A 144,179-nucleotide genomic window follows, 5' to 3' on the forward strand; every position below is an offset into this window, starting at 1 on the left:
AGCCGCACGAGCTCATGAAGTACAGCAACTGTCCGCTGATGGGTGGCTCAAAGTGGACGGCCAAAAAGATCCTCCACACCCGCGGCAACGAGTTCCGTGATCCGTGCCGTCCGAAAGCGCAACCGAGCGCCAATTAGTGCGGGATTGCCGTAACGGAAGCCACGTGACGATTCGCCATCTTTTCGAACGCTAGGGATGATGTAAGGAGGACTACCTTAAACACAACTGTAACAATAAACCATTGGAAGTGAATGTCTGTGTGTGGTTGAGTGAATCCGTAAAACGGGCGCTTAGTTGAACGCTCTTTGAAGCTTAGGTTTGATGGAACGGGAGAAACGTGAATCTGAACACATGCCACTGCAAACACGGGGCACGTGCTTGTCTGCTTATCCTTACCGCTCGCGGTAACTAATTCCCTCACGCTCTCCTTTTATGACTTCGATGTTATGTTGGGAAAACTTCCACCCTTTTAGAAATTCCGGCAATCGAGAGACGACTAGGGTTGTTAGCAGTGTCATGGTGGTGATAATCACTTTAAATATCTGTTTGTTTCAAACGGACGCGCTTTCGCAAGGGATTCTCCTTTCTTTTCTGTCAAAAGATGGGCTCGAACTGTGGTTGAACATTTTTCCGCTAACCTCTACTATTCGCTACATTTTACTAACGATCAATGGAGAAGTAACTAAAAGGTAAATCTATCTTTGTTGCTAACCGATAACGATAAAATTTGCACGATTGAACGATAAAATTTGCACATACGAGAAGAAGAACTAGACAAAAGACGAATCTTGGTACGTAACAGGAATTCATTTCCTTTAGCAAATATTTTTCTTATAAAAGAAAACATTAAAGGTCCTGTCCGAAATCTTTTAAAGGTTAAAAACAAAGTTTGTTCTGTTGTCTATCTCATTTTCTTGATAAAGAGAATACTCTTTAATTTAATGAAGAAACAATGACGTCTTCGGAATAGTTGGGAAAATGTATTCCCCGGATTAAGACCCGGATACACAACTAAACGGAAAAAAATATTTCAACAAACTTTACACTACCCCTCCTCAATTCCCCATGCAATTCTACTTACTACAAACAGTGATGTAGAATGATGTAGATGGGAATTGATATGAAGTCAAACGGATTCTTGAATTTCAAATTTTCCTTATATGGCCACCACAGTTGTTGCAACACCAAAGGTAGGATAAGTCAGATTTTGTAAATTATGGGAAAATTCAAATTAAACGAAAATCAACGCAGCGTTAAATTATCGTTTATGATTCAGATTTCTCTATGAATACTCAAAACTAATTTTGAGAAAGGATCAATACGTTTGATTTTAAGTGTTTGGAAATAAATCAGAAATTGACACCAATTGGTTTGGTTTGCCAATACGTCGGGAATGCAAAAAAGTGTTTGAATTTAGCATAAATCATCGGTATTGAAATTGCTACAACGATCACTACTTTAAGACAGTTTAAAGAAAACAATACTTGAAAAGATCTCTACAGTTTCAGTTCAGAAGGTTGGCCGTTTATTTGGTAAGCAAATTCACGTTATTACAATATGTTTCCCAAATCCGAGTCAATTTACATACAATCTGAAATTCGGAGTACCGTCCGAAAGCGCACGTGTCCTGCGGTCCTTACCCCACGAATCGCATGGGAACCGAGCCCGCAGCATAATGAACGCCCACTAAAGGCACCAAAATTCAACTACTTTCGGCGATTAAACACATCCGATGCTGGATGCGGGAAACCGGAGCTCCGAACGAGCCCTGGGTGGAAAAGTCACGGAAAGCATGCGGTTAGTAAAGTGGTTAGTAGAACAGAAAGTTGGACGTTCGGGGGCTACAAATTGTGACCTTTACTGCGACACACCGCAAAAACCGGGCCCCGAAGCGTCGAACGTACGTGGGGTGGTGGAAGGGGTCGGGCGCTAATTGGTCGTACGAAATAATCGAGGTTCATTCGAGCAGCTGCAGGGTGGCCGGTTGCCGCTGACGGCGCCGGGCGCTCCACGTGCGGCTCGTGTACACCAGCAGCAGCAGCTGGCGGGCCACAAAGTAAACAGCCTCCGTCAGGGTGATCAGCGACATGCCGGCCATGATGCCGAACATTCCGCCAAAGTTGCTGAATATCTCGAACCAGTAGTAGGCGACGTCCTGCTTGTACATCCACGTTTCCGGCTGGCCGAAGAAGATCCGCACGACGCTCACGTCGGCCACCTGCTCGATGCCGGCGGTAACGCTGAAGCCGTCCCGGTGCGTCCGGATGAGGGGCAGCTCCGAGGCCGTGATCTGATACTTGCTGTCCGAGCACGGGGGCAAACACTCCGGGCAGTAGAGCGACTCCTCCATCTCCTTCTCCAGCCCCGGGATGCGCACGATGTCCGTTATCACGGTGGACCATTTAACTGGGGAGTCGTACACCCGATTCCGGGGTGCAGCGTACGCCGTGCCAAATTAGCGCCATCGAATGAAAGTGAGAATTTGTCGAAACATTATCGGTACCATCGGGTTGGCGCACTTACACGCAGTCCGAGGCGCGGCCACTTACTCTTGTACTTGTTCAGGCAGGCGATGTGCTGCAGGTTGCAGGTCGTCAAGGACCTGCCGCCGGCGATACTGCCGGCCGTATGCATGTAGAACGGTACGCACTCGCACAGGGCCAGCACGCTGCGGATGCGGCAGGCCGCGACACAGTTACTCCGGCCGTATCTGCCACCGTACTTGAGCAGCTCGTTGCGGAACACGCACTGGCGCTGGTTCAAATTGCGACAGAATGGGGCTCGTTTGGTCAAACTCCGCAGAACATATTTTATCGTTATTTAAATGGATGGACGGCGACGCGATGCCCACGACACGGAGTCCGCCTTCCCGTATATCCGTGGGAACCGGTTGTGTGTACAGTGCATGGGTCCATAAATATTGTGCCTCGGTTTTCCCTCGGCTGTACTGTTTGTCCACAGCCATACTCCCAAAACAGTACCAAACTGCTTTGCATCGAAAGCTGGTGAATTACAGGGAACCGGAAAGAGGGTTCTCGAGGCCACAAGAGTAACATCCCGCCCCGCTGGTAACGATGTGGTTTTGCGACCAGACAGGATTGGCTAAATCTACCCACTAGGAAGTCCACAAAATACACCCACCCTGTCGCGAGGAAGTTACATCCTTTCCAGGCACGAGGTTCTGGCCAGTGATGCAAACCGAAAGTGACCGAAAAATCTCATACCAAGCTACTCGCGGTAAACAGGGGTCCGTCTTTCGTTTCCACCACATCCCGAGTGGCGCACGGTAGTTTGTTACAATATTGGCTTAGTAATTATGGCAGTCACGAGCATGAATTTTGTTTACAAAATTGGGATATTCATGATTATTTCTATTTAATTTGTTTTTACTTAGTTCAACAATATCGTTTCTGAATCTATAGTTCACTTTAGGTTACGAATGAATAAAGCTACATGGGATTGTTATGAGGTTCTTACTTCTTTTTAAGGTTAATTAAATAATTGATCTTTGACCATTTACTAGACCAAAATTATTCTAACTTATTTTATATCATATTCATTAATGAAATCATCAAAAAAACTCAAAGAATCCTCTACAGTTGAATATGAAATTTGGCAGTGAGTATGAAAGTCCTTAATTTTAAAGCTTGCTTAACATAAAATCAACAGAGTAAAGTATACTGCTTCAAAGATAGGTGTTATTCTACATGATTGTGCAGTAAATTCACACAGTGACCCTTTTTAACTGAACAAATTTCAGGAAAACTCCATTATTGTTTTCCCGGAACCCTGTGTACCATTTCCAACTGCGTACATATAACAAAACATTATTCCCTACATATAACAAAATATTATTCAATCAAACAACTCGTCGACAAAAAAGATGAGAAGAAGGGAATAATAAAGGGGCGTAAAATACACTAGTAAACCCCAAAATAACAGAAAACCGTGTGTCGAAACGTTGACAATCAGTTTTGTACTATACATGTTTTGTTAGGATAAATAATTGAGTTCGAAAACATGGCAGGTTTGTTATTTTTTCTTCCATTCTCATAACATACCGGGAATATGTTGCTCACCACAATTTTACTATAAAAATTTAAATAGTTTTTTTTTATAAAATTATGCAAGCCCCAAATCTGCAAAGGTTTATCTTCTTTTATCCAAAACACCTCACAAAAGGCATCTAATTGGATTATTTTTGAACACGTGTCACAATCCCCACCAACCATTTTCCACCCCATCTCTCGCACCCACACAAAATCCTTCGAGCAACCATTACCCAACACGTGGGCTGCGAATGAAATGTGGTCCATTTGTGTGCCTGGAATGTCAGACACAGCCACACATTCCTCCGCACGGCCCGGAGAAGGGCAGAAGGGCGCGAAATCCTCGGTACCACAAACTCCCGATGATGCCACTACACCGATGAAGCATTTCGAAATAAATTAATTACCTTTCCACCGATGCTCCGGCATAGAAAAGTGCATGGTCGTGTGACCAAAATGGCCACCCGCGCCTCACCGCGTCCCCCGTTGCCCATCACACCGGAACCGGTGTGCTTACCTTCTGTCTCGAGTAGCGCAGCACATCCGGCTCGCTGTTGATGGTGATGGCGTCCACCCGGATGAACGTCTCCGTGCCGAGGTGGATAAACTGCTCGGTGATTCCGCCCGACGTCATGTCCGGTACCTCGGTGGGGTTGAAAATCTGAAGCTGCCGAAAAATATCGAAAGCGTGAAACGGGAAAGAGTCGAACGGTAGGTTACAGGCCGGCTGGGGCACGGGGTTCGTCGGATTTCGGATGCTGTTTCGTACGTTGAAACCGATGTTGTTGAACAAGTTGTAGAAATAGTCATTAGAGGATCCATTCAGTAGTAGCACCAGTCCCATTTCCGGTCCGGTGACGTCCAGAAAGTACGACGGTGGATGTATCCTGGGTGCGCAGGGTGAGGATGGATAGTGGCGAAGGAATGTGATGTTGTGAAATAAAAAGCTATGGTTTACAAATTTGTGTAGGGCACTTTGTCGAAATTTTGCAGACATCTGTTTTCCCCCAGAACGCTTGGAAGTTTTGTTTGCTTTTTGGAAGGAGAATAAACCTTGTACGGTAAATATTAATGAACAACTGGTACAGATGAACGGGGAGAATGTATCAATAACTATGCTTGGAGAAGTAACTAACAAAGTTTAGAACATCTCAATAGAATTTAAGTATTAAGAATTTAAGTATATTATTTTTTATGAATGTTTCAGTTTGTTTAGTTTCCATACTTGATGCTTTCTCTCTCCCAACTTTTTCAACAAAAATGTCATTTCTTTTCTTCAAGTTAAATTATCAATACTATCACTTCTTGAATCATATCCAGCTAACATTATTAGAAAAGATGCAGTTTTACTTGGTTGAAATTATATTTAAAAGGATCTCTTATCTAAAAAAAACTATGGCTTTAAGATTCGGCCATTCAAGGAATTTTACAAATGTAGATAAAATAGTCTATATTTAGTCCTTGGAAGTCGCGCGAGAGTTAATGTACGATTAAAATAATTTAATATTGTAGAATTAAATGTAAACAGTTATTCAGCCTTCGATCTAATGAATCCGATCCGATGAGTTGAAAATTTTTATAGATTCACGCAAAAGCTTCGGTTCCTTTGATGAAAATTGACACCTCGGATCGGATCGGATCAATTCGATCGTTGTCCGTGCTCAGACTGATTCTCTTCCGTTTGGAAACCTGTTTACACAATTTTCCTCCCAAAAAGCCGTTAAAAAGGTGCAGTAAGCTCTAAAATGAGATGTACTAAAACCAAATCGGTGGATCTTACTCGTTGTCCTCGTTGTGTCCTATGAAGTTGAACGTGCAGCAGAATCCGTATTGCGTGCGGCGCACCTCGACCATGTCGTTCTTGAGCATGCAGGGTAGCTCGATGCTTTTCCAAAAGCACCGCAGCAGCATGTCCTCGCAGCGGGGCGATAGCTAGGGAAATGGAAATCCCTCATGCCAGGTCAGTACCAACCATACTCCCCGGGAGTTCCCGGGCATTCCTTACCCGCTCGAGCGTATCCAACGCACTGTACATGCCGGTCGCATTGGTGACGTCGTTCAGGTCAAGAAACTCCTGGAACCGGGTCATCTGGTGGACGTTCTCGAAGTCAAAATCGTACAGCTTGCCGAGCAGCAGGATCTGCTCGAGGAAGTAGCTGGCGTTGCGCCGCTCCGGATCGCGCCGGGCCAGCTGCCGGGCGTACTGGTGGGCGGCCGTGCGCGAGATCCGATTGTTGTTGCACAGCGAGATGGCCGGAAACGGAACGAGCTCGATCGGGTAGAGCGTATCGTGCAGCGTGGTAATGAGCGGGTTCTCGGTGAACTTGCCCCAGGCGGAGATGATGATCGCGACGAGCGTGGCCGCTTCGAGGATGAGCACCAGCAGCCAGAACAGCCGCTCCCAGACGGTCCGATCGGGTTGCGCCAGCTGCCGGTAGCAGTGGGCGGTGATGGTGTTGAAGAGGTGGAACAGCTCCCGCTTGAAACCGTACCGCCGTTGACGCTGGGACGCGAGTTCCGAGCGGGCCTCGTCCACGTTCGGCGTGGAGACGGTCACACTCGAAACGGTCGAGAACTTCCGGGGTCGCTGTTGGTTCGGTTTTATCATGGTTTTGATTTGCACGAAAAGAAAACCCAACGATCCCGACAGATGGTCTAGAACTCGATTTTTAAATGACCCTTGCCAATGGCTTTTGCCACATCGATTCAACTCGCAATCCAGACACTCAGCACTATCGAGGCACCAACCCTTTCTAGCGTTGTTACACCGAACCGTGCCTCGAGCGGACTGTCTTCCATCCAGACAACTTCATCACACAGTGTGTTTAAGTCTCTTCAGCGACATCAAAGCTACAACAACACACTCCTCTCTGCCCAGCGGAACCCGAACTTCGAACGGTGGTTTGATTGTGCTCTACATGTTCCGTTTTCGGTTGCGCCATTTTCGTTCAACCGGGCGTATTTGGTTTGTTGCTATCAAATATTTACTCTCTCCTGCCGCTAACAGACGCATGCGGTGAGGATACCCTGGTGCCGTCGTCTTCCTTGCCACCTTCGAGTTGGGCCATCCGTCGGTCTGAACACATCGGCAAAGGAAGGACGGATGGGAAATCATTAAGAACGATTCGTACGGCAGGGTGCACATTCAGGAAAGGTCTATACATATCGGGACTTCGCCCCTTCGCCTCTGATGTCCTGGGTTCTTCCCGGTAATGATACACCACATTCTGTGAAGCCTCGTAAACAGAACGATGCCACCGACTTTTATTAATATTCATGTCGGCCCTCGCTTTGAGGTACCACTCGATTCTGCCGGTAGCAAATCACTTCCCCGCACCGGCTCTTTGAAGGATCGATTTGAAGTGTGTACATGTTTAGAGGTATGTTTTTATTCACTATCATCACACGGCAAATGGTTACAACTGTGCAAACGCTCGGTGGCGTATGGTGTTGAAATTGTTTTTTTCATAATTTATGAGCCGATGGAAAACGAGAAATAAAACCCGTACCCTTAGCAATTCCAGTCCGATGAAGCGGTTAACGCACTTAAACATAAACGGTTAAATAATGCACCGGTAGCCGTTTAAGATGGGACGTGTCTGCGTCGAATGGTTTGCGATCGCATTGAAATAATGACCCAACCATGCGGATACATTTCTCTCTTCCTCGGAGGACCTTCGAACAGGTCCTTGAACGTGGAGTGTGGTTTACAAATATCGACACATCGGCTGTGTGTCATTGCGCAGAAGAGAAGTCAAGCGAAACGGAACGTTTCGCATAATTACATCTCACAGATATTTGCAATAAAGAATAAACAGGATGTTATAACCGTTATGTTCGGATGTTGGCTATCGGAGTGTAACAATTTGATTTTAAATAATTAACACATTCGTTTTACAATTCATCTTCGATTTTATTGTTTTTCCTTGGGGTTAAAGTGTTACCACGACATGAGAAACTGTTCATCGGTACAAACGTTATCAGTTTACATATAAACGCAATGGATTTCGAGGCAATTGGCGATCGCAATATCGCTTACCAAAGGATGCATTCCTGATCCTGATGATCGTAACGTCAGTCGTAATGTAATGTGCATTAGAGGCAGCATCGCAAAGAGGTAATAATATAATCTGTGCAGGCACACGACGTGGTGCATTCGACAAAAAAAAAACGAAACCATAAGAAAAACAAAAGGAAACCTTGCTTTACGCACATCGATCCACGGGGAAAGTGGAGAGGGATAGAAAGAAAAGCGCATGGTCGTACGGATGCCCGATCGCGAGGCAGGCAGACACCGATGGTAATATAGGAAATAGCTTACAAGCTTACGAATGTAATATTATGTTTATCGTTAGGAGCACAGACGTATATTTTGCCTGAACACAGTTCACAAACTCGAGGCTCGAGTAACATCTAACAATCAGAATGAATGCTCGTAGGCACGGATTCCCCTAGGGACCGCCCGCTACGGGAACGAACGAATGTACATCTAGAACTTAGACCCTACGCTAACTAACGATTAAACTTTGACGTGCACGTGAGTCAGGCTCTCAGCCGAGACTGTTCGATGTTCGATGAGGAAGGAGAAAAAGGAAACGTTTAAAAATAAACACCGTTACATACCCTAAACATACAACACCGAGAATGTCTCACTCTTCGTTCGGTTCGGACAACACTACTCTATCCCTTAGTGCCCTAGCGTACGCTTTGTTTCGTTTCCGTTCGGATTGGCTTTGATTTGATGGTTTTACTTTATGTTTCCCTTTGCTTGACTCATCCCATGTTTTCCTATTTGTTTTACATCTTGTTTATATTTTCGTTTTTTTTGGTTCTGGATTGCATCAGTGGTACTGCATTTTGCATTTTGTTAAAACATACCCTACACTAGCTTTCCTTCACTCTTTTTCCTTCATTTTCATCACCGCATTCCTTCGGTGTCAATAATTATCATTATAATAATATTAATACATTTATGTAGCAATACATTGATTAAAAAAGACTATTTCCTGCTGCATGTGCAACTGCACCTACCCTTCCTGGTTGCACCTGGTTATGTTTTCTTGCTGCCTTGTGATTTCCCACCCCGCCCCTGGGTCCAGTTGGAACTCCAAAACCGGAGTTGTGGAAAAACCACTCACTAATCAGTCCACTTCAGAGCGCAGAGGGAACTCGGCCCCGCCATTTTGTGCCACTTTTGGCTCCAAAACCTAACTTCGTGGCACTTACCGCCGCGTGGGGTGCTTAGAACCGAGGACCTTCCTTCGAGGCAACATTTATTTTACGTTCCCATTCGAATAAACGTCCCGAGGGCCGTGTTGTTGTCTAACTTTTATGTTGACTTTGGATGGGGAACGCTCGATACGGCTCCTTACAGCTCGGTGCTCATCTCACCCATGATTACTGGGCCCTGCAATAAAGACGGGAAAGGACACATGAATTGCTTCGCAGTCGAAAATTGATGATTTGTGGTTTTATTGTGTATGTGTGTATTTTTGTGTTTGCTTAAGGGTGAAAATGGGGCCACATTCAGCATAAAGTTTTCCTCCAACGTCTGCTGTGGTGTATAGGGCTGCAGAGATGCAACACATCTCGCTTACAATGTTGAGCAATCGAAGGGTAATGTAAACCTTTGGCAATTTGTCTGTACAGTATCTACAAATTTACCTGCCACCATTATTTGTAATGTAAAGAGAATGTATCGAACTGCATACGGCTACTCTGAAATTAAAATACCCTCAAAGTAAAGTCATATAAAAATATAAAACAAACTACTATGCTACAGAATACAGGTATAGAAAAAAAACCAGTGATGAAACTGACAAGGAAATGCTTAGTAAGGCAATGTGAGGCAAAATGCCTCCTTTGAGCGGAACACATTGATCTCTCGCAGACCGTTCACGGAAAACGCCCCTCATTTTCATAGACCGATTATCTAGTCTCTCTTCTAATGCGAAAAAAAGAAGACGACATCAAATCTTTTGAATTGTTGTCAAAATGAAGATTTTTGAGGGGACTCTTTTTCACACGACATTTGACATGTACAATTGGGAGGCGTAATGGCACCTATACTGTAGTACGTTTGTTAAAAATTATTCAACAAGATCTATACTTATTCAATTAATGTATCTGAAATTCCACTATAAAAAAAATATGTCAAGAAATTTAATAACATGTACTTTCAACTTTGATGAGGATGTTTTTAATATTGTCTCCTCGACCAGAATGCAAGAGTTATGCATCTAATTCGGTTCATCATTCTTTAAGTACCATTTTAAGGTACTTGATGAATAGTTTTTTTATTGAAATATGTGTTTACAACACTTGTTGTAGCTTAAACTATTGTAGGGAAATCTTACATGATTTCAGGCATAGTTAGTTTTACCTTTTTGCTCTGTTAAATCTTATTCTAGAGCCGGAAAGTTCACATATGATATATTAGACGAGCTAAAGAACATATTCTATTACTTTATTTGTTTTAAACGATTTAATTCAGCTTAAAAAGTTCCGGTGCATTTTACCCCACCCAGGCATCTTGCCACACATTCCCCTACATCGTTGCGAAATGCGGCCTTGTTGCGCTGCTCGGTATTATTTATTCATGTTGAACTGAACGAAGCAATAAAAGTAGATTCCTTTCACGTGGTCGGACACACGATACACGTTACAACAAGTTGTTTGTACATCCTGGCTGTGACACCCTCCGACCGAAGCGGCTCCTAGCACACTTCCGGGCATTGGCCGGGTGGAAGCACCCGAGCCGGCACCGGGTATGCAAATAGGGCATGGATTAAATTAAATTTGTTCAACTAATTTGGAACTAAATTTGCGCTTCATAGCCGGCAGTGGGGTGTGAATACTAAGTGAATAATGATCCACTATCGAGCGCGCCCAGTTCCGACATTTTCGGCAGTTGTGGAGTTAAGAGAATCCCCTTGTGTCACTCATTCCATGGAAACATGCATCGATTGAAGCCTGCTGACACGATGGCGTTGCAACGGTAGAATGGAAAAAAGGACGATCAGAACGGTGGGAAGCCCAAACCCCAACCCGAACACCTACTGGTGGCGTCGACCGTCCCCCCCTTTCTGGCTGGCTGGTGCATAATTAATCATAGTTTTAACAGCAAATAGATTGCTCTATTAGTCGACCGTCGGTGTTGGTTGTCGGCGAATTGATTTCAGAAATAATTGTTTATGTCGGTACCATTTTCCATTTTCCTGCCGGGCGTCGAAGTGGGGTTGATGGGTTCTTTATTGCGAGATAAACCATCGTCAGGATATTGGCCTGTCTGCATGGGCATGTGTGTTTGTGTGTGTATGTGTGAATTTTGAACGTGGCCTATAGAGCGGGTATTGAAAATTGGACACCCTGCGGGAAAAGGGCTTTATACCATATAATAGGCCTACCTCGAATGAGGTGCTAGAGTGCTTGATAGATTGTAACATCCCAGCGTTTCGATGATGAGAAATTGTTTGCTATTGTGTTACAAAGCTATGCTTGCTTTCCCAACGGATGAACAATTCTCATCCGTTCGAAATATCACCATTTGTGGGTGGTTTATTTGTTCCGGATCAGAATGCCATTCTATCGCATGTGATTAGTGCCGGTCGATGGGATGGAACCTTTTGGCGGCTTGGAAAATGTATGATACAACGTACGCTTTCTTTGAAGTTGGTTGGATATTGAATGATACATTCCTACCTGATTGGTAGAGGGTAGGAAAGTGGAAGGTAATACAGATCGGGCTGTTGTATTTTACATTCGATCACGAAGCAATTATTCTGAAAATCGTTGGTATTTTTGAGCTAGAGGGGATAATTTTTTACTGCTGCCGAATCAATGAATGAGGGTGAGCTAAAGATTTAAATATTTAATACAAATATAAATGAACATTAACAGTGACTCTTTCACAGCTCTGAACAATTGTCAAAAATTTGAAAAAAAAAAAATGATGTCCTAAACAATAAACTACAGTAAAATAACACTAAAACCTGTAAATGGGTTAAGTTTGGTTATTTATCGATTTGATACTACATTGAAATTCATACATATACATATGTTTTTGAGTTTAATGATCATTAATTTCCTTATCCAGGATGTTTTTACGTAGTTTTATGTATTTTGAAACTACATTTTTTAACCATCAAAACTCTAAAAGGGGATAAGGTGCCACTTCAATAAAAAATTGCGCCGACAATGATGCTACTACTTTTATTTTCAATGCAAATGCAGACTTGAAAAGCAAACATACTCTCGAGCGTCATTGCTTTTGCCACTCCACCTTGCCTCCAATTTTAATTTCAGGGATCTCAAATTTTTAATTTCACATTTCTGTTTCCTTGGTCGAATCGGAACTGCAGGAAGAGTTAATTAGCACGGCCGAGCTTAGTTTTACCAATAAGTACCATTTATAGTTGGTTGGCAGCCAATCGGTTGAGTGATGTGGCGATTCCCAGCACACATATGCCGCTGTTGTATTCATCTTGCGTTGGTGAACTGTTCTATTATTTGAACGACCACGTTTGGCTCCAAAGCAGTTGTTGAAACTGGTGAGCATTGCAAAGTAAAGCACGAAATCATCTGAATCATATATTATGTTCATCTTTTCTACTAATTGGGATCATCATTACTCGTGTGAGCACGTACTTGATAGGGCGGAAGTGGTTGAGTTGGTGTTTTTGAATTTGGAAAAAAATCAAACAAGTGCCGGGTGGGAAAACATGGGTTTGAACGATACAAGAGACTCGTCCATAAAACCCCGTTCTTACTTTGAATTGGATCGGATGCGGTTAAGTGGAAAAGTGTTGCCATATCCGTTATGAATATCATCCTTTTGGCAGCTTTTCAGTTCAATGCTAATTGATGGGTTTTCCCGGTTTGTTTAAGCTCGAAACCTAATGAGATGTAATTTCAATGAACCGGGCCACGGACTGTCCGGCAACAGTGGTATTTGACTGTGGAATGTTTTGACCAGCAATGCATCCCGTGAGATTTTCCTCGGAAAAACGTCTCGGCAAGCGGCAGACGAACGTGTTTCACTCGGCAAACTAAGATTCCGTAACGATGTCGTAAACCTGTCGGTATGTCCCGAGTATAAGGTTGTGTTTGACTGGCAGTGTCACACGTGCCGAACACTAGCAAACCGTAAGGATGGGTTTTGAAATTTTCAATCTCCCTCGGCAGAACGGTTCCCTGGATCGGTAAAGGCGTCCATCTTCCGACGTTACCACGACAATCTTCAGCACAGCTTTGCTGAAACCGGCATTACTTTGCTGCTTGTTCATCAAAAGCACCCCGAAGCACACATGCTCCCGAGCGGAGTTCCTGGGGAGGTGGTGGTATCGTGCCTCCATTGGCAGGAAGAATGTTGGTTGTCATCATAACCGGGCTCCGGTTTGGAGCGAAGATAATCAACACTCGATCTCGTACCGAGTTCAAAGGGTTTCCTCCCCGTGGTTGGGGGTTTTCCTTTCCATTCCGAATGCCGACAACGGCGTGGTTGTTGGCAGGAGGAGCTGTGGAACTTGCGCGTGGTCGTATGCACAGAAGTGCGGTTACCAAGGGAACTGTTATAAAAGGCCTCCGAGACCCGGTGCAAACCCCGAAAAGCTTCCGGCCGTTGCGATAACAGTCAAAAAACGGTCCGCGCCACAACAACATAACGCGCGGGGACGGGGCGATTCGGGCGAGATTTGTGAAAAGGGCCACGGGGAGGGGAGTTACAAAAGAGACATCTTCATCTGCCTGTAGCCGATCGTTCCACCGAACGGGTTTAATTAGGAGCGTTTAAGGATACCAAGGCACCTTTAATGATGTGCTTTTTGACGCAACGACGATACACAACAGTTTAAGGATAATGTGTGCGCTCGGCGTGAACATGTTCCCGTCGGGAAGTGAACACACGTTTCCCAGGGGGGCTCTTTTTTGGATCGTTGACAGCCAGTGGAAACTCACGGTTTGTTGAGTGAGTGAAGTGAAGCATGGGGCAATTTAATAAACAGACGAAACGGTGACCTAAAAGCAGAGTAAGACGAGTGGAGGGTAAAGTTTTGGCCATAGAAAAATACATCCCACTGCGCCCAAGGGATAAATCGACCCGAGGGACGAAGATCATCCACACGTCTTACTTTACATAAAGGAAACGAACGAAGTTATATCAATTGGCGAGGGAAGGATAAGAGATGTGATGAGCCCAATGCGGACATATTGTAGTTTTTTTTCTTTTTAAAGTAATGTATGAGTCAGTCATCGGGTTCCATGCCTTAGCAATTGACGCTTTTAGGGATCCAACAATGGGGTTAGAACGTTCACAGGACTTCACCTGAACGTATGCCCATATAAAGTTATCCAAAGAATTGAAGTCCGGGGTGTTTGGGAGGGCCAACTTCAAAGTTGGCTTTCGTTCATGGTAGAACGCTGTCCTTCAAAATGTTTATATAAATCTTGGTATGACATTTTAATTAGACGCGAATTGCCTAAACTTCATCACTCCGGTCGGATCTTTGGTTGTAAACTTGGTTTTCACGTTCTCTGGAACATCCTCCATCTTTTTCGACAAAATAAACTTGTCTGTACGTGTATTAGACACGGTATCGATGGTGAACATCTTCACATCAGAGAATACTATGATAATATTTTTCTATTTTAATGTTGATAGCTCCAGCCGTAGTTGTTCGATTCGGTTTGTTACAAGGTGACTTTGGAGGAACAGTTCAGGTCATATTTGACCAACCTCAGCCAATTTCCAGATAGATCTGATAGGAGTAATAAGAATATCGATGTGCGATGGGATGGATCGTAAAAGCATGTCTTATTTAGTCCCCCAAAGTTTTAGGCTCTCTACTGGGTAACAGTCTTCAGAGAGGGCTATATTCGAAACGAGTTTTCCTATGGGAAGGGTTTATTTGGGGGATTGGGTAAATGGGAATCATAATGATGGTAATAAAAGCAACCGCGAATAGATACGCTACATAAATATTGTCTGCAGAAGCATCGACATTATCCGGATGGGGGAATTGAACTTGGGAGCCCCAACACCGCGTACTACTACTTACCGTCGGCTCTGTATGATAGGTGTTAGTATCAGTTCTAAGCTGGACGAGCGATGGTTGCTGTGCTTACCGGCGCCACCACCGAACCGGGCCGGGCTGGACCCGGCCAGCGGGGGTCGCTTGCCCAGCTCGGTGCCCTTTGCCGGGCTTTCCCGCGAACTCTGGCCGCTCGGGCGGCGTTCGGTGGGCGACGCCACCACGGTGCCCCCGCTGCTGCCGTTCCCATTGTCGCCGGATCGTGCGTTCTAGATGGGTGCGTTCATTTTTTTTTCGATATTCGGAACAAAGTTCGGGAATAGAGAAAGAGGGAGAGAGAGAGAAAAGCAGACGGCGCAGACGCTTCATTAGAACCGGGCGAACGGCAAAACAACCGGGAAGAGGGTGGTGCTTTTGGTGTTTCTTCTAGGTTTTCCACCGAACCCGAACTCGCTGTCCCGAACGGGTTGGGGGTTTTTATCCCCCGTATGACCCGTGTGACAGAACAATACACATGCAATGTTAGGGACATTGTGCAGCGCGGGAAAAATGATTAAAAAACAAACACATACATAAAGATTTTATGCAACGGAACGGGACAGGTGACAACACGAAATAAGGAAGCGCAACAAATAAACACATGCAACATAGATATGGGAAGGACATGCAGCACTGATCAAACCGTGGGAGTCGTTGAAAACTCATTTGGGGCTTTTTTTTGTGCACGACGGAAAATCCTACGTTCTCTCAAACATTTGCCCTCCCGAAACTGCAAAGACGGAGAATTTACACATACGTAAATTCAAACTCCTTTTATTTGATTGAGCTACGTCGTACAACTCCCGACAGCTAGCAGTTTTTCTCTCTACAGGAATCCCGGGAAAAAAGGGATGGAAAATTCTTTCCCCACCTCATCCACCGGCAAGGTTAAGCACGAGAACGGAATCGGGAACAGCTACGCCAAACTAAAAACTAAAACCAATGTAATGAAAATAAAAATAAACTTTCCTAACTTTCCCCCGAACCCTGGAAGTTGGAATCAGTTTGAAACTCTTCCTTCCTTGGAAAAAAAAAACCGGCGAACGAACCCAAGAAAGTCGAAAAGCTTCTCCCGATTGCAATGTTAAGCGGACGAGGACGTTAGAAATAGGGGCTTTTGTAAGGAAACTTTTTACAACGTTTACCTTTGCCAAAAACCGAACGAAACGAACCGTGCGCGGCGAACGGGGACACTGTCACTGTCGGCGGCGGCGGGAAAACCCGGGCGTAATAATGGCTTGGGAAAAGAAAAATAAAGCTCGCCGCTGAAAACACCACAACACCTACGCGGCCCGCGAACCGTGGCGCTAATGTTTCCCCCTTTGGTGGGGAAAGTAGAAGAAGTTTGCTGTTCATCGGAGGAAAATCCCTTCCCGTGTACTGGTTTGGGTGTTCCACTTTTTTGTTGTTGTTGTTGTGCCAAAGTAAACCAACGCACCCTACAATGTGCATGGAGCGCGCGAAAGGAAAATAGGAAATGGGCGCCCTTTGTTCGTTCGCAAGCATGCAACGCGGTTGCATCAAAACGCTTGATGGGAGCGCCGGGTTGGACGAGGGGCGGGCCGGAAAGTAGGTTGGCATGCCATGCGCAGCCCAATAATGAGTGCCAACGGACAAACTCCCCCGGGGCCGGTGATGGAGTCGAAGGGAGTCGAGTGAGTGGGGTTTTTTCTTGCTTTGGTCCCGGATGGGTGGGAAAAGCGTACTTTTCCGGTACACCTGTATTCGCGAAATGGAACTTTCGTACTGGTATATACTCCATCCCATGTTGAACCCACCACGCAGCACACGCTTACGCGGGAGCACAATAGAACAATGGTGGGGGAGGAAGTGGGTCGGAAAAACTTTTCATTCATCCTTCCATCCATCGCACCGTACCATTCTGGGCATTTCCGAGGTACGCGAAAAGCTGGACCGGGTCCTAGTTTTCGGTCGGATCTCTGCTGTAAAAAAAAGTGGACCTGTCTTAGTGTAGAGGGATTGGGCTCATGCAAAGAAAACAAAAATATCCTTCTGGTTATCCATGCAAAACAGGGAAAGCAATCACACTAAAGGTAAGAGAGCACAAGGGAGAACGTAAGGCACAGGCGGTATGTAGCTATAACAGATGGCGTGTGTGACATACACTGTCTCTGGTCTAAGTAACGCCTAGGGAAGACATAAAATGGCTACCAGGGAATGCGTGCAGGAGTTGGAACATGCAGTTTCGCCCTCCGGTGGAGGGTGGCTTGAATCGCGACATGCAAGTAGCACACGGGGGGATCGAAGCGACAACATAGATCGAAAAACAACGCTCTGCTACTTACGTTGGCCGCGCTTCCCTGGCCACCGTCGCGAGTCGGAGTGCCGACCACCGTCGTCGACTCATCGCGATTTCGATTGGAATCGAAGCAAATCAGAGGCCCGACGACATCGCCCGCGCCCACACCCCCGCCTTCGCCCTGTCCCTTGGCCTGTGGGTGACTGTCGTCTTCGTTGTTGTTGTTATTGAGTACGTTCTGGTTGCCGGAGCTCGAGCGTCCGAGCAGGCCGGCGAACGTTTCCGGACTATTATTGTTCAGTCCGTTGCCCTGGTTCAGCCGCTCGACGCCGGTCTTGTAGTTTTCCAGGTAGTCGATCGACTTGGCCGACGACGGCGACGGTTGCCTCCGGTCGGCCGTCGGCTGACGCTTGAAGCTGTGCACACTGGAAAGGTGCTGGCCAGCCGCTTGTTGCTGCTGCTGCTGCTGATGCTGTTGGAAGTGGTGCCGCTTCGGGCGTATCGGTACACCGATGTCCGACTTGGTACCGCGAACGCCGGTACCCATCGTCGAGCTGATCGGATGGTGGAGACCGACGTTCGTGCGGAAGCCGGTTCCGTCGTAGAAGTAGTGATACGGTGTCGCCGATGACGACAGCGTGGCAACCGTGTCCAGATAGGTGCTAGTGCTTAACCCACTACCAATGCTACCACTACCTGGATGGTGCGGGCGGCCACCGGACTGCAGCTGCTGCTGGTGCTGGTGGTGATGCCGGTTGCCGCCCGGGTTGTTAGTCGAATGGTGGCGCAGCTGTTGCTGATGAGGCAGTGGCGCATGATGGGACTGATGGGTGTTTCGGGTTAGGCTAAAGGTGTAGTGATTGTTTTGGTAGTGCGTGTTACTGGTGTTAATCAAGCGACTGTTACTGCCGTTGGCACTATGTACACCGGGCACCGGGGAAAATGGTTGTGGCAGCTGTGGATGTGTTTGCTGCTGCTGCTGCGGCTGCTGTTGATGCTGTTGTAGCTGTGGTTGCTGTGTGATTGGTAGCTGCGACCCGGAACGACCCGGGCAGAGCGGTGGTTTCCTGTTACTCACTGTGTGATGGTGCGACTTCATGTTGTTCGACGAGGACGACTTCGTGTGGCCTGACGTTACCGACGCGCCGGAAGATTTGTTCGTACCATACTTTGCGCTATCGCTGGACCTGGTGGAAAGTATCGAAGTAGGCATGATTAGTGAGCGTTGCGAGGGGTTGCTAGGATGCGTAGCGTACCTCTCCGATGAATATGCATAGTCCTGATCGGCTCCAAGGCCGGAGTCCGTGTGTTCGTGGGAAACGCGCAGGCCGGAACTGTCCAATGGGCTTAGGCTCGATCCGGTTGGTGAGATAAAGTCTCCCATGCTCATGCTGGACATCATCCTATATGCGGAAGGAAACAATCAGCAAAGGTTAGTAGACTATTTTTAACATCAGGTGATACCAGGGCTACCTACCTGATGAGTCCCGAACTTCGATCGTAGTCCCTCGACGAGCTGATCGTGCTGGCTGACCTTATCGAACCACCGTTGACGCCGTTCTCCCCCAGGCTACCATCACCCTTCGGGTACTCCCTTATCCTGTCGATGCGGTTGTTGTTCACCGTCTGGTGGAGATGCAGCTGACTCGGATGTTGCTGCAGCTGCTGCTGATGGTGCTGACTCTGGTGCATTGGTTGGTGCTGATTGTGGTGGTGGGGCTGCTGCTGGTGCTGCTGGTGCTGCTGTAGCTGGTGATGCGAATGGTGATGGGAGGAGGACAGGGACGTCGTCGAATGGTGACTGGTCTTGTGTACCTTCAGCGTGTTCGGTTTTTTGGCGGCGTGGTTCGTCTCGACGACCGTGTACGGGATCTCGCGCAGCTGATCCTCGGTCATGCCGGTCGTGTCGACCAGATCGAACTGCAGGTGCTTGGTGAGCTCGCTCGACCAGATCTTCTCCGAGGGCGAACGGTGCTTCCGGTGACGCCGGCTACGGTGCTGGTGGTGCTGCACAATGCCCGAATCCGGATGGGCGCCCTTCATCACCTGGCTGCTCTTGATGACAGCCGCCTTCGGTACGGCGTCCGAGTGCTGCTTCCGCTGCACCTCCAGCCACTGCTCGCCCGAGTCGACCAGCTCGATCGAGTCCGTCGATCGCCGGTGTCCCGAGTAGCTTCGATCGCGGCTCTCCGTATCCGACCGGTTGCGACGGTTCTTGGAGCGATGCCGACGGTGCTTCCGATGCGAGTTGTGCGATCGCCCCGACCGGCCCGAACCGCGGCTCATCTCGCTCTCGTTGTCCGACACCCGGCGGCTGCGGTGCCGACGGCGACGCCCGGACCGTGACTCGTTCGACGAGTGGCTTTCGACCGAGCTCGACCGCATCCGGGTGTTGTTGGCCGGCGCACTCATACGTGTCGATGCCGACCGGACCGACTTGGGACTGGAGTTGATACCGAACAGGCCGCGCTGTTGCGAGCGCATCCAGGGGGCACTGCGGGTACTGCGCGGGGAGTCCGGTGGCATCGGACCGGCCGATTTAACGGCGCCATTGGCGCTCCCGTTCAATGCAGCCGGTATACTGCAAGTAGAACGGTAAGGGCTCTCAAATCTAACGGCAAACGGTGTCCCCGACAACGAGCGACACATCAAGCATCCGGAATGAACATCAAACGGTGGAAATTTGTGCAAAACAATTGAAAGGAAATGGTGAAAAAATATCAGAGAAAGAGAGAAAGATAAAGAGAAAGAAGGAGATAGAAATCGTGAGATGTAACATAAAACAAATAAAACTTTAAAGCTGTCAGAAGAATTTAAATCTTAGTTATAGATGATTGGTCAAGTAGCTTTGGATACGAAGAATTAACGATTTGTCAGTGGTATTACGTTGCTCGTAGATAATTTACAGTTCGTCAAATTCTAATAGGATCGTCAAACTCTAGTTGACCGAAGGTGTACAAATTGTTAATATTTAAAGTACTAAAAGCCGAGTGCCAATGACAACGTTCGATCAACATTTTCTTACCAAGAATGAAATAACGATTATCTGATCAGAAGAAAGCAAATTGATTCTGCAATAAACAGTTTACTTCTCATAGGAGCCATATTTTTCCAGAACTGGCAAAAACCTGTCAGTGTCACTTACGATTGAGCCGGTTGAGGTATGGAAACGGATTTGATTTCCTGCTGGATGTACTTTGGTGCATCGAACAGCTTTTCCGCCTCTTGCTGTGGGTCGTGCAGCACGCGGCGCGGTTGCCGACGGGACGGTGTCCTGGTGAAGGTCGGTTGGATCCGTTGCTGGGTCGCGCCATCCTTCATCGGTTGCCGATCGGATCGACCACTGTCAAGCGGAGGGAGTACGTTGAGAAGTTAGTTGTCAAATGGTGGTCGTTTTGTTACTGTCATGTTCATACCTATACTTGCTACCGAGCGTCCCGGTGGTGGCCTGCATCGGCGCTACCCGGACCAGGCGGAAGAACGAATGGTGTTCCACACAGCACTTCCACAGGTGCTTGCAGGCGCTCTTTTTTGGTGTCTCGAAACCGTACGTACTAACTTCATTCTACAAAAATAAAGAAAAAATAATCATTTAGAAGATACCTCAGCCAACGACGTCAAAGTTGTACGTCATTACTTACATTTTTATCACAGACACGAAGCATAAAATATCGACCCTTGTAGTAGACCTTCGCTATCCGGGGCCAGTAGTAGTGGGCAACGGTGGTTTTGTTCCGCAGCACCACAATGCCGCCCGGCGTTAGCCCCAGGAAGTACTCCACGCTGTCCTCGCCCTGTACACGGAATGACATATAAATTAACAAGGGCACGTCCGGTACCCGCATTTTCCGTACGCAACCTACCAGCACCGGATGCAGGTCCACCCCGTACATATCGTGCCACTTGACCTTGTCCAGATAGTTGAACTCGGCCTGCGACGGTGACATTCCCTCGAGTTGGATGTGCAGCTCGTGGATGCGGCTCTCGATCTCCTTCGTCTGGTTGTTGAGCAGCCGAAACTCGGACACGTAACCCGGCGGATGCTTTCGGGGATCATAGTTGCCCAGCTCGGCTACGATGGGAGAATCCGGGGGAAAGAGTTATGGCGTGTGTGTTGCCGCGTGGCTGTGTGTTCGAAAGGTCGATAGTTTACTTACCCTGCACCACGTACGCTCCCAGCTCTGCGGCCAGCTCGAACGATACCGGCAAGCGGCCTTGAAGTATGTCCTGCTTGACTTGCAAGTACAGCTGATATCTGCGGAACGGGCGAAGTGGAAGCGGAGGAAAATGTATTCTCTCATTTAGTATATCTTTACAAACACGAGCACCAAAGGCCAATGTATTTACCTGGTAATTTCTTCCACCAACTTGCACGGATCGCACGCGTAGAACTTGACGCCGAAGTAGAGATCGTACGCCACCTTGCCCGCCTTCAGCTGGCGGGAAAGTCGGGCCGCCGGGTCCAACCAGTGCTGGAGTTGCAAAAAAAAAACAACAGGAAGCGTTTATACCGGATACAAAATACTTGGAAGTCCGGACGCTCGTTGAAGCGCTGGATGGATGGATACTTACCGTCTGGTTGTCCTGATCTATGTAACGGATACCGAAGTAGGCCGTCTCTATGAGGTTGAGCCGGGCGAACACCACGTCCAGCAGCGCTTGGCCGGGTAAATCATCCTGTGCGGAAATGGAAAAAAAGGTGAGGGGAAAGGAAAAATGAAAAATAAATATTTGACAATAAAAGGTCCCGTCGAGTTTTCCTAACCGACGGGATTCGTCCGGAAACTCGCACCCCGGATAGACCCCAACCAAACACCGGCTTTTGCGAAAGTCAGAAATTAATGATTTGTTGGCGAATGTTGTGGTTACAAGGAGGGCATGGTGGTGGTGGTGGCAGTGTCCTAACAACAATTCCCGCTAGGTGCCTGATCAGCTACGCACGGATGCGTGCCTTGGGTGGGTGAAGTACAAACGCCTCGGTAGAACATTCCAGCCGGGACCAACCGTTAGCTGACGGAGCTTATTTGCGTATCATCATCTCTGCCGGAAGGGGTGCGGCGCTGCGGGGAACCAGCTCAGCTAGGATTGTTGTTTGCCGGGCAAACGGAACCGCCCGATGGGTTTCGGGTGAGGATGATAAATTCCGCACAAAATTGAAGCGCGCTAGCCGTAAACCACCGGGAGCGGGCTTTGGCAACAATGGCGTAGGCAGCAAAATATTTGCTAGCTTAATCAAAACCCAATTCGCCATCCGAGGGACGATGTCCCCCGTGCAGTGTGACTTGTCACGACCGTCAATGGTAGGTTGTCGAAACAATGCGGAGGATATATTAAATGTAGGCAATTATTTGACGAAATGAACCGTGCGGGTTATTATGGCGTGTGCCGGTTCAGTGGTTTATGGTTGCCGCTTTCGATGTCCGATTTCCGATGTCCGGCTGCGATTGCTATTCCACCGCGAATGTATACCAGCGTTGCTCTGTGTGTGTGTGTGTCATTGTGCATTGGATAGAATAATTCAATTTCAGGCCACCACACGAGGAGGCCACAATTCGATGCGAAATTGCATCACTAGAAATGCAGGTCAAATAGCAGTGGGGAAGCCCACCGACACCACCCCTCGCCGGGGCCGATGATGGACAGTACGACGCTTGCCAGTTGTTGCATGGACCTGAATAAAGCAAACCTGGCCGCAACTCCTGCACACCCACGTCAACTCGCGACCGTGGACTTCCTGATCGATCGATTCGCGGAGCTGCATGAGGCGGTCTCTATGGTTCCCGTACACGGGTCGGGAAAATCCAGTCCCATGCTGCGTTTGCCACGGGTGTTGTCCATCCCGTGCTAGCTCGATCCTTTTGTGCCGCGTCACTGGCTATTGATGTGGGGGCCACTGGCGACTTAAGACTTCGTAGCCCTTCAAACCCACCGGTACGCGTCGTAGATCATCTCCCGCCGCGTAGTTGGCCTTATAGCGAACCGTGGACCGAGACCCGCACCCTTTGACCGATTTGTAACTCTTGCTGCCAATTCGCACGTATACGTGTGTGTTTTTGTTTGTTGACAGCGCTAAGAAGGTACTCGATCCGCTGACCAAGAACATGGCGTGCGGAAGCCTGAAGATCTATTCATGTTGAGAACCGCGCGGGTACAGAGGAGGATAAATTTGTACTACCTCGAACACCCTCCAGGCTCAATAATCACATTCTGACATCGTTTGTATGCCAAAGCTTTGGAAAAGGGGCAAGAGCTAGAAGGCTGGACGGTGAGAACCAGGACTTCCCGCTGTGGCTCGTTGAAGCTCGCTGGCACTGGGTGCGATGTTTCGTGTCCCGCCTTAAATCACCACCGTCGGAGCCGATGAGTCAGCAGAGCACTCTGGCTGCATGTCTTGAAATTCTGCAGCGAAGACGATCGACCCGCGGGTTTGTGGGAAATGATAAATTGTTTGCCTAAGCACGTTGGGCGTTGCTTGGCGGTGGAAATTTGCATAAATGAAAGCGACGCGCCGGGAAGCAAGCTGAGGGGATCGAAGTCTTGTTGTCATGTTAGGCTATATTGGCTAGTACCTTCGGGAAAAACGGTATCTTCGGTGGAAGTTCAATGGATTTTTCCAACGTCAACCGGAGCGAGAAGTGTTCTATCCTTTGCGAGCTTTGTCGCGAGCGAGTCACAAACAAATGGTTAAATATGTGGTACGACGATTGCCCCCGGACAAACCCACCGGTGCCTCCTAATTAGCCAGAAATTGTGGGTGACAACCCCCGCTTCCCTGCATAAACACTTAATTAATGTAATCTCCGGTGAAATCAATTAGGAGGTAGTTTTTGCACCCGCAGGCAAACTTTCGAATAAAAGGCACAAGAAAGGTAGCACACCCAACTCCTAGGGATCCGGGAAGCTACTGTCGACTCCAGCTCGTGCCCGTCCGACCTCAGCCATCCGAAGCACAAACTTTTCCGTTATCAGAACAAATTAACTTTGCTCGCAGTAGCGAGCGTTCCACTGCACTCCGTTTTTCCTGATGCCTTCGGGAGGGTTTTGTAGATGAAATTTGAAATTTCGACCAAGCTTGTTCCTCCACCCCTCCGTCACGTACATCCTGCAGCAGTAAGCACTTGGGGAGGGAATCTATCGTATGCAGAGTGGTGATTCGCTGAGTTGGCATCATCGCACTCTCGTTCCTTCTCTGGTTTCGCATTGGGATGCGCTGTGTTCGTTAATCTTATTTCCCCAAAATTTATGGTACGCATATTTTTCCACTAGCGAAGTCTAGTTTTAAACCACGCCCCCGCAGGATGGGATGGGTGTGCGTTCGTGTACTGCATGTTACCGGAAAACATGCTGCATTTTCCATGCCCGGAGATGCTTCACGTTCAGTAGCAGGGAACAACCCATCATGAACGTTTTACCGGTGAAGATTTGAACAGTGAAAGGAATTTATCTTTTATGCTCATCGTACATCACTTCGATGGGTTTGCAAAGTTCCGTTTAGTCTCTGGTGGGGAACTTCCCTTTTGTTGAGGTAAGTTCTGCTACAGTTCCCGCTACCATGGGTTTTCATTAATCATCAAAAGGCATATTAATTTGTAGTTTGTCGACGTGGTGATCACATTCAGATGTGAGAAAACCAATTCGCCAACGAAAAGTACGATACCCGGGGAATGATTGTCGCTTTAAATTTACAGTAGCATTACCATCCATAAGCCTGTAGAACGTCGTTTCGAGAATGCAGCACAAATATGCTTATCACTGAATGAAATGCCTCAGGCTAGCATGCCTTCACCCTGATTGTTCTCCGCAAAACCGGGCAAATTGTAAGACACCGAAAAGCCTCCCCGTCGGTCACAGTGCTTCAAGCTGCCGGAGCGAGTGCATTTTGCGAGTGGATCATTAATAAGTCTCATGCTTTGCGTTGATAAGCACCCGTTGTTCCTGGGAATGTTTGCGTGCGATTCCGGGCTGGGTGGTGCACCGCGGTCAATGCGGCACCAGAGGGAACAACATGCGACTGTGGACGGCCCCGAGCTCGCTGGTGCATTAATATTGATGGGATTTAAATTACTCGTCGGAAACGGACCGCACGGTGGTGGGTCTACGGTGGCAAGGCCTACGGGGTTCGTTGGCCGGGGGCTGGACAACTGGAGAGGCGGTTACAAAAAAGAGCCTTCCGATTGGGGCGAGATGGAACGTATCATCGATCATACGAGCATGCCGGAAGCGGGGTCTGTAATCGATTTGCCAGCGCACGGAACTAATCGACGGCAATCGTCGTCTAGCCGTCGGGGTGACCATTGGCCTTATTGGTTTGTGCAAAGAAATACGACTGTGCAAGCCGTTCTTTAGAACTTTGATTACATCGCGCTAAAAGAGCGTTCTACTTTTTGTAGAATGATTGATTTAAAATTAAATTAAGAAAACTTTCATAAAGCTCAGAGAAAAGAAATATCTTGATATAGAACTTTTTATATATTAATACCAAAAGAATGCGGCATAAGAATGTAAAAGAGAAAAAAAAACTAAATCACAATCTACTTGTATTAAAAAAGGGCAAAAGATTCTTGTTTCAGAATCGATCAAACTACTTCAACATTTTCCGACGAACCTTCGTTTGCCCTTTGATGTGTCATTTAATCATCTTAGCAAGCGCAAAGATAATTGAAAATGGGAAGCAGTTTTCTTTCGGTGGTAGTTGTCACGTTTCATTCCCTTCCCTTAACCCCGCTCCCGAACCGTGGCTCAACTTTCTTTTCACAACTCTTAACGTTGCGAGTTTCCACTCGAGTGCCGATCCTTGATGCCCGTAAGGCATCGTCAGGAAACCGGTAGAATGGAAATGAAAGATGAATCCTTGCTCGAAAGCTGCCAGCTGAGGCATCGGTATTTATCTTCATTTTTTTGGGTCTTTCATACCCCATGAAAGCTCACCCACTAACAGGTGGTCGACGATTTGTGACTTTGTGTGACGGGGTTCAACTTTTCCCTGTTCTTCCCGGCGACCCCGGGATTGCTCCGCTGTGAGTCAACCTTCGTCATTCGGCTGTCATCATCTATTTAAGTGAACTTTTGTGCTCCATTTGCTGGCGGGGATTTTTGTGCTTAGAGGCTCAGGGAGGGAGATTGAACCAGAAGCTTCCCAATGCAGCCGGAAGCGGTCCGATTCGGTGGATGGGGAAGTAATCAGTGTGGGGGTGTCCCGGAAAAGCGTCCAACCGTTCGCCTGTCAAAAGACTCGCACACAGACACACATTGAAGTGCCGGTTGGTTTTGCAACAACGAGAAACGATTTGCAGCGAGATTATTTACTATATAAAACTCGTTCTTTTCGTTCTCTTTCTCGCGTTTGTTCTGAAGGAATTGTTTCAACGGGGTTTCGGCCCGTTTTGGACATTGTGCGCGTGTTTAATGAGCCCTGATATAATTAATTATTTATGAAGGTACCAGCTTAACGATCAAGCACGGCACGGTAAGAAGCAATGAGCAGCTAGAACCAGACTTCATATTTTATTCAACGTCATAATCATTCCTTCCGCCAGTTTCGGTTGACGGTGGCAGTTTGTTTCATTTTGTGCCGTTGTGCCGGAGATGGGTTCCCGCGATTTCCCAGCGCTTTCGGGGGGAAAACCAGCGGAACGCAGCTCCCAAAAAGCAAACATATCACTTAATTGCTGCTTGGGCCACTTTGCATTGAATAGGTCCCCGACGTAGGAGTGAGTTTGCGAAGTGGCATTTATTAGCAGCGAAGCCTCATCCACAATGCGCCACCGGAAGGAGGGAATCTCGGTTCCGGCCAACCTTTGGCCCATGCCAGCACAGGGGAACGATGATGGCGTCGTTCGTGCATTCGCTCATTCACCGGCCAATAATGAAGCGTCGTGGCGAATGAATCACTTTTCCCGCTCCGGCAGGAAGCGTCGTGCCAGGTAGTGGTACATCCAGTAGATTCACACCGTATCCGGTACTAGGCCATCGAGTAGTCATCAAGCACGTGCCGCGACGAAACACTACGCTAAATGCCCTCGTGATCTCTCGCGTACGATTCGTCCGTGCACCACCGGTTGCATACTTTTCGGCGTTCGGACGCCGCTTGCACGAAACGGTCCACTTGCAGCATCCATCCATCCATCAGCTTCCTGCAGTGGGAGCTCAATGCTCATTACCATCAACATAATCGGTCGGCGAACCCCGGCCGGCGGGTCGCGGGTGATGATGAGTGCATCGTCCCCTTTTGCCGTGCAGCGAAAGCGAAGCATAATTTGTTTAAACGCATCCATCACGCAAATCATCGCAAACCGGCGCGCGGACCCGAACCCGGACACCGCGGCGGCTCGCTGTTTCCTGGGCCGTTCATTAATGAGGTAGGCCATTTGCAAAATCATTGCTCACGACCTACGACCCCGCGCGCTGTCCACCGCCCATTGGTAAGATTGCGCACCGTTGTTAAGAGGCATTGCTTCTTGGTTTCGGAACAAAAAAACAACAACAAAAAAAAAAACCAGAAACGAAGGAAAACTTGAAAAAGAATTATGGCAACGGCTTTGCACTTGAAAGACCTTTTTTGTGCGATTCATTAGCGTGCGCAAGGGTCCAGGGTTGCGGCAAAACCATCAATTGTCCAACCACCGATCGAGGAGGCGGGTGTCCGGTGTCCTTGGCCCGCCGGTGGCCTTGAGGTGGCCCATTTCCCAGGGTGGCTCTTGGCTCGCGCAGCACAATTTGCTTACAGTCGATCAATCGCGTAAGACTTAATTGCGCGTCACGTCCAATTCAGTCGCAACGTCAAGTCAATAATATAATAACCTCTCGATTCGAATCGGCTGTGAGGTAGGAGGGAGGGAGGGAGGGGGCAATTGATGGCACAGGAATGCTGTGAGTGAGTCGGATATTGGTTTCCTTTTTTTCCACTTTTCAAATCTTTTCTGTGCCTTGCCGTGGCATTGCGACGCCCTGCTTCTTGCGGAGTGGTGTCATTAATCAAGTGCGCGGACGTGCGTGCGAACCGAGCAGTTCGGCTCGGTTTGGTGGAAAATTCTACCCAACACCGTTGGTGAAAACCCCCCCTGGACGCGTCCTCACGTGCAATAATGCCGGTGTTCGCGAGTGACACCGGCCACTTTCCGCCCGACACCTGAGCCTGGCCCCCATAACGTACGCGTAATGATTCCTAATTCAATTTCGAAAAAGCTCATTAAAAGCACACCACCACTCCCCGCTCGCATGGTTGGCCCCGAAAAAGGGGGGGAGGGTAGAACGGAGGCGCCCCACCACAAATGGCGCAAAGCCTCCCTGGAAACAGCATCGGTTAAGAAAAATTGAAGTATTAATCACAACAGCGGCCCGTGGAAGGGGGTTGGGTGGAGGGCAAACGGGTGTCGGAACGCCTCCGACTCGAGCGGCGGCTCACCGTAACCGATGCCAATCAAGCGCGATCGCTTTTGCGGCTTTCTTGTTTTTGTGCCATCGCTGGCGACGTGTCGCTGATTTTACCCTTTCATCGACACTAATTGATCGCTTCGGCTAAACACCTGAGCGAGCTGTCAGCCGCCCGAAAGGTGGACACGGGAAGGAGGAGGGCCGCAATGGCGCGCGCTTGCATTTGCGGCTGCATCCAGTCGACCCGGGCATGGAGCTTTCGGTTTCGGTTTCACGTTCTCCCCCGGTTTTTGCCGACCTTCTTGCATTTCAACGCTGAATGGGAATGCAGTTTCGCGTGATGGGTGGGAACCTTTTTTTTCGTTCAGCACTTCACCACTTTCCTTGAATGTCACAAAGATGCTGGATTAAAGGATGGTAAAAAAACATCCACCATCCGTGGTGTCGACTTTTATTGCTCCAGAATTTAATCCCTTCCGTGTTCCGTGTTCTATTATTGCCGATCGGTGCTAGCTGTTGCGCCGGATGCAAATCGATGCGCACGATTGGATAAATGATAATGCAATGAAAACTAATTGCACAGTAATCGATTGGGGCTGACCGAAATTTTATCCAGCATGTGAATTGAAACGTGAAAATTATCACCACTTATTTCGCTCATCACGGTTTCCTGTCACGTTCGTATTGGAAATGACCTATTTAATTTTTTTTGGCTTTTTCCCCATTTCCTGGGTGGTGCTTTCATTTTGTTTCGTTTAAATTGCAAATAATCAATTCAATTATCACGAAAGTGGATGTGACAAAATGGCGGGGAAAAAATGAATTGTACTTAACCACCCAATGCTTTAAGATGCTTTTTCAACAAACACGAGATTCAGTTTGAGATCTGTTTTTTACATTTAGATTTTCAATAGTTTGATATAGTTTTAAGCGATTACATAGCTTTTCAATAGTTCAACGTTTATGTTTTTATAAATTTTAATACAATCATTATTTTGACATTGTCAAAGTTGCTCATTATGGATAAAAATCTTGCTATGAAATCATAATAATTTACGTGATAACTAAGCGGGAGATTGATGTTTCAACTATGATTTGCAAGTTGCGGGAAGGAGTTCGTTATAATTTTAAAAAATTTAAGTTCTTAAATGTGAGAACGTAATAGTTATACGAGTTTAGAGATGCATTCACAAGGACGATATGATATCAACAATTACATTCCATATAAACTGGTTCGAAATATTTTGTAAAATTTGGAAATAAAATGTTATCTCTAGGCAATAGAATTAAAAAAGAAGTACAACTTAAGATCACCAAGCTACGTGATCTGTTCGGTATGCAATGTTCTTTTCATATTCGTATTCTGGGGAAAAAAATACACCTTAATGTTTGAGCGGTGGAAAATCTGCAACAAGTGACCACTCATTGCATGAATTCAACTACGTGATTTGGTTGTCCGGCGCACCAACGGTTACCGGCCACAGATTCCCACCGTTTATTCAATGTTTTCCAATGGCTTCGCTGGAAGTTTAATCGTAGGACGGTAAGAATCCCAACAAACTTCCTTACCCCAACACACACACACACCACCAGCTGGGATATACTGGAAAAAAAACTGGGCAACTTTTCCACCGGAAACGAACCGAGCAAAGAACCGGAAGTTATAGCGTGCAAATTGTATTGCAGTGTTAGTCGTCCAGCCGTTCCGTACCAAAGGCAGCTAGGACGACAACGTGCTTCAACCGGAGAGCAACCCAGCATGGGGGGTTGCCTTTCATGACCCCAACTTTGCCGCCTCGGTTGATCCCGAAGGAAAGCGAGGAAGAGAAAAAGGAAAATATCAAGGACCATCAGGTCCAAGGGAAGTGGCTCCATCATCCAGCGGATCCAACCCCGAAGGTACGGAACTTCGTAATAATAATGAAGTGCCTGGATCCGGTTATCATCTGCCCGGCCTTTCCACGCTTATGCAAGAAAACCTTTGCACTTTCCACGAACCCCTGTAAAAGAAGCGGGGGGCCAATGGGTGGCAAAGGGCAGGTTCACGCCATTGAACAAACGCAACACTGCACGGGCATCTCAATCGGGGCAGGCGGTGAAAGAAAAGAGGAAAATCGGGATATCTAAGCTCCTTCAACCGTGCACAGGAGCAACATAAATTGTATTAATTAAAGCTGCACCGAAGCGTAAAGTGCAATCTTAGAGCCGTGTTGCCTCAACGACAAAGTTATGTAATATCATCGCCACTCGTGACGAAGTGGTTGCTGAGATGAAGAAAAAAATGCATATTGCAATGCAAACAAGTTACCCATTTTCAGTTGGGAAAGTGAGCATCGGTGTGTGCTGATGTGAATGAAAAGTAGGAAAAGTTAATATTAAATTCGAGTTACTCTTGAGAGCGGTCAACAACGGATACAATTGTACCCGGGAATGTAATTTTAAAATCCTTTCCCCAACCGGAGTCAATTACTGAACATTTCTAGCACTCGTTCAGTTCACTCAGATTGCAATCATCTGAAAAATATCGCACATAAACTTTGAAGAAATCCTCCTTCAAGCTGGAAGTGCAAGTGGCGAACATAACAATGACCCTCTAGTCTGGTCGTACGGATGCAACCGATACGTCTCAGTTTATGGGTGACATTAACGTTCGCGTTCCGGGCGATGAATAACTACCTTCAACTGGTGGGTAAATCTCCTACCACCGTTTTGATGATTCACTTCAGTTTCGATAAGTTTTAATTAAAAAGCATTTCTCATGCCCGTCCGATTCCGCGGTTCGGCAAGGTCACCGAGGTAGGGTGGTTTTGCATGCCGGAGGTTACACACTCCTTCACGTTGGTGATTCCTCCTCGAAACCCGCCCAGCATCTCAATCAAATATGTTTTCTTCCCAAGGAAGCCGCGGACTGTTTTATTTGCTTCATACCGAGCTCGAGGTCCATCGCAGCTGCCTCCCACGAGTTGCTCGCCCGAAGTCCATCGGATCGACATAATTATGGTCATTGTGCACACTGTATCGCGGTGGTAATCTTCTTTATTTACCACTTTTTAATAGGATTTCTTTTTTTTTCCTGCACAGTTCTCCATTCGCCATTCTCTTAATGGAATCGTTTACATTCGTTCGATTCACACCGAGCCGTACGTTTTGGTGGAGAGGAACCGAGAGGAGAGGGTTTCGGAAGACCGGCTAGCTTGCAGTCCGTATCCTGTGCAGCAAACCAGATGCAATTGTAGCTTCATCGGCGCGTTTGGTGCTTCCGCACTTGATTTATGGAGCGTTCTCGCAGCATACAGCATACTGCAATGTTTTTCGCCTCGCTTGCTAGTAGAAGTACTGCAGTGTGGCAGTCGAAAGGGCTCCGAGGCGTTTTTGTTGTTGTTGTCCGCGGGATCAGCCGGTTCGCTGCAGCATACAACGCACAACAGAAGCGCACCGGCTACAGGGAAACTCGCTCGCCCATGGATGGATTGAGTGTACTCGTTACAACGGGAATAACATAAACCGGCGAAGGTGGAAGGCAAACCCGAAGCACTAGGCAACCGCCGGGGGGTTCGGGCGGCGGAGAAGCTATCTTTATTTAATGCTTTCGATAAATTAATGCCTTCACGCTAAACGACAATATTTACTCTAGCCCGGGCCCGTCATTTATCAGCTAACCTGGTGGGGCACCTGGTTGTCCATTTGTCGCAACCCGTAACGATATGAGTGGCGCGATAAAAGTTATGATCAGCCTCACCGAAGGCCGCAAAAGGCTTTGGGGACTTTTGTTTTTTTTTTTTTTGTATAAATTATTCTGAGGTTCCAAAGACGCCATTGATTAGGCGCGGGTTGGGGCTGCAAAGGAAACCACGACATAGTAGCAATCGAAGGAAAAAGAAAAGTAAAACCAGAATTAAATTCCAGACCCGGCCCAATCACGCCCGCCCGACTGAACGCCATTAATAATTCAAAACTCCATTTCGGGGAGCGTAATTGGTAGAAATCGAATGGTTGCGCCCCATCGGGCGTGCAGAAGGTGGGATGGACGGACGGGGGGGAAAAGGAAACAGGTAATCCAGCGACCTCCGCCAAATCGAATTGCTTCGGAATTGCTTCGATCGTGTCGGCCACCGCCCGCTGATGGAGTCCGTTTTAGGTTGTGTCTATTGATTAGATATTCTGCAGCAAGAAGAAAAAAAAAGGAGCTAACGGTCGGATTTATAGGGCAAGGATCGCGAAATTAAAGACTGGTAGCGCTCGCCGTCCTCGGGTGAACCGTTCCGATTTTTACACGCCTCTCCACCGGGCGACAAGATAAATGTATGTACATTTTCCCCCCTTGCTAAAAACGGCTCGTATCAATTGAGATATTCAGCTCCTTCCTCGCCAACGGAAAAGGGAGTAATATAAATAAAGTAAAGAACACGACCATTGCTGCCGAACAACGTGTTGAAAAATTATTCGTGACTGCAACTCAACTCCGCCACTCTCGGTATGTGTCCCTTCTTCCCCCGAGACTCGACCGTCGACTGCGAGGAGGCGTGAGAGACACCTTCTTCCATGGGCCATGGAGTGGCCGCATACTCTGGCCGTCGCACCAAATGGGTAGCGATGGTGACTAATTTGACACATGTCAAGCTAGTTTAGTGTCTACAGGACCGTTACCGAGGGTCGCGGAACACTGAGCGGTTCACTAAGCTGAGAGACTCTGTCAGAGCTGGGACTGGGGTTCTGTTAGTGCGTTATGCACCGTAGCGGTTTGTGATGTACTCTCGGTGATCGTTGTGAACATGATTGAAGGTTCAACCACAAGAGGAGGTTGGATTTTTATTTGCAATCGGTTCTTTGAACAATCCTTCATTCGAGTGTCATCTTACTCTGTTGGTTTTTTGTTTTGGTGACTTTTTTAAGGCATAACGTTCCATGTTATTGCAAACATTTCATAAGAAATTTAAAATGAGGCAATCACTTTTTACTTCAATTGATACAAAACAGCAGTCCAATAGCGTAAGTTCGTAAGTTTGACTTCGTTGGCGGTCCAACCTAAAGTGAATTTTTTATTTCTAACAGTTGTGACAACTTCTTTTACAAGGTGAGTATATACAAGGTATGCTTACATTTTAAACTTTGTTACACGCGCCTACAGAAAAGTTTTTATGAATTAAAAAAATAGAATTATTACTTATTCAAGAATTTCAGGTTCATGTACATGTTTATTTCGAGAGTTTATTTAAAGGCACAACATTTCATACAATTGCAATATGTTTTTGACAGAAGAGTAATTATTCTGTGTCTGTGAAATCTGAAATTCCATTGTATTGCAATGATTTTGTTTTGAACAATCAGAAAAAGCCCGATGCCCAAAGCGAAAATTCTTCAGAATTTGCTTTTCTGAAAGCTGATGCTCTAAAGTTCTGGAGTATGATTCCAGAAAGATATCTTTTCCGATTGCGTTTCACTAGGACTCGGATACGATTCTTCTCATTAAAGTATTGCATTCACTTTCGAGGTAAAGAACCTACCGACTGCTACTTTGTATGAGCATTTCCTTCCATTTTTCTCCGACTTCTGTGCGCCGGGTTCAGGTTCAACCGTAATCGAAGGCCGCGAGGGCAACATTTCCCGGTGGCTGGTAGCGTTGTACGATGGAAAGGGTAACGGCGGTCCATAAAACAAAATCATTCTGCAACAGCAATTCTACAGCTCGTGACGAACGCATCTCCCCCCTCACTCTTTTCCGCCCCTTTCCAATTGCGCATAAGAAGAAGGTAAGTAATTACAGTAAAATATGATTTCCTTTGACACGCACTGAACGCTCCGTGGCGGAAGGACGAAGCCACTTGCTGCCATGTCCCCCGTCCGCCCCCCCGGTGGTACGTGTGTTCGTTAGTTCGGGTCGGCGGAAGTGAACGTGCGTACCGCAAACCGACAGAACTTTAACGTCCTCCGAGACCTGCAGACCGGAGCGGCCCGGGCCCTTTTAGGCCCATCTAACAAGGTTGCTGCAGCAGATCGTTCTTTCATTTATCTTCCCCCGGTCGGGACGCCATCCGTGAGGGTGGTACCGTTAGAAAATCTGTGCCGTGTTATTGTTACGCACTACGCACGGCGGCGTTGGTGGGGCCCCAGGGAGGGGGACAGGCTGATGACCGCACCGGGGCCTTTCCCGACAAACGGTTCTGGTTTATTAAAAACCTACAAACAACGCGCGGTTAATTGCATACCGCGCGTATCGATTAATCATCGTCTACTACCGGCGGGTCGGAGTTTGCCGTTTGGTCCAACGTCAATAGACAATTTTCCCGCGAAGAATCTCACACACACACACTCGTATCTCAAAGGTGCATCGTGGTGCAGCGTTCTGATGCCGTAAACGGGGAGCCGCGGGGTTCGCCGATAAGCATCTTAGCTGTGCGTCGGCATCGATGGCGAAGATCGAGGGGGCCGAACCTTGCACGCAGCATAAACGGTTGTGGTTTTCCCGGTTGTGGCCCCACTCATGCTCCCGAAGGAGCTCCACAGGAACCTCGCGCAAAACGCCCCGTGGGAGCCAACGCCAACGTGGCACACCAGGAAAAGGGGGTGTTGTTTGGGTTGAGTTCATATCAATTTAATATAATCTATTAATTTGAATGTTTCGATCATGTTCGGGGTTCAGCCGCCGACAGCGATTACCGGTAGTCGAGGGAAAACACGCCGCGTGACACAGTGACGCGATCGAAAGCGCCCACCCGGTAGATTACGAACGTTACGCAAGCGAACCACGGCCACACGAGGCCTGGATTGTGATAAAAGCTTCGTAACGTTTTGCTCGATTGCTGATCCTACCGATCAGCCGTGGTGCGTTTCTGCACGTGTGCGACATGAAAGAGAGTCGCGAAATGAAAATAGGGAAATGTTTGATTGGAAACATTTACGCCCGTTTTACGGGCAGCACCTCGTTTCGCAACGAGCTTTGTGGATTTGTCTTCTCAAACCAATCGTTTCTTTAAATTATTTTTGAAAAGCTTTAAAATGATTGCAGATTTTCATACTGATTTCAAATTGTATAACAGACTCCGAAATATTATGATTTTTAGTTGGAAAGCCGCGCCGCAGCAGTGGTGGATGAGTTGATTTGTGTTCAATCGAATTTTCCTGGCTTTATTACAAAAGTCTAGAAGCAACGATTGCTTAACACTCAAATCTAAATAGCAGTCAATTTCGGATTTTTTAATATCTCAAAAATGACTGAATATTTTATCAAAAATAATCCTTTCTTAAAATCCAAAGTCACATCTGAAACAACAATTTCAGATTTTTTTGTTTGACCAGCCCTTTTGCTTTTTAGCGGTCATTTTGACCGCTCTTTTTGAGTCGCTATAACTGTCGCTATAATTCCTAGCCAATGTATTCTAGTGTTAATAGCTGATGCATAAAATAAAAAAAATATATAATTTCCTAATGTGAAATCATGTTCCGAATTTCGTAAACTAAATTAGTTTCGGCGAGCAACCTATTGCTTTGTGTTATTTTCAAATTTGTAATCTTTTCGGCAAAGTATAGTTTGATTAACAAAAAACCCAACTGACGGTTGAAAACCAAAAGAATAAAATCTAAAACGACTACACAAGAAACGTTTTGCCGCATATGGGTGGGTGAACAGTAATCCTGCCATGCTTCTGCCATCCCGAGTCTGCCAAACAACGACAGTGGGTGGTGCAGCGCGACATTTCGAACCGAATTCAAGCTCCCAACGGCAACCGTGCCGGTTTATCTTGTCGATTGAATGTCCCGATAAATAGTGCTCTAGTGTGCACTCAACGCTGTCGTATTAAACGTTATGACACCATTACTTATCGCTTGTTCGTCTTGTCACCAAATCTGCACCCAAGCGCATACCTGCCGGGAGGGAAGAGAGAAAAGAAGGAAACATTAGAGACAATGTGCATTAGGAACCATAGCAAAAGTCACATCAACGCCCACAGTTTTGAACAGAGGACCGAGAAACCCAACTGGCAAGGTGTTTTTTTTGTTGTTGTTTGACTGTATCTACCACCCCGAGAGTGGCGCCAACAGAACTGTTTTAGACGTGTTTCGCACGAGGATCCGTGGGTGGGAGTCAATTAGAGCGAAACAAGCGCGATTCGATGTCGGTCCGGTGCTCATTACGGGGGGGCAGAGAAAAGTTATGATTTCCTGTCACAAACATAAACCAATCCCAAAGACAATTTGCGATAAGGCGTCTGTGAGCGTCGAGTTGCAGAGTTTCTTATTTCGGTGAATATGGGGATCCGGTTTACCCGAAAACTAAATTTAGTTCGTTGTTTTTGTGAAGTGGTAAATGTAATCACATCATTTACTTTGGTTTTATCTCTTTGTGGAATTGAATTTTCTGCCAATGATAAAATCTCCACCCCACTTGACATCCGAGCACGAGGGGTTGACACTAGAGCTTTGTCCGGACAAAAGAGCAAACCTTTTCCCCATCCGATCCGGAATGGAACCGGCCAGGCTTTCGATGGCTTCGAATTAGCCCACTTCCCTCAGTCTCCACCGTTCCGACGGCAATCCGGCGATAAATCTCGCCGGCGAACAATCTTGCGGATTTCGGCCGAAAACGAGTGCCAGGCCGGCTTCTGGCGACTGTCGCAATACGGTTCACGATAACTCAGCCAATCTGGGTCGAGCGCCATCCGTACGTAAGTGCGGTAGCACATGGGTATCGTTTTCGGCTTCCTCCTTCTTGCCAGGCACAAGGCCGACGACGCCGGTGGTATGACTTCCGATTGCTTCTTGCTCGCCGTTGCGGTGCAGGATGGACTTAACCGCTGCCAGCAGCTTCCTTGCCAAGGTTTTGGGAAGTAAGGAGGCTGCAGAGTGTTGAACTGCTTGGGAACGTAGCATATAGTTCACCTGACACAGCGTGTGGAACTGTCACCGGTGTTCCATTGTCGGAGGCTTTCGGGGCAAATTGCGAAAAGCGAATTTCCTTTTATAAAGTGAGGCACGTTTTGGGGTGAGCCGGGGAGCTCGGGACCCCATCCGTAACCGGGGCAGAACGGATTTGCGGTTAACGTTTCGATGCCGAGCCGTACAGCGTACACCGGACCGAGACAACAACGGGAAGCCAGACAACGTTGGGAGTCCTCGGGTGGCCTCCCACGGTCACGGCATGTATATTGGTGGCTTCGGTTTCCCGTCTTCGACCGAGCGTTACAAACCTTTGTGATGTGGACTCAAACGGGGTGTATGGGAATTAAGAGCCCTTAAACGGTCATTCTTCAGCGCGGGAGTCAAAGGCTACCCCATCCTGCCCGGGAGTAATTTAGTTATCCGAACTCCGGGGTGATACTTTCAATATTGCACCCAATGTCGCATACACCACTTCCTTTGAGATGGCTCTATTTTTCGTTCGTGTGGACAACCGTATTGGTTCGTTTGTCGGCGCCAGTTTGGGCCGAAGTCCAATGTCGGTAGGTATCGATGGTACCACAATGCAGCATCAAGAACCAGCCAGCAACGTGCTGCGGTTCTGTCTGTGTGTATGTGTGTGACTTTGTTTTCTGGTTTGATCCTGAAATCAAGAAACCAGACCTCGGCGCTGGGAACCCCTTTGTCGGACGTCTGCACTGTTCGGGAATAAATTTCCGAACTGCGCCAGCTAACGATTCCTTGCCTTCTCCCCCCGAAAGCGATATGTTGCCAACTGTGTCCTGGTTCGGGTATGGTAATACGAGTGTACGCTTTCTACACTTCTTCCCAGCGAAATAACGGAAATACCGATTGATGCTGACCAAACAAACCCTTTGTGGGGAGGATTTAGTCGGGAAGGCGCCCAGTAGTGTCGGTTTTCCGAACGGTAAACCGCAGAACCCCGTGTAGAGGACCGTTCCAAAGGGAAACTGCTCCTGCACATGATACATTACTCATACATTACAAAGCACTTCCTTTGCCCTTTTTACTATGCTAAACGAGTTAGTCGAGCACCAATCTTCGGTAAGGTAATCTGCGTTTACGAAGTACAAAGATACTGAATGACTGCTTTATTTCTATTTTACGTTTTTTTAAATCGTTTACCTTTGATCAGGTAAATGGAATAACAAAACTGTACTTCATTCAGGTAAATGGTAAAGGTAAAGGTACCTGATTCATTCAGGTAAATGGAATAACAAAACTGTACTTCACGCACTTCAGTATTAAAAGTAGTTCATCGCTCAGTAGCGATCATCAGTTTCAAAAAAGTCCTCTGTAGAGTTGTGTAAATCTGATTCAGATTCATGAATCTGAATGAATCCCTGCCTTATAAGAGATTCACGAATCGTTCGTCGAGAGATTCATGAATCCTAAAGACACACCAACTGCTGAAAAGTCACCAGCCAAAAATGGGTTGAGGGACCGCTTTTTTTTTTGGTCGCATTGTCCACGCCTACGAAAGAATTGGGGAGATTCGTGACAGATCCATGAAAGATTCATGAAGATTCATTAAGGTTTCGAAACATTCATTAAGCTTTGAAGATTCGAATCCGCATAGATTCATGAATCCATCGGAATGAATCTTAGTTGAAAGATTCATATGAATTAATCTCGCCAAAAGATTCATTAAGCACAACACTAGTCCTCTGATTTTCTAAAATATAGAAATCTTTCAAAACTAAACAAAAAATTTGTGGTAGCGTTACATGGCAAACGCAAGGAAATAAATATTCTGTTCGATTATGAAAGTAAACAAAGTACAAATTTTATAAAGATTGAAAATGCATAAGTGTCATAACCAACAATTAAAATCTTATGGACTAGATTATGAACTTCGTTTATCTTATAAAAACTTAAATAATAGCTCAAATGGAGTTGCAAGGATCATGAAATTTCTAAAGGATTCCACAGGATAACGATGTCATATGATTGGAATATAAATACAAACTTTCAAACCGTATTCATACGCATTCGTTAACGTGTTCTGATGCCATTCCACGGAAACAGACAGCTTTCAACAAGTTATCGAATAAAACAGTACAACGGGGTTCAGTTTTCCATTTCGTTTAATGACTTTACCTGCAACAAAACCCGCGAACCCGGCGTCAACGCATGCTTTCGCATCGCAATGGAAAAGTGGGTGTCACGCTGGATGGAGCAACTATAATGCTTAGTCTACACGAAGCGCAAAGCAACCTTTGCAAACGGTAAAATGCTGTGAGTTAGCGGTAAAATGCTGTCAGATGGGCAGTCAACTGTCAGAATGTGCGCAAATGTGTTTTTCGGTCGGCGAGTGAAAAATAGCTTTGCAAAAATTTGCGCACCAGGTATAGAGTGCCGGTGGATGGAAAATAGTTGTTTGTGATGATGTACAATGGTTGTTGATAAGATTTCGGTGTGTACTATACCTCTGTGCTGTTTTTTTTACAGTTAAACAATCAAATCAACATTGAATGCGCTTACATCTGCATCGGCTCACGAATAGGAACGTCTACACGAAGCGAAAAAAAGTGGCAGCAAAATTGACATTTGCGCGTGTATTTTCAGAGTTTTGCGCCTCGTGTAAACTAAGCATAACCGTTTGCTTTGCTATCACCGGATCCCCGTTTCGTCACCGTTTCGTCACCGTTGCCGGGCTCTGTCGTCTGTTGCGCGTTCCCGTGAAGCACCACTTCAGCCAACAACGTCTCCTCAGCGTTGCACCAGCTCCAGGAGGGTGCCACAAAGTAGCTCGTCCTTCAAAACGGATCTAACCATCATCTTCCCGTCAAATGTGATCAGCAGGGCATAAAGGATCGCTGGGGGCTTTCCATGTTCCCTTTCCTAGCCCCCCCCCCCCCGGCGTTTCCCTTCTGCTAGCTAACGAAACTTACCGTACCGGGGAAATGCCGCCGTTGGTACGGAAAAACAGACGTCATACATTTCCGCCAACCGGATCGCATCGGATTGCATCGAATGACGGTAGGGATTGCGAACCTCGGTCCGTGGTAGGAAGGAAGCTTTTAAGTTGCGCAATGATGTGCTGCACTCCTGGTGCGGTCGTGGTTGCACCGCCCCCATTCCGCCGAGGCCCATTCCCCCCGCTGCCTCCCTTTCCCACTCCTTGGGTCGGTTTTCCACTCTCCTTCGGGCGGGAGACTAAAAGGTGGATCAGATTTTCCGAGAGTACTCGTCCGTGATTGTGTGCCTCTAGAACCGTCGCTCGCACAAACACAAACACCCACATAGGCACACACCTACATAAAGTCGAAAGTGCCGCTTCCGTTGCCATGGCGAGGAACCTTCGCGGATGCCGTTGCTCGAGTGAACGCGAAATCGCAACGCTGACAAGAGCGCACACAGGTACTTGCATTCTTCGGTCTGCTGGCTTTGGCAAAGGTTGTTTTACTTTACCCATTTTCTTCATCCATTATCCTCGTTGGCTTTATTTAATCTTTTTTTTTATTTGCTTCTTTTTTCTTTCTTTCATTTAGCTCCGCCAAGTGCCGGGCATCATCTCGGCCCTTCCCAGCTTTGGCGCTGACTTCAGCTTCGCAAGCTTCAACTTCATTCCATTCCCCCATTAGCCCGGCCTTACCAGTCCGTCCGTCAGCGCCACACCACGGCGCACGGTGTCGGCTGTCAACTCCCTTATCTCATCTATTTTTCAAATCCGCACCATTTCCCACCTGGCTCTCCGGCCCGTTCCGAGCGTTCGGGAAACGCTGGGAAAACTCGGCCACGCACTTGCACCGTCGGTTTCACGAGTGCGTTTATCCATCCCGTTCTTCGCTTGTTTATTATCCTCGGGACCTCCACCCCCCCGGGGCACTGTCCGGCCAACAATGTGTTAGGGCACTTTGGTTTGCTGTTCTTTTTTTTTTTTTGGTAAACATTTACTCACGAATCTTCACGTTGATGGTTGGGGACCGAATGCCGCGCCTTTCCGTTTTGATGAGCGGTTTCTGTGTTGTGTGTCCATGATTAAATTAACGCACTCCTCCGTTTTCGGAGCTTTTTCATCCCCATGGCAACCGCGGGGAAAATCCGTGACAAATGAAGAAAGCTCTTTCCGGGAAAGCCAAATTCAAAAGGATCACAACAAATTACAATATGCTTTGTAAATTCTGCAGATGCACGCGTTACATTTTTTCCTTCTATCTCCAAATTTATATTTAATTCAAAACAACGAAAAATTAAATGAAAATCTCCCCCAAAACGCACCCGAGGATGGGCAGGGAGGATGATTCGTTGTAAGCAAACAAAAAGGATTACCCCATGTCCCCCCACACTTGCATCGTCGTTCGCCCTCTGCTTCACCATCACCTACATCGGCGCCATATTGGATAGAATTACAATTTAGATTATAATATTTAATTGGAAAATGTGCTGCGCTGTTCTGCCCCGTGCGGGACGGAAAGCAGCATGGAAAAGTGAATATATTTTCCGTTTTCACCGAATAAAAACATGCAACCTTTTGCCGGCGGGACCTTCGGGGCAAGTCGGGAAGTGTTTCGTTGTTTTCTATTATGTATTTATGCTCTTTTTCTTCTTTTTGCGCTTAGCTTCTCATCGCTACAGTTTCACTGCCCCAGGTACCGCGGGGCGAAGCATAAAGAAAACAGATTTTCCACCTGCTGATCCAGTGTATCGCCCGTCGGCGATGATGATGATGGCGGTGGTTGTAGTGGTGGTGGTGGTGGTGTTGCTCTGGGCAGCATCTTTACTTTCCCCGTATTCCTTGCGCCTTATCATGGCCCCATCGGGACGGGAAGCAGCTTCAACCGTCCTCGCCCAACCTGACGCTCGTCGAGTGATGTTTCTTTAATGTTGTTAATTTACAGAAAATGAGCAATCCCGTGCCCCGGTAGAGCAGGTAAATTCTGCTGAAGAGAGAAACAGCCAGCCATGATAGAACACCAACCTAACGCCGGCCATACGGTACGGTAATAGAGTGGTAAAATTTATTGAAAGAATTTCATTCCATTTTATTCGTTTAAAGTTTTCCTTTCTTCGCCTCCCATTCGGGGGCCATTTCTCGGTGGGATTATTGTTTTTTTCCCCCTCTGCTGCCGGTGATAACGGCAACGAGGGCTCGGCGTAATGTGTTTTATGACTCAAAAAAATATTGCGCAATAGACAACCACCCAGAGGGCGCACGGGACTTTTTCAAATGGAAATGTAATGGAAGCTTTATTGAAAGTTGTCGTTCGTTTTCGAAACTCTTGCTCAACATTTTTCCATAGGTAAGTTATTTAACTTTTTTAAATTGAAACTACAGGAATAAATGTGCACCACAAAAAGGCATTACATAGTGCACCATTATTGAAAACTGCACTTGCGGTTGGTTCGTCGAAGGGAAACTTTTTGAGAGCTTCCCAGGAAATGGCGTGGGTCCTTTCAAAATTTATCAAAGCGTCAAACTCCACATCCATCGTGGTGGTTTCCAACGCGAAATCTCTTCAATCAAAGGGAACCAGATTTGCGCTCTTGGGTTTCGCGGGGTACACACTGGGAAACGAACGGACACCACCCTAGTCCTTTGTGTCTACCGAACTCGCAACGAAGAGGTCTCAGACAATTTGCTCGGTGCCTGCTGCGTGAACCGTATTAAATGTGGTTTACCGGTGACGCCCTAACCGCAACCGGTCCAATCCGCCAGGACGGGGGGTTGGGTCACAGGATTACCCTTTCACCGCTTCCGACGGGCCCATATTTTCCATATCGCTGCCAGCTGGAAGCCACTCTCTATTGCCCGCCGGGCTGTAATCCACTCCAGGGCGATGAATTCTGGAGATTTGCCATTTGAACGCTGGGAAGCAAATAATTAATTCTCGAATTACCTACGCAACCGGTGCCAGGCATTGATGCGCCAGGTGGAGCGGACGAGCACGAAGGGACCAAATTTTACCCTGGTATCGCTGTAAGTGACGTATGTCGTTCTACTCAGACGAAATTGACGGGGAACAATGCTTCGGAAAGCAGAAAGCGTCGTGGAACCTTTGAGGCAGAACTATTTCCGGTACTTGAAACATGCTCCTGCGTGGCAGATTGCTTGTAGGTATAGCTGGAAAAAAGCCAAGTGGTGAAACTCTGAGGATTTTAGAAGAGTACAAACAAGCAAACAATAAATATGCATCAGTGACTTTCAAAAAGGCAACGGAATAAGTGAAGTATCAAAAACTATCATGTCAATTTATAATCCTACTCAAAATTGAAGAGTTGCCTATAGTTCAAAGCGAACGAAATATTTGTTGGAATTCTCTCAGTTGAAAATTTTTGCAATGTGCTCCCAAACAGGAACAATCTGTTATGTGGAATGTTATTTTTTAATTAATTTACGGATGCAATTTACACTCTGCAACTATTAACTAATTGCTTGTTTAGCTGCAGTTTGTTCTAGAACATGATCTGAAAAACTAGTTTATAATTTTATCAACTTGTGTTTTTAGTTGCATGTATCCGATAGTATGGTCGGTTCTGATTCTATTGACAACTATGCAAAGCTTGATTATCAAAACATTTAAAAAATCGGTTCTACGAAGCTATCAACAACGGCAAATTTGTTCTGTAGAGGGTTGGAAAAATGAAATCATATAAATAATCGAATTGGAAGCATAACCAGGCGAACAAGACTGAATTTACTAGAACTAAATAACCTATAAATGTTTTAAATTCCGTAATCCAAGTATAGTAGATCAGATCATTATTCTCTGTAAGATGAGCTAAGGAAAAATTGGTGAACGTAAATGTCGGGCGATCGTTGCTAACAATAAAATCGCTAAATTTACGACCTGTCCAAAAGGTGAGAAATCCATCGCGATTTGCGTCCTTGCGCCTTAGCACCGGTTATGTTGGTCGCGTTTGGTTTTTTCGTCAGCCAACCATTACTGCATTGCACATGCACCCATGATGATCAGCATCAACAAAACAAAAGTCGGCCAAATCGGGCAGATAAAAGGTGTAAGGAGTAAAGAAAACATCTTATTACCCTTGGGTCGGCATCATTTTAAGGAGCTATAAAAATAAGCTCGAATAAAAGGTGCGAACGGTTAAAGGCGATGCTCGCCAGGTTTTGCGCCTGCCAACTAGATGCAAGCCTCCAGGGCGTCCTGGTTGCATCGATAAACAAGGCTAATTGTAACGGCGACACACTGGAGTGTTGGGATACGTTACGACCATCCGGATCGTACATTTGGCACGAGCACGTGTTTTACTGTCCGCGTTCGTTGGGAAATTTATGGCGCAAACGGACGCTGGGCAGGTTTGTAAAATCGCTCCATTTCGATCGATGCTCGTAGGCGGTGGGTGTTTGGATTGTGTACCTCACCGCAGCGAGTCCGAGCACAGGTGGGTATTGGATGCGGTGCAAGTGCAGTATGCTCTCGCAGCGCGTGTATTTCACACGAACCGATCGATACGGATGACATTTGCATCGGATCTTCAGAACTGAGAGATTGAGAAAAATAAAAACACAAACCAAAATCCAAAACCGAACGACTTGCGGTGGGGCGTCGTTTCAAGACGCACATGCAGCAATTGGTTGGGTAATGCACATTTGCCCTCTTCTTTGTGTCGCCTTTCAACGGGGTAAAACACTTGCGCCGTCTAGAGAGTGCCGATGTTATCCTGCCATCGAAACCGGTCACGCTATTTTTGAAGTGTTTATTGCCCACCACTCCGGTACGTATTCTTGCGGCGGTTGCTAGCTGTCTGTCGGACGAGCGCTCTGGATGGTGTAGCCCCGATATTTATGGGTTGTGTTTGTAACACGCGTGACTGCGTTCTCCGGACTACCCGCCGGGATGGCTTTACTTCGTCACTTTAAAGCGTTCCTGGCCATAAAGTGTTGAGTTGAACATTCTTATTACATGCGGGGATGCCTCAACCTGGCGTACACTACCTCGTTCCTGTAAAGTCCTCCCGCGCACGGGACACTCGCTGGGACCAGAATGTGATAAAATATCTTCTAATGTATCTCCGGAGCTACATTGTAAAGCCTCTCTAAGCGGGTGCAAATTGAACACCATTTGTGGTTGCTTCAAAGGGATTTATTAAATGCCTGAGAACACATCCTCAGTCCGGGTGAACTTTATCTCCGTCTAATCAATAGAGCATTCACATTTGTTCGTACGGAAAAGTTGGCAATGGTTTCGATGGATCGAAAGGACCAAAGTTAGATCAAGGAGAGAAAACATAAAAACATAGTTAATTGAAAAGGTTTTCCTTGTCTCGTCCTCCCCGAACCCATTTGAGAATTCCATTTCACTTCGATTGCCTTCGAACGATGTTGGCTTTCTCGTTGACGTTTTCTTCGATCGATCTTGGGCTGAAGAAAGACATCCTTTTCCGACCATCGAGCCGAGGGGAGAGTGATAGCAAAGTTTGTCGAAGAAAAATAGCGTCCTCACTGATGTCGTACGCATGTTTCTTTAAGCTAGAAATTGATGAGAACCGAAGAAGGTGCAGTTCTTTTGCTGGAGATGTTTTTTTTTCTTTTCCTACTTTTCTTCTGTCAATTCAGTCTATCAATTTGACTCAGGTCGTTTTGAAAATGCCTTTCCGAAAGGCCTACAGGATATCACTGGCTTGCCGTCACCGTTTCCACGTCCCAGTTGCCGCTCGAAAGCTGACCGCAATAAGTTTCAATTTGTAGTGCGATAACGGCCTGCCTTGGGTCGTTCTGCAAACGCACTCGTTCGCTTCGATAAACCGCAAGCAAGGCGACAAACTCGTCATTTTCCCGGAGTTCCGAAACCTCAACACGGCCTGACACTTGGCCCCGCGCCGATAAGGAAAAGCCGGAATCACATAAGGAAATTTTATGGTCCCCTTCCCCCTAACGCCTGGGGTACGGCTCACCCGTCCGGCACACCCTTTTCCGGGAGCGTTTTTCCGTTTTCATCCGCCGTCTTGAAGAAACGTTCCCGGTTCGGTTTCCCCTCGATTTCTCGACTCGGCACGAAAAGCCGATTCCTTGATTGCGCAGCCAAAAGGCAAACACATTACTCCGAGCAACTCCTTGGGGAAAGATTTTCTTCCGATGCCATTTTGGCCGCCTTCCCTGCCATCCTTCCCACTACCCGCTTCCCCGCGGGTAACCTTTTTGAAAAGAATCCGGTGGAGTCTCCCCTTCTCGACTGGAATCCGTTCGTGTGGTTCTATTTCGTTGCTCAATTACTTTGTCGGTGCGCAGTAGTATGGGTGTGTATGCGTAACGACGGTCTGGTCTTCATTTTTCCGAACCGCCCGTTTCCCGCAGCCAACCGTTCTGGGTTTACGCTCGGTACGCCGGGCCCCGGCCAGATAGCTTACAAATTATTTATTAAGAAGACTTTACTGCCGCCGGTACATTTTATTACGCGCAGTCGAATGAAACCACCTTTCGCTTCGAATGAAACCACCGGTGGCTGGTAGTTTCCATGTTCGACCCTTCCTCGGTTTTATTGCACCTTCCCGGGTTTCCCTGGGTGAGTACTTCAGATTACGGTGTGGAGTAAGGAATCATCGCAGATGTAATTTGAGGGAACTACACTTTATATTTGCGGGAGAACGTTTTTTGCATTTTATTTTCTCCAAACTACCATTTACCGTTTCCACTTGCTTCCGTCGAGTATGCTGGCAGAAATAAGTAAAATGGGCTCATACCACACACCGCCTCGGGAACCGAGTCGGGTTGTTCGTTTGCACGCGCACGCAACCCGCTTTGATTCTTGTCGCAACCCAAAGCCAAGGAGCTGTCGTGTTTCGCTCGCACCTTCGGGCGTGCCACCTGTCCACACCGTCGTGATGGCCAACCCCTGCAGCGGAAACAGGGTGCGGTCGCCCAGTCTGATTAAAGTGCCCCGGTCCGGAACGGGCTAATGCATTAACTGTCCGTCCGTGTGCCTTTCCGCGTTCGTGTTCGTGCTACCGTTTAAAGGACGTCCAGGACGTGCGAGTCATGCAAAACGCTACCGATCCGGTCCGTCCGGGTGCAGGCACCATTATGCCGCACCGAAGGTGTCCGGAACGCGATAAGGATCGGGCAAGAAACCAAACAAACAGACAACTAAAAACAACAAAGGCGGTCAACCATTAGACAAGCGTTTTGTGGTTAAACTTGATTCACCAAGCAAAAGAAACGTCACGGGCGTAATCGAAATCCGGAAAAACTTCGACCAGCAGGACTCTGGATCTTTTATTACGGGCTGGGAGAAAAACAAAGGAAAAACGTTCACGTGATGCGAAAATATTCACAAACACACACAGACACATCCAAAGGAAGATCGCATGCGATCGGAGCGCAAATGTCGCCGGTCCAAATTAAACTTAACGATTATGTTGGGAATGTGCCACATGCTGGAGATGCTGTTTCATGTCCATTCCCGCGAGCAGCTTACTTCCCCCCCCCCCCCCAGGCCCCCACCCACCAGCTTCACTCTGAATCGGGAAGTTTTGCTGATTGTTTTCACTTTCCAGCACGCGCATTATCGAAAAAGAAAGAAAACGCTACAAAACAAAACACCGACAAAATCACCTCTTCTGTGAGCATAAAATAATTCATGAATTTTTATGACAACATTTTCACCTCCTCTCCCGTTGTTTCAGCACGAATAACCGACCGAGTTGGGTCGATGATGGGAGGTCCTGCTGCGATGCTTCAAATCCACCTCCCCTGGTCGTATCGAATCGAGGGACTTGAAGTGGAGCCGGAGGGCGCGAGGGAACGACCAATTCAAACACAGCAAAGATGTGTTACATAAATAAGGATTTGTGGTGCCCCACACACACACACGCAGCAAGCCCTGGTGCTTGGTAGGAAAGTTTGCTCCGTCCATAAAGCAGGGAATTTTCACGTTAAATACGGCCAGCCGGAATGAAAGTTAGGTGTCCATAAAGTGGATTAAAATCCATATCGTTATTGCAGATGTGAATGTGCGCGGCGGCGTTTTCCCAGTGGTCGTTTCAGGGAGAAGTGTCTAATGGGGTGGGACACTTGGGTTTTCCGTCCACATTTACAAGAATTTAAACTGTTTGCCTGTTTAAGAACGTTCTGAAACGGGCCTAAAACAGGTTCGCTTCCTGTTTCTCCGTCCGCTTCGACCAACGATGGGCACGGATCAATATTTGCTAAAACCAACACAAAAACCGATTGCCCGGTACACCTAAGCCCACATCAAAAGCCTTGCGAAAACAAGGCCCTCCCTCACTGCCGGTAAAAACCCCAATCCCGATGCGCAACAACCTGTGCGTCCTCAAAAGGTAGCTCGTCGAAAGTGAATTTCACAAATGATTGAAAGCTAAATGGGAGCGAAAAATGATCCGTATCTGGGGGGTTTTTTACCACCCCGACAGAGCCGCTTTACGGATCCCAGGGAGAGAGTGGTGGTGGTGGAGCCCTCGTGTGCACGTCGAAAAGCCTCTTACAATTTAATCACATGTTCCAACGATCCTCGCAACGCCGAGCCCGGTCTGGGTCGGGGAAAACCGCGAGAACCTTTTTCCCGGTTGCTAGACCGGGCGCGTCGAATAGGGCACATTATTAAAACATACATTTTCATTCCGCTCCCCAAATGGAGTCGGCCACGCGTAAACAGAAAAACCACTCCCCTTCCATCCCCGAGCGTAAGCTCTCTCACACACGAGCATCCTTTTGGAGGAGCGGCAATCGTTGCATCCGCTGGGAAAGGCTGCCGCTGTTGCGCCTTTTGTTACCTCAACACACACAAGTACATATGCAGACAAACAGTATGCACCGGGTGGTACAATTTTCAACTATCAAACCCTGGCAGGATGAAAAGGAAAAACAACGGGCCCGGCCCGATTTCCTGCCCACCGTTCGACTTCGACACCGGCATCGAGTGTAAATTTGCCGGATGTTTTAAACGAATCGTGTAATGGATGCTGCAGCCCACAGAAAATGGCTGCCGGTCTGATGCGCACTAGCGTAGGCTTTTCCATTTTTATTTACACACGACTCTGTGGATTTGCGGTAATGCATCTACCTTTCACCGGTTGCCGATTCCATTACTTGATTATTTAGTTTGGTACGGTATGTTAACATTGTGATAAGGCAACATAATTATTTTTACTTCGGCTTCGTGCGCGGTAATTAATTAAACTCTCGTCTGGAGGATCTTTTCAATTGCGTTTGTTTTTTTTGTGGTTACCATCTGTATTTACAGAAAGTGTATATAATACATTCACTTGTCCAATATATTCTATGGCTAGGTTAAGTGTTGGATAGTTATAGTCAATGTTGATGTTTTCAATTTGTGGAAAATGATCCACCCATTGCATAATTGAAATATTCTGCTGAGTGCTCTCGATACGTATAATAGATTCTCATCGTAGAGAAGGAATCGTTTAAAGCTACACATACTGCAGGTCCAGCACCGGTCATCGACCAAAATCTAGTTGGAAAAGAGCCTGTCTTCAGCACCATAGAAGTGCGGGGCATATTGCAGACACACGGGAAACCAACCCTTGGGCACGTTGAGCGTAAGAAAAACGGAAGATAAAAGCCAAAACGCGACTTGAAAAACTCCTCGGGAGTGCTCGGCAATGCCAGACCCACCGACAGTTGCATCCCTCACGGGGAGGGGGGGGGGGGGGGGGGGCGAGTCCACAGTGCACCCCGCTGGAAGGTATTAATTAAAACTATTTAAACAATTTTATCATAAATTGAAGAAGACGAGAAGCCGGCGCGGATCGCTGCCAGATAAAAGGGTTACCAGGCGAGGCGCAGTTTGTTTTATCTGCCTCCTTCAGTCGCGTGTTGTATTACGCTGGGAGTTGCTTTCCGACCAATTTACGCCATGGCGGACGGGGGGCCTAGGGGGGGCTGGACATTCGCAAGTGCAAGCTGCCGAAGGCTACCGGGACAAAAGCCCGTTTCCAGTTGGCACGACCGGGATGCAAATGGAGTTCGGCCCTCCGGAAAGCGGGAAGGCAAGGTATTAATTATTCTCTCTGTAGGGAAGGTTTTCTTTCGGAACCCAAGCGGCTTGTGTTTCCTTTTCCCGTCTTCCTGCAGGCACAACAAACACTTTAGCGCTCCATGGCGCTTGCCGGGGTGGAGAAAAAGGGGAAGTGGAAGGGCTACTCGTAAGGGGAGCACTCGAATTTGGAGGGCGCTAAAGTCAGCGCCGGTGCGATGGCTTCCTGCTCACATCCCTTTTGTCGTAAATCACCGTTTAAAGGTTATAATGAATTCGTTAGGTTTTTTTTCTCTACGTACCTTCGAGGTGGGAAAGCGCCATCGGAGGATTTATTTGCACAGTAAGAAAAACAGGTCCGCGCACGGTCCGGGCGAACTTTGAACAATTACTCCAATTTGCAATTATAAGTCAAATTGATTAGCGTCATAAGATAATAAAGTCAAAGCCATTCACCATGCCGTAGACAAAACAGCAAAGGAAAAATGAAAACAAACTCAAAGGCAGCACCAGCTTACACAGGATCGGTGCTACGCGAAACCAAAATGGAGAGCAACAAAACAAAAAAACTCCACATCGTCGAACAAAGTGTACACTTGAATGGAACAGGTGAGGAGGGGGTGGGCAACAAGGGGGGCGGGGTGCCATTGCTGCCACTTATTGGCCCATAAATCCTTCCCGAACTTCAAGACCAACCGGCGCACCGCCCGTCCGGCCGATCGCTCCTACCCGGAGCGCTCGGAGATGAACCGTTCTGCCGATCACACGCCGGAGAAACTAGTTTTTCCCTAGGAAGTGGACAGGCCCGGCCCCAGGACGGCGGAATAAATATGCAAGTGCACGCCTCGCATGGGGAGGGGCCCGCTCCGAGAGGGGTGCTCCGGCGGATTATTGGAGGATTTATTAACGAAAAATAATAAGAAACAAATAAAATATCGCCCGGAACGCTTTTATTTATAAACAGCGAGTGGAAAACAATAAATCACGATAGCCACACGGCGGGCGATCCGGCGGTTGGGCTTCGCCGACTGCAGCTGGGAAGGCTTTTTTACGTTGCCGTTGGAACGTTCTTGGAGCGCGGCGAGCGGCGCCATCGTCGTCGAGGGACGTATTTGTCCACTTCGTGCCCGCGGACTCGTGGTCAATGGCTTCTAGGTGAACTGCATTTAATGGGTTTCGCTGATTGATATCCGCGTGTGGTGCGGAAGCGTAGTTTGTTTGGCGAGCTCCACTGGTGTGTGGGAAAATTGTAATTTGCTTCGAATAGATGCATTATATTTTGATAGCACATCATACTGATATTCGTCGTAATATCGATGTCCAATACTGAACGGTTTTCTTTGCGTCAGCCTCAGAACAGAACAAAATAACAACCCCAGAAAAGAACCAAACGATATTTGTTCAAAGTCATTATGGCAAGCACAATTGTATATGACGGTTTTTTTTATAGAATAACAGAACTAGTGCCATTTATTTCGTATTGTAAACCGTAAATGTCTGCCATGTATTGGCATTTTATCCTTTTCTCTCCTGTAGGAAAATTCTCAGTTTTACATCGTATTTGTTTTTTGCGATAGGAAGTTGTTAACAGAATGCTATCAATTATTATGGTTGTTTTGCATCTCTAAATGGTGAGAATAAATCATTTACACCACATTTGTTAATGGTTTCAACCATGTAATAATTTTTGGATGAATAGGCTTGATCGTTTCATCAATTTCATTTAGAAATTCGATGGACTAAAGCGTTTTGAAAACTTAGACAAATTTAATTCGTTTTACAATACACACACTCGTCTCAATGCTCCAGTACAGAGTTGATTCTCATTAAGGATCATATTTTAAACTTTTACAATGTATAAGATGGAAAAAAGTGAGTGTGTGTAAGTTTAAAAATATCAACTATCAAAGAAAATCTTAATTCGAAGGGACTCTTCCTGACTTCTTGAGAAGTCCTTGAATACCTTTGTCTATAGATTGAACCCTTAACTCCCATGAAACGCACGCAACAAAAGCAGTGTCCGAGTAGTGAAACGCTAATAAACTTGTCCATGTTCTATTATCTACCGCCTTCGATAAGCTCGCTGACTGCGGCACGACGATGCACAGCTATGCACTATTCTGCCGCCACCAGACCGGTGTATAACGAAGGCTCGGACGAGTAAGCACGCACTCAGGCAATCCACCCACCAACCTAAACATACACACACACACACACACGCATGATCTACGCCGATCTTATCGGAAGTCGAAGACTTTAGGTCCCGGTATGGGCACGCCGGAGCGGGATGCCCGTTCGCGATGGAATGCAGGTGCAAGTTATTCTTTCGCCGGACGCTCGCGGTATCGCGATTGCACCGATGCGATTATTATTGAAAACGAATGTGGATTTTTCGCTGCCTCGCATCCCCCGGACGGGCTTTTCCAGCCTGAAAGGGTGAGGAGGTTCTCACTCGAGTCGGGAGGAGGCCGGTTAGTTCGCTGCGTAGCCGAAGAATCCCACCGCCCTCGGAATGCCGGATCGCCACCTCGCTGGCCGCGTTCCGCGTACGGAAATGATACGGAAAGGACACCGGCACCGCCACTTAAAAAGGTTCGCCCATAAATTATGCATCGCTTTTGCACCATGTTGTGGTGGAGGCGCGCGCTCGCAAAGCCAAGCTGCCCGCGCAGAGATTGATAAAACATTGTAAACAAAGCCCCAGAACGGGCGGAGGGAAAACTTCAGGCTCGGTGGTCATCAACAGTGTTGGGACGGGTGCAACATATTTGTGGCACTTTGTTGCAGCAACCCGGGCATCTGCCGCAGCACATTCGTCCTGTTGCGGGTCATCCAAAAAAGTCGCACACGCTCTTTCCATCACGGGCCAGCGCCCTTGCCCGGAACGGTTCGCTTCGTGCGGGTTTAGGTTTTCGCCCGAAAAATGCTAATGAGTATTTATGACCAGCTGTCAATGTCGATTCTGGTGCGTATCGCTCACCGGACCTTTGGCGAACATCGGCTGGCCCAACCGGTTGCCCGCACTTCGACAATCTTGTCCAACAAGCTGTAACTACACGGCTGCGGCATGGTACCTCTCTCCTCCTCCTCCTCCTCCTTCACCTTCAGGGCACGATCGATCGATCCATCAGCTCGGATCCGAACCGCTTTATTAGTGCGCGTCCAAACTTCAGGTGGGCCCCGGACAGCAACTCCCTCGTTCGGCCGCACAAAACAGTCGATTGAACACGGCCGATAAGGAAGGCCAAAAACCGCACAACTCGACCAGAGCGCACGTGCGCGCGGTTTTTCGCCCCCCCTCCTCCAAATGCGTTGCGGGCGAAGATGGAAAAGGCCAAACCGGCGGTGAGCACTCCAAAATCTCTTCCAATCTCGCCCCGAAATGGGAACTGATTAATGGTGTAATTAATTCTGTTGCCAGCAGCAAATTATCAACGATCGGTCGCGGCCCGGGACTCGCTGCTCCCGGGACTTCCCACTTCCGTTCCGGGCGTTCCGTTTCGTTTGTGGTGATGATCCTTTTTTCGTGGAAAAATACAAATCGAGAATGGGACGCTTTTTTTCCTGTGTTCCTTGCGTTGCCTGCACGGAAGAGGGCGAAAGTTGCCATCAACGAGAGCCATCTTTCCCCCTCCTCCCCCTCGTGCCGGTGGAAAGTCCTTTCCCGGTGTGCTAATGTGCCGCAAGTGGGAGGATCGGCCATTTCTTACGTCAGTTGTCCGCAGTCGGCCTCGCAAGGTGAAGAAGCTTAAGCCACGTACCTGTAGGGAAAGAAACGAGATGCAAAAAAAGGAGAAAAGTACGATATTAATGAGGGCTTGTGGTTGACTAATTTTAGTAAATGTCAGAGGAGTGGTTTTTTTGCGAATGAACTGCTTCCTTGCAGAAAGGGGCAAAAGCCGGCCGGAATAGGGGGTAAAAGGTGTCACCCAGCTGCCGGACCGGGGGTGGGTGAGTACATTTGTCCGATTTACTTAATCTTCGGTCGGTGAGGAAATAAATGAGGTCCCGTCCCATCCGGTATAAATCAGCAGCGCAGCTCAAAGGTCCGCGTTGTGTTTACGGTCCCCGCTCGGAGCTTTTGCAACGTTTCGTTTGTTTGGAATCGCTTCGTATTTTCGTTTAGTGTTTATGGCACCATCGGGGTGCCTTCGCTCGGTGTGTAAATGCCAGCAGTCGTGAACCGCCAAAATCTACCAACAAATCAATAAAAGCAGCATAATGGGTAAGCAAACAGTTCTCGGTCGGACCAAAAAAAAAACGGCCACGAGAGAAAACAACAAATCAGAAAAAAAACTCGAGATGGAAAACAATCTTTTATGGGTGGCGCCATAAAACATAAAATCACACAAATCGATCAAACTCGCACACCGGCTACCGGAAAGCCCGATCTCGCTCTGGCGATCCGATCGGTTCGTGGGGCCATTCGCTCGTAAAACCGATCCGAAAATCATAATTAAGTTTCAAGGCGGTGAGCATTCTGTTGTTTTCGATGATTTTTTCCTAAATATTTTTGCATTTTGAACGAGCGACTCTCGAGCTTGGGAGTGTGATCGAGTGGACTCGGTTTAAAATATTCGGGTGTGCAGTTTCCTCAATAAATGCGACAATAAAATGGCACCGGTGACCCATCCCCAAAAACCTCATTCGAGGATGCGAACATCACAACGTTAGACCTTGACGAAAGTGACAGTCGACAGTTTTGCTTTCCTTCGCCTGGCGCTCCGGTTTTTAAATCAACTAAACGGCACAAAGTTGCGGCAGAAATGTGGCAAAATTGATCTAAATCGCCAAATGGCAGCCGGTGGTTTTGCGCTGCTCAGACCATCTCCACTCACCCCTCCGCTCGTGTGTCCCTCTGGGGGTAGCTGTTGTCTCCGGCGTGCCGTAATTAATTCAACAACTGTTCTCACAAATGCTAGACATCAATCAAGTCGAACCCCCTCCGGTGGGGCACATTTCGCGCGCCAGGCTTATCCTTGGGTGAGATAAGCGATCGACAACACGGCCCACCTCCGCCTTCCAGTACCCCACACGACCTGGGCTTTGATCTAGTCGATTGCTTTTTATTTCTTCTTCGAGTGGAGTGCGCGCTTGCGGACGGTATTGATCTTGCGTCTAATCGCGATTCTATGAAACTTTGCGGGGTCGGTTTTAAGCACGTCGAGGGTCTTGCGTCGATCGCTAATTTGTGCCCCACGGCTCCTCGAGCGAATAGCCGCCGCTGGGATTAGCTCGATCGAACGCGGAAAAGCCCGTCAGTAATCCGTCACCGATCGAGAATGGCGGGCGATCGCAAAACACGGTGCTAGCGGTGTTCTTGGCGGGTTAAGGTAATAAATTGTGCACCCCACTGTCGTACGGCGGGGTTCAACACGTATCTAGGCCCGCCGATCAGACCGCGGCCATTCCGCGAATCCTTGCCCAGCGCGCCGTAGGCCTTGAACCGTTCTGTGGAGCGTCTATGCCCCCACATGGGAAGGCACACGCACCAAAACAGTGCCTTCTCGGATGGCCAAGCTGCTCGGATGGATTGTTTTACTGCTGGGTAGGTTTATTTTATTTATTTGATTTTTTTTGGTTGAAACCAAATCGCTCCACTCGGATGCGTTTGGGACCTCTGGAACCAAAGGGGTGGAAGAGGAGTGGGGGGTGGGGGGCTTAGGTCTTACAAATCCACCCGCTGAAAGTGAAGGTGAAGCCCAGAGCGTTCGGGGCCAAAATGGGGCCGCCTCATACGCTACGGCGCTGTCATAAAGTGATGTGAGTGATCGAACTCGTTTCTCCAACTGACAGGTTGAAATAATCGAACCCGCGAAATCCAGCTGGTTCAGCCGGAGTGAGCGAGCAAGGCACAGATATACTCTTTTCTACTTCCTCGTCTTCGTCTTTATGGTATACCTTCTATACTTGATCCTAGACGAAGGGTCATAAACGCACTCTGGGGCACCGCCGACATGACAAGGAGTGTCAGATTGGTACACAAATGATCCATCAAGCGCACAAATCATGCTTAAAATGTTCGTATGTTCCGATCGGGCAAACCGGAGCAATTATGAAACTAATAGTTTTAAGCTCCCCCAACGTGAAGTGGACTCCGACCAGTTTGCATTTGATATGGGTTATCTGGTCACCGAAAACTTCATGTTGACAAACTAGTTGTGAACTAATATTTAACCATTCCCGGTTAGCGTCTCAAATAGTCTTTGACATTTTTGGTACAGATTAAAAAAAATAACGACGTAAGATTTGTCCGTCTGTATTACATAAACAAATTCAAATGTCCGTTTATTTAAACGGCAAGTAATAAAAGGAGCGAAATTGTTCTGTTGTCAAAGGTTTAATAACTGAACGTTCAGCTATCGGCTCAGGAGTAGAACGACTTGTCGAAACAAGAGAACCAAAGTCTGTCCGGAATGAAGTTTGATAAGTTTGTTGCTCATACGTTAATTTTTGCATCCTTCATTTCTTGGTGAATATTCTAAGAAAATAAAGAATCATCGACTGCAATAAAACATTTACTAAATTGCTAAGTTGCACACCCTTGCAGCTTGTAACCTCTTAATTAACAACATCCACATTAAACAATCTGAGAAGTAGCTAGAGGATTCATGAAGGACGCCAACATTGTCGTCTGCAACGGTCCCCCTCTTCTAATGTCGCCGATGGAATTGAATAAACGTATCGTCGTCCACTTGGCACCGGGCAGGTCCAGGTCGTCAAAATGGTAAAATCATGTACCGTGGCTTCCAGCAGCATCGTGCAAAAGTCACCGTCGCCGTCAATAAGCATTACCGAACCGGCGCCAGGAGCCAGCGGGAGCACACTTCGCGTCGTCAGCAGCAATAAGAACACACTCGTAAGTGAGCAAAACGCAAACGATACAAAAGAAATGAATTAAAATAAAGAACGACAGCAAACAAACCGACACACACACGAGCGCGCGCAAACGCACACAAAACTCACGGATGCTGACTTCCACCAACAACCCCCCGGCCAAGGATCGTGGGTTGCACACGGGGGAAACATTTAATTACGTGCAGGAAAACAGAGCATAAAACACATAATTTAATTGTAAATTTACACTTCAACCTTCCTCCTGCCTCATGCGGCGGCTCCACCGGTGAAAAGGTAACGACGCCGAGAGAGTGCCTCGAATGCCTGCCGTTGAATGTCAATGGGGAATTGTGCAAACAAAACAAAAGGAAAAGAAAATGGGAGGGTGAAAAGGGTAAACCGTAAAAGCGGGATGATGAAGTCGAGCGGGTGGCATGCGTATTCCACGTCGGGGGTTTTACTCCTACGCGCAGCGATGGGGCGAGGGCGGGACACGCGTGAAACATGATCCGCGATATGGTAGAATGTTGCACGGGAAATTCGTATAATAACGTCACGGTGTGGCGGCAGGAAGGCGGGGGACGCCTAGAGGGTGTCCTAAACAGATGGTAGTGGGGCCACTGCACCGGAGCAAGGCCAACTTCCTTGTTCATTAAGGGCTTTCCGCTGGTGAAACAGCAGCATCGTATGCTTCCGGCTTTTTTTTTTGGTACTAGGGATGCAGGGCAAGGCAATTTGTGGGGTGGAACTGCGGATGCAATGGGAAGGAAAACACCTGGACGCACCGGTGTAGGTGGCGCCGTGGAGCAATTGATGCCGCTTTTCCGCAATTTCAACAAACTTTTTTCTGTTTCTGGAAACGTCCCAATGAGTGACGTCTGATTTGCATGTCCATTCGCCTGACGTTCCCCTGTGTGCAAGGTAAAGGTGTTTTAGAATCGTTCATTCCACTGCAAGCTGCACAGTGGGTTTTGGTATGTGCAAGCGATCGGACAACATAGGAGATAGATACTATAGTACCTACTATAGATATTTTAATCCAAATTCGCTTGTGATGATTTGAGCCATAAATGATGAGGATATCTCTAATATACTAACAAATTGAAATAGGTTCAACTTTTACCAGGCAGAATAAAACCAATTTATTCCCCGATTGACTACGAGAACTGGAACGCGGTCCAGCGTTCCTGCCGAACGGTACATTCAGCTCTGTTCTTGATACTACCACGAAGGGTCTCCAGGAAATATTCCCCAGCGAATTCCTGCCGAGAAGCAGCTGAAAACCGCGTGGTAGTTCACAAGCAGTACCAAAAGGGTGGAAATAGAGCAGCACGGAATTACGAAGCGACGAATTGCGCACATTAGCAACCCCTCCAAACGCCTCGGCCAACGGGTGGGAGTCGGTGCGGTCGGTGAGGGATTCAGTTCCATAATTAAGACATCACGGTACCTTTGCCCACCACGTCCATCGGCTTCGTGCTCCAGCGCATTGCAACAATGAGCGAAGCGTTTGGAGTTTCCGTGGATACGGATAGTACTCCCCGCGCAGTGGTAGGAGAAAGAACCAAACCCGGCATTCGAGTGCAGCGGCTGAAAAAAAGCATGAAGCCACTTCACGACCCATCATCACGCGCCGAAGGGAGGAGGGAGAGGAGATTTACAGTGCCAGGGTTTCTTCCCCACTGCCACCGCGATCCCGGCATCGCGCGCGTCATCTGGAGCGAATATGGCGGTATCCCTTAGACACGACTTCAAACGGAGCGCAACGACTAGCGACGATCTAGTGACCTTCGACCGATGATGCATTTGCAATGCTAGCTTAGCCTTTCGCTTAGGAGGGAACGTTGGAACGAACGAGATAAAAGGCCGAGAGCTCTCTAGGGCGCTACTGACGCCATAAGCTCCGGGAGATCTAAATGGCAGTTTTATGGCATTTTGCTGGCGAAATGTGACCGGGTCAGTGAGTGGGAGAAAAAAAAGGACCCGTACACGTTTGGGCGAGTTTCGATGTCTTTATATGGATCAGATATAGGTTCGTTACGCTTTGGGAGAGGCCAGGGTTAGACCTCGGTGCAGAAGGTGGATGTTTTCTTTCTCCTTCCCGGTGACATGGGATGGTAATAAGGTTGGCATAATCACGCGTATAAAAGCCTATGTACCGTAAAACCAGGCCGCACGTTATGTGCTTTCGAACAGTTCGGGACGTGAAAAACGATCCAATTAAAACCACCATCGTGAACTCAAACCGTACTCCATACAGAATACAGAAGTCACACCCGCAAAGGGTGCTGGCAAAGAGTGCTCCCAGCTGCAACCGCAGGCTGTAGAATGTGTGTGCTTAAGCTTAATTAATCACTTCGTCTTCAATGAACTTCGACACTCGAGCAACACCTTCGTGCTGATGGTTATCCCATCAACTTTCGACGCCAATTTCCCGTCGATAATAATGCTATTCAATCCCCGTCCCGTCTCCACCGCTCTAGTTCCGTTCCTTTGTATACCATCCTGTAGAGTTCACAGCTCCAACCCGTCATTCGCAGTCGCACACTCAAGGGAGTTGCCTACGTCCTGCCGGAAAAACCGCATTGTAACTGCCGAATATGTAGCTCACCGCTGATGAGAGGAAGGAATGGGGTGTCCTCGGTCCCTCGACGCAAGCCGTGTCGTTCCGAACCTCGCGCCCGAGGATTCTGCTCCGTTCCGACTCGGGGGGGAACCCAGCGGGTGGCGTAATTATAGCTCATTAACTGAACTTTATTCAACGATGGCGGCCGTGATTATTAGTGTCGCCGGGGCGCGAAGAATTGCTTCTTGTCTTGTTTAGTATGCAGCAGCGAAAATTGCACCCCTTTACATGCGTCGTATGCAGAAGGCGCGAGCTGGCAAGCTGGAAGCTACGGCCAGGACAGGCTGGCAGAACGCAGCGTGATTGCGGCTAGAACGTGGTCGTGCCGTTTTGTGCATTCTGAATTGCAAGTTCTCGATCGAGCTCCGGGCTGTATCCGGTCTCCGGGCCCGGGCCGATGGTAATGGCGAATGATAATTGCCGATATTAAGTTATACGGAATCGGCCATAATCGGCAACTATTATCGCTGTTTATACCATTTTATTCCGACCCAAGTCTAATCTACGGGCTGGGTCCGAAAGTGAACCAGCGTTGGTTCTGTTTACACGGCGCACACATTAAACCGAGCCGCTGTTCCGTGGTCCAATAAAGAAGAGGTTAAGAGCGAGATTATATTAACGGAACGGTTATGATCGGTCATCATGGATTATACATCGTTGCGCGGACATGAAGCCACCACCTAGAAGCCGTTCTACAACGAGGTAGGTAGGAGATCCGTTCGTATGTTTGGACAACTGTGTAACGCTGATTCTCTACGTTGGTGTTCAGGATTTATAGAGAAGATGGGTCTATTTGACAAGAAGCTTGTTGAAGTTGCAACAGACTCAAAAACGGTTGGAAAACAAGCTGAATTTAAAGCTTACCTCGTTAAACCTACTTAAAAATTTAACTTTTCCGATGAACAAAACACTTGCATCACAACAAAGTTCTACTGCATAAATTCTTTTTTGTTTTATCCTGTTGGAAACTCACTTGTCATATGTGACAACACGATGAATACGAGGACAGTTGCCCGTTGCACCTGGCCCCTCTTATGCGAGGGCTTGTACTAAAATAAAGCTCTGTCAATTCTTTCCCATTCCCAGCCTGTGGACCCAACATCGGATCTATTCACACACCTGCACGTACGAGTTGGCTCTCCCCCGCCTCTAGTCTGTCGGTCTGTTGCATTTGTAATATTTGAAAATGTTTTTACTTCATTATCCTGGCGCACCCAGGAAGGACCCTTCGGGGGAAGGGTCAAAAACCGGGTGAAGTGCTCGCCTGTTTGCTCCGCTTGTGACACTCGGGCACTTTTTGTAATGTCATCCACCCATCGCACACACTCGGAATCCCCTGGAGAGGCAACCGTACGATGCTGTGTTCTATGCAGGATTTCCTTTTTTTTTTGTTTCCTCATGGTCCCACTACTACCGGTTGCCGTTTTATGTTTCCCTGAACCCACTTGTGCCGAATGCCGAACGGCGGCAGCATCGCATCGAGGCTAATGGAGTCGCATCGTTCCGGGCGTGGAGTGGAGGTCTGGTACATCAAAATATCAACCGAAAGAAACGCAAGAGGCATCAGAAGCCAAGTGCCCCCCCCCCCCCCGGTCGTACTTGAAAAGATCTACTTGATACCGTTGCATGTTACTTCCATCGGAGCTAGATTTATTCGCCCGCTTCCTCTGAAGTTCGTCCGGGGTTCCACTATCACACGGAGCGCGCAGCTTGTCATTTTTGCGTTATAATTTATGTAGTTGTTTTGAATTGTTAATGATTATTTATGAAACAAAGAGAGAAAAAAACAACCCACGTACACTCACACACGCACAAAGTAGCAATGCTGTGCTCAATCTAGCATGCTACCATCGCGCGGGGAGAATGATTGTTGGTGCTATGTTTTGCCCATTCCTACGCGAAGCCATTTGCAGCCCACACTAAACTCGCGCTTCAATCAGCGCAAGCTTACGGAAGAACAATCCCACGGTAGCAGTGTGCATAAATTCCTACTTCAAGAGACGTGAGGCGCACGGAACCACCGTCCTGCCCGGATAAGGAACTACGCGTGCGCTAATTAGCTTTGTTCGCCCATGTTAACCTGAATAACTTTATTTTGTCAGATTAAGCTATATTTAGACAAAATGTTGCAAACTTACATATTTTTGATTGTGTTTTGCTCTAAACCATAGTTTATCTTCAACACGTTGACTGTGCGTTGTTTTATGTGAATGTTTTTGATGCAATAACTGTTGATAAAATTTGGTTTTTTAATTTATCTACACCAACAGCCTAAACTTCCCAGAAGATACATTTGTGTGCCTAGTTTTATATTGAAAAAGTGCACTACTATAATCTCCTATGGGATATGGGTGACGAGGTAGTCTACGTGTTAAACTAGAATTGTGATAGTTTGATTTAGAAATCAAGCAATGTTTAAAACAGAAAAGTTAACTTCAAAATAGTATGTGCTTCAAAATTGCGTATGCAATCTCGTACGACCACTCATCGCTTCTGTGTTTATCAAGCTGAACTTGCAAAAAAAAAAAATTGTTCCATCCAAATGAGAAGATCAGACTATCGCCCGGGACTCGTATCCACAGCCAGAACTTCCAGAAAAAGCTCTTGTTTTTATACCCAAAACCACCCCAGAGCTAACAGTAGCACTCACGAACCTACCCGGTCCGTTCCCCTTCTCGAACGACCACACTTTAGTTCGGCGAAGAAAAACACGGCAAACCGGAGGCAAACCGAGACTTCCCGCCCGAGCCCGAGCAAATATGCACACTTTGCTCGATAATTCCAACACATTACACTGCGGAGTGTGCCAGGTTTCCTTTCTGGAAAGACGAACCACCGGCGGCAGTAATTGGAAAAGGATGCTCAGCCGGTCGTAAATATTCCCTCTTCGGCACTTTTCACGCACGGCTGGGTTTGATACATTATTTATATTCAATGTATTCCCGCTCTTCTCGGGATTATTCTGCAGGAGTTTTCCCGGGGGGGCGCGGGGGGCTCCATCTTGCTGCAAGCCCGAGCACCCACACATGTACCTCGAAAAGCCTCGAAGTCAATAAACAGTGGAGAAAATTAAATAATCATTAGGCTTTATCTTCTGGGCTGCCCTATTGTTTCAGCTCGTTCGCTTCCCAGCGGAAGGATGCGCTCGTTCGGGTGGTAAATTTAATGAAAAAGCCCCCCAAAAAAAAGGACGGAGGGAAATGAAAACAATACACCCCACCCCGGCCCCTTATCAGCTATGAATATGGAAGCTGGCCACCCTGTACTGTGGGGTAGAACAATTCACTTGCCAAGAACGATGATGCCGTGTGTTGATGGTTTTATTTTCCCGACGACCGCGCAACCCATGGAAACAATGAAATTACCATTGAGTGTGTGTGTGTGTGTATGTGAAGGAAAGGCTTTTTTCGGTTTTTATGTTGTATCTGCCATCTTCACCGGAAAAACGTAAAACAATTCTTGCACGGATTTCCGAGACCCGTTACGAGGCTGGCGCCAAATGGGGAGATTGAAATCGCCGAGCGGTCGAAGTTTTCCCAGCATCCCGGCACGATCCGGACGAGGGTTGGAGGGGGAAAGATGTACTCCGGTGCCAGTGTATGGTGCATTCCGACGCCATGTTGACTGGTCCGGTCGGCACGCCATCGCAACCACCAAAGTCAGGGCCTAGCGTCATTCCGGCAGGGAAGTACATGTTGCAGCTCTCACGATGCACTTTTTGGCAAGCGCTTCATTTCCTCCTGGCCCTCCTTTCGCCCGTGGCGGGTTCGTCCGGGACTTTCTTCTGTGGCATTCATACCGGCCAAAGCCCGAGGTCACTCATCATCGCGCGCCGAGGCCAGAAACAAAGCTAGATTCCGGAGCACTCGGACACCCGGTCCGCTCCGCAGTGTCGCTTTGAACTTTTCCCTTTTGCATTTTCCCATCGCGTGAACGTTGACGGTGGATCGACCTCCCCGAGGGCTTGACGATGCTGCTGCCGCTGCCACCGACAGGACATACAGAGCATACACACTCGTGGCATAACGCTGGCCCCACGGAGACACGGTCAGCGGCACACCGTTTTCTACTCTTCCGTTCTCCTTGCTTGGGAACAGCGAAGTGCTGGGACGAGAACGCGAAGGCATATAAAAATAACGATAAAAGTTGCAACCAACAGCAACATGCACCGGACAACAAACGAGCAAAACACACATAACGAGCTTGACCTATGCGCCGCTTTCCCTATGCAGCCTGATTGGAAGTGTAGGGGGGGTGGTATTCTGTTTCTTTCTGATCTCATTGTTTGCGAACCGTCCTCAACTGCAACCCATTTTGTGAGGCCCCACTCGTTACAGCTGTGCGCTTCTTCTTGTGCCACGTGATCGCATAAGCGGGATGTTTGCACTTTTGATTGTGCGAGCGATGTGGACCAGTTGTGCGCTTATTTAATTACATTTCCCAGCGATTGTACCTTACATCGCAAGTCACCTGTTTACATTAATTTCTGTGTATAGTTTATTATAAATGAAAGCAAACTGCATAGGTACATGATTAAAAACTGTTTCAATTGCATAAAAGTAATAATAAAACATATAACTACTGGAAATAATTAAATTGAACACAAGGCAATGAAATTCCATGAAGCTGAAATATTCAATTAAAATGTAATCATTTCAAGTTTAATATAGAACTCACCCTGATATGTTTCATTCCACTATGTGCGCTTGGTTTTTGCAAACAATATTAATACTCTCTTGTGATCTGCTTGATTTAATTTAAAGAAGTTGTTACATTTCTGCTGCAATATGAAAATAAACATTTGCTTTCAACTCGCGAAACTTATTCTAGCGCCCCGTTCAAGAGTTATGAATAAATGTTTGGCATGTTTAAACATGCGTCGTTTTTTCCCCTTTATTTTTTTAAAATTACTTTAAAATGTTAAAAAAATGAGAAAAATAAAAAAAAGTGAAAAAAAATAACAGCATGACGAATAAAAACATGCACAGAGACAAGCAATCACTTTTCTTCATTTGCATGACTGATGCTGGCCTACAAAAAGCTTTAAACCAAATAATATGTATTTGGCACTAGAAAAGAAAAAAGAATGAACAGCGGATCTACGTTACAGAAAAGCAAATGAGCTATTGAACCGATCGCCAGCGATAGACCCCGGTTCGGTCAAGAACGGCCGCTCCAGGCTTCCAACCAGAAGGAGGCCAACAAAAGCGAAGTCATCGAAAGATCGAAGGTCCGCAGGAAAGTGCAAGTCATAAATAGAAAACAAAAGCGACGACCCTGAGACACAGGTGGCCCTCCCTCCCCGCCGGGTGGATCGTTTACTTATACGCAAATAAGCACTCTCTAGCGCTCGGAAGGAGGTAGTGGATGATGAGTATGGAAACAAAAAAATCTCCGATCTATTTGATGGACGCGCGGATGAGTTTACTTTTAGCGAAATAGCGAAACGTCCGTGTGGGGTTGTTTTTGTACTATCCACCCTCGGTCCGATGGTCGATTGAAGATAAGTTTTGTGGTTTTTTTTCTCTCTCATCCGTTCAATCTTTATTTCCCGCCCAAAGACAATGCAGATGTGGTCCTTTTGGCAGGCCACACTATTACCAGACATTCGCATTAATGACGCACGTGGAGAACCCGGGCAGCCTTGGCAGGAAGGGCGATCGATAGAGGCACATACATAAAAACATCGATACAAATAGGATGGGCATGGTACGTTAATAGTGCATTACTTTCCAGGACGCGTCCGAAGGAAAAACAGCCCGCCTTTCGGATGAGCGCTTCACTGCCGTATCTCGGGCGTCCAATCGAAATGGCGTCCGCTCGACCATTCGATCCTATCTAAACCGGAGCGTGGCGCGCTTTAATGTTCGCCTCACCCTGGCCGGACCACAATCATCCCCCGCAGATCGGCCCCGGTTCGCATAACTGGTGCGGGTGAATATTTTATCCTCCCAGCCAAGACGCTATCCACATTCGCAGTTTGATTCGGTTTTACTTAGTCGCGGAGGATTTGCAGACTTGCTCGCTTGCTGTAGGGCCATCGCCGTGCTTATCGATCTTGGCGTTCTTCTCTGGGCACCCGCGCCCGTGGCACATTTTGGGTGGATGAACTGAAATCGATTACCCCTTTTGCGACGTTCGATTCCGTTTTTTGAAACAATTCGACACTCGCGGGTCCCGCGATGGAGGGAAAGATGGCTAGGTTTGATCGGGGCGATCGGCGAGCAACGTCGAAACACCTTCGCCCCGCGGGCCAGAGGGATGAAACGCGCACATACACAAAGGAAGAGAACATAAACTATTCGCCAACAGCGAACTGGTAGCGCAGCTGTGACCGGGCCAGGTTTGAGGCTCGGATTGACTTATTCAGATTTATGAGATGCTCTTAAAAAGAAAAACAAGAATCGAGGCGCACGAAGCGCCCGGCCACAAACGGAGCCGTCGTTTGATTGATGAGTGAAGGTCGATCGAGGGCATTATAAAATATTCAAATTCCAACCGAGTGTGGCGTCGGGTTTTAAAGCATTTTTTTTTTCGTTCACCCAATCGCAACCAGAACACTTAGAGGTTTGAACGGGCGAACGGGCTAAAATACGATCAATTTGACGAAGGAACCTACCGAAGCACGAAACCGGACAAGCGGCCAATGACACCCGGATCGGACAAGGAAAATAAAGCTCCTAAACAAACCATCTTTTAAATTCAAAAATATACTTTGTTTTTTGTTACTAATTTTAAATTATGCTTTTAAAAATATGCTTTGTAACAAAGCAAATAAACATACATGATAAAATTATTATTTTTAGTTCTAGTATCAAGTTGTACAACGGTGAAAATGATAAAAAAGTGCAAAAAGAAAGCACGCTTGTAAATCAGCAACACTTCTCACGTTTCGTATAATAAGTTGTGCCAGAATAAGAATCAGAATCAATATCAAAAATATTTTTATTTAATTTGTAATGAAATTCGCATAAGCAAAAATTTCAAAATAGTACCATAGCTGCAGTGTAATATTTACTAATGTTTGCCAAAACTCTTCCAGGATCAAATATATTGAAACCTTTGCCACAAAAGTTAGACTTTAACGTACCTTTAACTTTAGCTTTCGCACCTACAAGATGACTTGTAGAATTTAGGAGAAAACAGTAAAAACCGGAAAAATTGATCTCCGTCAGAAAAATAGAAGCTTTCGTTTCAATAAAGTTCAATTTAGACTATCGGAATTATTTTCCGCCCAGTGCACTATGGAGCGAAAAGAGCAAATTGCCGGGATAAAATTCAGAATCAAATGTTTTGCAATTTTTTCATTGTAATATCGTGTAATACTATTATATTACACGAAATTATGATGTTTCGGGACAATCCCGCCAGGTGGCGCTGCAAAAACCTCATATTTTTGGAATTTTCTATGGGTGCATTATTTTTTAATTTTTTTTTTTATACTAACTTAAAGATTTTTTAAAGTTTGATATAAAACAAACTAAATTTACTACAAACTTCCATTCAAAATATTGTCATCTGGAATATAATTGATATTCAAAGCATCTAACGCGGACATAACGTCTCCTAACGAAGAGCTACTATCTGAATATTCTGAACTTGTACCATCATCTTCTTGGGTTTGAATTGGCAAGGGACTGTTACTATTTGAGGAGCTGTAATCTACGAAGAATGTTTTTACTGCGTCTGGGTATGGAATTTGTTTTTTATTTTTCAACGATTTAGCCAGAGATATTGTTGAAATGTATGGATCGGATGATTGTAATGCTCTCATAAAAATGTCTTTAATATTGAATTCTCGTGACATTTTACGGGCGTGTTCTCTTCTATCCCTTCTGTATATTTTATTTCTACCTTCTGCTGCTTCCTCTCCTAAGGATCCCAATGGAGCTGGGGCATTTACAATGATTTCACCTACATGCGCAAGAACTTTATGGACAGTGGAAGGCATTTTGTACCAATTGTAATGATGTATGTAAAACTTGTATGTATCTTTGCAATATAGACTAATAGTTTTTGGATTTAAAGGCTGTGAACAGTTGATGGCTATTAAAATATTTCGAAACCTTTCTATGAGTTCTGTTTCTATTTGCAAAATATCGCTCAATTTTTCTATGTTTGAAAAAGCCCGACGACAAACATTTCCCGTCGTACTATTTCCACCCATTTGCCTTGGTTCATCTACTTTTACACCAAATTCCTTGTACATCTTTTCCAATACAATTTTTTTTCGATCATTGTACATGCTTTTAAAATTTTTAGTAACCTTCCATTTTTTAAATTCAATTCTGTACGAAATGTGAAGCAAGCATTCGAAAAATCTGATCCAACAGTGCAGTGGAGATATTCCATAAGATAAATTCTCAGGAGTTGGAATAAATCCATTTTCTAAGTGCTCTACACTGTTCATTTCGGTTGGTTTTGCACCACATATACAACATGTTTGCATAGATAGAGTGTCGGTTAAATATGCCAAAATTTTTCCATCAATTAAACTCATGTAAAATGAATAGTTTACCGTCACATTACTTGTTTCATTTAGCTGAATTGTATAAGGAACTAACCTGGTTATTTGGCTTTTGATTTCGTCTACTGTTTGTAAAACTTTTTCTTTTGACTCTTTCGCAAACTCGATCACAATTGGCCTGCAAAACCTAACACTTTGAGGCATCAAGTTTATCCAGATGATATCTGAATCGTCACTGATGAACGAAAGACGGATAGGCGTTAATGCCGATACTAATAAATCACTGTCTGATGCAGTATTTTCTCCGGAACCATGAAGCGGTTGATTGTAAATGCTGTGTCCACTAGATCCGTCAATGCCCCACGAGCACAATAATACGACGCTTAGTGAATCACACAAAGAAGATGAAAGGTGTCGCAAGATTTCTGCCTTTTGTATTTCAATTATTCTACACGCAGTGTGATTAACCAACTCTTGTAGATTAACTTCAGCTTTTGTTTCACTAATAGAAATAAAATCTTCACTTGGTGCGCAGGTTTTTTTAAGTTTGTTGATTTGGTAATATGACGGAAAAACTTTTTTTGATACTTTATGCAAATCATTATACTGGGATTTTGAGAAACTATTGTCTATAAAACATGCCAACGCTTCTTCGGCAGATACTAAAACATCACTTTTGGTTGTCATTGGCATAACACTTGAAGGATTTTTCAAAAACATGTCTATCATACTCATCAGCCTTAACTGCTTTTCTTTAAAAGCTAACAACCTCACTGAGTATAATTCCTTTTCGAGATTGCCGTTGATATCTGTCTCTTTGGCCACACTTCGACGTTTATTCCTCACGCAGAGATCATTAAACTCTTTTTTTGGCCGTCCACGACTTTTGTTTTCCGTATAGGCACTAATGTCAAATGGTTTGTTCAACCAGATTTTCGAATCCTTTTGAAAATTCTTCGAGTTTCTAGCACATTTCTTCAATCTAGCCTTGAAACTTTTTTCCAGTATCATCAACTTATTAGTCACTTTCAATTTATCACACGGTTTGATGCTTACTTTACTTTCAATGAACTGTAAAGCATACCCAATGTTTTCCTTGCAAGAAGCATTGTTTTTCAAAACGTTTATGATATCATTGATTATAAAGGAACCCATCGTGAAATTATTAAATCAATCTCAGATAGATTATTTACTTGAAAACTAGAAAAACGTTGTTCGTTCTCCAAGGAGCTTTCTGACAATTGGTGTTTATGCTGTTCAAGGTAAAGCTTGAATGATGTTTTTATAAACGAACGTATGTTATATATGTATCTTTTCAAATGCATACCGCTATGGTATGCCGTTCGAAGGTCAAAATTTTAACATCTACCTTAGCTGTTACTGTATGGTTAGGGTATATTGTTTTCAAAAGCAAATATTATCAAATATTTGTGTTCACTTCTATGAGTTATCCACCCACAATTAGCGGCGTTTTACCATTAGGGTAGAAAAAGAGTGACAGGTATATCTACCCAAAATTCACGGCTTTTACAGGTAAGGGTACAAACAGAACAAAGTGTTAGTGTAGGGTACATTTATTATTATTTATTATTTTAGTGTAGGGTACATTATTCCGAGGAATTTTGGGTATAAAAAAATGGGTTTGTGAGCTGTAGAACAAGTAAAAGCGACCTGATACATTCAAAGCAAACCAAACCAAGTTTCATTCTTTGCCAGTGACTTGGCTTGTCTTTCCCCTTTTATGTGATGTTCAATCACTACCCTGCTTCACATTTTTCATTGAATGAGACTTTCAAATTTGAATGCATTGAATGAGAATTCATATTTCTTACCACACATGATGCTGCATATGGCATGATGGAGGCGCCTAGTAGCTGATAAACTATAAGCTTCACATCTAAAGTACAGAATAACGTAAAGATGCGCGCGTATGCGCAAATAAAACTATCATTTATTGTTACAAAACATTCTAGGCTATAAGTGGGTATGCATCATATTACAATCTTTCGCAATCCTTAGCGATGGCATAAGGTTAAAAACAGAAAATTGAAAAATTTTCCGGGAGTTTTGCGAAACAATGCTTAATATTTTGTGACATTCAATTTCAATTAGCTTAAACTGTCAATAATTTTAAAGCTTGATAATAAACCTTTCCAAAACTGTGCTTGGAATCCGATTCCGACCATTATTATAGGAGTTACAGACCTTCAAAGTTGATGGATTTTTTTCAATTTTTCACGCAATATTTTCACAAATCTTGACTTTGAGAGGCTGTTTCTCAGAACCTGGAAGAGCAGAGGCTCTAGTTTTTGGGTCATTTCTTAGTTTCATCTTGTAGTTTAAGAAAACATGTCTCTTTTTTCTGAAATCCAAAAATGAATTTTTGATTTTTATCCCGGCTTCGCTCCATCGTGCAGTGGTTAAAACCAGCAGTCAAAAAAAATTCAACGCACATTCAACGCAGCCCACACCACCTCTCCTACTCTCCTCCCTAGCAACCTGCACATCACCCGAGTTCCCGGTGGAAATGGGTTGGAATAATTTCTCTTGATCCTAGAATAAATATGATTTAATTATTTGCATTACCTCTCACATCCTACCTCCCCTTCAACCCTGGACTCATCAAATAAAATCAACCGCAGCATCAACACCAAAACACGCAGACCGCGAGTTGAATCCCCCCCCCCCCCCCACTCTACTCCCCCGTAGCTTTTGGGACTTCAGTTTCATGAGCATACGAAAAAATAATCATTTGCTCTTTGCAATGCAACCGAGTGCATTTTGCCAATCGATGCAACGCCCTTTCCCCCGTCCGCGCCAATCGTTCTCTTCCGGTTCGCATCAGATCAAAAATTTAAATTTGCATAATAAACGAGGTAATGATTTTTAAAACCGTGTCATTTCCCCAACCCTCTCTCTCTCTCTTTTCCTCCCCCATTCTCCCGTTTCCCATGGGTTTTATCCGTTTCCCTGGTAAAGGCCATTTTATGCGCAGCGCCACTCCACAAGTCCTTCATACTCTCAATAAGACCGAAATTCGATTCGGACGCAATTATTCGAACATCGAACTATTCATCAACATAGTCCTGGCGAGGCGCTCCCTCCCACCCAGGGTGGGTGTGTGGGTATAAATTAAAGCTGAAATGCCATCGATAAAACCTCGGCCAAACGCTGGTCTATCAAAGCTGGTCGCGATAATTTGCCATGCGGGCACTGGACCGAGCTCGATCGACCAATTGGGCACTCACGGTGCTGAAGGGCCTTTCGATGCGAATCGAGCCCACGATGAGCGCGATGGATTGCACGCACGTGCATAATTAACTTTGTTCCAACCATTTGGCGTAGCCGGAGAGACGGCCGCCCATCGGGTGCGCGGGTGGACGCGAGGTGGTCCTTTTTTGGGAGGGTAGCAAAAGTGAAAACTGAATTATATCCGCTCCACCGGGATGGTTAATGGGAGGCGGTGGAAAGCGACCGAGAGAAAAACGCATCGCTGAAAATGGTTATTGAAACTGAAGCATCTTCACCGGGTACGTTTCATTCCGATATCAAATGCGATGATCGAACTAATTGGCAGCTGACGGGGATGTTTCGGTATCGGTGCGCGATGTAGGAGAAGAAATCCCCCATTCCATGAAGGGAAGGTTTTGCTTGCGCAGCCAGGAGCTAGCTGCACTTTCCCAGGGTTGTTGTTTCACTCGCAGCACCAACCCTGAAAGCGTTCAGCAGCCATCATCTTCGCCAACGATCTCCCCAAACCGTCGGCCGTTAGTGTGCAGCGGTGCGGAATGCATCGCGGTTCATCGTGCATCCATATTTGTCGATTTGATGTGCGTCCTCTCACTTTTATAGAGCACCGCGCGCGAGTGGCCAAAACCAAGGCGGGCCGGGTAGTAGTCATTTCATAGAAAGTGTATGTGATTTGCGGCCCCAGGTACCGAACCCGCCGGTCTTGGGCATCTTGCGGAGCAGTGAACCGGTTTTTATTTTCTTATACCACAACGACGATCGTTACGAGCGTTACCGGACGGGCGGCGACGGAAGCTTTTATAGCCGTCGTGTACTTGAGGGTAATCGAAACCGGAGTGTTTTTTGGGAAGGTAAAGACATCCGCTCTCGGGCGGCAAAACAATTCGACTGGTTTTATGAGGATCCTTTAAAATTTTAATCCATTTTACCCGAGGCCCGACGTATGTAACAGGTCGAATGGGAAAGCGAATGTCGTGGGGGGAAGGGAGAACGGAAAGAAGTTGTACAGTTTTATTGAAAACGTCCGTGAGAACGGACTAGCTGCCGTATGAAAGTGGGACAGTTTGGTGCTGCCATGCATTAGCATAAACAATTTATTTCCATGCTAAAGATCCGAATCTATTCCACAATCTTTAAATAAAGGTTCCCAAAAAAACCAGAGTCTTTAAGTCAACGCCTTTGCTGACGCTACTTATGCTCCATTTGGCTTCCACCGAGATCCGACACCGGCCCTTTTACGGTGAGCCAGTTCTATCTTAATGCTTCTTCTCTTATTTCAATTTTCCCACCAATAACCTTCACCTAGTTTACGGGAGTTTACGGCTCATGCTTTTTCCCGAGCCCGAGACGATTCTCGGCCGCGCCCGACCCATTTAGGAAACCATTGTCGGCAGCAGAACCCCATTACCCATTGTCTTTCGTTTCGACTTGGGCTGGCAGTTTTAGCTTCCCCGATGGTGCCGTGGCAAAGATATGCTTTTATCCGGGCACTGGAGCGCCTGCTTTCACCGTTGGCACCGCGATAAATAAGATGCCAAACCCATAATCCAGAAGTTAATTAGCTGCCGGTGCCGGTTCCGCCGGAACTGGAGCAAAACACTAAGCCCCCTGGTTAAGTTGTTACTTGGAGCCGATTGGTGCGTCTGTGTGGAGCAGAATAGTTCTGCCAAACGAATACGACCCGGTGAAGATCAAGCCATGCATCGGTTGTCATTAGTTTATACAGCTTTCTGACCCGCCTACCGCACAATCCGATTAAGTGATTACGAACACTACCGTCGTCCAGTGGAACGGAACAGACTACAACGAAATATACCATTCGGATCCGAAAATGGAACCAACCAGGAAGGAATAAGGACAGTTTATCCTTGCGCCGGGGAGAGTTTAATAAACATCCTTTCATCGATCGTATCTGTGCTTCTCTCTTCCATTTCAGGGGTTTTTTTTATCGATGAAGAACATTAAAACAGAAGAAGTTCCAGCTAGCAGACATCTGTACCACCTTCGGACCCAGAACCCACGTTTGAGTTATTTTAGGTGAAGGCTCGGTTTCGTTCTGGATGAGTAAAAACAAATGGGCCCCGGCTCGATAACAAACACTGGCATAACAGTTTGCTGCCTCTGTGCGGCCGCCTGGGACCATTCATCTTTAAGACGTACGGTGCCCCCGGTGCGCCACAGACCGAATGCGGGCTCATGGCAGATTCGGTCCAGTGGTAGTGGCAGTAATTGCCGGACGCCGACGATGACGACAAGCACCAGGCATTACGGAGACCCGGGCCCCATAAATAAGATCGATGTGGAGCGACGCTCCTTGCTATGCTCCTCTTCGTCCTTTTCGGGTTTGTGGAAGACTCTTCGGGCTTGGTGGAAGTTGGGAATGGGGGCGACGGTCTTCAGCTTCCACTGGGCTAATGAATCAGTAAATAGTAAACCGGGGACGGTACGGTCCTTAGGTGTGAAACCGTTATACCCCCAGACCGATTGTTTGATGTAGGTTTCCATTCGGCCCTGATCCTTGGCCCGGCGGTTGTGGTTTTGATCAGGACAAACAGTCAACCCTGACACAACTTTTAATATGGTTTCCCAAGGTCATAACTTTGTTCCAGAAGTAACCCGCATAAATTCTAGATTAGTCTCGACCCTCCCACTGTAACCATAGGGGTTTTGTTGTGTTGAAAATATAATCTGGCCTTCGAAAGTGTGTGTATCATTTACAAAATGGCTTCGTTTCAATAACAATTCACTCCCAACGTACTCCGGCGGAATACTTCACTGCTTATCTCTGGCACAAGCTTATCCCCGGCAGCAATCTCATCGAAATCTATTGCCCAGTTAAGTCTGCCAGCTCGCCGTTCTCCGTCGGCGACATCACGTCGTCCACATCGGGATGGCGAACAAACCCCGTGGAAGCGTGGCCAATGACAGGGAAAAGACTCCGGTCTGCCCGTAGTTGGAATTTAAGACACATAATTTTCACTCCTCTACTCGGGGCGGTTCGAGTGCCCGGGAGGTGCACAGTGCTACCATCTTGCCACCATCCGGGTTCAGGGTCTTAGCAGCGGTCAGTTGACGGTCTTCCACTTCCCCGCCGGGAAACCATCTTTTTCGAGACCAAGACGGAGTTCGTGCCGCCAAGAAGGAATGCCAACGGAGGACAGTTTTATTTTACAATTGTAAATTGCCAACGCTTTAGCGCTTGCTGCTTATCGGGAAATGGTGCCCAGCGCAGGAGCGGTCAAGGACCGTGGCGAAGGTTCGGCTTGGAGCACACAACTTTATTCACCTCGCCTGAAGTTCACTTAGCTCTCGAACTCCCACGCCGTGTGAGTGTGTTTGCTAAAGAGTATGTTTTGCTTCGTATTCAGAACATGGAGGACAAAAACAAATTCAAATTTAAAGACAAACGATTAGAACTGTACTGTTAAAAATAATAAAAATGTTCATTTGAATTGAAAAGCAAGTTTTATCCTCCAGCAAATGTTTGGAATTGGAAAAACTTAACCACAAAGCTAAAATGAATTTGCAAACTGTGCAAAAAAATGGAAGAAAATGTAGCGATAACGAGAAACTACCGAGAACGCAAATTATTCCTCCGGAAGCTTACGGAAGATTATATTAAATCCAGCTTCATAAAAATTCCGCTACGATATTTTTCCATTCTCCGTAAGCTCGCCATTGTGCTTCAGTGTGTGTTGGTGGTTTCTGTTTATTTTTACTTTCCTTACGCTCAATGTATTCCACCGGGCGTAAGCCATCGGAGCCATGCACCGGTTGGACCGATAACGTTTTACAATTGAATTCAATATCCAATACCAACCAACCGGCCACCGTAAAGCCACTTGGCACCGGGTTCGGTGCAAAACAGCCATCGAAAGCCATCCCTCGTTCGCCGTACCCACCCTCCCGCGGGTAAACCCGAGCCGCGAGGGGTGGAAGCCATTTGCGAAGGAAGCCCCACGGCAAGCAATCGCCATAATGCGAAAGACACATTCTCCGGAATGAAACACGAAAATTACGATCGAAGCTAGTCCTTAATGCCCGGGCGGTGGGGGAACTTGGGGGAATGGGGTTGGCCGCAGGCAACAAGACAAGATGGCCACCGCGCCGCTCTTGCCTAGAACAATGAGGCGATAATATAACTATTGTATGGAATGGAATAAATTTGATTTTCAATTCGAATAAATTTCATTCGCCAACCCCCGCCGGTGGCTCCGGGAGATCCGGTTGCGGGAATTACCGCCCGAGATCGGTACGCCCCGATTACGGAGTTGGTCCGATGAGCCCCGCCTGTGGTGGCTCCTAAGGATGCCCGCCACTCCTGCGGACGATGGGGCGAGCCAGAGGGTTTCGCATACACAGGTGCCGATTGTTAACGAGCTCAATTTCCATTCAATTTTCAATTCGTCTTCAGCTCTTGCTTGAGCATGCAGACCATCGTGCGTCAGAGACTACCGGGGGCTACGATTTACGCATGGGTTCTGGCGGGGCGTAGAAATTACGTTGACTTCCGGCGCCCGTTCGGTCGAGGGTGGGAAATTGATGAGCGAAGACTGAACGTACCTGCAGCTCGTGAAGAAAGTCCGTCTCGTCCAGCAGCACGATCCGCACCGCGATGGTCTTCGACGAACGGCACAGGCAGTACATTTTACGTTTTTTTTCGGGGGTTACGTGCTGGAACCCAATTAACACCTCTTTTCCGTATGCACCACCGTTCACACTTGCTCGCACTGCACTCGGTCACGCGAAACCGTTCCTTAAAAGCTGCCACGCGCCAGCTTTGTGCACCTCCTCCTTTGCTACCCCGACTGGACGGAGGGGTCAGTTGGAAGTCGTTTCGGGTCGTCGCTGTTCGGTTGCTGACATCACGCGGCGATCACTTATTGAGCTCATCGCTCTTCCGACGTGCGTGCTTCCTAAGCATCATTCCTTGGACGCTCGAAGATCTCCGCTTTTTTTATCACTAGAGTTCAAGCGAATTTGTTTAGGTTCTTTTTCCTTCAGCTTTTTGTTGTTCCCCTTGGCAAACCACAAACACGGACCAGTGGTTCGAACCAGTACTGCACTGGGAAACGGCGAAGAATTCACCGGGAAGTATTTATCGCCCCGCCAACAATGGTAATATGGTCACGCCCGGGAACTGCTATCAGAGAAGCCAGGACGTACGGACGATCGTATCACACCGGACTGGGGAAGAGCGGTTCGTCCTTCGCACTGAGGTTTGGCCAAGCCGAACAGGATCGACCGGGTGACTGGCGTGATTGATTGATTGATTGGTCGAGCTTGATAAATTACACGCCGGAATGTGCGCGCGAGGTTCGTCCGCTGATGGCGATTACCTGCCCGAAGTCTCACACGTAATTATCTCGCGCACCTGGAATGGAAGAAGAGTGGGTACAAAAGTTAGCGCAAAAAATAAAAAATAAAAAGCAGGAAACCATATTAAAATCTACAAGGCACGGAATGTGGAGTGAAGATATAAAACGGTCGAATTATCTTCGCAACGGTCGGTGTGAAAAGTGGGAACATGTTGGCAGTTGAAAGGAAAACATCAAAGTTGCTGTGGATTTTGGGACGGGGATTTACGCCGTTGCTACTGGAGTTGTGCGCGCCGGCAAGGAGAGGCAAGCCATGACATCAGATTGAGCTTGTGTTTCAGAACAATCGCAGAAGCGTGTAGTGAGTGTCAAGTCGCACAATAACCAAAAGTTCCAGACGTCGAACACATGCAAGCTGTACTCAATCACGACGAGCGGGTTTCGAAAAGTAATGGAAAGTTGTGCTATTATCCAACCGGGTAAGTTCCAGTTCCAATTATTTTGTGCGAAAATGTCCAATGATTTGCTGCCTCCGAACCAGCTGTTCTACTTTGCATAGACCGTTCATTCAATAGCCATTTTCTTAAGGAACTACTTTAAGTTTTTGTTCCAATCTATCTTTAATATCTAAATCCCATCCCGTGATAATCGTTCATGGATGAGGCGCTCTAGAATTCCAATTACTTTTCCATCTGGCAGAATGGAGATTATCTTTAAATATCGCCTCGACCATAGTTGCATCACTTCGGCACCGGGGGAGGTGCCGGTACATGGCAACCACGCTGGTGGGATTTTTCTGCTCCATTTCCAATTCCTCCCCTTCATCCAGCGCGCCACAAATCATCGGCAGTATCGTACACTCGAGTTAACTATCTCCCCACCGTCGTACATCCACCTTGCACAAACGAGGTCTCTTGAGGAACTAACGAGTCCAACCTGCCGGTCCGATGTCGTCGACGAGCGATGCGTTGCAACGATGCGGTCATAACTTATCGCACACAGCGAGCGAGCGAGAAAATGCGCAAAAAGACTGCTACCCCCACTGACGCCGCCGTGGCTGGCGAACTGTGCAAAGGCAGAGGCATCGGTGGGAAGTTGAAAAGAAAAAACCAAACACACACACAGAAGAGGGAAGCCAAACGATTTTCCAGTTGCCGCCTTAGTTGACCTCTCGTCGGCGGTCGGTCTGTCAGCGACTTCAAATAAACGATATCATGCAGCAATTACGGAAAAAGGACTCCTCACCCAAACCCCTGTCCGCGGGCCTGATGCCGATCAACGGACTACCGGCGGGAGGTTCCAGCGATCGCGTACTCGAGGTTCCGATTATCTGGTCGTACACTCTTCCCAGCACCGTCAAGCGACCACACGTTCGACTCGGTGGGATGATTCAATCGCGCGGCGGAAAACATCGATAGCGAGACCGTCTCGCGTCTAGTTGGATGTGCCAATCAGTTCCCAAGTGGAGTCGCGGACCAACCCGGAGTCACCAGATCACGCAGTTGGTCGGTGGGCGAGAGAAAGCGGTGGCAGGAAAAGCGAAGAGTAATTGAAATAAATTATCAACAACTCCGATGCTTCCCTCGGCTGGAGTTCTGGGGAAGCATCCTTGCGACACCTTCGGGAACACTCCTCGGCACAATGGCACATGGTTATCGAGCGGAGGAGCAGATTCTCAGATTTCAAAGAAGGAAATGCGCTACCGTCCACACCGGGCGTGAATGCACTGGTGGTGGTTAGACACTTTAGATTCCACGCCATGCGACGCCCTGGTCATGCCGGCCATTTTGGGACGCGCTCCTTATCGAGCGCACTTTAGGTAACGACCTCCAGGTAGTGCACGGACAGGTTGTCCACTCACCGACGCAACCGGCAGCAGTTTCAAGTAGCTTCGACTCGACCGTATCCTACGCCTTTTTTTCCCAGAGCAGAGATTCCCGAGCCGGTACGGTGTCTTCCAACGAGGGCGACCTTTGCCAGCTCGGTTTCAAGTGGACCATCGTTCGTTCTCTCCCTCTCTCGACGGAGAGTGTCATTGGGAAAGGTGGTTTGAAGTGACGATCGGTGTCAGAGACGGGTGTCCGTCTCGCATACGGACCTGGTGCACCTGGCGTGAACTGGCTCTACGCCCACCGGTGGCGGAGTTTTGGAAACTATTTCAATTACATCGTCGTTAGGTCGAGATTTACACACACACCTCACCTTCTGTCCTCTTCCATCGTAAACTTGAGCCGGCTTTTTACTCGGTAAATACTGTAATTATTCGTCTCCTTAGCATCGCGTAACAGCGAGGTAATATTCTCTTTTATGTTTCACTTGGTTTTTTTTGCTTTGCTCGACACCAGCACTTTGATGCTGTGGAGCTCATAAACTTATCCGAGGGCCACCCAAGCGAACCCGGGAAAAAAACATCGTTCCCCAAAAGAAAAACCGTCCCTCTAATTTATCGGATCTCCAAATTGGCCATCCGCTCGCTGAGGTCCCTTGAGATGCCGTTTCCTCAGGTTGGGTACGCTAAAACAGCTTCTTATGCTTGGCTCCGTTTTTTTGGCAATGGGCTCCGGTTTATATAAAGCAGTTTTTCCCATTAAAAACACACCCTTGGCGCAGCGCACCCGAAATTGAGACCTAACGAAGATGAAGTGCCTAGTGGAGTGCCTTCAAATGCCTATGGGCCGCGCGCCACCGCTCGTGTTATTACGAAACTCCCCTTACGCACACCGCGGACATCAGTTAATGACAACGCACACCATTCTGAGGGCAAAGGGAAAGAGTGTCCTCCTCCTTCTCCTCTGCACGAAACGTGCCGCTTCGATACATAATGAGGGCGCGTCAGCCCAAACGTGTCCTCCGCAAACGGTGGCAGCAAAAAGGAGCACCGAAGGAAGGCATATCTTAAGCAAAGCAGGACATTGTTCGAAAGATGTTTTTTTCCTCCTGCAACACACCGTTCCGATATGTTCCGGTTGGTGTTGGAAAATTATTTCAAAAATTAGCAAACCATTTTCGGTCGTTGTCGTTTTTCTTTTTTTATTTTCAACATCGATATCAAAACGTCCACAAGCAGGGAGCCCCGGTTCCGTCGCAGCGTGAGACGTCGGTAGGTTCGTTTAAAATCCGCTTAACATGCCTCGGATGCTTAACCGCGCGAAAATTGATGCTTCCTCGGTGTTGTGATGTTGTATCATCGGCACGCCATTTCGGGTGTTGCCACGGGACGGCGGAGGGGAAACAAAACGACAAACAAAAACTAGGAAAAGTGGAAGCGAAAGACCTTCAGCGAACTGCAAATCACGCTAATGACACATTCGCGTGTCCCCAGATACTTCCATCCAATCAATGATTACGACTATTTCTTTGCGAGTCGCTTCTTCGCCGCGACCATGAATGCCGGGGTGTGGTGAGTGGGGGGCCCCACTCCTCGCCATTCACCCCCTCGATTCACCAATCTCTTCCGGTACGGTGACATTCCGACGCCCGGGCAAGGGTGTAGCGAAAAAACATCAAGAACACACCTCTCACCATCGCGCGCGCACCGAACACTTCCCAGGGACACATCATTAACGGTATCGGTGCACCGGGTCGCGCGCGCGTTTATCGTTCTTCCTCCCCCCCCCCCCCTCCCACCCTTTCCCGATCACCCCTTCACCCCTGCAGAAGCGTTTGCAAACAACAACAAACTCCCTAAGGCAGCGGCAATATGGCGGAGCGTGCCCGGCCGAACGATACCTTCGCCGTTGACATGTGCTGTTCGCTCCGGGCAGGAATCATTTCCAAATGATCCCGTTGGGTCCTTTCCCCACACCACCTGAGGTACCACCAAGAACCACCGAAATGTGGAGCACTCTCGCGATGGAGAGCGTGAGGTTGAAAGAGTAGGAAAAAACCTGTCCCTCGGGACGCGCGTACTCGCCTGGACCGGGCCTGAACATCCACAGCTAACCAAACAAGTTGGCAATTATCGTCGATCTCCTTTCACTCGGGTGACAACGGTAACAACGGGACCGAAGCATAACAACGCCGACGGGCCAAAGGGGTGGAAGACGGACGGGACATGGGGCCCGGCACTCGGCAGGACATTCGTGGGCGGGTTGTTGGCTGCGGCACCGTATAGTTTGCCCTATAATTGCTACAGAAGTTGCTCACCGGAGTCCCGTAGTGTTGCGGTGTTGTACACCGGCGCAAAGGCACCGCCTCATGCGGGTTCTTTATTTTTTGCCTCCCCTTCGTCTTTTGCCTGCTGGAACACCTCCCACCAGTTCGAGGAGTGAGGTGGTGACAATATCATTAAACTAGAACGCCTCGCTGACTTCACGGCGCTTCAACGCCATAATTGTGCACTGATAATAATTGTAGCCACTAAGGACACTAACGCGTAGCTCCAGGTTTGTGGTCCGAAAAGGGATCTCCCCGAATACAGCGTCACCCTCGCAACATCAACAATTTTCATCGACATTGCTGGCAAGTTTTCGCAAACTCGCACACATAGCGGGCAACAACTTCATCACCGGGTTCGCACCCAACATTGTTGACAAGGATCTGGCCAACCAGACGTACTCACGTGCGCTGCGCTCACCGGGCCATGCCATGGAGGGTTTGCCCGAAAAACGTTGGAACAATTTCGAGAATTTCTTCGTCCTCTGTCCCGTGCGAGCGGCAAGGAACATGCCAATTCCTGAGCTTCCATCCCGGGAGTTTGAGAGTTTGACGATACAGCACAGCGAGGGGGAAGCCTTTGGGAGATTGCGAGACAAATTCTTCACCATCGAAAAGCGGCAGCAATATAGGCGAGGCGAGTGGGATGTCGACGATGGCTCCAACCGCTTTCGCAAAAGGAAAAGATGAAAGGTTTTACATGGTTGGCGCAGAACGTAACCAACGGAGGTCGGTTTGTAACCGGCGGTGTGGCAGGGTAGAGGCAGAAGGAAATGATGAAATGAATATTTGAAACCATTCGCCCACGACCTCCGCCTACACCCACATACACAAAGAGCCAGGGAGAGCAAGGTGTGGTTTTGCGACGTTCTTGATTCTTCCGGAAAAGGAAACGCTACAGTTCGTCGTGGCCAGGTTTCGTCAACGTTATGTTGCCCACGAACAGCGTGCGGGTACACTTCACCGCCATTTTTTCTTCTCATCTTTTAAGACTGTCTTGTGTGATGCAAACTTTCAGCGACAAGGATACAAGTCTCCCCGGCAAGTGAGAAAGTACTATTTCGCAGGGTTCGAGGGTGGAAGCGTAAATTAATCCGACTGGAACGGTTTCTGAACGGAATAAGGAGGTAAAATTTCTCCTTGGTGAAGGTGTGTGTAAATTCTTCAAACGGTATGTGAAGAGACACTATTTTACATGCGCCCTCTTTTGAAGCACATGATATTGGAGTCAAAAATTGTTTGAAGTAAAGAATTTGAATGCTCTACTCCTGGTAGTTGGGTGGAGATATCTTAAAACATAGATTTAGCGCGATATGTATCATGTTCTGATCAAATACCTCATGGTTTTCTTTTAAGGACTTTTCGGAGACTTCATAAAGAGTTCATCAATGTTGATTTAGGGGCTACTGTTGCCTTCGAATGGGGTATTTTCTGTACACCACAAGATTGGTACATGATTTACAGCCTTTTAGTTGATTTGACCCTTATACGGGTTTTTAACAACCATGTCAAGTGCGAATCACTGTGAAGTATCGTATTGCTAACCATTGCTATTGTTTTTTGCAACAAGAATAATCCTTGAACAATATAGTAAATCTCAACTAATTGTTGTCCAGAACTCCTACTTGTGCTACTTGTCCTACATTTTACAAGCCATTGAAAATATAACGGGTGAATGTATGTTGAGGTGAAGTATGAGACTACAATGTGTTCAGCCTCGAACACACTGTGTCCAACAAGGTCTTAATGAAAAAGGTATCTCTTTCATCCGTGCTTCGCAAGCGAATAGAACTTTTGATTTCAACCCGATAATCTTGCGTCGGTTAAGAAATCCAAAAGCAGCGTGGGCTCGCCAGCGTGCCAATGTCCGGTGGTACGACGTCCAGACGATGTAGTGTCGAGTAGACAACCAAACCCACGCCCAGCTGACGCGACGAGCTGAGTCCGAGCTGGACCCGAGCCTGGATCATGCCAGGGCGTCCGTGCTAGTTCTAATTAATGTTACTTGTTAGTGAGTCGGACGGCACGGTCACGGTGAAGGGGGGAAAACAACTGAACAACTCAGCGAGGACGGAAACAACGCCGTAGTTGGCGTACTTTCGCTTTCGCAACAGAGTAATAGCAACGCGAGGGAAGAATGCCACGGCACGCCACTTGCGTCAGCGGGGTTCAAAAAAGGGAATCGAGGCTATCGAGGCCAGGTCCTGCTGTTCCGACGATTTGAGGTTCGCACCGTTGCGATCATGGCGTCCTACAATTGGAGTAAGGTCGAGTCAGTGATTGTTAATTGTACTCCGACTCACTTTGTCACCAAGAATTAGACGGGCCGGATCATGAATGTTTAGGGTCTTCAGTGAGCAATTCCGCGACACCTTATCCCCCGGCGGGCAAATCCGACACCGTGAGTCACCGTGAGTATGATCTCCATCACGATCATCGTCGTTGTCGTCGTCGTTTGTTGGTCCCAAAAAGGTGGCCCCATTTTTCCCCGCGAACGGAATTCGTTCGATCGCACCTCAAGCGAACCCAAGGCAAATGTGACATAAAGCGGGGTCTTAAGGAGAAAAAAAACAATTGCCCGACTCGTGTTTCCATCGCGTGCGCACGCGTTCCCTCCGAGACGTTAGGTCCACCAAGCTGCCACCAGTTATAAAACATGATCCTTTTTTGCGACAACGCAGCGAGAGACTGGATGAGAGGCCACGCGATACAACTGCAGCAATGCATTCTACCTTAATCCATACTTCGACACTGCATTAGCCCAGAAAGGAGGTAATATTTCTTGCCGCTTAGTGGCCGCCGTCGGCCGGCGAGTCAACGAACTCCATCCGGGGTGCAAAAGTGAGGTTAAAACATCCAACCAAACATCTGCCACCGTCGGTTCTGGAACGGCTATGGTGGACAGGAAAAAATGATCCTTCCGGTAACAAAAAAAAAGTAAACAAACTCACACACATACGGACGGGTTTTTAAATCTGCAGAACCGAGCCTCTTTTCAGCGGAAAACGATGAAGGAACGCTGGAGACGTTTAGGTCCCACGGCGTTCACAGTTCCCTCTGACGGTGAGACGGTACCATCATCAAATCGGAATCATTAGAATGCATCGCATCACTCTCACCCCGCCATTGTGTGGGTGTGTGAATGGACGGTTCGTCGATGTACCGATGTCGTTAGTCCACCGTTCGCCATATCGCGACGAAACAAATCATCGTGTCATCATAAAATAATTACTTATTGTTAGCATTTGCTAGGCCGGTTTTCGATCTCGATCGTCTTCGAGTAACTGCTCGGTGAAACGGCTTTCTTTCCCAAGAATTACCACGACCGCAGCTTGGCGACGCTCGGCCAGGCCCGCTGGCAAGATGGCAGAAGGCCAGATAAAGACGGGCCGAGTGTGTGCGGACTCGACGTCGCTGCCGCTGCGCGCCATCTTAATCTGCACGAACAATGCGAACTCCCGCCCGGTTCGCGTTCCCGTTAGGTTGTGCTTGAAAATTGATGGTCATTTTTCTCCTCGGTGTGCAAAAACTAAACTCAACCCAACGGGGTGTTACGCCATTAGTCGGACCGAAGCATAATATTTAGCTCAACATTAGCCTCCCCTCTCCGGTGGGTGCGCGATCCCCAATTAAGAAACGGTAGAATACTAAGGTTAGTTAAAGTTAAACCTCCCGGACAAGTGCCTCTAGATAGATCACTACCCATTCCAAGGGTGGCGCTACCGGAAGTGGGCTATCCCAAAAAAAAAACAGGGAAAAGGAGAAGCCGATATTGACGTTGGAGTCGTGCGGTTCCAACACATTTGGAGCGTTTAGTCCATAATAAACCGATCGTTGGATCGAGCAGCAGGAGGATTAAATATATCCCTTACGGTTTATAAACTACCCACCCACGGGACACTTCCTGCCCCCACTTCAATCTCCCTCCCCTCGCCACGAGCAAGTAATTGATCGTGAAGATGGACCCGACACGCCAAAGTTAACCGGCTCTCGCGGATTCTCTTCTCGAACGAGGAGATGTGGGGAACGAGAAAAAACGAGAAGAACGGCCAAACGCGGATGAAAGTGCGCGGATTCATTTCAATTACGGTCGCTCCAACCTCCCCACCCCTTCGCTCCTCTCCCTCCCACTCCGAACCAGGGGCGCATGCCGCGGCCAATTATCGTATTATGTGCTTCATCATCTCGTTCGGCACGGTGTTGTGTCGGTCTTTGCGCAGCTAACGTTTCGCGCAAAGTGCATCGTTACGTTGCGCGCACGGTCGAACCACGGGCGGATGTGATCGAGTTACCGGCGGCCACGCCGGCTACCGTTCGGTTGGGTCCGAGGCCATCGAGAACCGAACCACCGTCTCGATCGGCACCGGGGTGACGTTTTTATTAGTACATTCATCTCCGATCTCCTGAGCCTCGGGTTTGACTCAACCCCCCACACTTCCTCTCCGGTGGGTATTTTTTACCGTAATCTTACCCCGCCTCTTGAGGGGGGGTTGAATAGGAAAATGCACTTTGCAGTTAGCCATTTTAAGGCTGGACGCCCCGAGGCACATTAGGAACGAAGCCTAATTTAAGCACCCGGGTGTTGTCATTCCGCTATCGAACACTCAATGTGTGTTCATTTTTATGGTTCTTGTTTTTTTTCTGCTCAATTTTGTTGCATCGTTATTATTTTATCTACTTCATTGAGCGATTTCTTGTACCCTGGAGCGTTTGTGGAGGGTTTTAACGTTAGCTAAGTTTAACGTTCTGCGTCTGGCGAGTGATCCAACCAGGTGCGTCCATGCCGGAGGTCCCAGGTGGAACTGACTTCGGTTGTGTTCGGTTCGAGTCCGGTTACGATTTACGGGTTACGGAACTCCCCTGCTACCGAGCTCGATTCAAGTTCGAGGCCAACACGATCGGAGCGTAGTCGCGGAGTCTGCAAAATTGCTTCGACACAGGAAGACGTGCTTGCCACACGATACCTTTGACCCAGTGTACGGGGAAGAGCCTGTCGAAGAGTCAAAGCCCTCTCGGTGCTGGCTTGGGGTGCACAAGAAGAGCAACGCATAAAAAGCTCCACGCGATCACTCCACTCCTTTCCGCCCTAGACGAACGCTTGTTGGGAAAACCTGATCAAGCTTAACAGGGAGACTGCCTCGACATTGTTGGGACGGCGGATGCCCATAAACGGTTCCCGAGACAGCCGAGCGACTTCGGCCTGCGCATTACGTCAACGTCGTTGTCTGTGTCGTTCGTCCTGCGTAAGGCACGCTTTTCGCTTTCGCTGCCAGTCGCCGCCGTATTCACTTCCCTCGGGAGTCGTTTCCACCGACTAACGGGAGGTCTCCTACCCCGCGGGGGAGCTCCAAGCTCGTCTCCTGCGAGCCTAATTAATTCCACTTATCACCCGTGCTGGGTCATCGGCCTATGGGCCCCCTCCCTCGGGGAAAGGGGTCGGGAGAAATCGATGTGCACGATGTGAAGGAGCTACTCGGCCATGTCTCGAATTCTATATGATTAACCACCGTTAGCTTTTGGGATTCTTGCCAGCTAGACGTCAAACTATGTATCCATATGCCCGGTGATCCGTTTCCACCTGGGCAAACATTGACCAGGGCCAATCGAGCCAACAAAGTACTTTCAGCTAGAAGCGCTTCGGCCGTACCTGCATCTCGGCCCGTCAAACGCATTCCCGGTGGTTATGTCCGCGGTGCACGGTCCACTGTGCAAGATGCCGTATCCCGTCACGTGCGACGACCCTTGGACGAGCGCACGGAATTACCACTCTTGGCGGAAAATTAATGTCACACATCGGAGCGGAACCACACCCCATGAAGAAAGCGTCATGGCGGTGCGTTGATGACTTCCAGTCGCTAGAACTTCAATGTGGTCTCCAAGAGGCCAGGGAAGGGGGAATGGGGTGTGCGTGAGTGCTCGCTAGCGACGGGCGTGTCCGGCGTAACTGTCACGCAGTTGTGGCAACACTAAGTTCGCGTGGAGGAAGGGACATTGTGCGGCGGAGGGACGTGATGGATACTTGAACAATAAATCATTGCATAACTGGGTACGTGATTGTGTGTGTGTGTGTGTCACCCTCGCTGGACACCTCCACAATTTTCTGCATAGGCGAACCGGGGAAGCTTCTCATCCCGCAGCCTTCCGTTGATCCCTTGGGGCCTCGAACTCTCAAACCATGCGGTCACATCGGGATGTCACCTTCTGTGTCAACTGTGCTCGCGGACAGGCTTTCGGTAGTCTACCGAGCCAGCGAAAAGCCCACGTCTTCAAATAATCCTCTTTACATTTACCTCTACCGGCTCGTTCGTTCTCGGAACCGGCTAAAACTCCCCGAATCGACCCTCGGGATGGTCGGCGAATTCGCACGCCACAAAGCTCCGAACGCCCGGCGACCATCTGGCCATCGAAGAGCGACCGCTAACGAACAAATTTGGGCCACAAAACCATTACCACCGGGAGGAAGGGGAAGAGGGTAGGTCCACGGTTTGCTCCCATGATTCTGACCGGGAACGGCCCATCGCCATCAAATTAATAAGGAAGCCGTTAAAGGCGACGGCAGAAGTATGACATAAACCCGGCGTACCAAAAAACGAACTAACGAACGAATGGACGATCGTCAAAAGCAAGAAAAAACGAAGCTAACCACCCTTACATTTGCCGAAAGTGACAACAAACTCATTCATCTTGGTTCAATTTTACCGGGATTTGCGTGAACTCGTTGGGGGAGTTGTGGTTGTTCGGTTCTCGCTCTCTAGTTCTTCGGCCTCCTGATGTCATCCTGTGGGGGTGCGATGGCTGCGATAGGATCGCAAGGGAAGGAGCAGCACACAAAAGCGAAACATAAAATGCGATCTCATTTGTCTTCGCAGATTGCGAGCCGTAAAATCTCCACCGGGAAGGTAGGTGACAGCGCACTCCGCGTTTAGTGGCCTGGTCGTCAGCAACTTCACCTGGACAAACGTGGCGGGAAGCGTGTTTGCTCTAAGTAATGGATCATGTAAAAGTTGATTGTTCATGTGTGCCTTTCTTGCCACTTGTTGGTGCTTCTTTCCGATGTCAACTTGGTTGGTTTCGTTATATCAGCTAAATGATTCATGGTCGTGCTTATTTTGCAGGGTATAAAACAATCCTTTCTATACAGTTTACAGTCTAAATGTAACTAACATGTGCGAATGGTTGCTGATTTGTTAAATAAATCAAGTTCAATGTGATTAAGTAACATGTGAAAACCATAGTAATTGAGACTATTTTCAACTATCCATATTTTTTAAATGTTGAACGATTGAAGAGTTGATTTTGACTAAAAGATGCTTTCATCTTGTATTCTAAATTTTTGAAAAAAAAGAATTTAAACCTTTACTACTTCAGAAAACCACATTCTTTATTTTTTCTTGATGTTTCTTCGTAAGTTTTGTTATATCATCTAAATTATTCATGAACTTGCATATTTTGTACTGTAGAAAACGATACTATTTTATTCAGTACAAAATCTAAACCTCGTTATCAATGGTTGCTAACTTTTCAACTTAATCCAGCTCAATGTGGTTATATATTGAGAATACTTTTAATATTATCGAAGCTATGAACCCTTTAAAATATTTCTTACCAAAGGGTGCTTGTAATTTTGTAGTTTTTGGCAAAAAAGTAAGCCTTTACTATTTATGAGATACTTGAAATTTACCTGTATTTTTGTCCTTTGATTATTATGTGAGCTGTCGTTGCATCAGAATTTACGCAACAAATTAGTTTGTCTTGAGTATTTTGTTAATTTTTTGACAAAAATTTAACTTTACTTTTCAATTACAATATTTAGTAAAAAATTTCTTGAACTAATGGTGTTCCTAAATCCTTAAGATAATGGTGTTAGCATTCTCGTCTCAAATTACCAGCCTTTAAGTAATGAAAATGTACAAAACAATTAAATAACAGTGCTTCTATTTTGATGCACTTTTTCTCAAATGCAATGAAACCCCTACGCAGACCGTCCGATCACACGGAAGCCCCAGTGACAGGATCTAGACGCAAGGGCCAATGCACCATGGGCGCTTTTTTGGAGGCAATCGCAATAAAATGTACCATTTTGTGAGGTCGTGATTGGTCTGGTGTCAGCTTTCCGCCGAGTCGTAAGGAAAGGAATAAAAAGAGAGGGGTGGAGTGGGGGAGAAAAATCGGTACATCATGCCCGTTACCGTCCGGGGCCACCATCTGGGGCTGCTCAACTTCAGTCAGCTGCCGTCAACAATCGTTTAAATCTAAATCGCTCTTCCTGCCCCGGGGAAAACGAGAACGAGTCTTCCGGAGTCACGGAAACGTAACGACGCTGCCATTCTACCGTTGGCTCGGCTGTCGGCGTGTCGTGGGTCGAAAATTGTGTCCATCCACCCGCTGGGGGGTCGACCGTCCGCCGCTTTAGCACCACTTCTTCATCCACCCCGTTGGTTCCGGGGCGTCCGCCCGTCGAGCGGGCCGCTGCTGGCGACGGAACGGAACGGTCACGATCGTAATAATGGCCAGCGTCAACATGTGGAGTCGTCCGACGACTTGGGAGCAGCCCCATTACGGGATAGTTGTTCTTTCGGGCCCGCCGGGTTGCATTTCGGCAAACGGAGGGATATTTTTCGTAGCATTGTGCAAGAAAAACCCCCCAGTGGGGTGAGCGGAGCGTGAGAAGGGACGGATGGGCCGGGAGGAGCGGCACAGTGTGATTTATAATGCAATCGGGAATTGCAAAATTCTTTCCACCACACAACCCTCCCACCCTTCTCCTCCTAGAGGGCAGACGGAGCGTAACTTGCGCGCGGTGAAGAAAATTCCAACAAACGCCAGCCAAACTCGGTTCGGAGCGCCCTCGTGTTGCTTGTCGACACGATGCGCCATCAGTCAGTTTCGATTCGTCGACTCCGAGGACTTACTACAGCAGCTGGGCAGCAGGGAAGGGGACGGTGCACCATATGGTGCAATGGGCAGTACGCGAAACGTCTCGGACCGTCTCCACCGCGAAAGCCAAACCCCGGCAGCCCATCGTTCGCGAACGGTTACATAAAGCACGCAAAGTTTTTACTTTTGAAACACCCGAACATATTACGCTACGGTGCGCTTTCCTTACGGTGATAACTTTTTCAACACACTCTTCCCTTCCCAGCCAGGCCCGTAGTGGAGGGTTTTTCCTTCATCTTGCGCCATGACACAACTCCGCCGAGGTGCGCCACCTCACGACGAATAAATTCTTTGGTCAGTTCACTTTTTCCCGACCTCCAGGAAGTGCCTCCCGGATCAAAAGTTTTCTCATATCGTCTTCAAGCCGACAGTTGCCTGCCTAGTGGATCATTTTCAATAATATCTTGAAAAATCTCCGGTCCTCCCACGAGATTGAGGAAACTTTCCACGCTGCACCACATCAGGCGTTACTTTTGCTTCCTTATGACCACAAATCTGAAGGGCTAAGAGAATATTATGATTCCGTCAAGTGAGTCATCGATCGAGCCGACCATAAGGAAACCATCACATCGTTCGTTCTCTAAACAGTACGGTATTTCAAAAAATTTAAAAACATCATCTTAAATTAATGGCTATGGTTAACCATAGGCTAATGGATAGCCTGGACTAATCCAGAAATCTGGTCCACGTTTCACCACTAACTTTTTATCAAACTCGTGGTTAATACATCAACCCATTTTTATACAGAAGATACTGTTGCTTGGATTAATTCATACCATGTTACAAACAATTTCTTAAAGGTTTTAAACACCAAACAAAAATTCAGAATTGAGTAGATAATTAAATATAATTGAAGAAAGAATCGAGTAAGTGACGATGTACAGTAGATCTCTTCGAAAAACGCCGGTTGAAAACAAAACAAATAATTTTTATTAACTGAAGAGAAAATAGAAGTTTGCCATTGCATTACTTCCACGAGTTCCAGAACACCATTCGTCCGATGAAGAATGTTATCTTTCTTCCTGCAGCGGGATGGTCCGGACCCATCATGTAGTTAAGGCAAACACTTTCCTTAGCGTGCACTCGTCCTCTGTTTACACGTAACCCGATGCACCCGATCGAGACGAAACTTCAAACTACTCGAACCTCATCGCACCCTCGAGGTGATGTATGAACTATAAACATTGGACCGGTCTTTCGTTCATTCCCGTGCGCGGCCCGCTGGACTGGCACATTGCCGGGAGCTCTTGTGTCTTCCGTGCGGGACCTGGCCACCTGCCCCTCGCAAGGGTTGTTCATCAGTCCATCCATCCATCCATCCATCCATCCATCCGCCCATCCATTCGTCAGATCTGTTTTATGCGACTTACGCGAGGCCAAGAAACCCCGGGAGCGGTGGAAAAAATTCATTCAACTTCAATAAAATCATAAATAACGGGAAAAATATTTACTGTCTGCCGGGCAGACCCTCGTTCACACACATACACAACAACTCGTTCCGTCCCTCCGTGGCTCGCGATGTAACTCGTTTCCTGCTGCTAGTGCTGCCGTACCCCTGAATCCTGTCCGCCTGTCTATATTCCATCATCCCGAGCATTTTTTCCCGAACTTCTGGACGTTGTGTTTTCTCGTCGTCGTCGTCGTTGCTGTTGGCATTTTGTTTTTGTTCTTCACCAGCTTCGAGTACTGGAACGCCGCGAACCAGGAGTTCTGGCCGCTTCTAACTACCCGCCTACAGACTCACGCGATCGCTTCGGGATTCATTTACATTCACCTCTTGTCCGAGTGCATAGCAACCTACTCTGGGGCCAATCGTTCTACAACTCGCGGTACTTTCTCCCCGCCAGGTTTTCGTTTTCTAACTACTCACCCCGCCTCCGACCAGGGAGGCCTCCACACGGAGCCACAGCTAAATACTTTCAACACCGCCGAACGAACACGCTTCATTTCGTGCAACTAAACCGTTCTTTCGGGATTGTGTTTTTTTTTTTGTTGGTTTGTTCGTTCCAGTCCAACTCCAGGTTCTTGTGATGTTATTTTAGGATTTCCACCCTTTGCCACGGGTGTTTCGGGGAAAATTAAATATTCAAGCCATCGCCCTCCGGCGTGCCACGTCCGGGGCTGAGGTAACTCCAGCGATGACTGCGCCATAACTACGCGTTGACTGACCGCATCACAAATCCGTCGTTGCGCATCGCTGACTTCAAAAAACCTTAACTCCGCCGTCTTGCGCATGGATGATGCGGGCGAGGATGGGAGGAGGACGAGGCGTTGGAGTTGAGCTGCGAGACTGCTTGAGCCGTTCGAGTGCGAGCTAATTCTTCGACGCTAGCCCGTGTCCACAGGCCTTGTCGGATGGTCGGTTCTCGCCGGCAACGACTTTTATTTGCGGACGCTTAGTCGCCGAGCCTATGATTGTAATTTGATTTGATTTGAAAACCGAAAGAAGATTACAATCTCACCCCCGGAGCCGTGCAAAACTGGCATACCATAAACTCTACACCTGGTTTATGGTTTCCCGGCTCGGAGGAGGTTGGAGGTTTTACGGTCCGTTGCACACCCCTCCCAGCCGCCCATCGGTGGCGTGTTAAAATTAAAGCCCGCCAGAATCCCGCAAGCCGCAACGACCGCGTGAGGATCTTCGCGCACGAAGCTCGCGCCGAGCGCAACAAGACTGTTTAAATGAAATTTTATTAGCGCCGATTTCGTACGCCCCGGTGTGGACACTGCTTTCCCCGCCCCGTTCGGCTCGTGAGAAACGAGACTCATCCGCCGTGTCAAGCCTACCCATCACTGGCAACCTCTACACCGCGACCTCCCTCCGTTTTCGGCCATTGGCCAACTTCGCGCCGTACGGGGTGCGATTCATTAATCTTCCCACCGATCGTGGCCACCATTCGACCAACATTGAACCGACAGAAAAAAAAAACCCCGAGGCCCGGCGGTGACCTGTGGCGCTGTGATGTAATCCGCCAGGTCGTAGGTCAGCAAGGCAGCCAACAAGACAAACAGAAAAGAACCGGCCCAATCTGCACGGTCACCTTTGCGCTTTCTGAAGATGATCCGCAATAAATCATCCCTCGAGTGGCACATGGGGGGGTTTTCGCGCCAAGATTTTTGGCAATTTCGATCGACAGTGTTAATCGAATGACGCCATTTGCGGACACCGAAGCCTTGGAAATACACTTGCTTATCTTGCTTTTCATTTTAAGGAGACAAGCTAACGGAAGGTGTTATACTCATTGTATAAAACACTAAAGAGTACTGATTACTTTAAAAAACATTTAAAAGGTATGTCTACACTAGAAAGAGATAATTCAATGTTCTTATTTACCAAAACTGTTAAATGCTTATTCTTTTGCTTAAAGGTTGTATTCGGTTATGCCTTCCTCTACAGGATTTTCTCATAAAACGAATATTCCATCTCGATCTTTGTCGAGAATTAAAAAACAATTTCCAAGAAGTTAGATACCCCTCTCGCCATTGAACAATATGAATTTTGCATACGTTTTAAGCTGTGCAATTCAATTTAGATATTTAAATGTAACTCCATAATGTTACTTTGCATGCCGTTCATGGAGGTTATGACCTCTCATTTTAATTATCTTTCTGCTACACATTTTTAATGGCAGAAGTATTCCAACCCAACATAAAGTGAACCATCATCTGCCCGGCACTTACTGGAACCGAATTGCCTGTTCGTCTGACGACAGTTGCACATGCAATTCTTCCTTTTAATCCGTCGCTTCCCGGATTACATCACCGTCCCGCGTGTTTATGCTTGCAGATGTGCCTTTTCCGTAGCGTTTTTATGACTGCCCAATCCCTCCGCACGGAACGAAATCGTCCATAAAATCCACCCCCATTCCACCCGACGGCCCTTCTTCGCTTCCTTTGCCGTGCCATGTCTGCCCGGTGTAAACATTCAACGTTGAAAGTCTTCCGTGACGAGCTCCATGCCCGCAATTGCGGATATGATGACATTCGAAAAGCATAACTCCACTTAAGACCAAATTCGATCTCAAAGTGAATACCGTTCCTGGCACGAATTCAGTGCTTGTCCGCCCTATATAGCCCTCTCCCGGGTGCGTGTGTGCGTGTGTGTTTGTTCGACATTCCTTTGCTCATCCAGCGCAACGCCTCGCCCACTGGAGTGACTTATGGAAAATGGGCATTAGAGCAATTTACACCGGACGCTACCGATCGCCAGCAGCTTCTGGCTTTCCTCTGCCAACCGTCCATCCGTGCCCCACCTTCCCCTCCCTGCGCCGTTTCCCAGCGGGAAACCAAGCGCTCGCTTAATTTCTTTCAATTACACCGAAGAAAAGATTCACCTGGATGCCCAACGGACGGACGGCGTGGAAAACCTAGTGGCTCTCAACCGGTACCTTCGAAGCGCGAATGGAACGGGCGCACGCAGATGTTTATTAGCGCGCCGTGTTCGCCGGCCCTTCCATGCTTCCCATCTCTGTTGGCCCTTTCTTTCTACCCGCGCGATGATCCGGTGCTTCCTCAAACCCAATTCCATCCGGAACGTGCATTACGTAAAATTTGAATAGAATGGAACGTTTGCGGAGCTGCTTCGGCAGTTCATCACCATCATCATCATCATCATCATCATGATCAGCATCATCACAAGAAGCGGCACACTGGCGGACCATCGTCTTTCCCGTACCCACCGGGTTTGGACCCCATTCCCACCGTTTCATTCCGAGCGAGAAATCGCACGCAGCTTCGGTTCACGCCAGTCGGTTTTCCCGAGTGAAAGAATGACGACAGCTCGGCCTACGAACGGGGCCAACAACCACCTGGCCTTAACCATCACCCTATTGCCCGTTCCCGACCCTCCCCGCGAACGGGCGAGAGGAAAATTTATGAATTTGTTCCATTAAAGGTATAAATTTTATGATTCAATTTCCTCTTTCAATGCAAATTTTCTTCTTCAACTCCAGCAGCAGGCCATCCAGAGGATGTCTTGTCGTCTTCGGAGTGATTCTCGTTGCGGTTGTTTCCTCTCTTTACCCTACCCCAAAACTTACCACCTCGCCCCCGATCGGTGGACTACTTTGTGGTCGAACGCCAAAATTAAAGAACGGATAAGGTTCCCGGGCATTGCGGTTCCTAAGCCGGTCACCGATCGAGGTGAGATGAGTCGGTAGCGGTTTGCTGCTGCAGCAAAGACCGACCCGACCCGTCGCCTCCAGTGTGCAACTCGCACCGACATCGGCATCATTCTTCCCTTCGAAAGTGGGAAAGCTCTATCTCTCTCTACGAAAGCCGGCGACGCGTCACGTAACAGTTCGCGCCACCTTGGGCAGGACGACAACATCCGCTTGCCGGTGGCTGTGGTGTGAAGGCAGGAGTGCTGGTTGGAAGGCGTAATGTTCTCTGATCCACACTCCACACCGCCACCGACACGAGAGGAAAGGGAGGACGGATAATTTGTGGTTTCCGGTGGATTATAGCATCGCCCTTTTGACCGAAGGATCACGGGCTCGAGGGGCTCGCTACGCTAACCCCGCATGACGTACGCGGATGCAAAGCAGAATGGCCAAACGCAGTTGCAGATTCCCTTCTGTTCCGAATCCCGAAGCGCTTCACCGTCCACTATCGGTTTAACCTCGAACCGCCAGTTCAGATCGTTCCTCTCGAGGTGGTTCGTGATGAAACCGCCGAATTTTGGTTACGAACTAAATAACCACACAATTTTATTCCCATCCCATTCCAAGGGGGGATAATTCTTGCCACTTTTGGGTGTAAATAACTTGACCGGAAGGAGTGTCTCCTGAAAGCAAAGAAGTTACTCCACCCGAAACCCACGGTTGACTTGGACAAAGAATGATAGGACATTTCCTCCAACATCGCAACGCTCTCTGACCAATGTTTCGCCCGAATGGGGTGAACAAAACTGTACTTTAACTTAATGTAATTAATTACCGCTAATAACAGTCCCCCGGAGGAGGGTTGCTCCGTACGACGTGGTTTGCGTAGAACGTGCGCTTTCTGCTTTCTCCAGCTCGCTGTTGATTTACACAAGAATGTTGTCCCTCGGACGGACGGATGCTACCGGCGGGCATCATTAGCGATTGGAATACAGAAAAAAAACCATGGACCATGAAGGCAGTGGAAGGGAGAGGCGGCACCCCGAAGTTTGCCATTTATTTCATCTCGTTAGCGACTATTTGTCAACGACAAATTTGCGTACAGACCAACTCCCTTCTCGGGGCTATGTTGCAAGAGGCACTAATGTACGTGGGCTTATTTACGCGCAGGAACTGAGGACTAACCGGAAACTGTGCTTCTTTTATACGTCCCAAAACCCGTATTTCAGAATTCGTTGATATCTAGTACAAGCAGGAAAGAAGTCCTCGAACAGCAACAGATGGGTGAGAGCTTGAGGTCCACTTGAGGGTGGATGGCTAAGACAATTGAGTACCTGCTATTGGCACCTTCGTCAAGCAGGAGAATAGGACATGGAGAGGCATCCGACACATCAATCCAACCTGAATTCTTCCCGGTTACCGAAGTAACGATCTAGTCCAATTCCATTTTCCTCATCGATATCGTGTTAATTCCTGGAAATTTCTTGGAATTGGCAAGAGAACCCTCTCCCCAAAAAACAGTGGACAATCCACAAAACGCATGTTTACCTTTCCGATTTCCGCCATCACTGGTGGCTCCGGTGGCCATTTACCTCGTGGCAGTTGGAATGAGGGAATAGCGAGAGGAATGCGCCAGGCACGATCTGTACCGGCGATCAACGATGTGGTGGAGTGTGTAGACCACGGCTTGATAATCACATATCTCAATCAGGGGAACCAGAACAGACCAAGCAGGCAGCAGACACAAAAAAACAATACAAAAATACCCCCAACACGTCAAGAAACGTAACGAACGATGTCCAGCACGCCCGCCCGGCAAGTGTTATCGGAAGTTGGATCGCGTTCTGGAGCATGAGATGGAATCTGAGGCGGAAAAAAAGAATGAGGTTTCGTTGGTTCGATATGGTGCTTCTCCAATTGCCGTGGTTGCCGTGATCCGTCTAGCGGCACAAGCAGGGCTAGACTCCGGAGGCATCGCCCCCTTCTTTTGGCGTCGAATCACTTTCGCCCATTCGCTGGTAGCGCAACTTCATCGCAGCAACTTCATCTTCCCGATTTAACCTGGCCCGAGCGAGGAATAGAATCTCATTAGATGATTGATATCTTTCTTCTACCATGCTTCTTCTACCCAACCCGTTTCTCCAGTGTGGGGATGAAAGATGGAATCGATTGGCACGAAGCTTCTACCTCGTAGCCCGTCCGCCATGGTTCGTTGGAGCTGAAACCGTAGGTTGGTCCGACGCCACGAACCTGCAAACGTTTTTACACAGTGACTGATACCTAGTTGTTACGGCTAAGGCGCTGGATGGACTGATGGGGAAGAAGCGAAGGAGTATCTACCTTCCACGCAAGAAAATCCATTCCAACCCATCATTCCTCCGCTAATGCGTTCTTATGGCGGGCGGCCCGCGGTGAAAGGTTCTTTAATTATAAACATTTGGTCTACGAATTCACTTTCCGGCCAGTTCCGGGAGGTCGTTCGCCCGTGCGCAGCGCATTAAAACCAATGACTTGTGAAAGAACTACCGTTCCATACGTGTCGTATCGTGTAGATCCACCAGAACCATGAACTCTCCCTAGAAGTGCCCTTCCACCTGCAACGAAGCAGCGGCAAAATGGCAAATCAAGTGCGTCCGCACAAAAAGGAATCATCGCAAAGCCGAAACCAAAAGTCAGCCGTTCCGGGACGAAAATAATCCGCCTATAGACTAAGGCAGACTTCGGTCGAGTGGCGCCCTAAGCTTGAACCCCAAATGAACCGGAACCGATGTCGCCATCGAACAGGCATGACTCCAGATGGTTGCCATTTACTTCCCAAAGAGTAGTGTCCACTTGTCCCTCGGCGGAAGGGCGTTGGGAGGGTCGTGGGCGACGATGGATGGCATCCGCTCGCCCGGCCGTCCCGGTTGGAGAACTATTTTTAACACACACACACACTCCGCCTTCGTCGGGTCGGCTTTGAAAATGTCCTCCGGTGAAGCGAATGGAACGCGGCGGAGATGTTTGCGCCGGTTGTTCCGAGAAATACCGATTCCGTGCGGATGTTTTCCGATGGCCGGAATGACTCAGCGGTGAGGCACGCACACGCGTCGATTCAGCTCGGTTATAAAGTGAGCCAGTCTTTTGGATAAAGCAATACAAACTCCACCAGGGCCCGAACTCCACCATGTTCTGGGATGCCTTCGGCTTGGAAGACATGCAGCTGGAGTTGTGTACCTTAGCGCCAGTAATCACCACCCCTCCGCACAATGGGAGGATGACATGATTCCCTTAGCTTTCCTCCAACTCCTTCGCGGCGGCACACAATCCGAATCGCTCGCCGAACGAGGTTAATGAAATGGAGGCGAATGGGACGTTAAATGGTTCGCCTCAGAGGCCTAGATACGCAGCGTGGTGCACCAAAGAATAGGCGAAGGAAGCGATCCAGAATTACCGCTCATAATTTGTAGTTCACATGAGGTCTAACCTCGACATCGCCAGGGCTTCCCCGCCCGGTGGGTATTGTCACGGTACAAAACGGATTAAACCGTGGAAGATACACACTTAGCGTGGGGCGCTAGGCTGTTCACACACACACGCACACACACACACTCATGGGCAAAGAAAAGAAGCAACCATCGGGAGAGAAAATTAAACGCAAACATCTTTTACTCGAGGGCGCGCGCGTCCTCCCCGTTAGGGGTCCTACTTTTTTTCCCCGTCCATTCCGTTCCGTTCCGTTCCGGGGCGAACGACGTAAACATACCGCCACTCGACGTGTTTTTGACGAGATTAAACGTTACGCTTTGTTATACCTGTTACGCCAGGTCGGTCGGGCCACCACACTTCACCTGAACGTCTGCCACTCACGGTAAATGTCATGATCTCGCGCTTCAGGTCGCGCAAAACGCGCGTGCATTCACACACCACTTCCACTCTTCCCCCCCGGTACTGATGGGAAGATTCCTTGTTTGATTCTCTGACCTCCTTTCGCAGAGCGGCCGGTCTGTAGGCTGTCAGATCGTCGGAGGGGGTGCAAAAAGGGTTACCAGACACCACCAGCTGGGAAAGGGAGTGTAAAAAGAAGCGGGTCAGTTCGCAGTTTTCCTACTCCTCACAATAAAAAAAACGAGGGAGAAACCAGGGTGGCGGGATGGGTAGGCATATTGTTTTCATTCCGGTTGATGGAACGCGGTTAACAATTTATATTTTTATTCAAATGAACCGTATAACCGTTCCCTGGTTCCCGCGGAAAGAAAGAGATTCCGCGATGGGCGGACGTCACACAGGCGGGGGCAGTAAAAACCACGGGAGTAAGGGTTTCCCGGCACGAACCCTGCGAGGGAATTGGATCACCAAACCGTTCCGTTCGGTGTCGTGTTCCTCCTCCCAGCTTTCAGGTGACTTCAGGTGTGCCAAAAGCGTGGCAGAATCTCAACTCACGCCTTGTGCCATTCCCAGCATGTACCATGGAAATGCAGCATTTCGAACCCGGGACCGGTCGGTCTGGGCACACAAGGGCTTCAAATTGGGAATGTCATAGAAGCTGATTGGAGCAACGAAGAAACTCGACCGCGCACTCAACCGGAACCGGATCGGGAGTGGAGACAGCGAAGTTCCAGAGCAGAGCTCCAACATACGATCGTTCTTAATGTGCGCTCTGGGAAGGAAGAATAACCTCAAACCTTGGAACTTACTTTTTTTCTTCTCCAACGTGACACAACTTTCTTCCTTTCATCCATCCTTCCGCCGAAGGAGTCTTTCTCAACATCGACCCGGGGATGAAACGTATGAGTGTTTATCTTTCTCTAATTAATTAATTAAACGCTTCAGTCGCCAGCGAAGGAAGGAGAAAAAGCGCCCCAGAACACACCGGATGGGTGGGAGCGAGGAAGGGGCTGGGAAGGACAGAGCCTCAGAACAACAGCCGGAACTTTTCGTGCGGATTCGGTCCCAGTTTTTTGTTTTTTTATGTGTTGTGTATGTTCTCCACCGGAGCCCGGCACGAAATTGATCGCCGTAACATGAGCCCGATCCAACGCCGTGGAAAGGGAATCCTGGGACGGGGATCGAGTTAAATGGAAGCTGTTTGTCTTTCGACCGCAAAACCGACAGCCAACGATACTCCCTCCCTAGTTAGCGAGCCGGGACAAACACACACACACGTACAAAGAAAAAAGGAAAAGGAAAACCACGAGGGAGCTGGCATAAAGAAAAGGCTACAGCATCCGGTCCGGCAGCTCGTCGACAATTGGATCTACCAGCTGGAACTGGCTGTCGGTCGGTCGAGGTTGGGCAAGTTCTGGCCGGGATTGAAATTACTTTGTCATCAGCACCACCGTTGCCACGAAATTTGTCCTCTTCCCCATGAATCATCCCGGGTTGGGCGGTAGTTTTTTCTCCTCGTGTTTTATTTGAAACCCACACGGATTCTCTTCTTCAGTTTTCCCATGGGACGTTATGCTGACAACGAGCCCGGTTGAGGCGACAGACACCTCGTTTGGTAAAAAGCATGTTGGCGCAAGCCCCGGCGCGTTGTTCTTTCGCGTGTTAATGATGCTACACTTTGCCGTCAATTAACACATTGTCACGGGGGGAAGCTTTCGGGAGTCTTGGAAACAAGTGAGAGTGATAGAGTACACGCTCGAATATTGTACATTGTTCATGATAGACTCTTCAGAACATATTAAAATATAGACCTTAAGGCAGTTTCTCTAGTTTAATGCAGCCCTGTAGATTAAACTTTTGCTATTTCACAAAGCCCCATAATTTACCGCAATGAACCTAAGGTTACGAGCCTGAAGCTAGAAAACGGAACGTTCAAAAGCTGATTGAAATTACGGTTCGCGGAGGGATAGCATTATTAGCCATTAATGAAGCAATTTAAAATTTTATAAGCTCCAATTTTATCCGGGGGTCGGCACTGCGCGCCCTTTTGTTTCAATGCTAACACAATTATCTTTTCCGTTCCACGGGTCCCGGGGTTCCGGGGGAGGACAGGGCGCGGAAATAAGGCATCCGCCCGAAGAACCGTTAAACTTTGCCCAAAATTTCAAACAACCGTCATAACACTTTAGGAAAACCGATTCGACGCAACAAAACAACCGATCGATCGGAACCGTATAAAGCATCATCATAATCATAATCATCATCATCAACAACAACAACAAACGGGTCCCTTTTTTCACCCCGTCCTTAACACACACACACACGCGCACACGTACACATTCGGTCACTCGGACAAAATCGCTCCTCGTCCAAACGGGGGCCCCCCGAAATGGGCCATTCGTTCAAATTCCATCCCCATCGCTTGCGATTGCGAATGTGAAGACTGCTTCTAGCCTCCAACCCCTCCCCTCCTCGAAGTCCCTAACACCTCGTCGCGAGACTCCCCGCTGGTATCAGGCAGATAAAAAAAACACGTTTTACGTAACACTACCGGCCGGCCGGCCCTTGGCCGAGGTACCGGTTGAGAATCTCCGGAGGAAAACCGGCACACCCAGCGGGGAGGAGGGAGTGGAGAAGGAGGAAATCAATCCAATTTAAATGATAAAAGAAAACGATTCCCAACCATATCGGCGATAAAATTTCCGTCCTCCCGAGCCGGTCAACCGGTCGCGGGCAGGGAAAACGACGCCACGCACCGACAGAGGGAAAACAGACACAGACAAACTCCGAGCAGGGGAAGTGGTGGCCCCGCGCGGGCGGCCCGCGCGAACTCCGGATGGGCGAGAATTAAACGGACGCGCCCGATTAGATCGCGTCGAACCCGAAAAAAAAACCTCGAGCCCAAAAACGGGAATTTTACTCTTCCGTCGGTGGTTTTTATTTTGCTTTCTTTCTTCGTCCACTTTTATGTTTCTCTTTCTTTCCCCCCCATTTCATCCTGCTATCCGTACGAATTTCGCTAATGCGTTGCTCCGGCCCTTCCGTTCTTCGATTCGTTAGAGGTTTGGTACTCGGCATCTTCCTGCTTCCCTCTCTCTCTCTCCCCTCCTCACCCCCTATTCTATTGCCTTCAGTCGGGATCGGCCACGGCCAACGGGGAAATGATTAACGTTCTACGCCTTTTACGCTCACGATCAGGAAAAAGATACCTTGAAAATGGCCAGAACTCCGGGTCCGGGACCCCCCTTTCCGACAACCCCGAAGTATCATCATCATCATCAACATCAATCTCCACCCCGTTTCCCACCGTCCCACACCCTTCTCCGAGAGGGGGCTCGGAAAAACGCGGAATCAATCCGGGTGGGATTATCTTCGGTTGATTATTTCCGCTCTTCGACGAGTTTGCGATGGAGTCTCGCCGATATCATTAGAACGAGCGACTTTCTCGGATGGTATTTTCTTCCCCCTATACCCTGCTGTGTTTTTATGACTCCTTTTTTTTGGTGGGGGGGGGGGGGGGGGGAGGCACGCACGCATCTCACCTCTTTTATGATATTGCAAACGATGATCACGCCGTCATCACTCCGGCGAAAACTCGCATCATCTGACAAGGAAAACTGTTCGCAATAAAAGACAACGATGCGCCAAATCGTTGGTTACGGCTAGAGGAGGGGGTTGTAGCGACACTCGGAAAATAACGTCACCCACGTTGGCCTCTTTGATCAAAGAGCAAAGGGCTGCAAATTTCCAACTCTTTTATTATAACTACATTTTTCCCGGCGCTTCTTTGAGCGTATCCCGCACTACACCGAATGGGGCGGAGCTGCTCACATGATGGTGTGGTGTGAAAAAGAGTCACTTTCCGGTTCCGTCCGAGCCCCACCATACCGCCCCATCCCCCACCTCACCGTGTGTCGCGTGCTGACGACAGCGATAACGAGGATTTCGACTCGCTCGAGGAAAATGTCGCGTCGAAAATAGAATCAAAGTTGAGTGACACTGGCTTGGTTGGGGTCGGTAGGGAAAGGGAAAAAAGGATTGAGATGGCTTTTTCAGCTTTATTCACACACACACACACACACACACACATACGGACAGGCGCGCGTGCGAGAAAGGTGGATCAAACCGGATGGATGGATGAGGCTGTCGCGAGAAGACTATCATTTTCACCTCACCTCCTCTCGGCTCGGGATCAATATTTACCGCTTCCTTCGTTTGTTTTCATTCGTTTTTCTTTTTTTCACAACCGACCCGCAAGGAGTTGCAGCTCGAACTCGTCTTGTCAACTTGAAACGATTTGCTCGGGCAAGGGGCAGGCGGATGGTCGCACGCGATGTGCACACATATCGTTATCGCATGTAAGATGTATTGTCATCTTCAAATCGATTACGGTGCCACGGCACCTATTTGCATAACAAGTTCAACAAGTGCCGTACGACACGCTCTAGGGGGAGGTTTGGACGAAGATGAGTGGAAGAAAATTGCTAGAGAGAGAGAAAGAGAGAGGGACAAGAAACGAAGGAACGTAAACCAGTCGCGGCTAGCGGAAGTCACTCGTCAAGAAGCCGGTTCGGTTCGGTTCGCTGACAGCTCGCGTTGAAGTGCGGCGAATGGCACCACCATCCGGACCATCCGGCCCGGTATCCGAGGGGGGCTAGAACAAACTGCTGATTAGCGGATTGAAGTGTTACAATGTCACACTCCTTACGACGCTGTCATTACCGTTAGCGCCCTAGCCCTAATCTCGAAGCCGGTACGGTAATCCTGCATCTGACAGGCCGATCGATAAAACGCACATCTTCACCCCGGGGACGTAACTGGACTCGAACTCCACAAGCATCTTAAGGACGTAGTACCGGTGCCTTGGAAAACATCACCACCGTCGTCGTGGAAAGGAAATAATTAGTCACCAATTTCGTTCCTGCCTTCGTCCTACGTCCCACTTCGTGGCTTGTTTGTCTTGTGGAACCCAAAAAAATGGCTAATTTATTCATTAAGGCCACGGGACTGGGGAAAGCCCTGTCAGCAGTTCGCAGCCATCGTCTTCTCCGGCAGGGATGGACAGATTTTCCTTCGGATCCATTTGATTTACCGTCTCCTGCTTGTTGGTGCCATTTTCGGGACGAGAACCCATAAACCAATCGTGGGACCGAAACGGCCATCGTAAAAGCCCAAACCATTCCCGTAGGAAAACGTAGCTTACACACACACACACACCTCGGTCGGTCATTTGGGGGAGGAGAGGGGGGGAAGTTGTTTTTCCTGTGAGCCAATTTTCTCCGCCTCAGCTCATCTCGCTTCAGTGACAGGCCCGAGCCGAGAAAAGGCGAGGTCGGAAAGAAATTTCATTTTCTCCCAACCCAGAAGGGACTGTGTCGTGGTGCACATCGTTTTCCCGCCCTCCCGCCCCAACCGGACGGTAATTTGAACGTGTTTGATCAACGCCATCGGAGCAGGGTGAACCGAAGCAAGGGAGCAAAAATGGCCCAACACGAAGGATCGATACTGAATGCAACAGTTTGAACGCTCGGATATCAAAGAGAATCTAAGATTACTGGGACCGACGTTTTCCACCTCGAGCAGCGGAGTCGAAGCGTAGCATGGTCAGGGGCTTTAGACTAGGGGGCTTTTTTTCTTTTCGCCGGACAGGAAATTCGAGCATTCGTCAATTTTCATTTCAACAAGATTTGGATTTGGTGTTCCGGAAAGGCTGCCGGAAAGTGCAATGAAATTTCGCTAGCCGTCCGGTGGAAGCGCCTCGCCTAGGGATTTCCGGTTATAACCGTTATGGACGTTTCGCTGGCAACCGGATTTGGGGCCCTCGGTTCTAACATGATCGATCTCCATCTTCATCATTGCTGACCGAAATACCAGACGTGTATCAAATTATCTCCCTCGGTTCAATCTGTAACCGATTAGGAGACGTGTGTCAGCAACACGTACGCAAAAGGGATTTGATTTCAGCTAGCAAACACACACACGCACACAAATTGGGAAAGTCAGCACCGACTCACGCTCGGCATTAAATAACACCGCACGGGATATCTAACACAAGAGCGAACGGAAGAAGCGGGAAAAATATGAAATATCCTTTTTGTCTTCCACCCCGGGGGAGGGTTGAACGGGGGTTGTGATGGGACGGGTTAGGGCAAGCCACGAGCACGTAAATCTCCGTTATCAGTTTCCTGTCAACGGCGTACAGCACTTCGGGCGGTGGAAACAAGCCGGAACATATATTCCGACCAAACCCCCGACCGTCGACGGAGCATCCGGAACATCCGGGAGTGTTTGTGATATGTTTGCACTTATTTTCTGCCTTGTTTTTTTGCTTTTGATCTTCTTCTTCTTCTTCTTCTCCGGCCGGAAAAGAGGTTGAACAAATGGTCCTGTTTTGGCACGACCGTCGGTTCGCAACGTAACCTTTTCTCCGGTTATGAGGGAGAGAGAGAGAGAGGGACTGAGTGAGAGAACGAGCTAGCAGGGAACCGAATAAAAGGAAAAATTGGACAACCCATTTGGGGGAGGGAAAAGTCTGTTCGATCCGTTTGTTCTTGCTCCCTGCTTGCGGGGGATTCGATTCCGTTTCCTCTCCCTCTCGTCCTGTGCGGTGCGGTCCAGAGAAAATGGTACAAACCTCGGGCCCGTCCCGAAGCCCGTCAAAGGTCACGCACCGGGGAAAAAAACGAGGGAAAATTAGATAACGAGCGTAATGCGGGAGGCTGACGCCGGTTCGCATGCGGCCAGGCCCGGCGAAGGGCAGGGAGCTCGAAATCTCATCGGAAACTGGTTCATTATTTATTCATCCGGAAAATTATCGGGCTCGTTGTGGGGTGGTGGAACGAAACACGAAGAAACAAGCAGGAGATAAAGTAAAACAACTGCTAACCAAATCATTTTCGGAGGCTGGCTGGCTGTTTTGCCGTTCGGTCAACACATTTTTCGCCGGGGCCGGGTTTGGATTGTAGCCATCCATCCATCCATCCTCCGGATAACCTGGTGCCAAGTGGCTTCGTAATGGATTTGGAGCGAATTTTCCAACCGTCTCCCAACGTTTCCCAAGCGGTGGGGTGTTCATGTGAAATGTTGCTCAATGGTTGCGTTGGCCTCGGGGGGGTGGCCTATCTCCATTTTCTTTTTCACTGTACGATAAATCAACAACATTTTCCCGGAAAAACTCGTGCGCCAAAGCCGAAAAAGTAGGCAAATTGAAAAGAGCAAAAGCACTTCCCGGGAGCCCGGGCCGCACATTTGCCCACCTGCGGTGTGGGATTTTCCGAGCTCGTCAGAACTCCGAGGGCTAGCGTTGTTTCCCGGCCCGGATGTACTTGGCGGGGGGTGGGAGGGTCAAAGAAAAACAAAATCAAACATGCTTTGCTCGAGTTTGTTGGGACTTTATTTTTCCTCCCCTCGTGCACGCGCGCGCTCCCTTGCACGCTTCGTCGCAGACGGCAAACAGATAATTGTGAAATTGTCGTGTAAACGATGCCGAGCGGCCGCACACGAGTGGTGAATCGGTATCGATGTGGGCTGGGAGCCCCTTGTTTGCCTTTGTAGAAGTTATTCTTTCACTTGTTGTTGGTGGGAGTTGAATGAATCTTTCTATTTTTCCGTTTTTCCTTCGAATTGGAAACATATATATTTTCATTCTAAGATAAGCTTGATTTACCCTCCACGTGGGACGCGTTAAAGGTCGAGAAAAGGGAGGGGGAGGGGGGGAAGGGGCTCTCAGTCCGGCGAGAAGCCCGGTCTAGTAATTAGATCGTGTCTTTTCTAAACGTTTGCGTTGATACAAATTATTCATTTTACCGTTTTTCTTCCACCCCCAACCCGAACGCTTTGCTTCATGTTCAAACAAATTACTCAAAATGGAACCATTTACGTTTAGCTTTAGCATGTTCACAGAGTTACATCGGTAATGGCCCCCGGAGCCGGTAATCTCTGGAATCGCTTGCTGGTGGCGCTTTGCATTTTCTAAAGCCAACGAAGGATGAAAATGATGAAAGCCCACCCTCTGCCCGCTCGCACATTTATGGTTCGACATGGTTTTGTTTTGATGTCTGCAGGCGACGACGGTCGGGGGAGGGGGAGCCGGTAGCCCCAATGCTCCAACCGATGTTCCTTTGATGGAATCAAATTAGAAATACCAACTTCTCCCGGGGAAAGGACTCGCTTTCGGATGGACTGGCGCTTTTGAGACGGCAGCATGGGAGATAGCGAGATCCTTTGGTCTCGTACCCAGCGCTTCCACTAATTGGAGCGTTCCGACCTACCAAAACACCACCAAGCAAACGGACCCCATGCCCCGCCCCCCGTCCTCGCCGCTGGAACAAACAGTCGCCTTGCTGAGTTCATGAATTAATCAGAAGAAACTCATCTGACCGGCCAAGCCCCGGACAGTCGCTTCTTCTTCTGTTGCACTTCTTTTACTACGCACCGCATCTAATGGCATCCACAGTGGGTCCCCCTCCCTCCCCTCTCATTACCACCAACCTTAGAGCCGTTTTTAATTGGCAACAATTAATAGGTCGGTCGGTGCTGGTCATCATCCCACCGAAATGCCGTTTTCCGCACCGAACAAACCGAAAAGTAGTGCGAAAGTCAAAGGAATTTTTAATTAACCAGCACTCCTACGTTCCCCATTTCCACCCTCGTGGTCCCCGGGGAGTTCGAGTGCTCTAGATCGTCGGGCAACCAAAACCGTTCCCGTTCGTCCTTGCCAAGCCAGACGCATCCGTTCCAAATTTCCACTCGGAGGAAGAAAACCCGAATGCGAACAACACAAATCGGACTCGTTTGGGTTTGTTTTTATAATTGGGATCGACAATTGCCGGGGCAATCTGTCACGGGAAGTGAATCCGGTGTCTTTTATTTTACCCCCTCCCACCCGATGCCAAGTTCATGCCACTCCACTGGGAAGGTAAAACCCCCCAAATTGACAGTCGCAAAAGCTCGTTCAGTGAATAAATTACAATAACTCAATTGGCCCCTTCCTTATTGATGAGCGCAAGGCGCCCGAAAGCCACGGAATAAACTCTCGCGGTGCGAAAACAAATAAACATACCGAAATAAAAACCTTCCTACCACCTTTTTCGTGGCGCGTGTGAAACTTCGACGATCAATTTGTCAATCAAAGTTCCCATCATCGGTAAACAGATAAATCTCTGCTTCTAATCCTCCGGCGTCGTTTCCTTGAGGCGGGCACGTGTGTGTGTGTGTCGTTGTGGCGCCATCGAACACCCGCCTGGGCTAATGGGTGGCAATAAACGACTTCCACCGACACCCACGTCTGGTTCCCTCAGAAACCAACCCTAACCCCTGGCAGGGTTCGGTGAAATATGGCCAAAGATTATGGCACTCTTCGGGATCCGGGCCGTGCGCGGGCCGGAGATGGAAGTATCAATCTAATAATCGCAAGCGCTCTCCGCGTACATCACCGGAGCGCCAACAATGGGCGCCCGAGGATGTGCCGATGACTAGTGTTCCACCCGCCCATTTCGCGGAGATGGGCCTTGCGCCCGCCGGGCACCGCCAGGGGGAAGCCAAAGCTGACAAATTGCCTGATAACCGATGATATATTTGTTTACTGGCGGAGGTAATCCGAGCAAGCTGTAACAGGCGAGCAACAACCACTAGGCAGGGTGTAGGGTGGTGTTGGGGGTTTATTTCGCACGCGGGAAAATCATACCGCTCACTTGTTCCCGGATGGAAAAACCAACGCGATAGGGTAGGGCAGGGTAAGGAACAGTCGTAACCTATTCATCACACTCTGTTACGCAATTGGAAGCGCGCCCGTTTGCTTTCACTGCATTAATTATTCATGTGATCGTTTTGCGTGCCGGGTGGAAAATTCGAAAGGACACCCACCAACAGTCGATGGTTAGAACTCGAACTCGCAACTCATTACCTCGGTGATTAACTAGCTCGTCGTTTTTCCTCATTCCTTGTTTTCCCATTACATAGGTGAGTGTTTTGAGGTATCGAAGCGTAACAATAGCTCCCTCCCTTCTTCGTGCCCCATCAACCTCCACCGGTTGGCCGGCAGTGATTTTCCTCGATTGCATACCGATTGCATCGAAATTGTATGCACGCTTAGCAAATTGGCACGCGCACGAAGCATACGCGTGGACCTCTGATGTGTGCCGGCAGGTTGAAGACAGCCAGCTCAAACCGCCTCGTCAAAAAACCCCGGTACAACCAACCCTTTGCCACACATCGCGCCCTCCCCTGGTCGGCTACCTTCTTCCCCCCGCTCTGGAAAATTATTAATTTTAATTGAAAAACTTTCACGATTACTAAGTCGTCTTTCGGCGCGCCGGTGCAGTCAGTCGGTCCGGCGCCGTGCCACGCCCCAGACGCCCCGGCATTTTCCCAAGCAAGGGAATCTCGTGGCCATGCCGGGAGAGGGGTGGGGGAGGGGGCGGGGATTTTTGTTATGAAATTTTAATGAGTTTTTCAAATCCCGCCGACTTCTTGGGTCGGTCGGACTAGCTTTGAAAGGGCTAGCGGATGATCGGATGACTTCTGTGAGGACCTGTCAGCAATTCAGATCATCTCGGACGTGTAGGATGTGCCCGTGCGTGTGTGTGTGTGTGCGTGTGTGTCGATGCGTATTTGGAAAGTGAAGAGGTTTTCGTCGCCCCTGAGGATAGTTCTAGGGCGGCCAGAGATGAATCGGTTGATTTAAAACGCTCGTCTAGAATCAATCAACCAAACTCTTACCTATCATTTCATAACGTCTAATAGGTCTTTTTAACTATGAAATAAATTTAAATGTGAAAACAATGCCCTAACTATAACCCAGCGGGTCTCTCAAGTTCCCAACGTGTTATCGATTTATGCCATCAGCGCGAGCTGAAACCTGCTAAACATCCCATCCCATCCATCAAACTCGATACGATCGTGCGACGGTTCGGGAAAGAAGTTTAACGTCCTCTTTTGCAACCCCGCGCCGTGTTCTTCCTCCACACTTCGCGCGCGACGACAACAAGGAGGAACAAATTTTCCATTTCGAAAGCGCTTCCCGGCGGGCCACAAAGACAATAACAAGCCAAAATACAAGCAAACCCACCCTAATCAGACGGCCCCAACCGATCCTCCCCCTTCTCGGCGTGGGGTGGGCGGCGTGGGAGCGCATCAGCTTTTTAATTCACCAGTTGACTCTTCTCGGAAGATACGCACCCGGAGCATTGTTTTTTCGCTTGGCGACTTGTAATTACATCCCGGGCGGATCTGCACCGGCTCGAGTCGATGGAGTAGTTACATGGTGGGAGGGATGGTGTGGGGAGCCTACTCGAAACAAAGAACTAGCGAAAAAAAATCCCGACGGTGTCGTGTATTTAGGCGATGACTTCGTGTACACCTCTTTAGGGACGTTTCAATTATTATTCTCCATCTGATGGTGATCTCTCCCAGACTCTGCAAGCGGATATCGTTTGCGATCGGTCTGCGATGGAAGAGGTTTCCCCAAAAAACCTTGGGTAAGACTCTTTTTCCATACAATCTTGTTAGCCGCGGTATAAAATTTGTACGAGGTAGAGAATCCCAAAAGCAACCTCCATCTTTAATCGAGCTTCAAACACACGAACCTTACCGGTTGCTGATGCATTACAACTTGCATCGAATGTCCAAGGAATTCTTTCGACAGCTTAGCGAGATGGAGAAGTTTTTGCCCCACACTTCCATTAGGATGATTGACGTGAAGAGTTGGCTCAAGTGGTCCGACATTTTGAAGCAATATTGTTGGCGGTTCGTAACGCGAATGCTTCACTTCCGCAGAGAACCTGTTGACTCGATGTAATAATAATAAAATGCCAGTCCAAACGGTCGCAACCGAATGTCCACCGTGACCCTGCACAGACCCAGCAAAGGCCGTAAAATGCCAAAGACCTTCACACCAGCACGTCGGACAATGATGAGAACCTTATACCATTACCATGCGACAAGCGCCATTCAGATCTTACGTTTTTTTATTTGTGTGTTGCAGCTTCTCCCAGCTTCAAGATTCTCACGGCGTGCTGCACAGGGGGCTTTTCCTCACGATTTGCAGGCTTTTCCGCAGCGCAGCTTTTCGGATGCCGCTTGTCCTATTGTTGCTCACTTTCACCTGCATCCACACCCACGCATCGCCCAAAAAGGATCGTGGAGTAACGACCGGGTAGATTGTGGTATATATTTTCACATTCAGCCGCTCACAATCACAGGTTTGCGGATCTTCGCGAAACACGACGCACTCACGCTCGCAATTCCCACCAGAACGCTATTGGTTCGCCGTTGGGCGGAAAGGAAAACACAATGTTGTACTTTCACTGCCGACAACAATACAAACGATATAAAACATGAACGGAAGGATGGAAATCTTGCCCTCCTGTCGCGTTGTCTGCTATCACACCTTCATAATCTTTCACACGATCTGGGCACGCGGGACGCGTTGTTAAGTTGTAGTAATTATCTGCTCACTGTGGGCACACAACACAACATCCGGTGGACATATCGGCGGAGAAGTAAAAGCGAATCATTCACATACTTTGTATCGGCGGGAAAACTTCACATCACCAACCAAGTGGATCAACCTCGCGATGATCACTGCAAACGGTGCGTTAGTATCGATGGTGATTTTCCAGCTTTTCCCCGGGTCGTCATTTCACCTGCGTACGATTCGGCGGCTCACTTTCATTTACACGGCCCTGCACAATGCGTGCAATCGATGCACCGGAACGCACACACGCGTTTCTGTTTAATTATCAATTTTTTTTTCTCTTCAGCCCTCCCAGTTGGGTTTTCCACTTTACGCCTGCCTCGCCTCCTCCTGCGCCGGCAAGTTACATTCGAAAATTGGATCACCAAACACAGCACCAGTACGCGATCTAATGGGGTGCATCTAACCACGCTACCCTGCTACCTCCCCTGCTGGACCTCCCGCGCCGCATAGCGCATGCACTGGTTTTTCTCGCTTTTTCCTTCCCTCTAGGTTGCTTCTCCCCTTGTTGGAAAACAAACCGCAACCCGCGGGGGAAACGTTCCGCACAGTAAATCCAAGGGCGGAGGGATTTCGCGCCCGGTACGAACGGTTTTCCTTGAGCACACGGTGGAAAAACAACCACACGTCCACGGGGGGCCAAGGGGTGGGAAGCTCGTGTGTTTAAACCGCGAACTGCGTACAGCGAATGTTGGAAAAATAAACCGACACACACGCACGCGCTTACACTTTCGCTCGCTCGCACGAACCTCACTGCTCAACAGCTTGCCGGCAACTGGTCCCGCTTCGGCTGTCCCGGTTCGCAAGATTCCAAACAGGTCCGCCGGCGTTCCGTCCGAAATATGAAACAAGTCCGAAGTTCCCTTGCACCTGCCCTCTCTATTCCGTTAACGGTAATAAGCGACCTCAAGCAACCGCTGAAGTTCGTCGAACCGGTAATCGGATAGGGAGCGTTCCTTTCGATGGAATCACGCTGCGAGAAACCTAGGTTCGGATACAGATGGTACACTTCGTGCACTAGTATTCGAACCACCGTTTTATTATTGGGAGATGGATTAAAAAGTTTTATTTAAAATAGAAAATTTTGGGCATTAATATTGTCCTTGCTAGACATCTTGCCATTAGATAGATGTGTTTTATCCATCAGTTTTTATTTTACTATATTTAATTCATTAGATTAAATAACTTTAGTCGAATTGCATCGAGGCACATGGTGAGTGTGCATATAAATAGATAAATTTATCGTTTTGATTATTACCTTGGATTTAATTGAAAAATTCAAAACAAATGTTATGTTTTCCTATTTTTCACTAGATCTTCCATGAAATCATCAACACCGAACTGAAATCTGATAACGCACAGAAGAAGAATGGAAGAAAGAACGAAATTAAAATGAAACTCTGCCGAAGCGATTCACTTGTTGCGGATTGCTTGCGGGACCGTCCGGGAGGACAAATCGCACGTTTCGATAAGCACCGTTGTGTTGACGGGGCGAGATCGATGATAAATGAAAAACGAACGACACCCGGGCAAAAGTTTACTTTGTCCGTTGACTCCCTGCCCCAGATGGCCATGCTGTCATCTGACCTGTCATCCCGGGGATGGGGGTACCAATCCCAAATGGCTTGACGCCGGCTCGGTATCCCCGGGTTCCCCTTTGCGTAAAAGGCTGTTCGGCGGGGGTTGCCCTTTTTCCATTGTTGCGCGCAAAATGGATCGAGTTGTCATTGCGAACTCGCGAGCGTTTGCCGGCACATTTTTGATATCAATTAATTTTTCGGAGTTTCAATCTAAACGATTTGAAACGAAAAGCGATGATTGATAACATCGGATTTGTATTTTCGGAAATAAATGAAACTTTTACCATCCCAATGAAATTGAGGGTCGGCCCAAAAACAAATTAATTCTAAATTGAAAGCTCAAACAAACCGATCAATCTCAGTTGAGAGGTACATGATAATATTTGATCTACAATTTATATACAATTTTATGTGACGAAAACTCGACGCGTCCTGCAGATATTTTGATGTCGAGTTTTGATAAAACAACAATCAACTCTTATTGTAAGCTCGGAGTCGATTTTATTTATTTATTGCACAAAGCAAATGATAATCATAAAAGACAACTCAGCACAGAAAGTTCATTAACCGTTTAAACGTTTAAATTTTTAAAGTTTAAACTTTTAAATTTAAAAGCAAAGCGGGAATCAAAACTCAAACTGGCAAACATCCTTTACCGCATTCTGCACGAACCATTGGTCATCCGCGTGGAATGTCCAAATTGGGAGCAAATAAATCTTCAATTTGAGCAATTGCATAAACTTTATTAGTTACCAATCTCCCATCACACGAAGTGTGGCTAATGTTACTGCCGTTGTTGCTTTATGATTCATAAAATTCTGTCCCGATCCCAAACCTGCCCAAACGTTCTCGGAGTCATTTCGGGAGAAACAAGAATTAAAGAACATATGCGGAAATTATATGTTTCATACGGATGTGCTACTCCAAACCGGTGGCTTCGACTTATGAAGGACCCTTCAAACATCAACCTTCTCGTGGCCAAACTAAGAGAAACAAAAAGAGAGAAAGGGGAAGGAAAGAAAAGCAAACTTCCACTGCTTCCGCCCTCCCATGTTGGGCTCATCTTCATCCCGCTAATGGTAGGGGATCAATCCGTACGGGGTTGGCTCGATTCGGTGGCGCATTGCGATTGCATTTCGATGCACAGTGCACACTAATCGCCCACCGTCCGTTACCAATCGGGACCGAGTTTTGCAGAACCACACATGTACAAAAACAAAAGAACCTTCAAAATCAGAAAAAAAGCAAAACAGTATCAACCATCTATAAGGTAAGCCCTAAACCCGCCGGTCGAGAGGAGGATCCAGGCAAAAATTAATAACCACCGCTCGCGAACAGAGCCTTGGCCGAAAAGGAAAATAACAAAAAGATACAAAAGGCATAACGCTACCAATACTTGAACTCGAAAAGCAAAACACGCACATTCGGACCAGAATCGTCGGATGAATCATTAGCGAACCCGATCGAGTCGTGCACTTCCTACCCGGCCGGCATAATTGACCCACAAAAAGCGCCCCAAGTCAAGTGGTGAAGAACGGAGGATGCAAGTGCAAGTATGCACTTACCTATTGCACCACTTCACCCATCCTGCGGGGCATGGGGTTTGCGAGATCTCCGACAAACGCGACCCGGTGGCCCGAGGCTACGTAATCCTTGCGGTGTATGATCACTTGATCTCCGCCGAGGAGGTCCTGGGGCCTTTCCAGTACATCCGTCCTGCGTTTCCCAAAGCCCAACGTTCACCGAGTGCGCTCGAGAAAATTCTCAAAACGGGTAAATTCACACGGTTGTACAGCCCACAATGGATGGGAATGGCCAGGGTTTTGCGCTCTTTTTGTAACCCAAATCGATCCCAATTGGTCGGCCGCTCAAGTGGATAAGGATCGTCCAAATTTTTGGTTTCGAATTGAATGTGGTCGAGTTTGACCGCACGATGGAAACGGCACACAAAGAACTTCACTGCGCCCCAACTGAAGCCACCGTAAAACGAAGAAGCTTGTGCAACGTTCTTCTGCTAATTTTCTCTGCCCTTCGAGCGGTAGCGCAAATGTAATGGAGAACTGCCCTGTAACTGTTGAGCTGCATTTAGTTCGTGCTCACCACCACCAGCACCATCCTGGCCACCGCACTGGGAAAGCGGCCGACAGGGGCGGGAGAAAAATTGTGAATGAATTTAATGATACAATAACATGCAAATATTAGCAGCTTCTCGAGCCAGCCGCAAGCCAACGCCATTTGACGATGCGTAATCGTTCCGAGCTCCGTTTCCCAAGAAAATGGGACCCGCCGAACGCTGAACCGGGGCGAACCTAGTTCAATTGTCTGGCCATCGCGAAGTACCTGTTCGGGGCAAATCATTTGGAGCTATCCGTAAATTGTGTGGTACCGCCAGCGGCGAAGCGGGGAAAATTATGGCGGGACGCAATCAGGACTCGATATTCACTGCAGAAGGGAACGGTTGGAGTTGGTGTGGGGAGGACATACAACCTTGGCCGTTAGACAGTCGGCGTCGGCTTAAATCCCACAAGTGATCTAAATTTGCTTTTATAGCTTCCAACGCCGTGGCGTCGTCGAGGCCCACTCACACTTCTGCCCTTCGCAGCGTTCTGCACACTGTTAGAGCTGAAACATTATCCTTCGGCGTCGGGGATGGTTTATAAATGGTTAATTGATGAAATATGACCGCCAGCGTCGATCGCCATAAAGGATTCGACCCGATTCGTTGAGATTTGTTGGAGCTGCTTTCGCTTCTTCATCCCCATCATCCAGCGGTCCATAAAATATACGCTCTCCCGGGTGAATGAAGTGAACGAATGTTGTTCTGAGAATTCCCGTTTGGAACACCCACCATTTAGGCTGGGCGCAGGTCGGCATCAAATTATAACCCACTTTCGAAGCGCAGACCCAGACGGAGCGTACGATTAAATACACATACGCCACAGGATCTTCGCTGCCAGTGAACCAACACGCGCATCCCTTTCATCTTCGCTAGTTTTAGGAGGATTCCGGTTTTTTTCTCTTGGAATTTTATTTCCATAACGTTCGGCAGCACCAGTGGGGGAAAAACGGGAAGCCTGCAACCGAACGCGCAAGAAGCTGCGAAAACAGTTTCCATACGGTGTCTCCTTTCAGCTCCCCCCCCCCCCCCCCCCCCCTTTCCTTAATACAAATATTTCAACGGACAACTTCCGAGAAACACTGACGACCGTTAATCTGCGCCCCGAGACCGAAGCCAAGACGCATAAATGATGGATTGTGAAGGCCGGCCAGAGGGTTATGATTACGAGTGCGCTGCTGCAAACGCGCCGGTTTATTGTGGTGCCACTTTGGCCGGTTCCATGCTGAAATTCCATGCTGACACTCTGCGATGGTCGTGGATGATGTTGGGTTTATCAAAAGCGAGTGCAAAAGATACTATCGCAAGTCTGTTTCTTGATGAACCCACGTTCCTCAGAATAAACTTATCCTGACTTCCTGAGGATAAGAACTCGAATGAATTTTATTTGAACCATTTTTTCAAAATACGCCTATACTTTTTCATCGACCTAAATCCGATGGATTTGCAGAACAAAAACATGTACCGATGTTGACCGAGTTGATCTGCACGTGCCTTAAGGCAAAATTTAGCACTACATTTCCACAGGCAAGTTGGAGCTCAACGTCTGGCCACTGTGCAGATCCCGACGATAAGAACGCCCGGTCCAAGCTCGTGGTTTACCGATCGCGATAATACGGAACGGGCGGCGATTATGTGTTCCCATAACCCGGGCCAGCTGATTTGACTTCGATATGGCACACCGGGGCTCTCGCACACCATTAACTGTTAACGGCTCCAAATCCCAAGACCCGGAGCAAAATATTGAAGGGAAGATTTTTTTCTTCATCCCAACCATTTTCCCTCGATTCTTATCGCACCACCGTACGATTAGGTGGCCCCGGCACGCTGCACAATTTCCCCGGTGATATGGTAACAGATTTCGAATCGAATTTTGCTGCTCCCAGCCGTATCGTTTCGGGGCAACGTGCGTTTTTCCTTTTTCTTCACGTCGGGGCTACCGCTAATCCGAGGAAAGCCTCGAACCGCCGGCAGGTTCGTCGACAGACCGGTCTGCGATCAACATAAATTTACACCCCCGCTCGGTGATTTTTCACCCCCGTCAGCTGGTGAGTGATGGTAGCGTGCGGAAAGATGAAATTGATTTATGATCCGCTCCTTAAGGCGCAAGCGACAAAACTGGGGCAAGCTGGGAACAGTGGGTAAAGGAAGCTGGACAAAGTTAGAGGGTGGAAATATTGACAAACGGAAGTGAAGTTCTAGTCGAGGAAATGTTAAAATTTTAGTTCTATCAAGGGATATCCCAGTTTTTGCAAGAAAAACAACCAATATTCTGATTTAAAACGCCTTTACAGAAATGGGTACATGTTAAGATGTACGAAATTGCTAAAAAAAAGTGTAGAAAATGTAAATTTGTCCTTCAAACAAACCGCCCATTATCAAGTGTGCTACAATTTTGAACAGGATATCCAAGACTTGGAGTAAAATGGACGCAAGATACCAAAAAAAGCAACATTTTCCCTAAAAAGGAAACCTAACACAAACCAAGCCCTCTACGCAAGCAAACGCTCGGCTGAACCTTGTTTTCCATCGGCGTCTCGATGGAAGTTCGAGTCGTTTGGAGTTTTCCATCGTTTTTCCAGTTCATGCAATCGTGCTGATTGTTTGTTCATCGAAAGTGTAGCCCCGACTTTCCATCCCGTTGCTCCCTTTCTTTTTTCTCTTCTTTATTTTCCAGTCTCCGTTACACCGTGACTCCCGGAGGAGTTGGAGCTGGGAACGGGTGGCATTCACTGGACCGGTTCGATAGTTCGAAAAGGGCGACCTGATGAGCAACCGAACCGGCTAAGGGCCAACACCACTTTCTACCAACCATTCTCCTCGCTCCCTGAACCCATCCGTGATAAGATAATTGGAATGTGTCGTGAACATTTGATCGGAAGGCATGATTGATGGGATTATAATTTGTTTTTTCACCACCACCGATGGTGGTAGGATAATGGGGGAGGTGGAGGTTTGCTAAAATCCCCCGGGAGGAGAGGGTGCGTAAAACGGGGCAGTGCGATTGGGTGGTTTATCGAGCGCCAAAGTCATTCATTTCGGGCCTCCATTCGGCAGCCGTCATGAATGGAGGCGTTGGCTTGGTGTTTGTGAATGTTGATGTTTGTTTTGCGTACCGTGGTGTGGGCTTTTATTTTCGCGGTGCGTTGACACCTCGCAACAATTGTTTGGTGCGTTTTCCATGGAGTATCCGGGACCAGTACGGGGCCATAAAAAATACTCGTCACAATTGTTTGCCCTTAAATTGCTTTTGAAGCATCTCTACACTGACTAATGAGTAAAAACTAATATGCTATCTGTTTTATAATAGACATAGGCTTTTCAAATATTTGTTAAGTGGTTTTCGATTGGCAAACATAATAAAAAAGCATTTTCAAACACACATAGGGCTTAATTACTGATAAATTAAATTGAATAAAACAGAACAACAATTGTTTGCTTTGCATTTTTTAAAGAATTTCATATTCCATCCGTTTTCATGTTTTATTTTATATTTCCATTCTTTAGAGTTCTTTTGAATCTATTGAAAAATACCAAATCATATTTACAATAGTTATGGTAGAGATAGATTGTTCTACAAATTCATTTCTTCTATTGTTAGCTGAAATTTGAATGATGTACAGAAAAATGATTGTCAAATCTTACGAATGCTAAACTTGTGATTTGAATAAAACAAAATTAGCGGTTAGAATAATTATTTACATGTGAATAAATGGAATAAATGCAACGGTATTTTCAACTTTATGTTTGACTTTTTTACAGATAAAATTTTTAAAACCTGTAATAATCCTACACTACTCATTGCGAACTAGAAAAAAATTAACCTATCATGCTTCAATCAATGAATAATCAAAATTTCATCTATAAAAAATGTACATTTATTTTAAATAATATTAATTTTGGTAGCATTTACAGGAAAATTAACCTTTATGTCGGAAAGTAGAGTAAAACTAGTTGATTTACCTCCCCCTAATTGTTGTGTAGAGCTTTGTGGTTCTGATATTGGCAGCACGAGCCTCAAGCAGGTTCATTCGAGGGCGAATTTTCTCGACTGAATGGATCGTTTCAAGTTTCATGTAAACTTTCCCTGCCAGACTGCTTATCATTTCGAGAGAATAGCGGCCCAAAGGTGTACAGTTTCGTCCTGTGCCTGTAGCGCTGCCGGTTCTATTCAACGGTGGTAAATAATACACGCAAAACCAAGCGAGGCACCAAACTTTTGTGTTGCGAATTTTTTGTTGTTAATTTACCTGCCTTCAATAGGAACAAAAGCTTTCAAAATCCAACCGTACAAAAAAAAAAGTGACTAAAAAATCAGTAAAGCAAATGGTGTAGACAACATTTTCCCCTCGCCTCAAGCTCGTTGAAACAAACATGCCGGGTAAATGTTATTGTTTCTTCATTTTCAACCCCTATTCTGGCCGGGTTGCTTCACCACCGAAAGCAATGAGAAAACTGGGCAATGAACGGCATTGCAATATTGCTGATGGTATTCTTTTTTTCGCCACTCCGAAAACAAAGCTCGCATACGGGATGAGTATTCTGTACCCATCGCCGCCCCACCATTAGTGGCCCCGGGAAAACCGATTCACAGCCGGCCAATGATCCATAAACGACCCATTTTTCAACTCATTAGCAAACAAACTATAAATCTGCTACGCTTCATTTGCCTAGCGGACAAAATGGGCCACCGTTTCCCGCGCCCCGGTTGGGGTGGAAATGGTTCTGGGGATCTAGCTTTTCTCCATTTTATATTCTCGATTCCGTGTGCGTATGTTAGGGTGTTTGTGTGTGTGTATATATTTTTCCTCTTTTCCCCCCAGTTTGCCTTACCCTTCCGGCGTTGATTTTGTAGATAAATGGACAACCCGCGTGCCGTCCTGCCACTATGGCCACGTTAAATATTTACACTAGCCTCTAGGGTTCGCATGGATGGGCTCCGGTCCCGTCCCTTCTCTGTCCTTCGTGTGACGCAATCCGGACGGCTTATCATGCTGGCAGCATCGCAGCGACTAACTTTAAATCAAGCTGCACAACTTTTACCATTTTTACCAACCCTTTTCCACCAGCGAATGGGATCGGAGATGGGGAACGTGGCGAGGTTGGCGAGGTTCAGCTACTTTCTGGGTGAAGAGGAGAGGGAGAGGGTATGGCCCGTACCATACAGTTCCGGCGACACAAAGCTGCTCTAACAACTTTGATAAACATAAAATTCATATAAATCTCCCTCTATCTGGGCAATTGTAAAAAGGAGAAAAAAGTAAATTGAAGCAAACGAACACTCAAAGGCTAGCGAGCCCCCATTTTCCGATGGCCAAATAGTGCCCGCCTTCCCCGGGAGACCAAAATGACTGATTCGAGAACAAGAAAAAACAACAACAGTAAAATTAAGGATTCCCAAAAGCGCCAAAAGCTTCTGGTATAGATACACTCCGCATTCGCAATCTCTCATTCTAGTTCCACACTCAAGACAAATGAGTTGACATTTTTCACGAACTACCCTCGGTTTCGGGTTGCGTGTTGATTCCTTTTTCCCCGCCCGCCCCACTGCTGCTAGTAGTTGGAGTGGAAAATTTTTCATTTGCATTGCCGGCAACCAGAGAAACTTTGAAAACAAGAAGTATTAATCTGCATCAGCAGAGCCAAAAGATCGTATCGCTTCGTGAATCAATTAAAAAGCTTTCCACTCTGCTCGGGCAGAGCAACTCGCGAAAACCCGCCAAACTGACATCGTTTCCAGCGCACAACCTTTCTACATTCCCACCCACTGATTCGGATGTCCTACCACAGGATGGAAGAAAGCAAGTGGGCGCCCTACACGACGAGGAAAAACCACCCCGGTACGCCGGTCCTTGCCTTCGAATTTCCACCATGGGGTTCGGCTCCATTGTGCGGAGGCGGGCGTACGAGGCCATTGTTTTGGGCCCATTGTGAAGCCCGTTTTGTGCGTAGTTTGTATGCAGAACAACGTGGCTCGCGGTGCATGCGTGTGTGTGTGTGTGTATGTGTTTTTTTTGCTAAAGACTTTCTCATCCATTTATTCATGCGAGCGCCATTTTATGGCAGACGCATTCGACACAATCAGTCATTGTTAGTTTGTTGTTTGCTTGTCTTGTTTTTATGCGAGTATTCGAGTGCAAGAGTTACACGCCCCGATATAATGAATTCTTAACAAAAGTTTTGGTTTTTTCTATCGCTTTTTGAGGTTCTGGGGTATTTACAATTTTTCTCCTTTTTTTACGGTTCAGAAACTTGCAGTTAATAGGGAAATGTATCGTTAAATTAAAATGTGAAATCTTTCAAATTAAAATTTAATTGAGGAGAGATTGCATTTCATGTTATATTGCATTTGATTCGAATGGCTTTATGTCCTTCTATTTCTTTTTTTTATTCCTTTCTTATTTTATATTATGCTACAGTACAGAATATTTATGGGAATTTTTCCATTCCTTTAATGCATAATAATATTCACCATTCTTTTAATATCCACCTAAAATGGCTTATTCGTATCCATGTTATGAAGCATCTATTTTAATTGACAAATATCAATCTCTCTTCAGCTCTTCTCCAAACCGTATGCTTTATGGTAGAACGATTAGTTTGGCAAATGGCGTTGCATGTCCGATCGACACTCTCGAACGCGGTGACGGATCCTTTCCTGTTCAGACGGCGCTACACGATCTTCGGCCCTGTTGCGCAAATGAATCAACAACCTGCCTTCGTGGAGCTTAGGAGCGCAAATTTGTGATAATCTATTCACTGCCTTGCGCCAGAACACGTACAGCTAGGGCACTCCTTGCCCTAGGACGCCGGTTCGACCGGATGGAACTGGTGGAACGGAAGCGACAAACTTGTCCGCGAGCCGCGGAACAGAACTTAGAACCAACCCCGTGCACCCAACAGCCAACTGTACCCGTCTCCTTGTCCATGCATGATTAATGGAGCGCTTTCTGTTGTTCTAAAGACTACAATTTATTTCCCATCAGTGTCAACTTTCGCCCTCCTGGCACCCATGGCACCGCACGGGAAAGCCAAAGCCGCCCGGGTGAAATGGAAAACCGGTTCGACCGGCGACGCAGCTTTCGGTTCTGCCGAGGGGGGTCTGCCAAAGAGGAGAAGACCCTGGCGACCGATTTGCCGGACGGTTATGTTATTTTCCGTTGGCGATTCCTTTCTCCCCGCCGACAAGAAGGAAAGTGTAATAAAATAAAATGATGCAGCCAGAAACATACACTACCTGCCGGATGGTGTAATTAAAGTCTGCTAGTCCGGGCGGGTCGGACACGCCAGGTCCGGCCAAGAAGTTTCGCTCGTCGGCTTGTTCTCGGCGATTGAGCGATAAACGTGGCTCGCCACGGATAAAATCCGTTAGTCGTCGTGTTTGGTGCAATTGGTCCGTTTGTCGCTGCGTGTGCCGTGGGCATCGAAGGGCGAAGGGTCCTAAGTAGGGATTTAAACCGTGACAAGCGTGTGATGGATATCCGAGGAAAGTAGAAAATATCCCATCAAAAGTTAAGATAGTATTTTCGCTTTGAATCCAACATTATTAGCATGTTGACGTGACATAAATAATTACGTTTTTGTGACTGTAAGGGTCTTTTCATACTTAGGAGAAGATTTTTCTACCCCTATACAAACATATTTAATTTGTTCACAAATCGTGCTATGATTAATAGTGAAAAAACGACCAATTTTAAAGCGATATGTGATACTTTATCTGTCTATTTCGGTATGATGTACTTGACAGTTGAATGATGTATTGATGTGGAATATATCCAGTAAGGTTTTTCCTGGAATGTCGCATATGAAATACCGTATCATGATAAACTTTCAATTTTAATTTACGCATAGTCACATACAACTGATGCTCCCGGATGTTCGAATTCCATTAGTCCTTTCAACCTGGTTCGCCATGGTAGACAGCCGGTATTCGAAATTCAGACTGTCAGTTACAGACAATTGTCATTATGGTGTTTTTTCTTTCATGGCTCCCCTTTGAGATCGAGGAAAACACGGCTATTGGGGTGCGACACTTTCAATCGATTGCACATCGAGTCCGATGCATTCCATCAGTGATCCGAGAAAGTGTCCGGAAACCGATAACCACACACAAGCACACCCAAACACAGAAAAGGTCGGAAATAAAAAGGACCACTGGTGCCAAGAGACGCAACACCGATGCATGTTATTGTCCCGCTTGTCAAACACGATGGCTAGCAACAGTCGAATCGAGTCCATAACCAACTAGAACGGACTCGTTCGATGGATGGTTAAAATTTGGAATCTCCCAGACTAGGGTACAACAAGGGATGACAAAAAAAATCCGTCCATCGGAGTCCAAGCAAACAGAGGAGAATCCCAACCGGCCGAAGGACGAACAGCGAAACGAACGCGTTACGAACGGGCAAATAAACAGCTTTTCAAACAACAAATTATTTAAGCGCAGACACGGTCATGACACAACCGAAAACAACGTCCCGGGACGAGTTTGGTTTTCGCATGCGGATCCTCCCCACCCACCGGCATTCCCGGCTGACAGGTGATTTCCGAAGGGCACCGACGGTCGATCTTCGCGTTTCCACCGAAAGCAAGGGTGTTCCCGGCGTCGGTGAAATGCAATTTAAATTTGCATCAAATTCACACGTGTCCATCTGCCCACACGTTCCCAGGTGGATGAAGTTCAGCCATTTGTCCACCCCTCTTTCGCATCATCGCCATGGAAGGGATCCCGGTACCCATTAACCGGAGCATTGGGTTCTTATATGTTTTTTATTCTCACTCTCCTCACTTGGAAAAAGGGCGGCCACCAACGGAGTCTCATCAAGTGTCGTTTCTTTTTAATTTCCACATAGTTAGTCGGTGGTGCAGCTAGTAGGCAAAAAACCAAACTCCATGAAAAACCGACAACCACCAGGGGATGGCAAATTTGCCGTTGAGTGGGGTTATTTGGGAGAGTTTTCTTTTTATACTCATTTTTGCATAAGACAGCAGTTTTTGGGGAAAGCCCCGGTAACTGGTTTCATTTCCGAGGGCAATTTTCGTTACGATTTTCCAATCTGTTAACATTCATTGATAAGAATTGCGTTTTTTGCGTTTTGTCACTTTAATTTATTGCAATGTTCCAGACATTATTAGAACGTCAGGCTAAAGGATTTGGGAGCATTGTAGAGTTGTGTAAATCTGATTCGGATTCATGAATCTGAATGAATCGCTGCCATATAAGAGATTCATGAATCTTTCGTCGAGAGATTCATGAATCCCAAAGACACACCAAATGATGAAAGTCGCCAGCCAAAAATGGGATGAGGGACTCCTTTTATGTTTTTTTTTTAGTCGCATTGTCCACGCCTATCAAAGAATCGGGGAGATTTTTGACAGATCCATGAAAGATTCATGAAGATTCGAAAGATTTCGAAAGATTCATTAAGCTTTGAAGATTCGAATCCGCAAAGATTCATGAATTCATCTGAATGAATCTTAGGTGAAAGATTCATATGAATGAATCTCGCCAAAAGATTCATTAAGCACAACACTAGAGCATTGGGATAAAAAAAACATTGAGATAAAAACATGATGAATAAAGGAGCATGATGCATACCTTAAACATACAAATTGTGTACAAACAGTAGTGTGTACAGAATCAAGAGAATAACTTCACGACCACCAAATCCAAACTATTGATTCATTGGAAGTTTTATGGAATTTAAAGTAAATTATCTTCCGTTAAAACTTCAGTAAAAATTTTTCCACTAAAAAAAGGTTCTGTTAAATCTTAACGGCTAATGACTATTGCCGGGGCAAATAACGGATCGGGATGACGCGTTTAGAACCCCTCCCGTTACCGATCAGCTAACCAAAGTTGACGAAACGAGCTGAGCTAACGATACCGGACATTGATCATATCGCTCGACATCGCATTCCTTTCCATTCCGTTCATTCACAACTCAATCACTGTGCGCGAATGGATGGAATCATAACCGCTTCATCAGCGAAGGGGCCATACCTTTGCATACTTTTCCCCTCTTCCTCTCCCCTTCCCCCCGGTAACCATCCTTTTCACCACTCTTGCATCCAATGATCGACCCATCGATGGTTGGGACAATTACGACGGGAACTACGTGACAAGCGTTAAAGAGGTTCGGCGTATTTAATTACATTCCGATTCGAAAACCATCAACCACGGACGCAACCCCGACCAGGCCAGGTGGTTGCGGTGTGCCTTCGTTTCCGATATTTGGAACGTCGCCGCAACCCTTTCCCCTCCCCCAAACGCCATCCTGAAACTGGTGGCGGTGGACAGGCGCGTGGTCAGTCGCGGCGTTAATCGATAGCGGAATGATGCGGTTAAAATCTCAATCAACTCCAATCGGAATAGCTTTCAGCGCCATCGTTCAGTGGGCCACTGCGGGAGACGTCACACTGCTGGGGAGCAGGAGGTGGGTGATGAGAAGGTTGAGGTGGCGGCTCAGCGGGACACACATACGCTTACCCACATCATCACCCCTCAACATCATCCTCTTCATCGCCATCATCGGTAAGCTCGGCTCGGTTTTCAGTCTTTCATAATCCGTCTTCGGTTCGTGTGGTGTTTTTTTTATAAACCACTTTATATTTACCTAAAGGGTCGGAACGGGATGCGCCGTCCGGGTTGGTTCAATGAACCGGGCGTCTTCGCGTGACAAGAACCCTTGGCGCACGCAGAAGGGGTTCGGGGAAAAATAGGCCCCGGCGTTACGCTACGAAGCTTATTAAATCATTAAGCCACAGGTTTTGCCCGTTCCGAAGCGATTAATAACTTATTGGATCCTGCGTTCGCGCCACGGCATCTTCGCCCGACCGGAGGGCTTTCCAGCTCCCGGTGTGTGTGTGTGTGTGTTTGCTGTACACCGGGAACGGAGCAGGGGAGCAAACAAATTCGAACGTTACGTTGATTGACAGCTTGCTGCAGCTTCTGCCGTTCCGCTGCAACACGCGTGGCTTGGGACGACGGTCACGGGAGCGGGAAACCTGTCCGAGGACGGGTGGATGGGGCGGCAAAAATATTGTTGCCATGGTCGCAGCGCGCTTCCAAGGTGGTGGTATTTGCATAGCGATTAACTTGTGCAAACATTGCACACGGGCGCCGGTCTCTCGCGAAGGCGCAAATGCACTTTGCTGCAATGGGGTGAGGGGGCGCATTTGTAGAAGTGGGCATTTTCCAGACCCCACCGGGCCATCTGGATCTGGTCTGTGGTTTGTGGGCAGGGAGGGGGACGGCGTTGTCGCTCCGGCCAGCTAGCGGCGGTGAACGAACTGCACGCAAAATTAATTAACTTTCATTAAACTATCGACCGCGGTTGCATCTTGCTGCGGTTTGTGCGATCGCTGGGAAATGCTTTTGTCTTGTGGGACGGAGCGACGTCTTCCACCACAAGATATGATTCACGAGTTCGGGAAAGCGACCTCTTGCGATACTCTTATTGTTATTATTTATTTGATTACAAGGTTATCTGGCCCGCTGGCTTTCATAACGTTTATTTCTAACATTACACATTAAACATTTGTTGATTGGAATCTAATGATGTTCCTTGCCTCACTTAACGATATATTGAAATCTAATAACAAAAGACAACAGTTCGACGAACCTCAGGTTGTGGAGCGTTTGAGTTTGTCAACATTCTTGACGGGACATAAAGATTAATTTCCTGATCTTGCAGATCAGGAGCGTCGACAGAATCATAGATAAATTGCTGAACAAAGAAACATTGTGAACATTATTCTCATACTTTAAAGTTAGGTAGTTTAAAGTTTTTCTAAATACGATTTCCATTTCGCTCTTTTATCTCTAAAATGAAGCCTTTATAATACACCTCATGATGAACAAAGCTTACAGGGCGATCAATTTGTAATGCCAATTTTTAGTGAAGTGTGTTTCAAATCGTGGTGGCGAATATTTCACTTTATTTCTTTTGTTTGCAGCTGCATGCAGCTAACCGGTACAGCAGCACAATATCTTAGGGTTCTTGTTTGAGTTTTCTTGTTCTTTCTTCTTTTTTCTTTCTCCGAAACAACCACCTTTCAGCGATGCATCGCTATCATCGCTACTGATTGACGCATCGGTCGAATTTTTGCCACTCGCAACAGAATTCCTTCTGCTCGGAGAAATATCGTTAGTGCTGCGGTAAGGATTTTCCATCGGAACGTGACTTTTCTGTGTAAAAGCTAAATGGTCACAAAATCGACATCATCCTTGAATCGACTGCTAGCTAGCCGCTGACATCAGAAGAGGTGGCATGTTGCATTAGACAAATGTTTTAATCCATTTTAACAATGCCGAAACGGTGCCTTAAAGCTGAGCACCAATAATAATTTAAAAACGAAAGTCAACTAATTTAAGCCCGGAGGTACCTTTGAGTTCTGTCATTCGGAGGCAGCTTTAAGTGAAAACGTCTTAAGAACGACAGGTTTATGGCTCGAACCGGCCAGTGCATTCACCTATAGGAATTGTCTTGTTTAACATCATCTCAAGTCCATGAAAAGAGCTATTATGGGCATCCATCGGAAGGAAAAATAATCCCACCACTAATTAGCGGAAACTACTTAGAGCTCTCGGGTGCGTAAATAATGTGATCAATAGCAGAAGAATGAGCGTGCCGTAGCGTAGGAAACTCCTGTAATCATTATTACGACTGCAATGCTCTCGGGTTCGAAAACTGAGGCATAAAAAAAAATAAATCACGTCTAATGAAATAATGTCAACGAACCAACGGAGCCATTCCTTCGATGTGTCTCCTCGTTCCAGAACCGCGACGGACGCGAAACGATGATTTACTTTCATGCAATAATTATCTCATTCGTAGAACGGGATCATGTGAGGCGAAGGCACGAGGGCCACATGCAGTTCTAATTACTTAGAATGCAGCGACACCGCCACCTTCTTTTACTGCACTCCACCACCGTCTCAGGCGATGGATGAAGAAAAACAACTTTCCGTGCATTGCCGCAAACCTCCATGAGACTTCGAGGTTCCGCGGGCTCAGCTGACCGGATGTTACCCTGCCCTGTTGTCGTTGATGCAGAATTATGCAATCCGACGATGCCCAAGGGAACGTTGCCGTTCTTCCTTCCATTTTTTTTTATTATTATTTTCTGTCCATCTTGGGTGGATGAATCTTTTGCCGCTTTGCCGAACATCCCACGCGATTCTCGGGAACTTATTTCCTTTTCTTCTACCCTTCCCGATGCATAAGGTGCCCGAGCGTATGCAAACGGTCCAGGCGAGAAACGCAAAGCTGTCAATTTATAACGTGCGTCCGGGTGACTCAATTCAGCACTTCACTTCAAACGGCATCCAGTGTCCACACCGCGGTGCAGGAAAGGTTGTTTTGTTCGCATCCAAAGTTGATCATATATCGTTGATTTATGGCGCGTCTTACCGCCATTAAGGGGGGCCAGCTGTCCGAATCCACCCAGAGGCCATTGGAAACTACGAGATTATCCCCGCACCAACATGTTGGATCATTTTTCGTCGATCGCTTAGCAAATGGATTTGTGGATAAGGAGCCGAACAGAAACAACAACAACACACACGCGCTGACCTTTCGCCCCGGGAGCCTTTCCCTGGTGGCCTTCATGCGCTCGGAAAAGACAAATTGCGATCGTTTTATCACGCGCCCGGCCGACGCTGGAAACAAAAACTTAACAATAAACGCGGCTCGACCTAATCGCCATGTCACAATTAGTGGCGGTAGCATAAATCATACATAACGATCGTCCAACGATCGGTTGGAAATGTTGCTGGTCGAGACGCACTTCGCAAGCACTTCGCTTTAAAACAAACACCAGGTCGTTTAAGTAAGGTAAGCAACATATGCACCCAATCAAACGGCCATTAAAAGGGATCAGTACTTGATTCATGCCGGTGACCAAATTCAAATGTCAAAGTGAGTAAATTCCACGAAAATCTCGTATGGTTTGGGTTGGGAAGCAAAACACACACGCACCCATAACCGCACACTTATTCAGGCTTAAGTCGACAATCCTCGGCATACTCGGCCGGCTGGATAGAATGGCAAAGTCCGATGAATATGTTTATGATTTATGTTTTTCTTTTTCTCCCGTCACCGTTACAAACCAGCCTCCTCCCTGTTCCCCACGCACGGTCAGGTCGTTTCTGTGGTCATCCCCGTTAGGGAGAACACACCGTAGGGGACTTACGTGTGGAATGTGCGCAAACAATACATGCACGCACGAATCCGGTCGGCGGAGCCGCACGGTGTCCCATTAACTACACAAATTTATGCACTTTGCCAATGAAGATATCGGCTGGACGGTACTGGTTGTCTGATGCAAGGAATTGTGCAATTCAATTCGTTCTTGTTCGCCAAAGGGTTTTTTTTTTTCCTTTCGCCCTGTACGAGAATATTCCTCGATAAATTATGCTGAAGGCGCTTGGTACAGTGTAACGGAATCAAACTCTTTTTCTTCGAAGTATTTAGGCCCAATGGTGAGCATAAATCATAAGCTTTAGGAATTTGGAAATAAACTGGTCTGGTCAAAAAATTTCATCAAATCAAACGTGTTCTTACATATAAAGTCAAATTATAAATAAAATTATGTAATATCAAAATTAATCACCTCTGTTTCTGTAAAACAACAGTGTCTTCTGACAAAAGGAAAAACATACAAAAGACTAACATTTAACCAACTTCCCATCCGCTGCCATGTGGATAATTTGTTTCCTCCATCATACATGCACAAAGTGCTGAACGTGGCCGAAAGATTTCCATCGTCACGACAAACACGTGTTCTGCATTCTGCATTTCACTCGATTGCATGGCGTGCACACTGCTCGGACACGAACCTGTAGCATCTCCTTTGCCGTTTCCTTCGTCGGTGAAGCGGCGATAGAAGGCAACGTGTAGGCAACGGTTTACACGTTTACGACGCAGGCCTACTGGTTTTGAGCATATTAAACAATCGACAACCATCCCAACCTCGCCCGTTTCGTGCTGCTTTGGCGCTGAACCTGGCTGATGCTTTGGGGTTTCGACAAAAATTATGCAAATGTACAACGAACGCATGATGGATGGTGCGGTCTTGCTTCTTTCCCCACGATAGCATACTGGCCGTGTACCGGATCCACAAAAAAAAAAACCCACCGTGTGCGAGAATATCCAAGGAAATGTTTAACGCGAGTCAAGACGTACTAGATCCGAAAGATTAGTGTTTGGGAGTTCGACGAACTTTCGATTTCAAACACTTTTGCGTGTGTATGTGTTTGTTATCCCGGTTTAGCGTTTCTTTCGTCATTTTCTCCTCAGCTACCGGCCCTAGTCCACCATCAAGATCCAAGTTGGACACTCGTACGAGATTGTGCGTTGGAGTCGCGAAGACAGGCAAGAGGGCAGTATGTTGCCGCCTAAACACCAAAACAAATCCCGCACCGACCCCGATGATGATTGACACATCCGAGCGACTGCGGATCGGGGTTTTCTTTCTTAATTCTTAATCAAAATGTACGCATCGTCTTTCGCCTCTTTTCACCACGCGCTCCATTCCGCTGCTGGTTAGGTTATCTGGATTGAGTGTGTTCGGTTCTGAGTGGTTTTTCGTTGTTTTATTCTTTTTCCAGCTTCTCTGTTTGCTAGAACCTGCGGCCAGAACAGGTTGATGGATTATGATCTTCTGACAGTGACGCTAGACATATACGGACAGTTTGGATGCCGATCGAACGCTTGATAGCCAGCGGTTTTCATTTCAGTAGTACCATTGAAAGGTGTTTCGTTGAGGTGATTGTCTATGTTGATATATCCATTATTCTGCTGAGAAGAGGAATGTGAATTGGGTTTGAGTTGTTTCTTTCCGTTGCATGAGTTTTTATTATTCCACTCCCTATTCCATTCATTGGCGAGTGTCTGACGATCAAGTATAGTATTTTCCGCATTTATAAAATCCCCTTTTTGTTACACCATCCGAGAATTTTTTACCCTTTTCACTAACACAAAATTTAATTTAAGAATTGATCTTTGCAGCATGTATTTTCAGCAATGATTCTTTTCAAGATCAATTTTCAAATTAAAGAAATTGGACAAAATAGTTATTTCCATTCTTTTCTGTTACTAAAAACAATTCTCTCTTTGGAATCTTGCCTGAATGCTTTGCAACAAGCTGATGAGCTTGTTGATTTTTTTTAGGATTTTTCAAATCGTAAACGGCATTTTTGTAGTATATTTGCTGACTATCTTTCCCCGTTTTTTAAAAATTGAATCTTCATTATTCCGCTAGCTTGGTGAAAAGCAAAAAAGATCGAGTTCCTTTCATTCTGGTTTTACATACCCCATTCGAGTTATAAAGAAATTTATTTAACAGAACACAACATACGTATCATCTGATCGGAATAAATTAAGTGGTTCTGAAAAATAAGAGTAAGGAGATTTTTCGAAGCAATATTCTTGGATGAAAGAGGTAGAAAAAATACAAGCAATAATACGGTTAATATTTGTTTTTTAGCGACTTACCGGACTTTTCTATCCACCTATCAAGCTGCAACCTGTCGCTGGCATACATAAAAACGGCCATTTAAATTGCAATAACTACCCCGAACGGTCGGCATGGAAGCTCGGCGCTGTCCTTCAACAGCTAATTTTTACTAATTCTCAGTTTCCTCCAAGAACGCTGCTGCACGGAAATGCGTTTATGATGTACAAACGCTTAACAGCTCATTTAGCCTGTCCTGTGACCTCCGGTGGCACCGCAATCCCATCATCGTTCCAGCGGCGGTCGAAAGAAGCAATCATCATTTCTTAAAATTCGTCCCGTGCGATTTCATACGAGCAGCCGTTTTGTGTGTGTGTATTTGTGCGTGAATGAGTACGTATAATTTGTTCAACAATCCCAGCCCTGTAATTTGGCGCGTTTTGGCAAGGGTCCCGGCTTAAATGTGCTTCCTCACGCAAATGCCAACTACGACTGGAGCGCTGGAAGCCATAACGCCCCTACCGTCTTCTAGCGACGCAGCACATGGACCATGGAGCGCCCGAAGAGCATTAAGAAGTCGTGATTTCCGCCGTATCCACCTTATCACGCAGACGGTGCTGCTACAGCATAGCCACCACAAGCCGGTCCGTGTTTCCGTCCGGCATTCCGAGTATTTGCATTGGATGGTTGCTCCCATAAAAAATAAAAAGACAAGGAAAGCTGCCCATCATAATGCGATCCCCCGAATGTCCGGTTTCGCGTCGTTTGGTCGTTATTTGAGCGCTGCACCTTTCGCGCTTTCGGGTTACTGACAGGACATAATTAATATCGTCCTTTGCGTGGTGGGGCTTAGTGGCAATAACGCCTACCCGCCTCGTCCCGCACCCCGGGGGTGTGCAGTTGATCTACAGCACGTATTATTAATCCCTCCGAACCTGAAACATCCCCCAGGCGTGGATGGACTTGGATGGATGGACTTCAACACGGTACGCACATGGTACATGTCCCTCTCTACACTCTGGTCCCACTCTACTAGGGCCGTGCTCGTCTGGACTCTCAGAGCTCATCAAAGGACCTACGTCGTCCCAGACGTGTAGGAACCCCGGATGGGAGTTGGTTGGACTTTTTTGCTAATGCGTTTGTCACGAGCGATAGCTTTGGGGACAGGAGTAAGAGTTGACTTTAAATTGGCAACTCCAACGGCAAGAAGAGAAAAAAAAACCGTCCCAGAATAATAAAACAACAGTACCCTTAAGCCGATTGTGTCCTCCATGACCGGTTTCACCGGTGGGTTGACGATGATGTTCCGATACCTTCGCCTGCCCAAACCAGTCCCGGATCAACGTAGATGTCGATTCGATGTAGGTATGGTACTGTGTTCTTGTTTCTCTCTTTCTCCCTTTCTGACCTTCATTACCTTCCGTTCGCTTTTAAGCTTTTTGGCAAGATGTCACGAGTCGATCCCGGTAAACTCTTCCCCGACACACGCCGACAGCAAACCAGACCCGAAGACCCAACAAAGAAGCTGCCAGGTCCGCGCGAATGGTCTATGCAAATTTCTGCGAAGCCGTCTGGTCTTCCTTTGTTGACCACAGCGACAAACAGGACGGGGTAGGATTTATTCCCATCCGCCACACACCCCCGAGGGGTGAGGGAAATGAGGGTATTCAATGGCTTCGCCGCACTTTGCCAAGCTCAGCCGCCTAACTTCCGCCCAAACCACAAACGAGTACCGGGTGAAAAGCGAAACCAACCACGGAATGGGCGCGCCGGTGAAAAGTGCAATCTGTAAACCATCAACGGTCACCCTGGAAAAACCGAACCGGCACCATCCCCGCAGGGGTCTCCTGCTTTCAGGCATGGGATTTGCCAAACTTCCATCGATTTCCGGTAGACCGGTAGCGTACCGATTGTAGTTTAATGGCTCCGGTTCGGACGGAGAAGTTTGATAATTAATGGTCGCTACGTTGTTTGGCTTCGGGCCGGGCCCGAGGAAACGAGGGATTGATGGGCATCAATGGGTTGGAAAAGTTTACACCCCGCTACGGGTACGGGTACGTGACGGGCTTCGATTTTAATGGTAATTGAGCAAAAACACTTAAAAATAGACACATTGGCTCGCAAAAGTCGGCAGTTTGGTGGCAGTGACTTGCCGAAACGAGACTAAACGAACTTCTCCTCATATCTGGAGTTGACATTTTAATACATGAGAGGATATCGTTGGGCACTTCTACCAGTAAGTCTACCTAATACCATGGCAATACACACTCTACAATATAAACATATTATCCGCTGTGATAGGATGAAATTTTGAAAATATTGGTCTCAAGAAATTACAAAATTCTGTACATAAACAATCTGTTGAAGTAGAGATAATTAAGTTCTTAAGCTTTTGTTCATAACCACATTTATTGCAAATGTCGTTTGCTTAAAATTTTGATTTAACAAAGTTTATTTGAGTTAAACGATATTTCTAGATAATGCTTTTAGAATGTTTGGTGGTGATGATTAAAATTTTCTTTATATGCCAATTTAAACAGAAGTACCCAAAAGAATTACAATAAAACGTATTAATCCTTGTTACAATGCCAATCACCACTGATTTGGGAAAAAGTCGAAATAATAACAGGCAACGTTAAAATAGGTGATAAAAGCAAAAACACGATAATCAATTTTATCAGTTATTAAATTAAGCTAAGAGGTCATCATCATTACCGAAAACTCCAAACTCGAGCATATTTGCAAAATACCATTCCTTTAATTCAATAGTAATACTTTACAAAAATAAAACTTAACAACTTGCTTGTACGTAAAAAAGAATTGAAAAATATATATGTATAAAATAAATATATCGATTCGGCGTCACACGTTCCCCCGCGATGCGCTTTTCCCAGGCGTTCCCCAAAATAGTGTTTTTATACAAAAATGATAAAAAAACAAAGAGACTCTATGTCCTACGCTTACGATTACAGTTACACCTAGATTAGATTAGCTATGCAACATACTCCCGCGCTACCTCCATCCGGGACACAAACCCGCTTTAGGCGCTGACGTTGAGCGAGAACGAAGCCAGCGCATCGCCGTTGCGCGTCACCACGCGCACCTGGTACTGGCCGATGTCCTCGAACGAACACTTGGCCACCGTGAACGTGTACTTGTTGTCCTTCTTCACGAAGCGGTATCGGTTGGACGACTCGTTGATCGGCTCGCCGTCCTTGTACCACTGCAGCTTGGACGGCGCTTCGTACGTCTCGCAGGAGAACACAGCCTTGGCCCCGTCGAGGACGCTCAACGAGGCCGGGAATTTGGCGAAGGTGGCCACCTTCTCCTTCTGCTCCTCCTGCGCCAGTACGGTGATCGTGCACGAGCTGAAGCTTTCGCCACCCTTGTTGAACGCCTCGCAGGTGTAGGTGCCGGCGTCCTCGGGGAAGATTTCGGCGACGTGCAGCGTGTAGATGTCGCCATCGTTCAGGTATTCGAAGTCGGCCGAGTTCTTGATCTCGCGGTTGTCGTGCAGCCAGATCACGTTGAACGGATCCGGGCAGCTGATCGCGCACGAGATGAACACCTCCGAGCCGTCCTTGTGGTAGCCGGACTCGGCGTGTTTGTTGATGATCGGTGCCTTGATCGGCACTCCCTTGCCTTCGGGGCGGGCGGTCGAGCCAGGTCCCTCTGTGGATTGGTGAACGGTCATTTAGTCAGTGTTCAAAAACCTGCGTCTTTCCTACTCCGGCATCACTTACTCTTAACATCCAGCGTACACTGGGTGGAAGATTCTCCCATCGAGTTCTTGGCCGTACACACGTACAAGCCCGAGTCCTCTGGGAAGAGTTCGTTGATGCGCAGGCTCGCGATGCCCGACTTGTACTTGATGTCGATCACGTCCGACGAGCTGAGCTTCTTGCCGTCCTTCGTCCAGACGATCTGCGGCAGCGGATCACCGTTGACGTGGCAGTTCAGCTGCAGCGGTTCACCATCGGCCGCGATCACATCCTTCAGCTTCTTCGTAAACTCTGGCGGGTGCATAAGACTGTCCGATTGGAGTGCTAAAGGGACGCATAGACAAACACGTCGTCATGATCATACACCTCGTCAATGCAACGAACATTCAACAATCAGTACTTACGCATCAGTTCGCGAGTGGAATTCCTCGATCGTGCTTCATTCGTTGGGGCTCCCAGGCGAGACGCCGAGGAGGACGTGGTCTTGGCGGGTTCCGGTTTCTTGATGGTGGGTTTCTTCAGCTCCTGCTTCAGCGCCTGGTGCTGCTCGGCGCGGTGATCCTCGACAATCACCACGCAGCTCGTTTCGGCCTTACCCAGTGGGTTAACCGCGACACACTTGTACTCGCCCGAGTCTTCCACCTTCGTGTCGATGATCTCCATCGTCACCACACCGTCGGTGTGCGACATCGTGTACTCGTACTTGCTCAGCTCGCGGCCATTCTTGTACCATTTGACCGACGGCATCGGCTTGCCGGTGACGCAGCACAGCAGCTTGCAGGTATCGCGCAGCTGCATAACACGTGGTCGCAGGGCGAACGTGAACGATGGTGCCGAGTCGGCCTCCTCCTGCCAGTACGGGCGTGGACTTGGCTCGCGCTTGCGGATCGTCAGCGTTTCCGGCTTGTAGATCGGGACCTGCTTGGACATCGGGTGCACGTTCAGGAAGATCACTTCCTCGCGCGCACCGTAGTGATTCTCCGCGCGGATAATGTACTCGCCCCGGTCGTCCAGCTTGACGCGGTTGATGATGAAGTAGTAGTCGTCGCCGGCGTACCGCTTCATGAACTTCACCGATTGCTTCAGCTCCTGGTTGTTGTGGTACCAGGTGAGCACCGGCGTCGCCACACCGATCACGCGGCAGTAGAACTTGCAGCTTTGACCCTCGTAGCAGAACGCCGACTGCGGTCGGATAACGAAGCGTGGTGCCGCCTGTCGGCGATCGACAGACGTTTCGTGAATCTTGTACTTCTGGATCAGCAGCTTGCGCAGGGCCGAGTATTCCGACAGACGACCCAGCGGCAGCACGAACGACGCCCAGTTCTCGTACTTGCGACGAATCAGGTCGCGGATATGCTTGTATCGCTCGATCGAGATGATCGAGGTCGAGCTGTTGTACGTATCGCTCAACCAAGCGTGCATCAGACACTCGTGCGCCGTCATGCGCTTCTCGGTGGTCTTAACCAACAGCCGGCGGATGAAGTCCTTGCATTCCTCCGACACACCGCGGAACGCCACCTCGTCAAACTCCCACGTGCCCTGCTTGATGTTCTTCAGCGTATCGATGTCGGTCTCGCCGGCGAACGGCGACAGACCGCTAACCAGCACGTACGCCAACACACCCACGGCCCACATGTCCGTGTAGAAGCCGACCGGCTCGCGCTCCACAATCTCCGGTGCGGCAAACTCGGCCGTGCCGGTCGAAATCTTGACCATCTCGTTCGGGTTGAGCTTGGTCGCCAGACCGAAGTCGATCAGCTTCACCTGGTTGGTGTTGCGCGTCTGGCACATCACGTTCTCCGGCTTGATGTCCAGATGGATGATGTTCTTCTCGTGCATATACTTGACCGCCTCGCAGATCTGCTTCATGTACTCGATGATCTCCTGCTCGCACATACGGTAGCCCTCGGTGGTGATGCGCTCGAACAGCTCGCCACCGGACAGGAATTCGTAGATCAGAACCATCTCGTCCTCGTCCTCGAAGGCGTCGTGCAGGTGGATCAGCTTGCGGTGATGCAGCTGGTTCATGATGTCGATCTCGCGACGGATCAGCTCCCGCTCGGCGTTCGTCGACACCGGGATGAACTTGGCGGCGAACACGTTGCCCGTCTTGCGCTCGCGGCAACGGTGCACCACACCGAACGCACCCGTACCGATCTCCTCCAGGATCTCGTACTGATCGTACACGCTCTTGTTGGAGATCTCGACCGGTTTCGGATGATACTTGGAGTACACATCGAACACGTAGTCGTCGTAGTCGCCGATCGCCTCCTTCTTGCCACGCTTCGGCTTGCCGTTTTCGTCCAGCTCGTACTTGACGCGCTTGGCCGGCTTGATGCCGAGGTCCTTCAGGCTGATCAGATCCGTCTGGTCCGACGGTTCCGATCGGCCGTACACGTTCTCCGCGAACACGCGGAACTCGTACTGATGACCCGGCGACAGGTGCGGGATGATCAGCTGGTTGAACCGGGTCGTGCCGGCACGGATCCAAGTCGACAGCGGTACCTCGCGCTTCTCCACGATGTAGTTGGTGATGCTTGCGCCTCCATCCCACGACGGTGGCAGCCAGCTCAGCGTCACGTGATCCAGTCCAACCTGGTCGACGGTGAGGTTGCGCGGTTTGTCCGGTCGGTCGCTGATCTGAATCTTGATCTCGGCCGTATCCTGGCCCAGCTCGTTCTCGATCGTGATCGTGTAGGTGCCCGAATCCAGCTGCGAACCATCGCGGATGGTCAGCACCGTGTGGCGTTCGCGCGTCTCGATGTGATAGTGGCTGCCCGACTCGATCTGTTCGCCCTTCAGCGTCCAGTGGCAACGCGGTTTCGGGAAACCGGTGAACGGAATCTTGATCTCGATGTTCTCGCCATTGTCGAAGAACGCCGTATCGCGGAATCGCGGTGGAACGTTCAACTTCGGTGGCGACTTGATGATCAACGATGCCTTGGTCGATCGTACGCCACCACGGTTGGCGGCGCGACAAGTGTACTCGTCCGCATCCTCGCCAAAGACATCGTTGATGGCCAGATGGTGCGTATCGCCGTCGCTGTACATATGGTAGCGAGAACCAGAGCAGATCTCGCGTGCACCCTTGTGCCAGGTGATACGAGGCTTCGGTACACCGGTAATCTTGCACACAAACTCCACGCCGCGGTTCTGGATGCAGGTGAGCGTGTTCAGTGGCTTCACGACCTCCGGTGGTTTCACCACATCCGGATCGACCACCTTCACCAGCTGCGATGCCTTCGAGAACTCCGACACGCCGATCTCGTTCTGGGCTGCCACGCGGAACTCGTAGTGACGGCCCTCGACAAGGTTGGCGCAGTTGATCGTGCAGATCACGCACAACGTCGTGTTGACGCGTTGCCAGGTATCCGTGTCCTGTTCGCGCTTCTCGATCCAGTAGCCCTGGATGCGGGCACCACCATCCGACACCGGCTTCTCCCACTCGAGGTTCACAAAGTCGCCACCCACCTCGTGGATGATCGGAACTCCCGGAGCGGACGGAAGGTCGTACGGGCCGCGGGCCTTGATCGGGTCCACACCCTCCAGTGCCGGGCCGATACCGTTTTCGTTGACAGCGGACACACGGAACAGGTACTCCGAGCCCTCGATCAATCCCTTGATGATCAGCTGCGATTCCTTCACGTAGTTGGACACGATCAACCAGTGCGGCGACTTGATGTCGCGACGCTCCACGATGTAGTGCGTAACCTTGCGGCCACCGTCGGATGCCGGCGGTTTCCACGAGACTGTGCACATGTTTTTGGTGACGTGGCTGACCAGCAGCGGACCAGTCGGTGGTCCAGGTAGGCCAGTGACGTGCACATTGACGTTGCACGATACACTGCCACTGTCGTTCTTGAAGTTCACCAGATACACACCCTTGTCCGTGTCCAGCACGTCGCGAATGTAGATGACGGCATAGTCATCGAACACCGTGTACTTAATGTGGTCGGTTTCGATCAGCTTCTCACGATCCTTCGAGATGTTAACCTCCATCGGCTGGTCGCCGTGGAAGCCGAGCTTGATCTTCGCGTTGTCGCCCTTCACCAGGTACACGTCCGACGGGATGTTAACCAGCTTCGGCGGCACACCGATCTTCAATGCACCGGTCGTGTGGATCACACCCACAAAGTTCAACGCCTCGCACGTGTAGTCGCCCTCGTCGCGGTACGTCACGTTCGAGATGTGCAGCGAGAACACACCGTTCTTGCTCTCCAGCGCAAACTGGCCACCGTGCGTGATCTCCTTGCCGTTGCGCAACCAGCGACAGGTCGGTTCCGGTTTGCCGTGCGCTTCGCACGTCAGCTCCACCGACTTGCCCAGCGGCACCAGGTTGAACTTCAGACGCTTCACCCATTCCGGCTTCTCCGTATCGAGCTGCTCGCCGATGCGCACCGAGCGGGTTTCGGGCGACGGTGGCGACACGCCGTAGTTGTTGACGGCGTACGCGCGGAACTCGTACACGCCACCCTCCATCAGGTTCGTCACGGTCAGCTCCGTCACCGGGATGTTGTTCTCGTTGCACTTCACCCACCGGGCGCCTCCGATGTCCCGGCGCTCGACGTAGTAGCCGAGGATGCGCGAGCCACCGTCGCTGGCCGGTGTGGTCCAGCTGAGATCGACGAAGCTCTTGCCCACCTTGACGACGGCCGGTGCACCCGGTGCCGACGGTGGCGTGATCTTGCCGTGAATCTTGAACCTCTTCGACGACGCCGACGGTTTGCTGACACCCGCGGCGTTCTGAGCGCGCACGCGGAACTCGTACTCGCGGCCAGGCAGCAGATTGTACACCTGGTAGCTGGTATCCTTGATGAGGAAGTTGTTGGTGTTCCAGGTGCTGTCGGTCACATCGCGGTACTCGAATCGGTAGCCCTGGATGCGCGAACCACCGTCCATAAGTGGACGCTCCCAGGTAACGGTGACATAGTTTGCGTCCCAATCCGACACGCGCGGTGGATTCGGTGGGTCCGGCACGGTGAACGGATAGCGGGCGATTATCGGCTCCTCCAGAATGAGCGGGTCGCTCACACCGTACTGGTTCTCGGCGCGCACGCGGAAGTTGTACGGCTTGTTCGCCTCCATGCCCATGTTGTCGTAGTGAGTGCTGCGCACGAAACTGCTTGCCTTGGTCCAGTAGCCCAGCGGTTCGAAGCGCTCCACGATGTAGTTGGTGATCGGGCTGCCACCGTCGTCCAGTGGCGTCTTCCAGGACAGCGTACACGACTCGGGCGTGATTTCGGACACCTCGAGCGGTCCGATCGGTGGCGACGGTTTGTCGACGACCAGCACGCGGCACGACGCCGTATCCTTGCCAACGCAGTTCACCAAGTGGATCGTGTAGCTGCCCGAATCGATACGCTTCGAGTTGTCGTTCTTGAAGATCGCCTCCGTGTCGTTGACCGACAGTTCGATGCGATCGTTGCGCGACACCTCGTTGCCGTTCACCATCCAAATGGCGTCCGGCCTTGGTGTCGCCGTGTACGGCACGATGATCTTGAATGGATCGCGTGCGATCACCAGAATATCGCGCATGCCAATGTCCGAGGTGATCTTGGGCGCGGTGAACGCCGCACTCACCATGATCGGATCGGACGGGTTGCTGTACGGGCTGGTGCCTGCGGCATTGACCGCCGCCACGCGGAACACGTACTCGTGGTTCTCCGACAGTCCCGATACCTTGCACATCAGATCCTTCAGTGTGCCCTGCTGCACCTTCGACCAATGGCCCTCGGTGGCCAGCTTCTTCTCGACGATGTAGTGCGTAATCGGTGAACCACCGTTGCTGGCCGGCTTCGTCCAGCTGATGGTGATCGTATCCTCCGTCGTTTCGACACGCGTCGGCGTTCCCGGCTGCGACGGAGGGTCGAACGGATGCTTGGCCACGATCGAGTCGGCCTGGGCCGGCTCCGACAGACCGTACTTGTTCTCGGCGTACACGCGGAAGTCGTACAGCTGGTTCAGACGCAGGTTGCGAATCTTCAGGTACGTGGTCGTGCAGTAGCTGCTCACCTTCGTCCAGGCGTTCGAGTTCTTGTCCTTCTTCTCCACCACGTAGTTCGTCACCGGGGAACCACCGTCATCCAGTGGAGCGTTCCAGCAGAGCACCAGGTGCTCGCCACCGTACGACTCGACGGCGATGTTCTCCGGGCGGCTCGGACGATCGAGCACCTTCACGTTGCACGTGGCAATATCGTAGCCGGACGGGTTCTTCAGCATCAAACGGTACTGCTTGGTATCGGCACGGACACTCTTCACCACCACAATGCTGGCCGCCTCGTCCGTCAGCTGAGTGTGGAAACGCTTGTCGCGATCGTCCAGCAGCTCCTCGTTGACGAACCACGTCGATACCGGTTTCGGGAACGCCGTGTACGGCACGTGAATGTTGAAGTCCTCACCCGCGCGCACGGTGATGTCGCGCACGTTGCGCAGATCCATCATCGGCTTGTTCGGCTGCTCCTGCAGCGACACCGAAATGCTCGGACGAGACGGGTCCGACGAGCCAATGTCGTTGACTGCAATCAATCGGAACTGGTACTCCTTGCCTTCCTCCAGGTTCTCCACGCGGTACGACTGGTCCGGAATCAGATCGGCAAGTGAGTTTGAGTCCACCCACTTTTCGTCGTCCTTCAGACGGTACTGCACCAGGTAGCCCTTGATCTTCTCCTTCGCGTCCCGTCGGAGCGTGCGCCACGACAGATTGACGCTGTTGCGCGAGATCTTGTCGATCGACGGTGGGTCCGGCTGGTTCGGGCGCTTGCGCTGGTGCGAGGCGGTGATCGGGTCGGTCGGTTCGCTTGGCTTGCTCACGCCGACCTCGTTCACCGTCTTGACGCGGAACTCGTAGCGGAAGCCTTCCATCAGGTCCGGGATGGTGTAGGTCGTGTTCGTAGTCGGGTAGTTGTTCACCTGCACCCACTCGCCAGTACCACGCTCGCGCTTCTCCACCAGATAGCCAACGATCGGGCGTGTCTGGACGCGCGGTGGCTTCCAGGCGATGGTGCACGAGCTTGGCGTGTAGTCGGTGACGGTCGGCTTGTCGACCGTCTCTGGTGGGTCGGGGCTCTTTGGCGAGATTGGCTTGCTCTCGGTGGGCTCCGATGCACCGTAGATGTTCTCCGCACGCACGCGGAACACATACTCGTGGTTCTCGTTCAGGTGCTTCACCGTGTGCGAACATCTTGGTACCGTTCCGTAGACCATCTTCCAGTTGTCAGACGGGAACTCCTTGTACTCGATGCTGTAGCCGGTGATCTCCGAGCCACCATCATCCGACGGTGCGTCCCAGTTGAGCGTAACGCTGTCCTGAGTCGTCTCGAGACCGGACACGTACTTCGGTGGCTGCGGTCGGTCGACGACGATCACTTCGAACTCCTTGACGTCCTCGCCGTACTGGTTCGATGCGCGAACCTTGTACGTGCCCGAGTCGTTGCGGTTGCTGTTATCCACCCGGAACACCGTCTGCTCCATGTTGGTGTCGATCGAGACACGCGACGTCTCCGGTACCTTGTTGCCACCGCGGAACCATTCGACGGTCGGTAGCGGAGCTCCGACCAGCGGGATGGTCAGCACAATCGGTTCGCCAGCGCGTACCTTGATCGTGCGCTTGCTGAAGCTGTCCGTGTTGAGCGACGGCGCCTGCTGCATCGGGCGAGCCCAACACTTCACCGACGAGTCGCTCGGATTGCCCTGGCCGGCCTGGTTGACTGCCGACACGCGGTACTCGTACTGGTGACCCTTGATCACGCCCGTATCCGTGTACTCGATGTTCGGCACCGGGTACTTGTTCGCCTGGATCCAGCGACCGGTGGCCAGATCGCGACGCTCGACAATGTAGCCCGAGATGCGCGATCCACCATCGCTGATCGGTGGCTTCCAGCTGAGTGTGATCTGATCGTAACCGCTGTCGATGATGTCCGGCTTCGTTGGCGGTCCAGGCGCAACGAATTGGTCCTTCGCCACGACCGGGTGCGCACTCATCAGTCCATCCGAGCGTCCCTGCAGGTTCTCCGCCATCACACGGAACTCGTACTTGTTGCCCTTGTTCAGGCGTGGCACAACAGTGTGCGTGTACTTCGGGCTGACATAGGCCACGGCCGGCACCCAACCGCCACCGTGCGTGAGGTCCTTCTTCTCCACCACGTAGCCGGTAAGCTCCGAGCCGCCATTGTCGAGCGGTGGCTTCCAGGAGATGGTCACGCTCTTCTCGGTGATCTCCTCGTACACCGTCGGACCCTGCGGTGGATCCGGACGATCGAGCACGGTCAGGTTGAAGCTGCCCTCATCCTGTCCGCTCGAGTTGCTGATCACCAGCTTGTACGTGCCAGAATCACCCCGGTTGCAGTTAACCGTGTGAACGATCGTATGATGGCCAAGCGCCGTCATCGTCGTACGGTTGTCCGTCTTGACGGGCTTTCCGTTCAGCGTCCATTCGACCTCCGGCACCGGTTCGCCGGTGAAGTTGATGTCCAGATGGAAGATCAGTCCCGCCTTCACCACCATGTCGCGCATCGGCGTCACGATCTTCGGTGCGATGAAGCGCGAGCGCGTCAGTACCGCATCCGAAGCATCGGACGGTTCCGACTCGCCGGCCGCATTAACCGCGATGACACGGAACTCGTACTCCGTCTCGGTGGCCAGATCCGGGATCTGCAGGTCCCGCTTGATTCCGGGCACGCGTCCCGCA

General features: G+C 48.1%; 4 protein-coding genes across 6 annotated transcripts in view; 1 reads left to right on the forward strand and 3 right to left on the reverse strand.

Annotated features, from left to right (window-relative positions):
* The window catches only part of LOC131272571 (prolyl 4-hydroxylase subunit alpha-1-like), a 948-nt gene extending 811 nt beyond the window's left edge, over positions 1-137 (forward strand). Inside the window, exon 2 of the mRNA XM_058274351.1 lies at positions 1-137. This exon is cut by the window's left edge and continues 109 nt beyond it. Within this exon, the coding sequence (XP_058130334.1) occupies positions 1-137 (137 nt within the window).
* Positions 138-1,957: 1,820 nt separating this feature from the next.
* On the reverse strand, positions 1,958-6,657 carry LOC131272579 (pickpocket protein 28). The gene is made up of 5 exons (XM_058274365.1): positions 6,055-6,657; positions 5,830-5,981; positions 4,567-4,936; positions 2,550-2,754; positions 1,958-2,406 (listed from the first exon to the last, which is right to left on the reverse strand). Exons 1-5 carry the CDS (start codon positions 6,655-6,657, stop codon positions 1,958-1,960), a joined length of 1,779 nt encoding a protein of 592 aa, XP_058130348.1.
* An 8,442-nt stretch (positions 6,658-15,099) lies between these two features.
* LOC131272580 (transcription initiation factor TFIID subunit 1) lies at positions 15,100-76,410 on the reverse strand. Its single transcript, XM_058274380.1, has 13 exons — positions 76,327-76,410; positions 21,948-22,052; positions 21,723-21,847; positions 21,533-21,630; positions 21,239-21,447; positions 21,017-21,169; positions 20,792-20,940; positions 20,521-20,718; positions 19,129-19,986; positions 18,853-18,999; positions 18,632-18,778; positions 17,422-18,562; positions 15,100-15,345 (listed from the first exon to the last, which is right to left on the reverse strand). The coding sequence occupies exons 1-13, from the start codon at positions 76,408-76,410 to the stop codon at positions 15,100-15,102; spliced, it is 3,660 nt and encodes a 1,219-aa protein (XP_058130363.1).
* A 58,097-nt stretch (positions 76,411-134,507) lies between these two features.
* Positions 134,508-144,179, reverse strand: part of LOC131260872 (twitchin) — a 33,283-nt gene continuing 23,611 nt past the window's right edge. For all 3 annotated transcript variants that reach the window (XM_058262712.1, XM_058262713.1, XM_058262711.1), the window contains exons 25-27: positions 135,898-144,179; positions 135,515-135,817; positions 134,508-135,443 (exon numbers count right to left, since the gene is read on the reverse strand). The exon at positions 135,898-144,179 is cut by the window's right edge and continues 3,697 nt beyond it. In XM_058262712.1, coding sequence (XP_058118695.1) covers positions 134,812-135,443; positions 135,515-135,817; positions 135,898-144,179 — 9,217 coding nt within the window. In that variant the 3' untranslated portion in view covers positions 134,508-134,811. The remainder of the gene's footprint in view (positions 135,444-135,514; positions 135,818-135,897) is intronic.

The sequence above is a fragment of the Anopheles coustani genome, chromosome 3 (assembly GCF_943734705.1).
Source record: "Anopheles coustani chromosome 3, idAnoCousDA_361_x.2, whole genome shotgun sequence".
NCBI lineage: Eukaryota > Metazoa > Arthropoda > Insecta > Diptera > Culicidae > Anopheles > Anopheles coustani.

Coding starts and splice junctions, on each gene's coding strand:
- LOC131272579 (XM_058274365.1), bottom strand. CDS start 6,657: ATGATAAAACCGAACCAACAGCGACCCCGGAAGTTCTCGACCGTTTCG. Junction 4,937..5,829: donor GGACACAACGAGGACAACGA/GTAAGATCCACC, acceptor CTGCGCACCCAG/GATACATCCACCGTCGTACT. Junction 2,407..2,549: donor CTGCCTGAACAAGTACAAGA/GTAAGTGGCCGC, acceptor ACGACTCCCCAG/TTAAATGGTCCACCGTGATA.
- LOC131272580 (XM_058274380.1), bottom strand. CDS start 76,410: ATGTACTGCCTGTGCCGTTCGTCGAAGACCATCGCGGTGCGGATCGTG. Junction 22,053..76,326: donor ACTTTCTTCACGAGCTGCAG/GTACGTTCAGTC, acceptor ATTTCCGCACAG/GATGATTTACCCGGCCAAGC. Junction 21,448..21,532: donor GGGAGCGTACGTGGTGCAGG/GTAAGTAAACTA, acceptor CTCCCATCGTAG/CCGAGCTGGGCAACTATGAT.